General features: G+C 46.1%; 1 protein-coding gene across 2 annotated transcripts; it reads right to left on the bottom strand.

Annotated features, from left to right (window-relative positions):
- Positions 1-85,503: 85,503 nt before the first annotated feature.
- Positions 85,504-141,284, bottom strand: KCNJ3 (potassium inwardly rectifying channel subfamily J member 3). 2 transcript variants are annotated; one of them, XM_055812958.1, is made up of 3 exons: positions 140,486-141,284; positions 134,238-134,454; positions 85,504-89,895 (listed from the first exon to the last, which is right to left on the bottom strand). In XM_055812958.1, the coding sequence occupies exons 1-3, from the start codon at positions 141,161-141,163 to the stop codon at positions 89,312-89,314; spliced, it is 1,479 nt and encodes a 492-aa protein (XP_055668933.1). In that variant the 5' UTR covers positions 141,164-141,284; the 3' UTR covers positions 85,504-89,311. The 2 variants fall into 2 exon arrangements, with proteins under 2 accessions (XP_055668933.1, XP_055668934.1); XM_055812959.1 differs by lacking the exon at positions 85,504-89,895 and adding an exon at positions 124,966-125,646.
- Between the last annotated feature and the right edge of the window lie 2,895 nt (positions 141,285-144,179).

Here is a 144,179-nt window from a genome sequence, read left to right as displayed (position 1 = left end):
TGCAGCTGGTTTCACTTGCAGCATCAGAGCTGATTAATTTGTGCCATGGCCATGAAAAACCATAAATAAATCATGTGTAGGATCTTCCCTCCCTCTCCCCATCTTGATTTCCAGAATTAAACATGCTGTTTGGGGGCTGCTAACTTGACCCCTCAGCCAGCCTGGACCAAACCCTTCCCATCATCATCAGGGCTTCAAGCCCTGCAGAGCTGCTCCCCCAACTCCCTTTTCTCCCCCTCGACTTCTAGCGAGGCTCTGGCGAGTTGGGTGAGCGTGGGACATGTGCCCAGACTAATCATAGTCACAGAAACTGCAATTTTTTTACAAACAAGGACCAAAGTCTAGCGAAGGCACTGGAAGGGTTTGTGGGAGCAGCTGCCCAGGTGGGCTGGCAGGGTCAGGCGGTGGGGCTCTGCCTGCTGAGCCTGCTGCTGTTTGCTCAGCGTTTGTGTTTGTTATGATTGAACGAGCCTCCAAGTGCCACACTACGGGATTGGGATCACACCACAGTCTGTGCCACAGCACCCGCTAGAGTAGTCTCACCCTCCAAGGGGTTTTCTATTTCCTAAAGCTTTTAAAACTGAAATTAAAAAGTAATATGTAGGGGAGAAAGATCAAGATGATTCTAAAGGCAAGCAGCAGGTTTGGTTTTTTTCTGCAGGAAGAATGACTGGAGGAAAGGGAAAAAGTTCTAACCAGGACTTATGGTGTACCCAGGGGTTTAAACCCTACATGGCCCTTTAAAACAGAAATCAAAAAATCACAACTGCACAAGTTCATTGCTGGATCACCAGTTTTTATGTAATTAAAAATAAAATCAGGTCTAGATAGCAGTGAGTTATGGTGAGCAATGCACATTTTTATTATTCCTAGATAAATCCAGCTGAAGTGGCAATGTGCCTGTCGCTGGTATCAGGCAACCCCCTTGTTTCTATTTTTGTTTACAAGCCACACGGAGGAAGCCTGAACATTGACAGCCATGTGGTTTTCTGTGAATCTTGCGCTGAGTATTAAAAATAAAGATTAAAAGAAGAAATTTAATAATGCATTTCAGTTTGAAAGCTTCTTAACCTTGCTGAGCTCTGCAGAGATATTCAGAGTCGTGTTTGGGCTGGCACAAACCATGTGCTAAAAATCTACCACAATAAGGACCTTTATTTCATCTAGAAACTGCAGTTATTAGAAGAGTGACAGTCTCCTTTTTCTTTCTTTTGCTTTCTAACAGTGACAATAAATCTTAGTGTTAGGGTTTGGGGTTTTTTTTCCTTCCCAGACCCGACACAGCCCTGGTGATCCCACCCGAAGCTGGCTGGATCCGGGAAGCTCCCCGTGGCAGGCACTTGGGTGCTGGTGAGGGGAGCCAAGTTCACGTGCATAGCCTGTGTTTGCCTTCACGGAAGGAGCCTTTGCAAGAAAGATTTCTCTCTCCAACGTGTTTCATCATTTAAAAGTTTATTTCAAAGGCTTAACTCTGTAATTGTCCCCGTCCCATGTTCCCCCCATCCCCGGCCCCCAGTCACACTCCTGTTCTGACAGCCGAAAGCATCGATGCAAAGCATCTGTTCAGGGAGCAAGCAAGGGCTCGGTCAGCCCGTGCTGCAGGGTAGCGGGAGTTAACATCACAAATCGCAAACTGCAACACAGAAGATATTAAAGGGGGGGGGAAGCAACCCCAATAAATCAGCAGCCAGAGGAAAGACACAAGATGGGCACCGTGGCTGCATGGCTCTGTGGGTGCCAAAGCAACTTGCTTTCAAAAATCCTGCAAATGCAAGAAATGTGGTTCGGAGGGATTTGCAGTTATTGTCGGTATCTCTGCCACCTGTGCGTGTTTCTATACATCACAGGCGTGTGTATACACATATTTGTGTGTTTGCCATATGTATGTATCGTGGAAGGAGGCATTACTGTTGGTATTGCTGAAATTCTGCTTTTAACCAGATGTCGAATTAGAGTGATGCTCACCCACAATTGAAACTGAATTGCAAAGTCATTCAAATTTAATTGTGACTTTTGTTTTGTTTTCTTGAATGAAATAATTGAACTTAGTCCCTGATTATTATTATAGGGCAGGAAAAGGATGATTATAGAGGCAGCACTGGAAAACAAAGCTGCCGTTATGTGTTTAATCCACTCGAGGAAAAGGGTTCTCAGACTTACTGAACTGGTCTTGTTGCTCTTTTAAAAGGACTCGTTTTTATTTTTTTTTTTAATAGAAATGCCAGTTAATTTGATTTATAATATGGAGTGTTAATGGAACAGAATCATAAAAATAACGTGCTCTGAGTGCATGCAGTGTATGCTGTTGCACTACATCGTCTTCTCTTTAATTAGTGTAGAGCTGCCGGACAATTGTAGGCACTAACAACCTCCACTAAAATCAAATGCACTTTGTCCTGCATAACATTAGCATCTAAATAAAAGTTTTTCTTTAAGATAGTCACTGATACAAGGAAAGAAAAGAACCCTCTGCTTCTGTGCCCCCCCCCCCCCAATTTTATTTTATTTCCAGAACAACGACTGCCAGAATATAGCAAGCAATGTTTTAAGGGGAAAAAATCCTGGCTGTAAATGTGCACAATATTCCACATTATATACATGTCATTTCTGAGCACTGTTGGAACGATGCAGTGTCAAATCTGTATGACAGATTGAGGTGAAAGCTGGGAAGAAAGAGCCTGTGAAGAAACAGCCCTGACTGAGTCAGGCACCCTATAGAATTTATCCTGCAGGCTATAAGTAACCCGGTTTCATCACATAAAAGGAGGAGTGGAAGAGGGATAATTGTCTACTAATTTGGGTCTGGGCAGCGTGCCGGTCTAACAATGCCATCTAGTGCTGTCAGCCCCCGTGGACCCTTCCCCAGCTGGGAGCCCCCCAGATGCCCACCCCCAGCTTCCACCATGCCCTCCTGCAGCGGCTCTCCCGCCTGTCCCCCCCCACCGCCCACCCCCCCGTGGGGGGCATTCACCCGCCTGCCTGCACTCTGCTGTGCATGGGGGGCTCCTCCACATGCTCCCCCAAACAAATGCAGCATCCTTGCCCAGCCCCGACTGTGATTCTTGGAGCTGGAAAAATAAACAAATGCAGCAAAAACTTTTCAAAGAAGTGATTTTTAGGAGGAGGTTCCTACTGCGAAGAAGCCTATATTAACAGTTCCTATTGAAATGTTCTGCCTTCATGGGTCAGTAGGTGTGTTAAGCAATTCTCTCAAATTAGGAGGCTCAAAAGAAGGCAAAACAATGGTTTAAGCGTAACTTGTGTGGATGCTCTTACTTCTTCTTCCTGTGTATGCGGTACTTGCATCTGAGCACAACTGATGTTTGTCGGAAGATTTATTTGGGACTGGGAGGGAGGAATTACCATCAGGAATAAGGAGAGGGCGGCCAGCAGTCCTAACTGCCAAGGAGCCTAGGAGCTGCATAGTGGTGTGCAACTTTTTTGTTTATATTTTTAATTATTAAAAAAGATTGCTTAAATTTCCTGATTCCCTCCTCCCCTTTTATTTTTCTTTGCTCTCACTCTGTACTAACAGTTTTATGATCAAACATCCAGGTTCTACAGACCTCAAAAACAATTCCCAAATGACCTCCCCTGGGAGATGGAGAAGTTCCTGGTCCCTCCAGTGAGGAGGACCGTTAACACCCCCCCTTCGCATCCCTTCAGGGGTCAGCTTGTCCTGAAGGAGCATCAACAGGAGGGTGTCTGAAATGAGCCTCAGTGCAGATGGGCACACAGGGATCTTGGGCACCCAGAGCTGGCAGGGACAGCACTGGAGACATCAGTGCATTACTCATACTATTCAGAAGGATAAAAAAAAAAAATCTTTGTTAAAGCATGACAGTATTCTCATCCCCAGTTCTGGACAATTTGGGCAAATGCAGGCAGCCACTCGTTACAATGTCGAATCCTGCACTTCCCCCGCCGTCGGTGCAGTGGATGGAGGCAGTGGTTCAAGGACTGGTTTCAGACTCTACCCAAGCCATTCCCCAGCACTGATGTGCCACAGCTGGGGGGATCAGAGGGTGCCTACGTCTGCTCTTAGCACCAGTCAGTGTGTTCCCATTTGGGGCTTTGCAGGCGCTGGGGAGCAGGATTGCATCTCTCTGGGCACCTCTGCTATCGAGCTGCTGCTAGGGATGTCATGCACGATGCAGACCGGAGAGCCGTTGCTCTGTGGAAAGTGAGCCCTTGCAAATCCTGCCTTGCATTTGCCATGGAAATGAAAGAAAAAAATATTCCACAGGTGCAAGCAAGCACAGGAGGGCAGGGAGGAGCTTGAGCGAGCAATGCGCATCCACAACGAAGTGACTTTTCCCATTTGTTTTTTAATGACTTTTTAATAACAACAACAACCTACAACTAAGGCTGTTAAACCACGATGACATAGTATACCCTCTCCTCTAACACAGATGTACCCACAGCCAGGAATAAGGCCCGCTTGGTACCACGGGTGGCACAACTACCTCCTTACTCTGGGTCGGATTTTGGGAACTGAGCTGTGGCTGGGCTGGGCTTCCAGTACGTGGGCTGGGTTGAGAACCCAAGCTTTCATTCATCTTTTTTAATTTTATTTTTTGAAAGAAACTATGACATTGATTTGTCTTGAAAATTTGAACAAATAGCATGGGATTTGTGTTTTCTTTTGGTTTTGGGTAGGTTTTTTGGGGGTGGGTGAGGTTGTTTGTGTTTCTTTTTGTGGTGTGGTGGGTTTTTTTTGTTTGTTTTTGCCCAAATCCATAGCATCTGAAGCAATCATTCTGGCAAGGCTGAAACACGTCATTCATCTCAGGAAGGCTTTTACATCCAAACACATTTCCATATAGAACAAACAAAGGAAGTAATTTCCTTTTTTTTTTTGGTGTCAGGACCCTTTCACAAAGCCTGGTGCTTCCCAGCACCAAGAGGCTGGGTTTTGGGACGGCCCCACGCTCAGGACCTGGGAAAGGTGGCTGCAGCCACGGAAGCGCCAGGTGATGTGGGGGGGAGAGCAGGGCAGCTTGGGGGGGTTCCCTGGGAAATCTGCCCAGGCTTTGTCAGAAAAAGGCAACAAAACCCATCGCATCCCTACAAGAGGTTTTGATTTCATCCAGATGGCACTTTTTCTGTTGGAAAAATTCTGTTTAAAGAAAAAGAAATTTTTAAAATCCTGATTAGTCCTGCAAATACTAACAGTTCATGAGCTCCGTCCAAAGTCCCACCACTCGTGTGTCTCCATGCACTGCCGATGAGCTCTTACAGTGAGTATTGTGCAAATCATCTTTACAGAAGTAATGCGAATGCATCAAAACCTTCTCCAGTGTGCTCTTCTGCAAAGCAGCACTGGCTGAGTGCGTGGCAGTGTTATTTAAAAGAATATTCTTGGAAGGAATAAATCATAGACTCTATTAATCCATTCCGAGGTCAGGGTGAGGACGCAGCCGGAGTGGTGTTTGTGGGGGCTATGGTGACTTTTTAGCTGTCTTGGAGGAGCTGGAAACAGCCGAGAGTTTATATTGCTATTATTTATTATTTTATTAAGAACTCCAGAGGTACTGCTTCCTCGGAGAGGTGGATGGATAAAATGATGCTTAGAAGTGCCCTTAGATTAATTAATGTAGCTATAACAACTTTATTACAGAAACAGCAAGTGAAAAGCTGATATGTACCATTGCTTATCACGGAACACTTAAGCTACAGCTGTAATTGTTTATGTGAACATCAATCTTTCCTACAGGTTTGGACTTGGTTCAATTCTGCAGCTGTTTCACAAACCAGAACCTTTACTTCCCTGTGATTTATTTTTTTTTTATTTGTACTATTAACTAACCCGGAGAAGGTTGACAAAGGCTAACAGGTCTTCCCTCTTGCCAAATGCAATTCAGCAGCCTGTGGATCACAGATGTGCAGCCAGGTAGGTGCAAGCCTGTCCTCTAATGAACCCTGGACAAGCAATGTTTATTCATCTGCTCTGTTTAGCACAACCCAGTTGTCGTCCTTCAAGCTGACTGTCAGCAGGGTGGACCCAGGATGAGATTTCCTAGAAAATATTTAATAAATTGCAAGAAAAGTAATTTTGATTAATTCTGATGTTCGAGTAGACGAACTTGAATAGATGAGAAAAGCAAAGATGCATTAAATAGAGTGCTAAGAGTGTAGGCACCAGGCCAATAAAAATAACATTGTATACAGTGGATATAGCCACTCGGAGGTTACAGAGTCCTTACCATACCTCATCAAAACTGTGGCTGAGTTGGGCTGAACACCCACTAGCAGGTTGGCAGAAAACTGGAGGTGGATAGATGTGGTAATATATTTAACCTAGAACCATTTTGTTAATAAATTGATATTTATGATCAATGAGCAGCACTTGCATTTCTTCTTTGATAGTCCTCACCCCGCCGCAGCCACGTGCCATCATTAATTTACTGATATCTGCATATTTTTAGAGCCTTAGTTTTTCTCCCCCTCACACACTATTTGTATTGGAGATCAACTGATTGATCCTCCTGTCTGGTGTCACGGGTTAGTAAGGTGGCACCGTGCTATTGTCACAGCCTGCAGCCCCGTGGCTCCAGGGAGTTGCGCGTGCACAATGCTCGGGGAGTCCGATCTTTAATTACTTCATTTGCGAACTGAGTGATTACCGGCACTGGGTTCACATGCACGATATCCTTCCCAGCTAGGGTGTGCGCTGGTGAGCATTGCTGCGGGAAGGGGGTGCCGGAGCAGGCAGCATCTCTAGTGTAGCATTGCCTTTATCCCAGTGTACCTGCTGGTCTGTGTAGCCATCCCCCTGTCACCTTCTGCATGCTTCCCAGTGTTTGCTTCCTGCTCTCCTGGCTCAGCCACCCCAAACCTTCACATTTGGTATCACCTTCATGATCCCTCTGTCCCACGTCAGAGAGTCTTTCTGGCCAGATTGCTTCCCCCAGCGGTACCCAGGGTCAGTAGGAAACTTGATGGACTAGCCGCTGCTGGGTTTTCCTTGCTGGCTGCTTTTTTCCCCCACCACATTTTCATGTCTGGTTTAACCACTTCTCAGGGTACTTCAGTAACCGCATCTGTGGGCTTCTGGCCAACCCTGCACCCAATGTCTCCCAGTCACAGAGGCTCATCCTCAGCTTTGTGTCCCCTTCCCACTGTGGGACCATCGGGAGGTTTGAGCCTGGTGGGACATCCTCAGCTTTGTGTCCCCTTCCCACTGTGGGACCATCGGGAGGTTTGAGCCTGGTGGGACCTGACTATGTTCACAGGACAGGGACTCTCTCTTGGCAAGAAGTGCACAAGCATCCAAGAAAAAGCATTATTTAACTTTTCATAGCATCCAGTGCTTTTGCCCTATAATGATATTTCTTCATTGCCTCCATTTATTTTCATAAAAACAATCCTGAAGGACAGCTTTGGGAAGAGGGCGGGGGGGGGGGGGGGGGGGGGGGGGGAGCTGTGCCCTGCAGCACCCTCCGGCCGCATTTCCTGGTGCTGCAGCTCCATCTAGCAACCGGCCCGCGGAAGATGCTCGGCCCCGCGCACCCGCGGGGGCCCGTGGGTGGGAGGGGAGCGGCCCCTCCGCAGGGATGAAGGATGAAGGAGCGGCCAAGTGGTCCCAGCGCATCCCCGGCCCCCAGCCGGCCTTCCTCTCCTTGCGCTCGCAGCCAGCGCATCACCTACTTCGGGCTGACTACATAGTGCTGTAATTAGTCCGTATTTACCCACCCCCCTTTCTTTTCCAAGTTTATGCAAGTTTTTTGAAAGACCAAGCTGTAGGAATACATAGTGCTGTAATTAGTCCGTATTTACCCACCCCCCTTTCTTTTCCAAGTTTATGCAAGTTTTTTGAAAGACCAAGCTGTAGGAAAGCTATACTGTGCTACAGACTCGGGTAGGCACAGGAACAAGCTGCTGGACTTCCCCTCTCTCCCCCCGCCAAAGTTACAGATTTTTTAGAAAGAGTTTCTTCCAGACTGTGAAGAGAGAAATTAAAAAGCCCTTCTCATCTACGTCAGCAATGCACAGGCACCAAGCGCTGGCACGGGCTGCACGAGTCGTTACCACTACCCGCATTTTTGTAGCGATGTAATTAGCGTGTTCAGCAGATCCCTGCAACTTTTACATTCAGATATGTCTGATGCAAAACTGTATCTGGTGCTGCTACCCTGAAGAAGTAGAAGGGCGGTTTAACCCCCTCTGGTCGATCGATTCTGGCAGTTTCCACTGGCAGTTTCCACTGCCAGCTCCTGCTCCCTGGATCTTGCTCTGAAGTTCTCTTGCTCGTTGGAATAAACATGTAAACAATCTGCTCTGTGAGACACTGAAACTTTCTATACGTTAAATAATGTAATTCATTTTAAATATCAGTTCATTATCTGTTGCTTGGTAATATCTTTATCATTGGCAGCTGATGGGAGCTGATTACGATGAGCTGCAGCTCACTTATTAATTGCAGTTGATTAACATAGTTTAATATTGCAGGTACCTTTTCTCTGCTGCTAGATTTTGCTGTTTTTCAGCAGCTCTGAAATCAAAGGTACATGGGGAAATACCTCCCTCTAGTGCTAACGTCTGTATTATTTGGTGGAATCAAATACACCATCTTTGATAGTGCACAGAATTTTTCTTAAGTCTGATCTGGAAAACTCGGAGATTGTTTTTGATGCTGTCTTCTCAGGCTTGGATCTTAACAGCTCTTCCTTAAAGGGCTAACACTACTTTGAAGTAAAATACCACGTACTTAAAAGGCCAAGGGCAATGAAGGGAATAGAGATGCATTGAAGGGAGACTTACCTAAGATTAACATTGCATGTCAAGCTATGAGAAATGTAGGATGCCGAGGCAGATCTGGAGAGAGAAAAATTGGTGTTCTGCTTCAGGTGATCTGTGTTGCAATTTAAAGTTTTCCCAAACTAGTTGTTTCTTTGAGAAACTTGAGGAACCAGCACAGAGGAACTGCTGGAATTGCCGCAGAGCTGACCCAGGCTCAGCAGGGAACTGGTGGGACTGGGGCCCAGTGGGCTGCTGGCACTTGTACCCCTGGAGACCACGTGGGGACCCGAGGGGCAGGTCTGTGGCTCTTCGGTCCTACCAGAAAGCAAGCAGCCTTTCCTTGGCAGGATGTGCGTGCTCAGATTTCTGCCCGATTCTTGACTGAACAAAACCCTCAAACAAAAGCTAGCCCAGATCCTCCTGATCTAGCCAACTGGTTTGGGGTTACAAAAGCCCTGCGATGAAAACTGTGGATGCTGTGCATCTTACATTTGAAATTGCTTACAAACTTTTGGTACGTTCATTAAAAATATTCTAATATGCGTGGGAGTTAGGAAAAAAATGGGAAGGGGATGATTGGAGATGACTGCAGAGTGACTGTTTCCTGCCATTAATTTCCAAAGTTATTTCTCATACAGTATGAAAATGCTTGCTATGTTAGCACTCTAAGTTAAGTGTCTCAAATGTGCATTTAATTTGGATTTAATAACACCATTTTTCCTTATGAAAACTCAGTCAATTATTGAAAGCATTTCTTGAGGTTTAGCAATTATTTAAGAGGTGCATTTACAGTAAACTAATTAACTCAAATGGCATGTTCATGGAAATAGTATATTTAAAACAAATTTAAATATTTGTTAGGAGAAGAAAATATTTTATGCTACTATAATTTGATAATCTTCACATTCATTGTTTCTAAAACTTTTTAGTGTAATTTAGCAACTTGATGGAGAATTTTCAAGAGCCTTGGGGAAAAGGCTCTTGGGGACATAATAACAATAAGTGCTTTTAAATGTGATACAAGTAATACAGAATTAGGGAAAAAAATTGTGACTGGCTCCAATTATAACCAGCCATCCCCAGCTTCTTTCTAAAATATTGTTGCTGGGGTTTTTAATAGAAAAAAAGAAAAACAATTACATGAGAAAAGATGAAGAAAAGGCGGGGGGTGGGGGGTGGGGGGGGTGGGGTGGAACCCAGAAAAATCTCAATAATTTGTTTTACAATTCTTTGGACACTGATGAATAGATGATGAATTTTTCCTGAAAAGTCATTTTCTTTTTTACCTTCTCTCCGCTGTTTTGCCGGTGCAGAAGGTAAGGCCTGGGTCAGGCAGTTCCTTTGGAGCCCTGGGGCTGAGAGCCCCCAGCTCCATCCCTCCCCTCCCGCAGCAGCCCCAGCTTGGCCGGTGGGAGAATCCTCAGTTTATTTTCCTGCTTTTGGGGAAACGCTGCCTGGCAGCTGCTCAGCTGGGGTGCTGGGGCATTGCCAGAGTCCATCCTCCAGCCTTTGGGCCCCTCTGGGTAGGCGGTTTCTGGTCCTGGCTCACTTCCTCTCATCTGTGACTTTCTTATCATTCCGTCATTGCTTTTGTCCCCCCTGTACAGTGCCAGTCCCCTCTCCCCATCCCCCCCCCCAGCTGCCCTGGTGGCAGGTTTACCCACCCGCAGCATCATCTAACCCTGGCCTGGTGGGCAACATGAAGGGCTATGATGGTTTCACGCTCCTGCTGGGAAAGCAAACAAAATATTAATTTTTTAAAATAATAATAATAATAATAAATAGATAGAGCTGAGGCATAGGAAGAGCCATTTGCAAGAGGACAGTGTGCCCTGAACAAGAGGGAAGGCAGGAGGGGAGGCTGGCTGCAGTAAAGCAGGCATGAAATGACCTATTAGGATGATTAAAATAAACCACTGCAGCACAATGGGTGTAGGTACATCATTACATTTATTGGTCTTTACATTTATTATTAACACAGATATTTCTCATTACTGCCTGCAGACCTAAATTATTTCTCTCCTTTATCCTTTTAATTCTGCCATCCTCTTTCTTATGGCATCTCCTGCTATTTTAAAACAAAGAAACTTTTCCTGATGGAATTAAAATAGGTGTCTCAGAAATTGCCACGAAAACTACCTCCATCGGCATAGGGAGGGATGCTGAGTTCCCGCTTTAACTTTTAAGGCAAGTACAAAACTGCAGCTGAAACCATCATGGTCCAGCAGTGGGACTGGCTGCAGAATTCAGATGCACGTGTGGGATGAGCAGATGAGGAAACAACATCAACTTAAGAACACGGGTTGGGACGTTGCACATGGCAGAAGTTGACTTTAAAGCATAAGATGACTGTGAAAACAGATTCCCAGGAGCCATAGGATAAAGCAAGCCCCGGAACGAGGGCCCGCAGGAGGCTGCCTGTTAGAAAGTACAAAGGGTTTTGAATCAATAGGGTCTCGTGTTAAATGCAGATAAGCTGCAGCACGCCTGGGCAGTGGACCTGTGAGAGGAAACAATACTGAGGGAGCAGATGCGGTGCCAGGGGTGTCCGAGCCCACCAAACACGGCATGGCCAACAGCCTCCATCACCCCTAGTCTCCCAGGAGCCAACTTCTCTTGGCTAAAAATGCAGCCAAACCTTGTTTCGACTTTGTCTGTGCTGGCAGCAACCCCTGATCCTCAGTCCTCAGTCCCCAATCCCCAGTCCTCAGGGGATGCTGAGGAACAGGGATATAGCTATAAACTGTTACGTGATACCTCGATGAACACACAAGGGAAGGACACAAGCTCCAGCAGCTCTACGGTGTCCCATGCACGCAAGACTGACACTGAGTCATCATTTTGTTTCTGCTGCCTGCGCTTCTGCTTTTTTTCTGGTCCTGTTTTATAGAAAGAATCATGTTGGGGGGTGTTACTGCTAGGAAGCCTATTGATTTGTTCAAATGAGCAGAAGAAGCACAAGCAGAGTCAGAATGAGTTCCTTATCCCATTCAAGGGTTCATTGGAAAATGCTGCGTTATTCATCCAGGATTGGGCAATTGCACTTGTAATACCCAGCAACTTGGTCCCCAGAGGCATTTTCCTTATGCCATGTACTTGAACGATGCTTTGTGTGCATGAATGATGCTTTGTGTGCATGTGAGCTTTCTTCTGCGTGTTTGCAAGCCGTGTTACTGCGAATCCAGCCCTGCTCTTGATCTGATGAGCATCTCCTGGCTTTCCTGCTCCCACCCAAAAAGGGTTTTTTTCAGTGTTTGTTTGCAATATAGACTTTAAGACTTTTGGGGTTTTTTCCTCCCCCTACGTTTCATGGCAGAAATGTGTATGGGTTTGCTTGGGATGAGTTGCACAGGGAATTTCCACCTGGGGCTGGGCAGTGTGGCCAGCTTTCTGGGAACGGGGTAGGTGCTGTGGAATGTCCCATGTGGTGGCTCCGGAGCCCTCTGGGCTGGTGGTGACCCCAGGCTTCTACCGCAGCCTCGGAAGCTGGCCTTTCCAAAATGTTTGCTGGCCATTGGGTGACCCAGGGTTGCCCAGCCACCGCGCTGGCATTCATAGTCGGGGGGAAACGGGGCTCAGGCAGGGCCAGGACCCCACCCTGGAGGGATGTTAGAGCAGCTCTGTCCTCACTGTCCCGCAGAGCTGGGACATACAGCCTGAGGTCCACGCTGCTCACCCCGGCCATGTGGAGGGCAGGGTGCAGGCAGGGGCTGCTGCCACCACCCCGCCCCGCCGGGAGGGCAGGAGACCTTGTCCCTCTGTCCCTCCCCTGCTGATGGGGACGGTGATTCCAGGGTGTCCCCCCACTGCAACCCACTAAGGGGAGCTCTAATCACAACGATAAACCCTGAGTTTGGGAAGGGAGGTTGTTTTTTTTTAAAAAAAAGAGTACTATTTTTTGTGGAAATATTCCATATATTTGAAATTATAATTTATTCTTCAGAGGACTGTCCAAATTATGCATACATCTGTAGAGCTAATTTTTCAAGAAATTTTGGATTGTGTTTTCTCATTTGTGTTGTTTTCCCCTTTTCTTTTGGCATAGGATTTAAAAGCTATTTAAAAAACTCTTTTGGAGTTTTAAACTTGATCTGTACAAAAAAATGGTAAATTATGGGGATGATCCTCTTTGGGGCTCCCCAGAGCAGAGATAGCATACCAGTCAAATTGATTTGCTTAGGAACGTTTGGGCCATAAGCCTGCAAACACAGCCCCCGTGCGTTTTTCTGTCTTGGGGCTGGCAGTGCCATGGCAGCAGGGAGGGAGTTACACTGTTGGGGGGCTCCCAGCCGGGGTCACCCCCTCCTTGAAGCATCAGTCACACAGCTCCTCTCCTCGCTCAGAACAGAGATTCCACTGTTACAGGTCAGAAAGGTCCTTCCTTCTGGTTTTGAGGTTTGGTTAAAGCGTTTACAGTTATTACACGTGGTATCTGGAACAAGATGCTACTCAGTGTTCAGTATTAGAAAATTAAATTAAATCCTATATTGTTTTAAGGTGACATTGAAAACTTTTCCAACATAATAAAAGTATGTGTAAGGAGAAACAGAGCAAAGTCTGACTTGTTCTAAACTCTGTGTGACTATGAAGACCTATAGGGTGCTTATAAAAAAAACATTGTTCTTCCCCAAGTGAGTAATTAGAGCTCTTGATATGCATGGAAACGTTTTTAGTAAGGCTTAGTTTTTGGAACCGGTTGAGTGTAGCCACTCCAGCACGTGAGCTGCTCAGAGATGGAAACACCGTGCTTTAAGGCATTCAGTTTTACTCCGTATACTTATTCCCAGAGAACAGTTTGGAAACAGTGTTGGGTTGATACTGGTTTCACACTGGGAATTTTTCAGAGGATGCTTCTCCGCAGTTCTGCTCTGTGCTCACGCAGCAGCACTGCAGCCCCGGCCCCTGTGCTCACAAAGCCTGGTGCACAGCATCTCCTGCAGCTCCCCTGGTACCTCCTGGGAGTCGCGGACCAGCCCCTGGCAGCGTTCAGGTCCAAGCATTATGTTCTCTGCTCCAGCTGGCAGCTGGATGCTTTGCCTGCTAGCCAGGGGCAACACAGCCCCTGACGTCTGAGAGTAAGAAATCTGATTAAAATCAATGGAGAGCAGAAACCTGACCTAACTGTCCTCAGACATAATTTTCCCTCATGTTTTAATTAAGCACTGCATGCAAGCAACCTGCAGTCGAGCTCTGGTAGGTGCAGCCTGTGCATTTGTTAGGAGCACCCTGTGATGAGCCAGCACGTTTTGCAGCCCCTGCAGGCAGTACGTGCCCACTGAACAGTTGTATGTGAGTTATGTGAGTTTTGAATTGACTTTCACCATCATTTATGTAAATCTTTGGTGTCAGTACCTGTACTGGTTTGTGAAACCACTTGTTGTGTTGCTGCCTTGAAAGGCTCATCTTGCCTGCAGGCTGTGGTGCCCTGCTCTGCTGGCTGTCGCTCAGGGAGGTGACCACGAGCGAGGAACGCCAGCCCCGGCTCCTGTGGCTGGGCACCGACATGGGCATGGCAAAGTCTTTCCTGCCAAAGAGCTCACTGTGGTTGGGAATGGTGAAAAACAAACCCTCAAATTCCCCAAAACCTCAAAATTCCCTTTGCTACATCTGCTTGTCCCGAAGCAAAGATATTAACGCATCACAGGTATTTGCAAAAGTGAAGAGCCCATACCTTCATAGCAGTGCGGAGAGGAGCAAAATTTGGTCTACTATGGAGATGTTACAGGCTCAGCCTCTTCGCTTATCCCATACTAGAAACTGAATCGCTTGCCTGGTTATCTCCATCTAATATTTAAATAATTAGCAGGCAAATTGTGCATTGCTGGTTGAGAGAGAGAATAAGGAGATGATGTTGCTGTGAGCGCTCAGCCCTGGGGCTGCCTGCCAGTATCTTTGTTAGTAACCAAGCACAGGATTAACCTGTAATAACACAGCCAGGCTCACAAGATGGTAATTTACGGATTTGCTCTGAATGTAAGCAATTTCAGCAGCCTGTAAAATTACAGAATTTAACGCGTTTAGGGAAGGTTTTAGAAAATGGTTGGAAAAGATAACTGCATAAGGGACATAACTTGGGATTAAAAAGGCATGTCAAGGGAACATCATTTCAGAGCTTTCTTGTGGCTGGTGTGCAGCAGCACGTCCTTGCAGGGTGACTTCTGGTTGCTCGCAAGTCTGGCACGGCTGCGAGCAACCGTGTACCTAGCTGGCTGTGAACATGAGTCAGGAACACATGCAATAAATAGCAAATACGAAGTGGTCCTGTGGTATGCTGCAGGCAGTAGTAGAGCCTGGTCTGAAGTCCTCCCGCTCAGGTTCTGGCTCCCTGGCTAGCTCCACACGTTTTTGTGTATAGACACATTGATAAATATAAAGGAAAGGATATTAAAGGCCCAGAATAAACCAGGGTAGATTAAGAAATGTCATGCTAAAGTTATCTGTGCAACCCCTTCTACTTACAGGGCTCGGCACCATCTGTCATTATGGGCTCTCATATAATCTTCCTGCCTGCCCTATCTGCTGGTGTTTGCTGGTCAGCACAAAGTGGTGCGGAGATAAGTGGCTGGGTCCTTCACACGGAGGATGTCTTTCTGTCAGCACTTGGCCAGTGTTGAGTGATCTCTTGTGGCCTTTGGGATACTGGGTAGAGGGGATGGGGAGTCAGAAAATGGCTCATGTCTTGTGGGAACCTCTCGGGTTTGCACCTCCTTTCCAGAGTGTCCAGTGCAGGTGCCAGTGGGCAGGCAGGGCTGGCGCCGGCAGGTTGGGGTGCAGGAGTGGACTTGTCCTGCGGGCAGGTCAGGCAGCCGAAGCCCCAGACCCGCAAGGGGGGAAGAGAGCTGGGAGTTACTGTGCCAGCTCCGTGGGTTGGAAAGCTGGTCGACACCTCCTTGGCCCAATAAATATTGTTAACAGTCATAGCTGAAAATCAAATTTGTTCTGGTGAAAAAGCTAAAAAATGGTACATTCTTACCTCTAGTCCAGAGGCTTTCCACATACTGTAAAAATATGTAATTTGTTTTACAGGGTCATATTTTATAAAAAGCAAGAAAAGCTTTTGTTCTCTGAGGACCAAATTTTGTTTCAACTTTTGTTGGCTCCAGCTAGGCTCAGCCAAAACAAGGACTGCTGTTCTCACCAGGACAGATCTAGAAGTCACATTCAAACCCTTACCTTATCCCAGATAACACCTTCATTTCAGGCCAACTTTTGATTTTCAATTTTAAATTTCACTTTTGAATTTGAAAGTACTTGTTCTCTTCAGGCTGGAGTGCTTTGTCATCAGTCAGCAAAAATGAAACTCAGTACAGCAAGAACAGCTGAGTCTGTCTCCCCATCCCCAGAGCACCATATTGCTAGGTCAAAGGGAAGCAGTGTGTGCAAAACCCATCATCCTCAGCTACAGATTTTCCACTTGAAATGCCTTGTATCTAAGGATATGGTTTGACTCTGGAGTACTTGTTTTATCCCTTGTTAAAAATGGATTTTTATTTCATTAATTTTGATGTGAATTGCATCAGGCTCTGCAGAAGCCAGAGTTGCCCTCTTGCATCTTCTGCATTTTCTGGCAACTCACTTGTAATTAAGCCTTATGGAAACTGCTCAAAAGCAGTTCTTGAAATTATTTGCAGGGCATCACATGCTCACTTAAGGGCTATTTTTGTCATCGTTATCCGTGTACAAGCAGTTTCTGCTCTATGCGTGGTCCGTAGCCGGGGTGGCAGCAGATGTGTGGCAGGCAGCCCCAAGGCCACCACAGCCCCAGCTGGGGACAGGGGCATGGCAGCCGTGCCAAGGGGAATTCAACGTTCCTGGCAGGAGTGGTGCCAGCTGGGGTGTAACCAGCCAGTGCTCACAGCAGGGCTAAGAAAGGAGATTTTATGTTCTCGAGGCTGTTCCTTCCACGCAGGAGCTGTGTCCCAGTCTCAGTGTGGGAATAGCCACCTGAGAGAGGTGAGCCTCAGCCGTGGCTTTGCTTTCACTAGTCCTCCATGACATTCAAGTGACTTTTGCAAAGCAATTTTATGTTAAAGAGTATCTTTGCCTCTTCTGTCCCAAGGCCAGCCTCTGCAGAAAGCGCTCAGCCTGGCAGAGGGGCTGCTCCGGCTCCCGGGCGCCCTTTCCTGGGGACCTGCAGGGCATGGTGCTGGGGGGACGGCACAGACCCCTTGCCTGCCTCACTGTGCACATCAGCCCCTTCACCCTAGAAACACCAGGCTTCCCCTTGAATGGCTAGTCTTGTCTTGGTGTTTATATTGAAGTTGCTCTGTTTGTTGAAAACTACTTTTAAAGTGTTGATCTATAGTAAGACAAAAAAATCAACCCAGAGAGCAGCTGACAGTTGTACAACTCCATCCAAACGTGCTTACCCAGGGGTATGTCCCCAGCCCGCTGGGATTCAGAACAATTCATGATGGAAAAATGGCAGGAGTCAGTTCCCCAAATCATGATGACCTTTGCAGTGCTTTGGGATGTGGACAAGCCGATTGACCGTGGCTTGTTGGAGCCCTCTCCCACTCAGCATAAGGACTTAGTGCCACCCCTCTGCTGCGCCGGGATGCTCCACCCAGCACTCTTCACCAAAACCCAAAATGCTGGCATTCAAGTCTGTTTTGCAGTGTTGTAGTTTGCCAAGTATAGGGTTTTTTCCATAATGAAGAATATTGATGAATTTCATCTGACTGCGATTAAAATAACATTTCAAATGTGCTATTCATAGACTTCTTTTTATTTTTAGTTACTAACTAGAGCAATGATTTCACAGGAGGCTGGTGGAAGGATGCTGGAGCTATTGGACCCTAACCACAGACTCCCCGTGGTGCCTCGGTCGGTGCGTTCACCGATGGTACCTCCCGGTGAAGGACTCCTGGCTGGGTGCCATGGCACCACATGCCCGTGCGATGGCCAAGCCATTGGGAAACGCTCTGAACAAGCTTTAGTCTGAGTTTATAAAAGGCTGGGCTTTCTGGTGGGATGAGCACCGCAGGGTCCAGGAGCTGTGTTTCAGTTGCTGCAGAAAGGCCATTTAAATAACGTTTTCTGGGAAGGACAAAAGGGGCAGCAGCACTTCATTGATATTTATGGTGCCACAAATGCATGGCAGATGGCACCGCTTTTGTGTCTTCACACTTTCAGTGATGTTTAATTACAGGCCTATAAATAGCTGGGTTTATGACTTACAGTCAGATGCTCTTTCATCATGGTGGGAAAATAAGTAATAACAAGCACATCAAGAGAGCGGCTTTTTTTTACACATGCACACACACACACACCCCCTTCCCTTCAGGCAAGTGCCCCTGTAATCGTGACAGAGGGTTTTCAGAGATGGGGGTTTCTGCCAGATCTCTACTGCACTCTGCTCTTCTCCAGCCACCCAAAGGGTTTGATTGCAGCGGAAGGTTTGTACTCTAACCGGAGCGTTTATTACACAGAAAAATTCTGGATTTGGTGAGGTACTAGCTGGGCCCATGCACCCTTGGGTCTTACCTGGAAATAATCCATGCACTAAACGAGAACAGGCTGGGTGTAAATCTAGTGCTTCATTTGTAAAACGCCATTGAAGACTACTGGTCTGCCTTCACTCCGTAGAAGAGCAGATATATTCCTTACTGCCTGACCCTGTTAAATCTCATTCAAATGAAACCAACACCAACAGCTTGGCTTTTGTAAGTGAAAATTGCAGCCTCCTCACTATAATATGGTTTTGAAGCAAAAAATCATAATTGATGGCTTCCACATGCTCACAGCCATGTGGAAAATATGTTTTTTCTCAGAGGAAAAATCCTTGGGAGAGGGAAGAGCAAGAGGGTAGAAGCAGATTACCAGGCTCAGGAGCAGGCAGAGGGCAATCAGCCCCAGAACATCCCGTGCTTTGCTTTTACTCCGTCTGCCTTAAATGCTCTGCCATGTGAAGATCAAATAACTGTAATTAGGGGAAATAACAGTCAAAGCAGTGTCTTCTTCGGAGATGCCTCAGCTTTGTCAAAAATAATACTCATGCTTCACAGGGAGGCTTGTTTCAGCAGCAAATGTGATGCTGTGGGGGCTGCGGGGAGGCGATGCAGAGCGGGGAGGAGTGCCTGGGCAGCGGGGCTTGCGTGCTGTGCGTGTACCTTCACAGGTAAAATAAGCAGTTCTTGCAGGAGGTATTTCATGAAGAAAATCAGCTGTCAGAATAAAAGCAATGTAAACCTTGTTTTTGAAAAAGCAGGGAGGAAGAAAAATTCCCATTAAATGGGAAGCCAAATATAAAACTAATTTAAAACCAACATTTAAGCTTTTCAAGCTGCTTATTTCTCACCGATGTGTAGATTTGCATGTTGGGTGAAGCACTTTGTAAAATCAGCTGCTCTGCTTCAGTGGCTACAGATTGTACCAAGGACCTAATGCACTGGCACGGCAGACGTCTGTTTAAAATCAGGGGTCAGGGGGATCACCCCAAAGGTGATGCTACGGCATCGCATGTCCCTCATTCTCACCGAGGCCAGAGCCCAACCCCTCGAGTTTCAGCGCAGGGTAACATGTTTTGAGAGCAGGAACAGGTAACCGCAGAGAGGGAGATTTGCAGTTAAATGAAAATGTCCTCTGAACCGTGAATTGCAGCACATAATTTTTGAGATTATACGTATGAATTTACCCATATTTATTAAAGTGTCAAAACCTGAAATAAAAATAATTGAATTACAATTTCTAGGCAAGTAGAATTTTATTTTCTGTGTTTCGCTGTAGGTAGCCACCAAATGTTTCCCAACGTGAAATGAGCATGAGGTAGGGCATGACTGATAGAAGCGCATGCATTTCTGTTGTGCCACAGAAAATGAGGTTTCCCGTTGAGCTCAAACCTGAAGCACTGCTTGTCATGGACAAATATTGCTGTGTGGCCTCTTGGAAGCTCTTCTGTTTTGCTGTCTGTAAAATTGATGGTTACTCATCCCACAGCAGAGATAAATTCATTAACTCTTGGGAGCATTCAAGTTCTCAGTGATGAGTTAGTAGGAAAGACCACAGGAAAATAAAGAATTCTCTTACCAGCTTGTGATGACAGTAAATAAGGCACAGACCACATGAAGGCAGAGGTACCTACAACGTGCAATGTCTTGTGCTGTGTGTGCCACTGTACAAGGTGGATGAGAAGTAATGAGGTCTCCAAACCCATCTTCTGAAGGACCACTATTGCCAACTGCTGGGACCTTTGTAGGACAAAGCGTGAGATCATGGGTGCTGCTAAGAGCTAGCAAAGCACAGTGCATTGGCTTAATTTGTTGGTCAGACCTAGCCAATACTTAACTTGTAGATATTGACTGTAGAATAATTATGCTAAATCTTCGTCAGAAGCAGGAGGCTGTAATTATAAATTGTTGGTAGCAGGGTCTGTCCTCAGGGAGCCCCACTGACAAGAGAAGGATGATCTCCTCTTGCCCCACACGTCTGGTCTCCTTCCTGCAGTGCCCAGTAGTAAAGATACATCTGAGTGTCTTTACAATATTGACTTTATATTATTTTGGATTTCCTTTTTTCATAAATCTTTCAGATTTATTTTATTTCCTTCCCTTTTTTTTTTTTTTTTCTCTCTTGCCATGTAGCTTTTTTTTAGTGTCAATAATCACGTACCAGCTGGTGCTTAGCTAACTTTGTGACTGTAATTTTCTGTGCTTAGATAATTGTGTCACTCCTGTTCCAGAAGAGAATCCACTTTGCTATCAGGCTAGTGCAGAGGTGTGTTTATTAGAATATTGCAAGAAGTATACAAATTACTCCACAGGGAGGGCTAGATAAATATTCAAGTATTATACTTAGAGAAAGTCTGGCTTGGATAGCAACCTTCTGTGTAAGACCCCTAAAGGTGTGTGCCTGTGAGTGTTGTGTCTTCGTGTGATGGACCTAAGCCATCCACTCGCAAGATGTTGCTGCCTTTTCCATACCCATTGCTTCACTGGTACTTATTTGGCCAGTGCCCAGCAGCCTTCTACCATGTCTTCAGTTTTTCACGAACATGCACTAAAAAGTGGCTGCTACTGTACTAAAACCTCCTTTAAACGCCAGTGTTCTGCTCTGTGCCCCATCCTGGTGCCCAGCCTCTATATAACAGAAACAGTGAGGAAGGATGGATTTCGACTGACACCAATACAAATTGCAAACCGGGTTTCTCATTTCATTTATAGTGGAGCAGCATGACCCATCAGAAGAGTCATGTCTGAGGACGAGCTCCAGCAGAAAACCACAGCTCATGAGTAATATTCTCTCTAAGAAGAAATACAAATTGCTGAAAATGCCTGAAAAGTAGGAGAGCGAACATCAGTTTTTGATGTGTACCTTGATGAAGGTATTTTGAATGTCAAGCTCCTGAAAAATAATGGTACCTAAAGGCAAAGGGCTTCCCATTGAAAATAAAGCTCATGAAATGAAGGGGGTGCGAGAGAAATGCCGCGTGCACCCAGCCCATGTGCCACTGCTGTGTCGTCAGGCATTGCGCTTAATAACAGGTATACTTGTTGATCAGCATATGTGTAGTGGGAGCAGGGGAGGGAAAGGCTGGCTAATGCGTGATAACATTAGATAAATAACTACCGTTTTATCCTCGTGTACGATGTCTGGGAGATGGGTTGATAATATTTTGTGGTGGCATCTTGCTATCACTGTGTGTACCCTGTCATCATCTTCAGGCTCTATCCCTCCTCTGCTTCTTGATCTCTTTCCGATGAAAAAGTACTTTAGTCCAATATTATATTTAGTACAAAGATATTCAATCTAAAAATAAAAATTTTCTGTTATGCAGCAAAGCAATCTTTCTTTGATTGGGATTTGATTGATTATTGCTTTCCCTTAGAGAAATCCTATTAATTGCCCTGTTAAAATAATTTGCAATGCTAATTGGTAATATTTTCTATTTTGAAGGCACAGCCCAAACCTGTGTGTCTTGCTGTCACTGCCTAGAAACCGATCTTTCTGGCTTGGCAGCATTTCAGAGCCAGGGTGTTTTGGTTAAAGAAGAACAGCCTGTATGGGTTTTTTTCCTAGAAATAACAGACTTATAATTGCTCTCAAAACTAATTACTATGCTGGGTTTATCAGCATGGTCGGTTGACATTTTAGCTACGGCATTGGCTCTCTGGCTTTGACATTAATGACATCTCATGAAAATGCTAATGTGTTCGTAAGAGATGATCCTGCTTATAAAATATATTTCACTGATTTGCAGAGTATGTTGTTGAAAACACACATTCCCCCAATCAAAGATGAATGTATTTTATGTACTTTATATGAGTCTGCTGCTAATCAGAATTAATCAAGGCCAGATCTTTTGATTAGATTTTTTACTGTTGTGGCCACAATTAGGCTAAAGAAGATGCTCTAATCATTAATGTATGTATATTCGTTTTATATAGGCTTTGGGACGGTTACTTTTAAATGCATGTGGCTGGGTTTTCCACTGCTTATTTTAGCAATGGATTTGATAGATGCAGCAGCTAAAAACCACCGGACAAGAACCAGAGGGATACACCCGACTCGCTTGAAGATGGTGTATGTGCAGCTGCTTCGCAGGTGCTGGTGCCTCAGAGGTGAATCCAGTTGTGTGTCCTAAAGTGTCATTAAAGGATTTGGGTTTGATCTGAGAGCAGGATGTTATTTTATGGGTATCAGATTAAAGGAAAATACCTAACGTGTTTGAGAAGGCAGGTGTTGCCATCAAACTCAGAAGGATGCACATCCCAGATGATGGCAGCCACCACATTACACGTAACCTGCTGTGGTGCACTTACCCTCACATCAAATGCAATTACAGAACGGGATACATTTGCTCATAAAACAAATTATACAGGTGGTTTTTTTTCCTGCAAACTTGCAAGTTCTCAGCAGGAATGACCAACGAAGCGAATTATCCGATGGCAGCTTTGTCCAGGTTAACCTCGCCAGCGGTCCCGTGACTGGGCATGGCAGCACAGAGCCCACCTTGCACAGGGGCACCCCAGCACAATGAACACACCCCACCCACCCCCTGCCATTTTTGGGTGGCGTGGGGCTCCTGAGCATAGGGGAATCAAATTTTATTCAGTCATACAGCAAGGTGGAGGAAGCTGTAATGAATTCCTATGGTTTAGATGTTTCTCTCCTACTGTTTAGTGCCATGGAGGAATGATTGTGTTGCGTGCTGGAGCCAGCGAACCTCACAGCAGAAACATTGAAAGCAGAGTTGTTCCAAAGGAATTTCTATCATTCAATCTAATGAAGTGGTCAGGGCCCATCTAAAAACTGAATACCTAATTTTTCCAGTGAAAGGAAACATAAATCACTAAAAAGCTTTGCTTAGGAATTTTCTGGGTTTAAAGTATATTTTGTCCCAAGAATTAAATTTGTGGAGATTTTCACTAAATATCTGATTTTATTCCTCCTAAAACATTTTTTATTTTACTAAAACATGTTCTTATTTTAAGAATAATCAGGTTTTGAGTTTGGGGTTTTTCTTTCTTTGGCAGCTTAGCTTGGTGGCCATTTTGTTTTTTACCAAACACTAACTCCACTAGCATCATGCATAGAAAATGCAAACAAAAAATATAAATAGTCCTTCTATATGCATATAAATTGTTATATATATATTACATATATGGACATATCCCTTAATATACCCATGCAGAGGGATGTCTAAATAGCAGAACGTGATGAAGCAACCTGATCTAGTTGAAGATGTCATGTCCTTGCTCATTGCAGGGTGAAGGGGTGGATTAAAGGACCTTTAAAGGTCCCTTCCAGCCTAAACTATTCTATGATTCTATGATTGTATGACTATCGTGGCAGCATTGCATTATGTGGGATGCAGGAATTACTACCTTTTGCTATTTGGTAGTTCCTGGTAATTAATATGGCCATCTCTGGCAGCTATCACCGATTAATTTTGCTGGACTGACCACTAAATCCTGCTTGGGAGTGAAAACAATACTTGAAACAATTTCTCTTCAGTTTTTAATTACGTTCTTTCCTCGATTTCTGGAAATTTAAAGAAATTTTTTAAAAGGCAGAGCAGAAAAAAAATCTAAGAGGTCCACAAGAAGTGTTTTCCTTCCTCTTGAGAAGGGTGTTTGAGGTTTGGAGAAAATGGGGTGAAGGAAAGCCCAAGGTCCTGGTACCCTGGGGCTTCATTCTGTGCAAAACCAGTACACCTCTTGCCCTCTGAAATCTGGGGAGGCATTTCACTGGTGGGGCAGCACATGGGCTCCTGATGCTGATGGCTGAAGGCATCACCTTACGCAGCCTTCCTAGTGCAGCAGTGCTCCCTAATTCCCATTTATGGGAAGCAAAACCAATGAAGTATCACAAGGCTGCAAAGTACCCAGCACCTCTTGGTAGGGTGATGCTCCACACAGGACGTGCCTCTTCTACAGCAGGGAGCTGCAACCTCTCTGAGCCATGGAGTCCAGGCTAGCCAGCCTTGGAAAGGGTCAAGGGTAGCAAAGAAGCAAAATACGGCACGTGTCAAGAATTTAATTAAAGAGGGAATGATACAAAGTCCCTCATATCATTTAAAGAGTAACTCAAGGGGGTCTTCTCTTATAATAGGTAATCACCAAAACCTTTCCTTTATATGTTCCAAAGGGGGTGGGGGGGTGGGGGGTGGGGAACTCTACTCATCTATCAGCTGGTTAATACCATTTTGTAATAAATATGAACAAGACATTACCAGGGTGAAATATAATTGATATCTTCTCGACCTTTTAATGGTAAAAATTAGTATTTCAAAAATCAATCCTGTTAGGTGTTTCAAAGCAGAAATATGTTAATTACCTCACACTAGTGTAAAAATAGCTGTATAGTCAAACTGCAAATCAAAAGATGAAAGAATAGCATCTGCTGAACAAAAAAACAGTAGGGCACTGGTTAGCCAGCCTTGTTTTACCAGCTCAGGTCAGAGGGAACAAACGTGCTAGATTTAAAGGGGATAAAAAACATTTTTAAACATAGACATCCATTACCGAGTGACTAGTGATTTGCAATGTGTCCTTCAGTGTCTAAAAAATGGAGAACAGGTAGGAGCATTGCTGACCTGACCATGAGGCCCAGGAGTTCCAGCCTGTTCTGCTTTGTTGCAAACAAGCCCAAGCCAAGCCTGGGGGAGTCATGGACAGGATTAAACACCCTGTGCTGCCAGCCTGGCCCAGGGAGCCTGCAGAGCTAAGAGGTCCTAGAAGCCCTCTTCTGATCTCAAATAACAGCTGCGAGGAACCCTTTTGGCCATCTACTCTGTGATTTTTTTTTAGTGGTTTGTTTTTTAAAGAGTTTTAGGTTTTGTACTTGTTTCCTAATGAGACAGCTGGAGTGTCTTGTGCTGGGCATTGCGAGGGTTTGCTATGTCCAAAAGCTCCTAAGGGTAGCTGTGCATGCGTGCGCCCCTTCCCACACGGAGCTGCCTGCGCTGGCAGTGCTACACAAACACACAGTCATTGCAGTCCACTCTTCAAAAAACCCAAGAAGAATCAAGCAAAACCCCAGAACATCCTGAATCACATTTCCAGTGCAAAAAACAGTCCATTTGCAGCGACGCAGCCAGTAGTGTTGGAAAGCAATGCTCTGGATTAACATGCTCGTGATATAGCTTTGAACTTAACAACAAGGTGATGGCTCACCAAGGAGGTAATGCTGAGAGGGGCTTGTCTCGCCTCTCAGATAGCATCACCTCCTCCCAGAAGCACCTGGACCACTGTCCTCTCATTGCTGGTGGCTGTGCTGTGGCAAAGACCGTGCTGAGGGCAGCCGCTGCCCCTGCCTTTGCAGGTACCTTTGCAGCCAGCCTTTTGATTGCCCTGCTTTCTCGGCAGAGCATCTCATTTTTTAAATTAAGGCATATTATTATAAATTTAAATAGAAGTGTACAAATGCTTTGCACAGATCACAATAAAGAGTTGCATGCACAGCTATTTTGCTGAACAATTATACTTGAGGTGTTTTTTTCCTCCTCAGAGAAAAAAGCTAACTGATAAAAAGTATGGAAGTCCTGAAATGTTAACCCCCTGCCTGTGTTGCAGAATAGCAATACTTTGTATACATTTTATACCATATCACACTATCCCCTCTACTGCTTGCTTTATTACGAAAAGGTGCCATGACAACGGTGAGGTGTTCAGCTGTCAAAAAACCTGTTGTTTAGCAGAGGAAAAATGTGGGGGAAATACAGAAATGATGAGCACTTGTCCAGTAAAATCAGTGTTTTGTTTCCACACTAGGGTGTATTACTCTTAAGATCACTCCCCTGTGAGGGCGGCGAGGCGGTGGGCCAGGCTGCCCAGAGCAGCTGTGGGTGCCCCATCCCTGGCAGTGCTCCAGGCCAGGCTGGATGGGGCTGGGAGCAGCCTGCGCTATGGGGTGTCCCTGCCTGGGGCAGGGGTGGGAACGAGGTGGTCTTCAAGGTCTCTTCCAACCCAAACTGTTTTGTGATCTTTGACTATAAACGATACTGAACATGCAAACACCTGGAAGAGGCTCTGACGGCAGCTATGTGTGCGCTGTGCTGCAGTGGAGCTCTGCACATGGCACAGCACTCTGGCAGGTGTAGGCAGAAAGGTAAAATCCCTCATGGGACTCCAACAATTTAACTACAAACACTTTCAAAACATTGATGTCCTTTTTGGGGTTTGAGTATGTCATCGGTAAAGCCAATGCTATTACTATCTATGTTGTTTAATGTTTATCCCTGTTATCAGTAGATGGTTCCTCAGGAAACCAGCTGCAGATTTGTTTAAATATGCTGGGTTTACCACTTTATCTAACATACATACACATTTGCAAACTATACCCATTAATTATGTACCTGAAACCTTGCCTGTGCTCTGTTTTGTTTGTTAACACCATGTTTACACTGCTGCTTTTTAAGTTGTTATAACACAGGTTGGCACAGCCCAGAGTGAATTTTGCAAATGCTGGGGAAATCAAGCATTGATCTCTTCTGGGGATGCTTGCTGCTTTCCTTCTTTATTACCATTATGTTGAAATGCTTTAAGAGGTCTATTTTTCCTATTAGTCTGTCAACACAAACCATAAAATCTATTTTAAATTATACTATTATCTAGTTATTTTACTGGAGAACAAATACTTTCATGTCGCAAATGTAAATTAAAAATTTCTCCAAGGCTTCCCAAACTCTGGCTGTTTTCTGTTTCCAGCCTCTTTAGTGTTCAGCACTGGAGCCTCACACATGTTTAACGCACCTCCTTGATGTCACTATTGCCCAGGGAGATTCATCTCCGGCATCTGTGTCATGAATCCTCAGAGAAGCTGCTGGAAAAGGAAAACTTAACTGGGCACCACCACTGTGGGGGCCCCTTTGGCAAAGCATGCCTCAAAGCTGTGCCAGCATCCTTCGGGTTCATTGCTCAGCCACAGCAATGCCTAGAGTTCTCCATACTAGCACCATTCACTATATTAGTAGATTTAATCAGCCAAAGCTTTCTTTTATGTTCTTTTCCTCCCCGTTTTGGTGCAGAGAAAGTCTAATTACAGTTGGCTTCACCTATGGCTGGCTGGCACTGGCAGTCAGGGCAGATGCTGTCCATGGATGCTGGCAGAGCCACAGGTGCCCAGCTGTCCTCCCCTCTCTGCTCCCCACTGGTCCCTACCTCTCCATGTTGCCATGGGACTGGTTGTCCCCTGTCCTGAAGGTCCTGTGGTGACATCAGCCTCAATAACAGCTGCTGCAGTGCCAAGTGGCACACTAGTCTCCCTGCCAGGCTTGTACAAGCTTAAAAATGTTCCTACTAGCGTTCACAAATAAGGAATCCATGCATCATCGGTTTAATCTTATAGCTATTCCCCAAATGACCCTAAAAGAGTGATATATCACACTTCTGGCTGGAAGAACCAGCATCCAGCACGGGAATAAGCAAGCTCCAGCTGGCAGCAGCGGAGCAGAGGGGAGCAGGGGTCCCCCGCAGGGAAGCCAGAGCTGTGCCCCAGCTCTGCACTGCTCCGCCGAGCAGCCCTTCACCCCCTGTGTCGGAACATTTCTGTGCACATCGCCAGTGCAAAATGTGGCACTAAATCCTGCAGTTATACTGCTGGTGTGGAAGAGGTTTGAGTTCAACAGTTGTACCATAGCCAGGGGTGGTGGAAGAGGCTGGGATCAGGGACTTGTTTCTTCTCTTAACCCCATGAGCTGTTGCTTCACCTCCATCCTACCTGTTGCTTCAGAGCACAGGGTGCCTGGTGCGCCCCCCACCCCCCCCCGGCACACACCAGCTGACAGCAACACAGGGCCCCCTGTCCCCAAACAGGGCTGTACCAGTGGGGCTGCAGCCCTGCCTGAGGTGGGAGGGAGCCCAGTGACCTCCAGGCTGGGCTGATGGAGCTGGTGGGTCCCCGCTGCCAGAGGAGGTGATGGATGCGGTGGCTCCCATTCAGAAACCACTCAGCTTCAGGGGCTGTGCTTTGGGGGTTTTAGTTGGCAGCTCAAGCATAACAAATGAAACAAGTTTATATTTAGAGCTATGAATAATTCTGCATTATGAATGAAAAAATGTGTCATGCGAGACTGACACAGAAAGGCACTCTCTACATGCAAGCACTTTTCTCCATTCGGGTGCTGGGTTTCCTTCAGGAAACAGGACTGTTACTTAATTTTGTATGATTCATCCATATGCAAAAAAAAATAAATCTATAAAGGTAAAAACCTCTTATTCTCATACATAGATAATGAGGAAAAAAATATAAATAGTTAATTATATTTAGATATTTCATACGTTCATGGCTTAGCACTTCTTAGGTCTTGCATTTCCTCCTTCTAGTCCTATCTCAGACTGTTTTCCCTGTAGTACAGGGACTGTACTAAGAAAGCATGAATGTACTCAATTAATAAGATGTCAGCTAAAGAATATTGCTCAGGATTACCAGGGAAGGTTCTTTAATTTGTGTTCCCAAACTAAAGATTTGTAAAGAGAGGTATCATGACTTAACAGTTAATTCACTCAAAATATTTTACGTAGTAGAATTAAATTACGGCCCATCAGGAGGAAGATAGGAAAGAATACAAAACACTTGGCTATCTAAATTCAAAGTTGTCTGCAATTCATAAATTGGCTTCCCATGATAGAAGATGTATTTCAGGATTTCTCTGAGCTATAAAAATGTAGGAATGGCATCATAAATCAGGCCACAGATTCCCGGAGTCTGACTTGCAGTGATCGCTTCACACAGGGGTAATTTGTTCTAGAAAACGCTGAATGCAAATGATGTTCCCATGTTGCCTGTGCAGACCTTGTACCCAGCCTCTCCTGAGTCAGCGTGCACGGGAACTAGTGCTGCTCTGACCTTTCAGCCTTGAAGGATGGTGTCTGATTCCCCTTGGTAAAAACATAACGCTTCGAGGAATCTCTCACCACACCCCGTTTTTCTGGTTCTCATTTTTCATGCTCGTGGTACTCCCTCACACAGCATAGACAGGGTGGCATCCCCCGGTCTGCCCATCAGGGACCACCACAGCTACAGCCACCAGCATCCCGAGCTGGAGCTGCAGGGCTCTGCTCGTCCTCTGCTGCTGCGGGACACTTCCAGTCACTGCGCGCGGGTCTGGCCCTGCCACACCACCTCCCCAGGGTCAGCTAGCCAACACCATCAAACCTCTTTTGTCACCTTCTGTTTCAGATCAACTCAATCCATTTTCCATCCTTTGGGATGGCACACACACATGCCATGTGCCAGGCTCCCCGCACACCTCCCCGCTGGGTTAGAACAGCACATCCTGGCCGGTTGGGATGCAGAAGGGAAAGAGCACAAAGACAAAGCATGGCTGGATCGGGGTGGGGGTGGGGTGGGAGGGGTAGCGTCAGAGCCGCAGCACCGACCTTGCAGTGTTGCAGGCACTAGACAAAGCCTGCAGCCAGGGCAGGCACCCAAGCACCAGCTGTCTCCTGCAAGCTCCTGGGAGGCTGCTCATTGGCTAATTAGCTGAAATGCTAATAAGGAGCACATGGCCCTGTTCAAAATCAAGTCCAGGGGGAGAGCTGGAAGGGTTAGTCTGGGGCAGCTGGACTTGGTTTGGGCTGAGTCCTTGGTGCTGGTGTGGGCAGAGGTAGGAGTGTGATGCCTATGGGACATGGGGAGGTGGCAATGGGGCTTTGGGAAGGAGCTTGGGTGGCTGGAGGTGTGGTCAGTTCTGCTTGGTGTGGCCTTGGAACTAGGGGTGGTGGTTGATGGTGGTCCCCGTGCAGCTAGCCCACCTCTGTGGGACTTGCCTGTACCAGGTAGGGCTCCTTGGCCCTACAGCCACTGCCCCCCTTGCAGTGAAGGAATGGTGCTGTCCTAAAGGCTGAACAGAGGTGCACCTGTGTAAAGGTTTGTGCTTTAAAAGGTCTGTGTTTGCCTGGTGGTAGTGAAGGTGCTACAAGCCTTAGACCCATGCAAGGAGGTGACCCCTGCGGTGGCAGGGTGCTGTGTGCCTGCAGTTCTCTTCTGACTCTAATGTTCTGGTTTTGTGGCTTGTCTGATGTTTGAGCTGAAGCCCCTTTAATGGCTTTCTGTTTCTAGAAAAAATGCTGTGTGTCTCACTGGTACTTGGAAGTGCTCAGGGAGCTGTACCCCACCTGTGATGCTGTGTGAATGGCTTTCCACATAGCTCTGTAACTCTGCTTTAGCACGGAGTCTGCAGAACTGCTTTGTGACCTTGTTAATTGTATTCTTTTTCTTTCAGTGATTTGTATTGTCTTGAGCATAACTAGAGCCCTGCTAGAAGCTGGGTTGACTCTGCTCGTGGAGCTCCGCTGTGGTGGAGGAGCAGGCAGGTTGGATGGGAGACAAGCTGGGGGTGAGGTGTGAGCAATGTGGACGGCTGTTTTCTGAGGGTGTTGGTAGAGGCGTAAGATGAGAGCAAGTAACTTTTTGAGTTATGGTAATGTCCTTTAGCTCTAGTTCCCTGGGTAGGAGGCAGGGCTGGAAATGGTGCCCAGCCTGGTCCTGCCACATGCTGGAGCATTCACACTGCCTTTAGGTCAGTATTGACAAGTCTGAGGAAAACCTGAGAGAGTAGAAGGTGCTGCCGACATGGTTCACCTGCTTGCGTCAGAAAACATGAAATTAAACTTCTTTGCTTTGTGAGGCTGTAGGGTTTGGGGTTTTTTAATAAAAAAAAAAAAAGAAAGGTCACAAATGTTTTTTTTCTTAATGGTTCAAGTAAGTATCTGGGCATGAAACACCTGTATATGCAGTGTTACACCAGTCTTGCAAGAGCTTAAATGTACTTCACCTCCTTTTCTTCCAAACAACATTCAACACTCTGCTCTCCCTAGAAACAATTCATTTCAAGCCAAGCAGGCTTAGCAGCAGGAGCAGCACAGCTACGGGTGCAGCTCTGCTTCTGCATGCCTCTGGTGTGCTGGTCTCTTGCCTTTTTACAACCAACTGAATTGCCACCAAGGCATTTGAGCAGGATTATAAGTGCTGCTTTCTTAAAAAGGCTCTGTGACATTAAGGAAATCTGTAAGAGCTGTCTGATTGCTCCAGATGGTAAAAATTCCGCTTTGAACCCCAAACCTGCCTGCTCGCAGCAGAGCAGTGGGTTTGGGGGTGACTGTTAAGGGTGTGCTGCAGTTCTGGGAGATGCAGATGGAGACCGATGTGGTAGAAGAGCTGCTGGTACCCTTCCCACCCTGTGAGCCCCTTGGCTCTAGGATCTGCTACTGGTTTAGTTTCATCAGCTCCTGGCTGGAGTTGGTCAGGTAGACACATCCATAGAAACCCTGTGGCAGCTTGGCTGGCTTTTCTCCTGTTGTCTGGAACAGGAGTGTGCATGAGAAGGGTATGTTTCCAAAACCTTGAGCAGTTCCAGCCTCTGGTACTAGATAAATGTGCCTGTCTGTATAACTTCCCCAACCTGTAGTGAAGAATTGCTTAATCTTCACACATACAGCTCCTAAAAAAATAATTGGAAAATCTTGTTATTTTGTAGCATATGGAATTGTTCCAATCAAAAATAGCTTGTCTAGAATATTTGCTGAAATTTCCAGGTATGAGTGGAAAACATAATTATCAGCTTTGTGGTTTTCTTAAAAAAAGAGGGGAAAAAAAAAAAAGCACTGTTTCGGCTAGAGGAGATTCAATCTGTTGAAGTACATTTCAATCTCCATCTGATGCTAAATAGCTATCTGCATTGCAGATAAAGCTATATTTGCATGCAGACCTGGATGTTGTCATCTCTCTTTCTGCAATTGTTTTGATTTGAAGGCCTTTGTACAGACTCATTAACTGCCTAGAATATCTTAGGCTGTAAGTATCTCTCTGGAGGCAATACTCAAGATCTCTTGAGGACCTCTGATTATTTATACAAGTGTTTTTCCTGCTTTGATGGAGCTTACTGTCTTAGTCACCTTGATTTAATCCAAAATGAATGCAGTTGGTGTAACTTAATTGGGAGGAGGGAGAAGGGGATATATTGTAGGCTTAATTTCTAGGCAATGCAAATATGGTCAAGCGTACCCTGGGAGCCTGAATAAAAGTGCTTTTGGACAGTTTACAGGCTTTAAAAACAAATAGAAGAACCCTTTTCCTTCATCTCTATGCAAAATCATAAGCCTTTCATCCTGTGTTCTTAATCATTTATGATTTCCTAAGAGTCCAGAATCTACTTGAACTGTAATTACTTTAGCTCAGAAGGACTTTAACCTTTTACTCATAAGGCAGGCTGCTTCTGAGATATCAATATATCTGTATAAGGATATTTCTGAACACTAAAATGGGAATTACAGAGTCATCTTTCTTCTTCTGTAGCAGTATTTGGTCCCTTGATCTTAAGATGCTCTTAGAAGAACAGAGTCTTTGGTTTTGGATAAACCTCTACTTCTAAAATGAATGACTCCAAGGGTATTCCTTGTAATTTATGGCTGATTTATTCCACTCTCCCTGTTATTTAGACACACCTGCTAACAGGGCTTTAAAAAAAGGCAGGCAGGCATGTAGACCAGAGGTCTGGATGTTATAGGAATCTTCTGGGTTTGTGGGTTTGGTTAACATGAGTGTTGAGAAAATAACTGAAACAAAGTATTTTAAATGGTTATCTCAGTGTTAAGCGATCCACATCCTTTCATGTTTATCAATTTAACTTATTCCTATGGTCTTGGTTACTCAGAGTAACAAAATGAGCAGATCATTAATGTAGCCAGTGTTGAGGTTTGTTAGCAACACTGGATAAACTACACTTGGTCATCTCTTGGCTCTTCAAATAGCCTGCAAACTACTCTACATGTAGGTTTGCATTTGAAAATAGACATTTTATTGTCCCTCTTCAGGTTCAGTGCTCTTTGCACCAGTTGCGGGGGGAAGCTGGGTTGCACCTTTTCATGGTGAAGTTGCTGTTCTGTGCTTCTAGTAACTGCTTGGTGTGGGGATCCTGAGGTCTCACCATGGACCCTCTCTCACTTGCCTGAGCTGCTGCTTGATGCCCTGGCAGAGTGGGCTTCTCTGGCAGTGACCGAGAGGGGCTGTTCTGCCTCTACCTTGCTGTGTTTTCCAGGTGTCAACACTGTAAGGAGACAAGAGGAATAACGATATTCTCTTCATGTTCAAATCCCCTGTAAGCAGCTTCTGTAATGAGAATTTTCCCCTTGTCTTCCCCAGTGATTAACTCCAGGCGATGAATGCTGCTTACGAATACTCGGAGCAGCAGCTTGGCTCCTGGATCCCGTACTGAAGTGTGGCACGCTGCCTGCTGCCAATGAAGGCACGTGGCACCACGTACACAACTGTTGCTGCAGAACATTAGTAATCAGATTAGCCTGGAAAATGCAGGAAGGGCCTGTGTTCATTAGCATGTAGTTCTTCAGCTGAGTAATTAAGAGTCTGTTTGTTAGAATAGCCCTTTGATTCAGAGGATGAGGATTCCTGGTGAACATCCCCTGTACAAATGGGAGCGATGCTGGATCAAACAGGATGGCTTGTTAGTTTCAGAAGGGATTAAAGCAAGTGTTGGGGTTAATTGCAGTGAAACCCTTCTGTAGTGAGCTCCACCACGAGAACACATGGGGGGGGGACTGAGGATTCCCAGTGAGCTCTGGGGCTGATTTCGAGGGAGCTGCCTCTGTAACCTAAACCTGAAATTAGCAGTGCCCGTAAGTCTTCCTTTTCAATACTCAGGATGATACAGGGACTGATGTCTAGTCACTTAAACAAGGATGAAATGCCTTTTATACTAATGGATTTTCTGGTTTATTATGTATGTATTCATGTGAAAAATGTTGTTTTATGATGTTTTGACATGCACGGGTCTGAGCAAGAGCTGCAGATCTCAGGAGCTTATTTTAGTTCTGTGCAGGTGGCTGATTTAGCTAGTAAAAATCAGCTCATTAACTGCTTGAATAAAAAACAAAACCAAAACAAGAAAGCAAAACGCCTTAGAATCCCCCATCTTGGGCAGGGCCCGTGGGATGGTTGATCTGACATCTGCCGCCAGGCCAGTAGGACCAGGCTACTTGGTGCCTTCTCCCCTCCTCAAGGACGGAGATATTGCACCCTCTGTCCTGGCTTTTGGCCACCCCCTTGGTGAGAGGTGTTTTTCTTTTGTTCCCCCCGCCCCCTCAATATCTCATCAGTCTTCCATGCCCAGATTTTTCTGCACCCCCTCACCATCCACCTCAGGAAGGGTTGGGCCCCGTGTTCCCTTGCGCTCCCCTCCGACCGCAGGGGACATGGTAAGGTGCTATGACTGCTCTCAGACCATGAAACCGTCATGCTGGGGTTGAACTAGATGGCCTTTAAAGGTGCCTTCCAATCCAAACTATTCTATGACTGCCAAAGAAATGCAGCTGGATGTTGAGGCAGAATTCTGAAATACATTCTACAAATGGACATTGATCCCTCCATTCTCCGTGTCTTTGGAAGCTTCTTGCCTGCACCTTCTTTAATTAAAAAAGTTCAACAAACCTGAAATAATTGTCCACAAGATAGTATAGTTTGACTTCTGTAGGTGTTGCTTTATGGCTTTATGGTAAACTCGGTGAAACACCTTTCTGTGATCTGTGCTGAGCTATGAAGCGTTTATCTTTGTTAGCCTTCTTTAATTTGGATTCAGTTTCATTTCCAGCCGAGTAGTTTTGTAATCTTGAGAAAGCTTTCAGGAAATCAATCACTGGTGTCTCCTCCCCTGCGGTAGATTTCTCTGCTTCTGCAGACATGGATCCTTATCTGGAAGGTGAAATGGGAGGATGCACGATGTCACCTTCTATGTTCATCCCAGGATTTCAGCAGCAATCAGTGTGTGCCACCTGGGGCTTCTTCCAGCACCAGAGAGCCTTGAGCCCAGGACTGCTCCACCCTGCTAAAAAACCTGATGTAAATGAGATCTACTGCAACTGAAGCAAATGCAGTGCACATCAGCATGTACTAAGGCAGTGTTTCCAGTTTCCCCTTTCCTCCCCTTCTACCCTCACCTTGATGTTCTATTTTGCGTGGTCAAAGATGGCATCTGAGCTCTGCACCACTTCTATTTTGTTCTGAGCATAACGAGTTGGGTACAAAAGCAGCGAGCATGGGGAACTCAAAACAACTTGGCATGTGTCTTCAGAAGGGCTTGGTGAAAATACTGAGGAACTTGATGGAGTCTGCTATTATTTACTCTGTAGTCAGCTTGCCATCTACAAAATGAAGGTAATAGGTTAGTAATTTGGGGCTGAAGCTAATAGACCTTATAAAGGAAACTTGTAATTTTTGCTGGATGTAAGGGCTATTATCCTTTAGATTAAGACCAGCTAGTTGCAACCGATGAACTATATCCCACATAATGAGCAAGATGAACTCTTACTACCACTATATAGAGAGCTTTGGTTAATCTTCTAATTGTTAAATGGATAAAATTATTCCTAATAGAATGTAATTTTGTGGTCAAGCAGATAATTATCTTTCTTGTATAAACCAGCAAAAATCTTCTTTGGTGTAAATCAGCATATGCAGTTATTGACTTCAAGTCTAGATTGCAATTACCTTGTCTCTGTTCTTGCCTAACCCTGAACCAAAGCTCAGTGGCCCAATGAACTGGGCTTCTCCACGGCTGCTGGTACTTGTGGTTAAGCCTGTCTGATTGACCTCAGTCCTGGCTTTTATCTATGCAATTCTTGATGGTCCCAACCCTCCTTCTTCCTCTGTCCATTCTTTTGTAAGCAGCCATCTTCTCCTAGACATAAATTCTTTAAAAATACATATACTCATTAAGGTCTTTATGAGCTGTGGTAGTAGCTTTTTTCCTTAAAGCTCTGTCTGTAGCAGTTGCTCATTGGAAGAGCTCTGACACTTATGTATCACTGAATTGTGCTTAGATGCCTAAAGCCTGCAAGAGTTAGGGAAAAGCTTTGAAGTACATGAATGTACTACAGAAATACAGAATAAACTCTGGATCTTTCTGAGCGAGGAGGAGGTGGGGCAGGGAAGTGACTGAGCAAACAAAACCAGCAGCAGTAAGTGTTGAACCCAAGAACCAAACAAGTGCTGAATGGGAGGATGTCTGTGGTGAGACAGACATGGTGCACCAACATGCCATATAGGCACCTGGAAAAATGCTGTAGCTTCACAATGAACTTTTTGGGCTAGACATAAAGCACTTGCAATAGTAGGCTGGTGGAGGGCTAGTTTTAGATAAAATGGACCCAGGGCTGAGCCTGAAAGAGCTGAAATCCAGGACCTGGGGTACTTTGCTTCTCACTGCACACAGGTTGTGAAGGTGGCTGATGACAGCGCTGGATGTGCCTTGCATGGGATGTGTATGTGCTTCATACCTGTGGATGGAGGAGGGTGGAGGCACCAGGCTGGGCCTTTGTTTAGGGACAGTAGTAGGAGACTGCAGGTTTAGGAGCTCCGTTTGGGGAGCAGGCATGGCGCAGGAGCTGTTAGATGAGTTCACCTGAGTTCTTAAAGCCAGAGGCCATGCCTGCTGCCCTGGCAGTAGAAGATGCTCCCAGAGCCGCCTTTCATTTTCTCTTGTACAGCGAAGTTGGGACTCCCTTCTCCAGGATTTTGGCCTCAGTTCACTTTTGTTATGTCAGGACCTGAAAAGTCAGACTGCCCTTCACAAATGCAACCCTCATGTGCCACAGCAAGCTATGTTCTCTGTACATCCTGTGCTAATTCAATGTACAGGAGAAAAAGTGGCTGATTTGGAGTGCTCTTCGCAGCTGAAAGCAGCTCTAGCTGGATGTAGGCATCGTGCTAGCTGAGGACCTGTGAGCAGGCAGGAGCAGCCTTCAGCAGATGCCTGTTCCTTGCTGTGGAGGAGGGGTGTGAGGAAAGTGAGGTGAGCCCTCCCTTTGCAGGAGCTGGCTGGAGGAGGAGAAGGTGGTGGTAGGGAAACACCATTTAGCTCAAAATTGAGCCATCCCCTGAATAAATAGCAGTTTCAAAGCTGGTTTATCTGAAATGAGCAGCAGGGCTCCAGCCCAGCTCTCACAGCAGACAGGCACCAACCCTTACCTTGATGGGCACGCCACCACTTCTGAGGCTGTCTTGCAGCTTTGCTTCTTCCTGATTTCAAGTTGATTTAAAAAGCTTTTGGTGTTCAGGAGACGCTGAAGGTGCGCTTCTTGCACTGTGCAGTTTGGTCTTGTTTGACCTAATTGGTTTAGTTTTAGTTAGGCAACTGCTGACTTTATCCTTATTAAAATTTTATGCTGCTTATAAGAAATAAGTTTCTAATAATAGCCATTTTCTTTGCTTAATTAAGGTATTTTCATTTAATGACTGCTGAGTGCTTTTCTGCTTCCTGGTTTGTTTTTTAACACCTTGTCTTAATGATTACACAGTTTGAGGGATTACACTCAGGAGCAGGAAGAACTTTCTTGTACCAATTACAGAGTCTCCGGAGAGCGTGCCATGAGTGGCAACACATTAGGTGTTACCGGGGGCTCTTCCTATTAACGAGCTGCAGATGCATCCAATGAGTTATTCAGGGAAACACTTGAAAAGGTAGACAAGAAAAAAAGGCAGATGATTACAGTAGATACGACTTCCTAGGGCAACTCCCCTTTCTTCAGCAAACAGTCTAGCAAAGGACAGAGCTGCTGCTTTTATGAATAAATCAAAGAGAGGGAGAATGGAACGAAAACTGGCACCTTAAACTAAGAGACTGTATCAGTGAAGCACAGTAGAATATTGCCTAACATCCTTTAACAGCCCTTCTCACAGGCAAGAGGCACACCACAGCAAAAGCCTGCCTCACTTTTTTATTTAATTCCCTTTTTTAAAAAAATACAGCTGCTTTAGGAATAGAGATAGCTAAGGTGACACTTGTAAATCAATATAAACACTAAGGAAAAGATGCATTGTTTTTTTTTAAAAATAAATAAATTTGCAGTAAAACCTACAATTGAGGCAGTTACTTTCTTGTGGCTGGAAGAGATGCAGCTACTTCCCAAGGACCCTGCCATGGTGGCTGTTTGACTGTCAGCTCAGATCTCCAGATGTGTGGGTGTAACTATCTCCATGCAAGATGTAGGAGAAGAGCATGGTTGGGCTGGTGGGATGATGAAGCCCCTTCCCACTGTGGCCTCTGCTGCAGGAGGAGCTGCACTTGCTGCTCAGCCTGAACAAAAAAGCTTCAAAACAGACTATTCCAAACGATTGAAAGGCAGGTTCAACCCCCTAGTAGCATACTTTATCTTTTTTTTTTTAATTATGCTATTATTACCACAATCTGTGTTCCCACTGGAGAAACATTGTGAAGGCTTTGAATAATACAGTCCAGTCTTCATATTTCCAAAAATCTTACTATGGCTTGAACTCGACCTCAAATAATCTGTTTTTTTAGGTGAATACTGGGAAAACTATTATAAAATGTATAATGAAAAAGATTACTTGTTTGCTTCCCTCTCCCCAGATTAATAAAATCATAAATTGTTTGTCTAATTGCTCTGGTGCACAGCCAGGTCACAGCCCATGCACTGTGGATGGGGGCTCTGTTGTCTGTAGCCAGTTGTTTTGGAGTTAATTTAATGTTTGTGAAGCAAGTAGTGTTTGTCTTCTCCTGTGTGCTTGTGGTGATGCAGCCTCATTTTCTCCCCTTTATTAGGGAATGTTGTTTAAGTCTGGAAGTGTATGAACACAGAGGAAAAAGTTTAACTTATAAACTTCAGCAGGCTGGCATTAATGGAATAAATAAGTCTATTTGTAGGCAGTTTTCAGTACATGTTTCTAAAAGTTTAATCTTCTGTGAAAGTGTTTTTTGTGGGCTGTCTGCATATGTACACACGTGAACAAACTGACACACACACATACAGCCCTAGGTCTGGGCACAGCCTTCTGCAAAGTGGCATTTCAGTCTCCACAAACAAGAGCGGACATTTCCAGAACTGCTTTTTCCTGCTCTCTTCCTTCTTCAGGAATTTTTTTTTTTGGGGGGGTGGGACGACACACACATGATGACACACCAAACCATCAAGAAAAACTACTTCAAACCCCTTGGTTAATCTACTAAGTTTTAAAGTAGTAGTTAAAGGCATTATTGCTGCTCTCGGGATGTTTTTCATAAAATCTGTTGTACCTTGTATTTCCTTGCTTCCGCTGTGGTACTTGTTTGGCGAAGTCTTGAGCAAAGATTTAAGGGTGATTTTTATAACTTTTTACTAACTACAGTGTTTCCTCAGGGTGTTGGCAGGCCAGTCCATAACTGACAACCTCTGAAGCAATTCATTGAAGGGTAGAAGAGATGAGCATTTTTCTCTGCCTACAGGATTAAAAAATAAAAAAAGATCTTTTTCTAAAAATAATAATAAAAAAACCCCCAACAAATAAAATTCTGGACCAATATTTTTTAACTGATGAATGGTTACAGGAGGTTACCAGCTGGCAAATTCCACAACAGGTTTCCCTTAGCAGAATAGAGATTCAGCAGCACTTGCTGTTATGTTGCATTTTGGATAAGGTGAGACTTGTTCATAGTAATGTAGTTTGCAATGTGTAGTTACACCTAGCATTGTAGGTTGGCGGCGGGGGGGGGGGGGGGGGGGCGGGCATCAGAAAAAGGCAATTCTGCAATTTTCCATTAGAGTTCAAGGCTTTGGATGGTTTGAAGAAAATATAAATGTATTCAGTGTTTTGCTTTTCCACCTTTAAAATGCAAAAATGTTGGCTGAACCAAAGTTCCACCTACAGCAATGCTCAGAAGGCTTTGACCCATGGGCAGCTCAGGAATTCCATCCCCCTTGATCTCTGTACATCCCTAATACTGACAGTGTTTCTAAGGGTTTTTCTTCATAAATGTGAATTATTTTTTCTTACCTGTTACCAAGTGCCATCTGTCCAAAGCCAGTCTAGGTGGGGTGCTTGCGCATTTGTCACTTCTCCCCCTCAGATTTCAGCTGGAATAAAGTGGCACCTGATATGGTGTTAACTTTGTGTTGAGAAACAACTGTTCCCAAGCTGTGTGGAGTTGAAGGCAAGAAATAATTCAGGACTGGGGGTGCCCAGCAGGTCCATCGCTGCAGGACAGCTGCCTTTGCAGGGGCTGCAGCCTCTGTACCCGCTGAGCTGCTGGTTCATGCTGAGGTTTTGCCTCTGTATTTCTCCTGCGATGGAAAAAGCTATTCCCATCTCCCAACAATAGTCCTAATGCCAAACTTGACATTTTGCCTGACAAAGCCTGGTGATTAGGGGACTTGTTTGGGAGAGCTGGCCCCTTTTGGATGTCTCTAATTGCACCGGGGAAGCAATTGTAATGACCAAAATATCTCTTCCCCAGTCCGAGAATACTGCTTGGCAGTCGCTCTCCAAAGAAGTGACTCATCTCTGCGCTGTAAGAATAGCTTTTTGATGTTTTTCTATTTTCAGTTGCCAACACTGATGTAACTTTTATAGAAATGTGTTATTAAGAATTACCAAATGTAAAGATTTTTTTTCCCCAGAAAATAAAAATTCCTCCCTGTAGGAAAGATCATTTACTACAGGTCTTCCCTTGGTCTTTGAGCTGACTGGAAAGAGTACTTACACTTGTGTGTGTGCCTTTCTTAATTTTTTTTTTCTTGCTCTTAACAGTTTACTGAATTATTTGCATTATAGTATTATGTTCTATATTATAAGAATGCTGCAAGTGGTGAAGGTGGATGTGAGTGGAGCCCATCCCAGCATAATATGTGATGCTGTAGCACTCGCACATTGCTCTTGGCAGGCATTTACACGTGAGGCACAAGGAGCTTGGGGACTGCCGACTGCAAATGTTTTCTGCCCCTGAGCCAGGAAATATCTGAGTAAGCAGGCTGACTCCCATCAGCCAGACCCCTACAGGTGAATGTCCCTTTTCTTTCCTTATTTTTTTTCCCCGCCTGTTTCATGATGTGTGAAAAAAATGTGTGTGGCAGCTCCCAAGCTGCCAAACCTACTCATGGCCTGGGCAGGTGATGACCATCAAAAGGGGATGAAATCAGAGCCATCTGTGTGCTTTAAAGACATGTTTGCATGTGGGGGAGTGATACAGACTATAGCGTGAGCATGCAGAATTCCTGTCTGATAGCACTGCTGTGTTCAGGGAGGTGTTGCTGGAAGCTCTTCCAGCACAATTTTGAAGAACTGTGTTTTGAGATTCTTGAGTTTATTTAATGTTGTGTTCATGAACTGGTTTGGGTGTGTTGACTTTATTTGGTCCCTGACCTTCAGGATTTGCATCCTACTCTAGCCGCACAAAACCCCACGGCGTGCAACAATCTCCAAAACTGCACCCGTGAGCTTGTTGTGGCACAGCTGCAGGTACCCATGGGACTGGCTGGGAAGCTGAGGCTGGCACTGGGGAAAATCTGGCCCAGTTTTTTACTTGGGAGCAGAGCCTGACCCCCTGCTGGCTGCAGCCCCCTTCCAGGGAGCTGTAGGGAGCGATCAGGGCCCCCCTGAGCCCCCTCCTCTCCAGGCTGAACCCCCCAGCTCCCTCAGCCACCCCCCACCAGGCTCGTGCCCCAGCCCCCTGCCCGGCTCCGGCCCCTCAGTGTCCCTCCTGCAGCGAGGGGCCAAAACTGACCCCAGGGTTTGAGATGCAGCCGCACCAGTGCTGAGCGGGGGGGGGCGGCATCACTGCCCTGGTCCTGATGGCCACACTGTTTCTGACACAAGCCAGGATGCTGCTGGCCTTCTTGGCAACCTGGGCACACTGCTGGCTCATGCTCAGCCCCCTGCCCACCACCACCACGCTTACCCCCCAGGCCCTTCCCTGCCGGGCAGCTCCCAGCCCTCTGCCCCCCGCCCGCAGCGCTGCCTGGGGCTGGTGTGCCCCCCGTGCAGGACCCGGCACTGAGCCCTGTTGAACCTCCTGCAGTTGGCCTCAGCCATCGGCCCAGCCTGCCCAGCCCCCTGCCCTCCGGCACATCAACACCCCCCAGCCCGGTGTTGTCTGCAAACTGGTCGAGGGTGCCCTCGATCCTATCAATATCGATATAGATGCTATCGATAAAGATACTGAATAGAACATGCTTGGTGCTGAGCCCTGGTGAACACCGCTTGTGACCAGCCACCAGCAGGACGTAGTCCTGTTCACCACCACTCTTTGGGTTCAGCCATCAGCCTGCTTGTCACCCAGCGCAGAGTGCACCCATCCCAGCCATGTGCAGCCAGTCTTTCCAGGAGAATGCTGTGGCAGACTGTCAAGGGATCTACTAAATTCTAGCTAGGCAGATCCAGCCTTTCCCTCATCCACTGAGTGAGTCACCTTGTCATAGAAGGCCATCAGGTTCCTCAAGCACGACCTGCCTTTAATAATCCTGCTGGGCCTGATATCCTGGTTGTCCTGTACATGCCACATGATGGCACTCAGAATGATCTGCACCATGAAATGATTGTGCTGAATGAGATGTGGAATCCTGAAAGTTGGTACAGATGGTGAACCTTTGCGTGTAAGAAGGAGGTAAGATTTAGCTGTAGCGTTCTGCTAACAAAATACGCAAAGCCATTGTATGGCTGCTTGCAGTGAGACTTGGGGCTGTTTTTCAGAGTTTGAATGTTATTTTTAAGTACTCTTCAATACATCTGAGCCCTCCCCTACAGAGCATGTGAACTTCCACGGATGATACATCCACCCTGTAAATTACTGTGTCATGACTGCTGCATTCATATTTCACCTGTTTTCACCGTCTGAGTGTTTGCTGCTTTAGGATTATGATGTGTTTATGTTCTCACAAGAGGGATTTTGACCACCCGCTGCTGATCCTGAATTTGATGCAGAAATACCCTTACGCAAAACAAAGCCCCCAGGAAAATAAAGTGGCAATTCTCAGACTTCTTCAAATTGGTGTCATTTAGCATGCAGGCCAGAAGTACTTCCAAAGGAAAACAAATATTATAACTAAAGGGTAAAGATTATATATTTTGGTTTGAAAATATAATTACAATAATTATGTAAATAATAAAATTAATTAAGAAATTTCTCCCGATCCAGAGGTCCTTGGAAATTCAGCTATAAAACACAACACAGCAGCAGGTGCAGTTTGACATTAACAGGTAACTACAGCTAAGCGTGGCAAAGGTTGCTTTCCACCTAGGTTGATTTATTTTTCGAGGCAAAGCGTGTAGTCATCTCGTCTGTGCCCATGCCTCCCTGGGACCTTGCAATGCAATGCCTCAAGCATAGCAGACAGAGGGAGAAGTATTTGGAAACACATCTATGTCATGAGGACATTGCATCTCCCTTCACTGAATGGAGGAGGATGGGCAGTGGGGAAGTGACAGGGTGTCCCTGAAGCCCTTTTATTTCTTATAAATAAGAATTTTTTAAAAGAATACTTTAAAAAAAACTTAATTATTTTTTTTTTTAAGATCACAAACAAAAAAACCCAACCCATGACCACCATGGCTCTGCCTGGACCATTGGCAATGGCATGCTGGGGCTGTCTGCACTGGGAGGTGAGGGCGTGAGGGGGCTGGTGCCCCCTGCCCACCCAGCTGAGCCACAGGGCTGTGCCCAGACCCCACCGAGGTATTGCTCCGGCACAATGAGTCAAAGTGGTGGGTAAAGCTGACTGTGTTCGGGCTGTAGGAAATGCATAATGACAGACCCCAAAGCTGCGTTACATTTCCACATAGAGAGTAAACGCTGTTCAATTTTTATTCATGTGTTTTCCTCTTTTTTTTTTTTTTTTTTTTTTTTCTCCTTCTTTCCACAGACGCTATGCAGAGGTATTTTAATAAAAATCTCAGTGGGGAGAGGTGAGGGTTTGGTGGCTGCATTCAGATCTTTCAGTATTCTGTACTTGCTGTGGCTGCTCCCAGCACCCAGACCAGTAGGAAATAGGGTGAATGTGGGGGTCCTCCAGCCCCTAGGAGCTTTGTATGGGAGGGTGGCAGGACAGTAAGTCAAAGGAGAAACAGAGTATTTCTTTGGGTTTTCTCTTCCTAATAGGTAAATTGAAGGTGTACCTGTATTTCAAGTGTGATTCTGACACCCTTTTCCCTTATCCAGGGTCTAAGGGACTATTGGAATGATAATTGCTGTTATTTTTCTCTAATCTGTTAGAGTACGGAGTGATTTCTACAGGGAAAAGTAAGTAGACTATGCTTCTTCAGTTGAGAAAATGACAGAAAAAGCACCTGAAATGAGTAAGTGGGATATAAAATGGTCAGTGTTGTAGAGAAGGCAATAATACGAGAAACAGAAGACACAAAATTCATATGAAGCCCAAGGGAAGATGTGGAGGAAGAATAGGTTATTTCATCTTCTCTAATGAGGTTGTGAAACTCATTGCCCCAGCAAATTTGTTTGAAAGCCAGATTTTATAAATTATTTAAAATTAATAAAAAGCAGACAAATTGACGTTGCTTAGCCTCAGTATTTGAGCTCCTGGTGAAGTTCTCGGGACAGCAGGAGGCTGTATATTTAGGAAGGGCTAATGGGAAGTAAACCTTTAGTTGGCTTTATGTACTGATGGGAACAAAACCCAGAGTTTGACTTGATTCTAGCTTTTCATTTATTTTCGCAAAGGCCAAACCTGAGTGGAAATATGTTCCATAGTGTTGGAACAACTTTCAGGAAAGGCAAATGACTAACCTGTAAACAGAGCATGGATGAACTCCCTGGGATGACACAGTGTGGTTGGCACCACTTGAGCTGATGCTGGAGGTGTCTGGGGAGTCCCCTGCAGTGGTAGGGGATGGCAAGTATTGAGATGTCCTTGCAGGACCTATGCATTGAACTTGCTTTATGGTTTATATGTGCCCTAGGTATTCCTTTCAGGTTGGGACCTTCTTGGGAAGGTCCTGCTGCTTTTACGTGGTAGTCATAATTAAAATGAAAAAAGCTAATCATTTTTTGGGGGGAAAACACGCATGTTAGTTGAAGCTCTAATTGAGAGCAGTATTGACTACTGCTTTAAATCTTATTAGTGTATTAGCACCTGGGAAAATAATATTTTTTCTTCTTTAGTTTCTGGGCTTGTGGGTATTCATAAAGCAAATTTTAACTGTTGACAAAAATTAAATGTTGCATTGATATATATGTGTGGCCTAGCAGAAAATGCAAAACATGAACATTGAAAGAGTCCAAGGAGATAAACAGAGCTATCTGTGCAAGATCTCTGGGATACGGAATTACACATGGGACTTTTAAATTTTACTTTACTAGCAAATCTGAGTAACTTTAATGTATGGCCTGCACCTTGAATAAGAGGTGTTATTGCTGATAACTCCTGTACTTTTAGAGCTGTTCCTTCTTTCTCCTGCCCCAGAGCTGTACATGTGGTCTTTTCCTGCCTGTCACCTCAAAGGTGACATGGTGGTGGTCCCCAGGCCCACAGGCTGCCCACTGCAATGGCCTGGGAGATGCTGCATGGCCGCAGAAGGCTGAGGAGCATTTTCCTTTTGCTAAACGTTTTGACTATGCAAACTTGACCATTTATTTTTATAACACTGTCCCAGTACTGCCTTGTTTTCATCTATAGTGCTCAGGGCTGCTGCAGTGATGGGAGCTGAAGTCCCTGCCATATAAACGTCACTCCAGGCAAGCTCCCTAACTGGCATTTGGGCTAGGTGTTATTAAGAACAGTTTTCACACACACACACAAAAAAAAAATCTGGATTCTAGTGAAGTGCACAAATACAGGAATTGCACCACATGCAAAATATGCCCCTGTAGAAAGGAGCACAATCCACTGCGGTACTTCACATTAATGGAACATTAAACACCATCCTTTCCATGCAAGGTTGTTTCTATGGCAACTGGACACGATTGCTGGGACCATGTCTGTCTCTGCTCCGTGCACCCATGGTGGGAATTCTGTTCTTCCCCCCATTTAAAAGGCAGCGTGTTGCAGTCAGTGCAAAGGGTGGTGGTAACCTTGGAGCTACAGAGCCTTTCTCTCACATGCTCTGCCCATTTACTTCTGAGAGAATTGCATGGGTTCTGGATACAAAAACTTGCACTCCCATCATGGGCCTGCAGTTACTCATGTGACTGAGGTCTCTATTGCACCTTGCCATGATCCTTCCCCCTGGTGCCAGAAAGCCCCAGTCCCTCCAGCTGCAGACCTCAGTTGCTCTGGCCACCACTGCCCATGCCAGCCTTCAGCATGCCCTGAGCTCATTTAGACAAATCAAGACCAAAATGCTTGCAATATCCTGGCGTGTTCCCCTCTGTTCACCACATGGTTTTGCTTTTGTTTTCAAGACTGGTTCAAAATAGTTTGGAAAAATCTGTTGATTGCAGGTGACAGGGCTGGACTTGGAGCTGGTGGTCCTCATTCAAAAGGGAAAAGTAGAAATGCTTATTAAATGGCAAGGTCCTGATGATTAGATTGAACTAATTGGTGAGTGCTATATCCATGATGGGCAGTAAATACAAAATCGTATCATTTTATTGTCTATTACAGAAAGAGTATTTCATGAGGTTTTGACAGTGTAACACTGCCACAATAACACCAACTGCTGTTCCAGGTGCATTGTGCCTTTTTATCACTTTTTTTTTTAACAATAATGATACAGATTATGTATACAACAACGCTTCCTTTTAAGAACTTGGCAACAGAAAAAAAAATCCTTCCCTACTTTCTGTAACTTTTGAAATGTACTTTAATCAGGATTACTGAAGTACTGCATACAAAATACAGCACATCCCTAACAAGAAATTATAGATGTGGAACGATGCTTTGACAAATCACTGCTCCCCTTTCTCAGAGGACTGAAGCATATGCATGGTGTGTAGCTATAACCAGTTTTCCCTACGGTGCATACTTTATGGTCTTGAAATGGAATGTGAATTACCTGCAAATATCTAATGAGCCTCAGCCCATGATAGGAAAAAAAGCAGGGCAAATAAATCTTTCCCAAATAGTGTGATTTAAGTGCCTCCTGGAATAGGGAGCTTTCATACAGCTGGCAAAGTTCAAAGTGTGTTCATATATACTTCAGCTTCTGTGCCAGTTTGTAGCTCAAATTATTCGTGCTACCTGCTGTGGCTTGGGTTCTAAAGGTGGAGCTTGACTTTGGGTGGCTTTTTTCTTTTTAATGCCAGATGTAAAGATTTTTTAGGTAGTTTGGGTTTTTTCCTCTCTCTCTCTTTTTTTTTTTCTTTTTTTTTTTTTGAGGTAAATGCATTTCCATTAGTGGTTGCACCCAGTGATACTCTCCAATTAAATTAAGCCTACTCCATCCCTTGGCTGTCATAATGGGGAAGCTAGTCCTTGATTGCAGGGGGAGCTGCCTCTTGCCTTGCGGGACAGGGGGACAAGCAGGAGAGTGGACATGGGACACAGTGCCCAGCTCTGCCCAGAGAAGCAGGAGCCCAGGGGCACAGCCCTTAGGTTATGCAACCTCTTTATCAACAGTTATTCACTGATTAGACTCAGCTGTAAACTCAATCTCAGTGGATTACAATTATCCAGCATATTTAGTGCTGCCTACTGTCCTGGTGCCTTGTCCTTTTTTCCTCTTTTTATAAACGTTTATAAACATCTGTCTGAATCAAGACAGACCTGTCTCTATAGAAACAGATTCTGGGCTTTTCTGCAGTCATTTCTTAAGTGTTTCGTTTAATAAATGTTCTGAAATTTGAAGGTGGGGGAAGATATAATGAGGAACAGGGAATGATTGGTTATGAAGATATCAAATCGTGAATGAAGGGGGTGTTTTACCTTAACGGAGGGAGGAAAGGGGAAGAAAAATTATGGTGGGTTATATATATTTCATCAACATTTTAAAATACATGGAAGAATGGAAGTACTTAAATGACTTTTTAACCAACAGCAGCCATCTCAAATAACCAAAGTTTAATGGAAGGTAAATACAAATTTTAAAAAGTATCAGTCACTGACAGATTTATCTCTGTGCTGTCGGTGTTTTCCTCCCCCTGAAGACAATAGTTCAATGTTTCTTTGGTTAAAGCCTCCACTCTGTTTATTGTACCTTATGGTGTTTGGAGAACTATCGGTCACAGGTTTCCTGCCCAATTCCCAGCAGGCGCTGTGGTCCATTTCCATACAGACTTCACTTCCACCTTGGGGGGAGCGCCTACCAAACATGGATTTTCCTTGGGGAAACTGAGGGAAACTCGTAGCATCCCCCCTCTCTGCAAAGGGGGGCTGGAGGGGGAGATCCACGGGGGCTGGGGATCAGAGGGCTCCATCCTCTGTGGGACCCCAGCTGGGCTGTCCCTGCCCATCTCACTGGCCCCAGCACCCATGGTTCCACCCAGCCATTGCATCTCCTTGGAAAATACTTGACTAGAGCCTTATTTATTCTTCCTTTGAGCAGATGCCATGCAGATGCCATATAAACATCCATGTCTTCGGTTTAAGTTCCTAGGATATTATTCAAAAGGGTGAATTGGCTACATTTTGTTTTAGACTGATCTTTTTAGTGCATGCTTTTAGTGAGTGATATCAATCCTAATAAATGCTTGTACAGTCTATACTTTCAAAATACCCTGAAAAAAAAAATTAATGCACTATTCTAGCTATGACATTAGCAGGTACTGTGTGGGCAGTTGTTTTACAGAAACAGTATCCCTCTCTTTAATAGCATAATGAAAAATGAAGTAAAAAATACAACGTTTTTACTGCTGCAAATGACTAATTTTAAAAAGCCTTTATATGCTATGTTGTCTTCTGCAGAAAACAAGCTCTTATTGGAAAACTTTACGTTGTTGACAATAATGTCTAAGATAAACTGAGTGGTAAATATTTAAAGCATTCATATAAAGTTCACTGTAGAAACTAATTTCAGCTTAAAGTTATGCTGTGTGGTCTGTTTTATTTGGAGTCATGTAAGTGCCTGGTCCTCGCTGGGCTCTTCAGTAAGAGGTGGATCCAAAATACCTCATGGGAGCAGAAACACTTCATCCTTCCCGGGGTCAGGAACAAAGCGGCCGTTTGCCTTTAGGTTTGGCTCTGCTGGACTCCATGAGGAGCCAGTGCTGCCTTTCCCTGTGGAATGATGTGCCAGCCCGTGTGCCTGCTGACTGCCTTGGGCTGATGTCCCTCTTGCTCAAAATGCTTCTTGGGGAGGTGAAATGAAAAGAGAGGGAGAGGGAGCAATCCCGGTATCAATAAAAAAAAGAGTTCCAATTAGAAACTGGGTGGGGGGAACCAACCTCTCCACATATTGCTTCTGAGGGCTTTTTAAAGATGATTCTAGAGAAGTCTGAAGACAATTCAGAAAATAGCAAGCCTAGGAACTCCAAAACCTTCCCAACCTTGTAGGGCTCTGAATGACACGCATGCAGCAGTCTGAAAGTACTTGGTCTGAGCTATTTCTCAAATCACGGTTATTATCCCAGGGATGTGAGCTGCTAATGTGGCCATCAAAGCCTGTTTGGAGGAGGCTGAAGGTCCTCTCTGGCACTGCCTGACCTGCTGGCTGGGCAAGCGCCAGCCCCTGGGAGCTGCAGGCTGTCGTGGCCCAGCCAGCACCTCTGCCTGGCTTTGGCTGCCTCATCGTGCCCTCCTGAGAGCTGTAATTTCTCTTTAAATAAGTGAGCTCATACAGAATGTACTGTATGTTTTGACATGAATTTTTTTGTCTTAGAAAATGTATGCATCTCGGAATAATTTACCAAGAGGAATTTACCTTTGCTATCAAACTTGCACCTGTACTTTAGTCCTGAAATTATCTAGCTCATAGCCATTGCACCGCCTCGTACTTGTCTGCAGAACTGAAAAGCTTTTCTCCTCCTGTGAGCTCTTTACATTTCCTTGGATGAAATCTGGGAAGCTTTCACAACAAAGCCTGTTTTTCTGAGCTTAGAAATCATTCTGGTAGCTTCCTTCTGGCACCCCTTTAGATACATCATCTTTTGCTATAAGCCAAAAGACCTGCAAACTATTTCACTTCAAAAATCTGATCTTATTCTCTATTAATGAGTGCTGTCATCCTGTTTTTCTTTGTAGCCTCTCTGAGACTGGCTCAGACTCTGGTGAAAACCTGCTGAGGCATTGCCTGTAATTGCTTCTGTCTGATTTTGAACATTCCAGGGGTTTTTAACTTCATATATTTTGGTTTTATATTTTAACATAAAAGTAGTTGCTAATGGTTAATACTCCCACTTTTTCTCTCTGATTTGCTGGCAAGCTTCAGTAGATTAGACTCACAACCAGCACCACACTGAGATGATCTTTAAGGTCCCTTCCCACCCAAACCATTCTATGATTTTTGCAGTGCCATGGTTGATCTGGTCTAATTTCCCCAACAGCTCTAGCTCAGCAGCTCAGTAACAAGTCCTCAGCAAAAAAGCCTCTTCTTAAATGGCTAGACATTTGTATAACAGGAGGAGGTTTTATTCATAGATAATGGTGCCATCAGTGTACTAGCTTGCCGCTGCACATGATAGGATTGCATCAGCCAAATAACACCCCCGTCCAAGAACGCTCTTGGTGTCCAGAGGATCTGCTGTCCTCTTTGGACACCCACTGGCTGTTAAGCCTCTGCCTCTGAAATGGATGCTGAAAGTTACCCAGGTGTCCTCTCCTACCCTGTCTGGTATTTGTAGAAATCACCAGACTTGCTCCTATGCTGATTAGCTAATGGTAGCCAGATATTGATGTCCAACTGAATGGAGTATTAACCATGTTGGTTATTATGGAACTCTAGTTTACTCTAGTTTATTTTACTACATGGTACTGAATGGTTTTTTTTTTCATTTAAAACAAAAAGTACATTTCCATAATAAACTGATTTCTTATTGGCCAATTATTTTCTTAGCTGTTACAGAAAACATTAACACCTCTTTAGCTGTGGTGTGGTTTTCTTTTTTTTTTTCTTTTTTTTCTTTTTTTTTTTTTTGTATTGTTCTCTGGAGTGTACCTTGTTTCTCACATTTTTGTAATGGGCTTTATACGTGCTGGGATTTTGTTCACAGGCCCTATAAAATTTCTCCAGGGATGATGGCACTGATAATATAATTCAAGGATAACACAATGTAGTTTGCTTAAACTGTCTAGTTTGCTAAGAAATGACAAGTATGAATTTTTCAAAGTAACTTCCAAAAGACCAGTCTTTGAACTAAAGCCTTGCCCTGGACTTTGACGACATGGTATCTCCTTCAAATTTTGGCAGTTCCAGCCTGAAATGACTCTGGGCAGGTGCCTCTGGCTTTGTAAGTTGACACATATGACTTGGGGCATTTGCTTCCTCTGAAATACTTCAGTGCTTTGCTGTCTTCAGAGAATTAAAGACTTGTTTCTCCTGATAGTCCAGTCTATTTTGGGGAAGATGCTGCTCTTCAGCTGCCACCTCCTTATAGGCTCAGATCTTTTAAAAAAACAGTTACCCCCATAAAGACTCTCCAGAAGGGAGGTCTCTACCTTGAATTTATAATGCATCTAAACACAGGTTATCATATGCAAAATGGCATGAACTCTACCTTAGAGCAGGTTTCTAAATAGCCTTAACTTCAAGCTGGGCTCTTAATTGTGAGCGTGTAATTCTGGTTGCTCAGAGGTCGTACACCAGCTGTCAGACGGTGCTGTCTGACTGCAAAGGTAATCAAGGGAAATACTGGGAGAGCTGCAGGCGGTTAGTTTTATACTCTAATTACTGTCCTCTCTGCTGGTTTTCTTCATAACCCTTGTGATGGCTGCTGTTTCCATCAACTGCGCATCCTGCAGATTTTTCTATATCCTCTGCTGCAAGCAGAACTTCAACAGAAACTTCCGAGACTGCTGTAGCCAGAGCTACGCTAGTCTTTTGGCACGACAGCCAAAATAAAAATGCGGTCAACTCATCTTAGCAAAAGCAAGATTTGGTTTTGTTTTTTTTTTCCTTTTAAAAATATCACTTTTTCTAAATGTCTAGTCCATACAGAAAATAGCATTCATGGGATTTCTTTTGCATCCGTCTCAATGGTGGAGAGCCTCCCATCCAAGTAATTCGCGCCTGTTTTTCACATCTAGAATGTAATGGCAACTGCAGATCTGAATGAGGTTCTCTCTGCATCTCTCATGGAGGTCAGAGCTTTTCTGTCTAAATTAATTTTTCAAATATGCATTTTAAAAGGAAGCACTCAATTTTTGTTTGACATTTGCAGGGTCTGTTAGAACTTGCACACAAACGTTGCCTTCCCTGAAGGACACAAATTTTATTTGTATGCTTCTAATAGAGCTTGAAATGACAAGTAAATAGGCTTTGGCCTCATATACATTAGCATCTTTTAATATTCCAGACATTACCATATAATAGCTTCATAAAATTATTCCAATTACATCTAATTTGTGCAACTGGAGCAAGCAGAGTAGATGCAAATGACCAATAAAGCAGAAGATTTAAGATCATTCTTCAAAGTGGTGGATCTCATGCAGTCAAGTCCTTCAATGATGCGTTACTTGCAGATGGAAAAAGATGAGTAGTTAATGTCAGCTTTACTCCTCATGGCTCCTTAGACAGCAGGAACAGGTAAAGGGAAAAAAATAAATAAGTCTTCTAAGAGGCTGCTTTAGTAATTATTCTTTCTACCAAAATGTATAGACTGTCCCTGAAAACTTGGATTCTGTTGTATCCCATAAATAATAATAGGGGATAAGACACATTAATGTGCCATGTAAATGAGGGGAAAGAAAATTCACAACAGAGATCTTTGCAGCTGGTAATGGGAAGTCCAAAATGTACATCACCGTTTAAATATTTACTGCAGATGTGAACCAGGGCACCGCCAATGACAAATATCCCACCAAGCTCGCTCGGGTTCCCAAAGGAGGCTGTAATAGGCCACATGCAGGAAACTCCAGCTCATAAAGTATCTAAAAATCTTAGGTCTTGAACTTTCTAGGTAACAGACCTACTTTTAGCAATAAAACTCCTTTAAATTTGGTTTTACTGAGGAATTGTACTCAAGTTCCCTTGTGACACTTGGCCACGCCAGGGTCAGGGAAAAGCCCCATGCCTGTTCTGCCCTGAGAACTGAAGCAATTAAGATGTCCTGGGGAAACTGTAGAGAAAAACCTTTTAACTAGAAAAAGTATATGTATTTTTAACAAATATTCTATTCCGGCCAACCAGATCAATTCCCAGTTACACCTCCACACTCCAAATATGACTCACATAAAAACCCACAATTAACTCCTTACTCTGCTCAAACCTTGTGTTCTTGCCTGGGGTCAAAAGCTGTTAAATAGGGAAATCTCTAATGTCAATGCCGGATGGAAGCGCACTGAAAAACAGTGAAGGCGAGCAAGTGCTTGCCAGGTTTGTAACAGCTCCCTTGAGGTCAAGCCTATGTTTCTGGTGGGTAAAAACACAAATGCTTGAGAAGCTTTGTTAAACTAAAATTTTAGAGAATAACCTCTTTGGCCCTCTGTGCCCTCTGTCTGTTCTGCTGGCTGCCTGCTCTGCCTGCAGTCTGGCTGCTTAAATGGGGTGTGGAGGGAAAGAAGGAGCTCAAGGAGATCAGAAATCAGGGATGCTGAGCACCGGAGACCACAGATGCAAGGTCACCGCCGAGAAGCCTTCCTTAACATCAGCCGTCATGATTAAACAAGAAGTTTTTGAGGTACCTCTAGGATGACATGGAAAGGGTGGTCAGGCACTGGGACAGGCTGCCCAGGGGGTGGTGGGGTCACCATCCCTGGGAGTATTTAAAAAGACATGTAGACATGGCACTGAGCGACATGGTTTAGCAGTGGGCTTGGCAGCGCTTGGTGAATGGTTGGACTTCATGGTCTTAAAGGTCTTCTCCCGCCTAAATGATTTTAACCACCCAGCTTGGCACTGCTGCCTTGTAAACATAATCATAGATAGTGGAGTAGAGGAAAACCAGCTCCAGAGACCTGGAGAGCTACCGGGAGTGCTTTCTCAGGCACAAGGAGTCACGAAAGCAATGCTGAGGTTATGCTTCTAAGTGTTTACCCCAGGTAGGAGGCTCCCCCCAGCAGCATCACTGGCAAAGCCCAGGGCCCCTTGTCCCACTGATACCCACCCAGGAAAACATTTTTAGGGTTTATTGAGGAGTTTTCTTTCCCTAATCCACAAATACAGGCTTTCTATACTCCTCTGAAGCTTACGCTTAAATTTCAGTATGAAACTCACTGCAAGGAATATCATCTTGTACGTGTAGAAGTTTGCATGTGGGAATATTGCATTAATTTTTTCCTTGTTACAATGAGAGTTGCTTTTAAGCTATAAGAAGAATAAAAGAAACTTAGACACAAGTATTTATTTTTTTCAGCTCTATGTGGTCATACTTCAGAAGAGCTATCAGTGTTGCATGGTTGTGTTCTGTTACAGAGAAGTGGAATTTTACACCTGTAAATGCAACACCATGGGTTAACTCACTGTGTCTTTTTCAGGTATAATTATTTTCACTGAAGTAACTAATACTCAAAGCATAGTGAAATTTTTTGTTATGCTAATTGTGAAATAGTTCCGTTGCTTGCATACGTGTGCTTTATATTGGAAGCGTATTAAAACACATAACAAAAGGGGAAAAGAAGAATGTCCCAGGGTGGTCTCCTCCAACCCAAGAGCACATAATCCCTTGAGATTTGCTATTAGAGTAAAACCAATGCCCCGTGCAAATTTAATATTTGCGTCTACACATGAATTTCCACTTCTCTTGTTCGGCAGCTGTGTGTGGATTTGGGACGTATGGCTCAGCTTTGTCCAGATAGCCACAGCTGAGCCTCTCCAGGGGAAAATGCAGAGGGGTCATCCTGCAAGGGGAGAGCTTCGGTAGCGCAGAGTATGAAAGGTGGTAAAAGCAGTGAGGCTGTTTCTTATGCTGAATGGATTTGCAAAAGCAGATGTCTGAATTGCATATCTAATGATTATGAACAGAAAAAGTCTTTTCAGCAGAAATATCGCTGCTTCCTTCCTGTGCTCATCATTGGGTGCAATTAGAATCTATTCTGATCAATACTAGATATGCTTGGTATATTCAGAGATTTAGGTTAAATTGCTTTTATTACAGCTGGACCACATTCCATTTCATTAGGTTGTGCTGCTGAATCTTTACCTGGAATTACTTTGTTGCCTATATGTTCATACATAAAACTATATAAATATTTCTTTATAATGCAGGACTGCAACACCAAGGAATGGATTTTATGTCCTTCAGAGCTCTGTAGAGTAAATAAACAGCAAAACCAAGTTTTCACTATTTAACTGATGTACAAAATGAAGTCACGATCTCGTTATAGCCAGTGGCCAGCGCGTTCCCTGGCAACCAGCCTTAACCTCTTCCCTAACGATATTTCTTGCAGTTGATTTTGAGGAGCAGAGCAAGTGCTGGTGCATGATGCGCTGCTGGGGAGGGTGCCCTGCACCACAGCCAGCTCTGTTGACTCCTGGTCATCATGTTCCACAGCTTCAGAGCTTCAGACCTGTCTTTCTGTGTTTAGCACAAGAGGTAATCCAATTAAACAACACAAGGCATTTATCACTCAGCTCAATTATGATGTGAATCTGCAAAGAATCCAATTAAAATCTCAGGATGAATTAAACAGACCTTGTCTATTGTCTGGTCTGGTACCTGCCTTTCCTTGCAGAAGCAGCACCCGTCAGCCCTTGCTGCCCTGAGCGGTGTTCGGCTGTGCCACCACACCGGGTAGTCCTCAAGGCAATGCCATCTTCCCAGCAGGACCAAAGGGCTGGCCAGCATTTGGGATGGTCATCTCAGTTTGGGGGGAATGGGATGGAGAATGAAAAAGATGTTCCAACCTAGGAAAGATACCCAGGCATGAGTAATAGTGTTAACGGTGTCCTCAGCTTGTTAGCTGTGTTGTATGGCAGCTGACCTCTCAGTAACAAGGACAGTAATCTGCATTTTCCACTATTTCTTTTCAAGAGCTATTAACCAAGCCAGTAATGAAGCCTGTCTGTCTTAACACCTGCACATGGCATTAAAATCTTGCTCAAATCCCAATTACTGCCCTCCGTGCTCTCGGCACTTTTCCCAGCTGCACCCATGCCCCTCGAGGACGTGGGCCCATGTGGTTTTTGCAGCATGTCCAGCCATAGTCTCCATGTCAGACCTTTTATTTGTGCTCCTCTGAACGATCCATCCTCACTGCACAACTTCCTTGGGAGAAGCTTGCACTAACGTCTCTGCTTTTTCCAAGAGCTTTCATTCCTAATTGACCAGCATGAATTTTTAAAGAGTGTTTTTCTTCTGTCTCCTGTTGCCTGAGCAGCATCTACACTAGCACAGATGGTCCCACCAGGGTCCTTTCAAGTTGTGGCAAAATTCCGAAGGATTTTATGGTAAAAAACTTTGTAATGAATTTTAGGGAGTCAGAGGGAAGAGGGAACTGAGAAAAGGAGCCGCACAGGCTTTCCCTCCCACCCCACTGCCCATGGGCAAGCCCCACCACGGCTCCCCTGCCCCTGCGGCTGCTCGCCTGCTCCTGCATGCTGCCATCTCTCTCCCCTGCACTGTGTTTTGGGGACCAGCAAAGAAAATGTCTAACTTTAGCATTTTACTTGCATGCTTCCAGAATCCAAGTCCTCATAAAACCAGCTTATATACTTAGAGTGAAAGCCATCACCAAGATTTCTATTTATATAGTGAGAATGATTATAAATGAGTAACAGTAACTCTGCTGTTTTGGGGGGATCTGGGGCTTGTCTTTGATATTTATCATGAAGTTAAAAAAAATATATTATCACAACAAGCACAAGTGGAAGCTTTTCTGTACAAAAAAGCATGACTTTTACCTTTCCTTAGAATTTCCTGAATGCTGGCTGCCTTTAATGTCCCCGTTGCCAGGGGCAATGGATGCTCTGCTCTGGCAGTTTTGCCCATGAAGGTTGGGAACTGGCTGAGGTTGGGGTGGCTTCTCTGTGCAGCAGTGATCTTCCACCACTGCAGGAGCTTTTGTGTTTGGCACCCTTGTGTTTTCTGGTGATGTATTTCATAGTAGAATAAATTAATAATAATAATTTAAAAAAGCAGTATCCACCTAGCCCTTAACCATCAGCATAAAGAATACTTGGTTTACATGGAGAAATTCAACATGGAGTTGGTGCAAACTGAGCAAAGTCTGACTGTGGGGCTGGCAGGGTCCTCTTTCTCCCCCAGAACGCTGGTGAGATTTCGGTCTGGGGACAGCAAGCAGGTCTGCAGTAGGAGCTGGGGGTTGCATTGAAGGACAAGGGAAATAAGTTTGCAACTGGCCTGAGCACAGTGAGCATGGCAAGGCTTAGGGATTTGTGGAATATCTATTATTTGGATCAAAAGGGAGTGTTTAACTCCAGGTAGTGGCTGGGGTCTATTGGCAGATCCCGTGAGGGGTGGTGAGCATGTGCAGGGGTTGTGTCTGGCCCTGGCTCGGGGCTGTGGGTCCCTGCTCAGCCCCAGCTCCAACCCTCCTAGCAAGCCTGCTCAGTGACTCCCACCCCACACCTGCGGCTTGACATTTTATTGTAAATAAAAGTAAATTAGGCCAGTGCAATATTAGCCCTGAGCTATGCTTGTAAAATGGTTTTAGTCTTTTTAGTCTCTTAGAAATAACAATGACAGAAAAGCATTCTCTAAAACGTGCTTCAGACTTCTCAAACAATCAAGTACAACCAGTGCAGTAAATGGACTGTAGTTTTATGTTGCCCCTATATTATTTTCTTTTTCCTGCAGTCACCAGAAGGCTGTGTCTCGTAGTGTTCTGGTTTGCTAATTAATTTTGCGGAGAGGACAGGTACAGTGGGTTGATCAGTCCATCTCCCTGTGTGCCAACCTGACCCCATGCAGTCTGCCAAAACCACTTCACCAGGGAGCTTTTTGTGCAAGAGATTGAACCAAAAAGGAGAAAATGTCACAGATATTTTATACTTCAGGACTGGCTTCATTATTTTTGACCTGTGTATTACTAAATTTGGGAGAAGGAAAACAGTCAAATTCGATGTGTTTTGAGTTCTTGATTATGCTGTTTCAGGAGAAAGGACTCGTTATAGGAGCAGACTGTTGGAAATGGCACAATCGAAAAAGGAAAACTAAGTGTGTGAGAGAAAGCTATCATCACTACAGTAAGGAGAAGGAGATAACGGCTGCAGTGTGCTCTGGGGAAATGTGAAGGTATGTGTTGAATGGAAATCAGAAGATTTGTTGAAAGTTATAGTTCTTTGCTGTTGCTTGTTTGGGAATATGAATAATGCAGTCTTCAGAGCCTTTTTTATAAATGACAAAACATATTCTGGGATGAAGTAAAGGGAGAGACCGTGTACATACCCGTGGACAAACACCAGCAAAAATGGCAGGGGTCTGAGGAGCTGGGGTGGGGAGGTAGGGTGTGTGTCAGCCTGGAGAGGAGGGGGCTCAGGGGGGTCCTGATCGCTCCCTACAGCTCCCTGGAAGGGGGCTGCAGCCAGGGGGGTCGGGCTCTGCTCCCAGGTAACAAGCGACAGGACCAGAGGGAACGGCCTCAAGTGCACCAGGGCAGGTTTGGATGGGATTTTAGGGGAAGTTCCTTCACAGAAAAAGTGGCGAAGAATTAGAACAGGCTGCCCAGGGGGTGGTGGGGTCACCATCTCTGGGGATATTTAAAAGACGTGTAGATATGGTGCTGAGGGACATGGTTTAGTGGTGGGCTTGACAGTGCTGGGTGAACGGTCGGACTCAATGACCTTAAAGGTCTTTTCCAACTTCAATGATTCTCTGACTGCCTGAGGTCCCTCCTTGCCAGGGAGCAGTCTGCCTACACAGCCCATCCCCTTGGTGCCATGAGCATGCTCGGATTAGCAGCATGGGACGTTTTATGGCTTTCTTAGAGGAAAAAAATATAATTTTGTGTATACATGCAAATACTCAAATTCAAATACATTCCCACTCCTGCTGGCTTGCAGGTCCCTGTAGGGTGATAACCTTCCCTCACCTTCTTGCCACTCCTTTTCCTGGGCAGTGGTTCATGTTAGCTGCTCCATGCCACAATGCTGTGCCATGGGGTTTCCTTGTCTCTCAGAAGTCATAAAATTGTTTTCTGGGGTGGCACTTTGGAGTAAGCAGCCCTGGGACCCCATCTCCTGCTCTTCTGGGTCCCAAGCTTTTATCCATCATCCTAACTTTAGTCTCGAAGTGCAAGAGGTGTTTGGCATGACCCATCCCTGATGCGATCGCACAACCAGCCCTTTCTTCCCTTCTCTCCTTCAGTTCATCAGATGAATCCCCATTTATTTTGCCTCTGTCTCACTCATACTGCTCATTATCTGGAACACATCATTACAATAACAATCATTCACTTTTCTTGGATTTAATGTGAAATAACATGGAGGCCACTCTCTCACTTTAATCTTGAATTCTTTGATCTGAGTTAGATACAGTGCTACAATTTAACGAGTTTTTGTATATGCCATGTCCCTTTTTATTTCAGTAAATAAATATATTTCAGAGTGTATATAACCTGAATTGTTACCCACAGATGTAAGACCCAGTCAGGGACCTTCACTCAAACAAGTTTCTTTTAGCTAACATGAACTTTTTGTCCAGGTGAGGGCTTCAGATTTCAACTACAAAACATCAGGCTCCAACATTGTCCATTTTCTAAATGCTGACATTCTTCAGCAAGAACAGGAGCCATCTGTGCAGTGTGAGGTTCACAGTGCCACAAGGTAACAAAGCAATGTGTGGGTTTAAAAATATTATTAACTGTTGTTACCTGGTGGCCTTGCCTGTGCTGTGTACGAGGAGGAAACCGGCAGTAACTCCCTTCCAGTCCTGCTTGCTCTCGCTGCCAGATAAGCCTGATTAGGCTGCAACACACTCTGAGGAAGTAGTTCCCCCCTATAAATGCAGTTTAGGATGCTGAGGGTCAGGGTAACAGCACTGCTAGGGAGAAAAAGGAAAGAAAAGAATGAAAATACAACCCCAGAGCTGATCCACTCTGGGGAGGGTTCCTGTGATGATGTGGGAATATACTTTTTAAAGGAAAGAACACCCGTGTCCCTGCATTTTTATGTGACTAGGTGCTTGCAGATGCTGGATAGTATGGCTGCCTTGAACACAATGTTTATATGTTGAGCAAATGCAATAAAGGTTTATTTAAAATACCTCAATGCCACTTCTGTCCAAACAGATCAATTTAATGGTTATTTAGTCGAAACAAATTCAATCTGGCACAACAGAAACAGCAGCAGGAGAATCTAAATATAGCTGCCGCAGGAGCAGGCCCTGGTGTGTCATTTTTTTCCAACTGCCATGTTGTTTTTTAATGGGGCAAGAGGCATAAAGGAGCTGGATTGCACCCACAGCCTCCCCACCAGCACACCTGGCGTGTTCAGAGTTGGAGAGGAGTAGACCTGGTAAGAAAAAGATAAATCATGGCTGTAATACAAAGACAATCTGTCCTGGAAGAACTGATCAACCTAAATGTATATAGGGGATATAGGAAGCAACCTAGATGTATCCCCTAGATGTAGGGGATAAAGGAAACCTGCATAAAATGGAATGATCAAGTAGTTGCATAAAAGACAGGAAGATGTTCTTAAATGCTAGATTTCTGATTTTTTGTAGTATTTGTAGTTTAGTTGCTGTAAATACTTTTATAACATAGGGACACTTCAGGTAAGCAAAGCATATTAGCTAAGTAACCAAGCAAGGGGTATCAGAGGAGCACGTGCCTGTGTCTGGTGGGTGCTGGCAGCCAGGGGAGCAGCACATCCCTGGCCTTTCCCAGTTCCTCTGTCCTCTGACAGGTGGGTGGCAGCCACCCTGGCTCTGCTTACCCCTCCCAGGTCGATGGGTGGCTCTTCACATAGGACACATCTGCAGTCATGGAACAGATGTTTCCCTGCTTTTCTCCTTTCCAAGGGGCTTTCTGCATGCACAGAACCAGGCAGCAGGATGGTGCTGGGGGTGACTGTGCCATCTCCTGCATTGGGTTCTCAGTTTCTGCACTCAAAGTTCTTTCTGTGAAATGCTTAAACCACCTCTGATGCTCCAAACTGCCATAGGATGCAGCCAGGAGCAAATTGCCAGCAGTGTCACCTCCAGACTCTCTGAAAAGGTGGTGCTGGGGGGTGAGAAATGCCAGCGTTTTTCTCAGCAGTTCAGGCAATTGTGTTGATCATATTTATTCCCATCTGAGAGCACAAACTCCTCCTTGTTCCTGCCTCTGCCCTGGACCTGCTGGGAGCCCAAGCTGGTAAGGGAAAGACAGCTGCAAGAATAAAAGGCACAATTTCTGTCTTTCTGAGCATCCCAGCCTGCACACAGAGGGACCTATCCTGCAACAGAAGCACTTGGTCTGCAGGTCCAGCAGAGCCCCGAAAAAGTTGGCAGTTTCAGACCATTAAACTAAATTAATTTTGTATTATCATTACTAAGTTACCTGTTGGAAGAAGAATTCTCCCTTCTTTGTGAAGGACAGATTTTATTTCTGCCAAAACATTTGCAGCCCAATGAATAGAATTAATCTATAATTTGGCAGTTAATACGTCCGCAAGCTCTCATGAAAGAAAAAAAGCTTATTAAACTTAATCGGGTTTTAGGTTTTCATTATTTCTGCTCTAATAAACACAGGAAACCATACTGCAGGAATGCAAAGGCTGAGCACGCTTCCAAGGGGAGGGTTGTGAGGGCTCCACGAGCCCAGAATGAGGGGTGATCCCTGCGTGGCTGGGATGGCTTCCCCTTGACATGGGGTTACTGCAGGCAGCTCAGTACAACCCCTTCACCTTTTCTGCTGTGCACATACACACACACACAAACACACACACATATATATGTTTTTATATATATAAAAAATTCCCTGACATCATTATGCTAGTAAAAAGAATGTATTTTATGTGTATTATATATATAAAACTATAATGTTAATAGTATAAATTAAATATAAATATATGTTTATATTCTCCCCCGTGAGGGCGGCGAGGCGGTGGGCCAGGCTGCCCAGAGCAGCTGTGGGTGCCCCATCCCTGGCAGTGCTCCAGGCCAGGCTGGATGGGGCTGGGAGCAGCCTGGGCTGGGGGGGGGTGTCCCTGCCCGGGGCAGGGGTGGGATCTGGGTGGGCTTTAAGGTCCCTCCCAAACCAAACTGATCTGTGATTCATTCGGTATAAATGTTGATGCTGTTTACTAGCATTGCTCCTTTCCCAGGTAGCTGTTGATATTCAGGACCTTGCTAATTAATCTCACAGTCAGAGCTGAAATTAATGGTGCAGAGTTAGACATTTTAAATTCTCTCTTAGTTGTTTTTTTTTACCTAGACACCTAATTTGTTACTCTAAGGTGAGATATTTGGGCCTGTGCTGGGGCTCTGCTGTGACACCTCTTTGGAGGTGCTGGGCTGGGTCTGCAGGGGCACTGATGCAGTAAGGAGTGGTTCATCCCAGGAGGGATGCGATGGCCCTGTGCTAATGCAGAAGATCCTGTTCTGAAAAGACTGGAAAAACTATGATATCATTTTTTAAAAAAGTAATTTGCAACCAATGAGTAATTTTAAAAGCAATCCTCTCCATGGCAACCCTCCTGGATGGATTCAGTGCCGGGTGCTGGTGGCCTGTTGCCCCTGCAGTGCTTAACATCTGGTCCTGCCCTGCAGTCCTGGGGGAGCTGCCGCATCCCAGCCCCCACCCACAGCCATGGTCAGAGCTGCCTGGGAGCCCACGCTCGCTCCTTCACATTTAAAAGGATAATTTTGTTCCTTCTCTACTACCTGTAGTATTAAGATCTGATTGTGTCGATATATTCATTTAGAGTCACTTCTCACAATGACCTCCTGGAGCATAGACTGAACGTTGTTAGTGATAGCTGTGATTTACAGGTCTTGGGCACCTACACAGAGGTATAGGGTAGGGATGATCAGGGGTTTGAGCTCGGCAAATCTTTTCTCTCCCTCCTGCACCGATGTGCTTTCACATCTGTGGTCTTTTCTTGCTGAGTAAATTGTTAGCGAACATCTTGTTCTGGATTGTTTGTCTTTTCATGTTCAAAGTATCTTTTTGAACAAAGATGAAACAACAACAACAAAAGGCCGCTTTTGTGTCATGCATGAAATCATTATTTAAATGCCAAAAAGGATTCTTAAAGAATTTGGCTTATATATGTAAAGTACTGGTAGGAAATACATGTAATGAAGCATATTTAAAAATGACAATTTGAAACAAGTGTCTGCAGATAATAAATAAAACCAAAGCTACCAGGATGCTGAGGGAAAACCAAAGATGGTAGGAACATGTGAGCATATTTGATTATAGAAAAAAGTTACAATTACATTTTAAAATTATTTTATACTTGGATGCTTTTGGACAAGGTTCTGTTACTTTAAATCTGGAACATCAGTCTGGATGCTTGAATTGTCATGGTTAGTCTGTTCTTACCGTTGACCGCTTTCCAAGCATCTTGCGCAACACCAGCCCTAGGTATGGTGAATATCTGCCCCATCTACTGACCGTGATGGTCTCAAATGGTTGTTAGTGTAGGTGTGAGGCGGGCTGTGCTGTATCACCAAAACACCTGGATGTTTTGAGGAAGCAGTGTAATTTAGTGGCTGTTGGTATGTGGTGCTGCTCAGCCAGAAATATCTTTAATTGTAGTGGGTGAATCTGGTATGGAAAAAGATAATAGAAATATATTCTGGTGTTTACTATGAAAAAATAATCAAAATTGATATTTCCATATAATCTATTGGCAGCATGATACTAAAGTATAGGACTATTGGGCATGAGAAAGAGCAATAATGTGAGTGCATAAGCAGCAATTATGGGCACACATTTTCATGGCATTGAGACGTTGAGAGCTGCTGGTCTGCCCCTCATCTTATCCACCGTTATCTGGAGGAGTTATCAACAGCATGCAGAATGCTGTGGGAGGATCTAGTTACAGGACAACTATAAAGGAGCCTCAAGTATACACCTTCTTCTTTTCCTGCTGTATTATTTAGGTTGGCAGTCCTGCCACTGGGAGAAGTTTCCACCTCAATATTTGGCCAGGAGATCTGTGGATCCTCTACTGACCGTGTGGCTGTGATTTCATGAAGAAAACCCTACTGGGCGTGCATCACGGCTGGGCTGTGCTCCCCGGATGGCTGCTGCTGCCATTGCTAGGATGTTTCTAGAGGAAACCTTTTGGATGTCCTCACATAAAGAAAGGTTTGGAGTCATCCATGTACCGATAAAAATTGAAATAAATGAAAAAAAGCAGTGATTAGTCCTTGAATCACTGTCGAGTGACACTGGCCTCCCAGGCTGTAGATCAGGGTGTCCAAGCAGAGGTGGGGCTGGGGGCGTGTGTGCCAGGGGGTTTGAGGAAGACCATCTTTTGGAGGGGGTGCTCTGGAAGTTGTTATCATTGTAGGCATTGCTCCTCCTGGTAGGGTTCTGGCAGAGAAAAAGTTGGCTTAGACTCAGGAAAACCTGCTTAGGCATTGAACATCATAAAATGATTATAAAATATCTACACATAATCCCACATTGTATCTATGGGATTTTGTAGCTATGGTATATGTAGATATAAATGCCATCGTATATGTGTGTTACATAACCAAGTGCACACAGTTATTAATTAAAAGGCAATGTATGGCTTTAAATGGATTTTTACATTGATCTTCCTCCATTATAGAGAAATCAGAGAAAGTATGAGATTTTATCGCTGACTTTAGATAACAAAAATATATTGTTTGGATGATCTACTGCTGAAAGAGGAACATATTACCTAACACTAGAATTATGAGGGACATACTTTCAGGGGGAGTGGTGCTGGCAGAGTCCGGGAAATGGTGCAAGTACCCAGCTCCTGCAAAAGCAGGGTTTTCAGAAGACAGAATGTTTCTGCTTTCCTGCAAAAAGTGCCGTTACACAGCTTTGTTTAGCTCTCTGCTGGAGAGGTCCCTCCCTACAGCAGCTGTCCTGCCAGAGAGCTGCTGGCAGGGCACAGCCCCAGAGCTGCCATGGTGGAACCCATGGGTGCAAATGCTGTTAGGAGCCACCAAATACCACTTTTTGGGTTGTGTCTTGCAGTCCTTCTCAGTGTGATTCTGCATGAACTTGCTGTGGCTGCAGTTTTCCCACCATTAACCCTTGGAGTTAAGATTTTTGTAACAAGTTGCCTTTACATTGTGTTGCAAACCTGATGGGTGAGCGGGAGCAATCTGGCAAGTCACGGAGGCAGTGGATGGCATGATGATCCCACTAGGATGGACAAAAAACACAGATTGGCCTCACTGGCCACAGGCTGGTTTCTAGCCCGGAGTTGTCTTTGGAGTCATGTTAAATTAATATATATCCTTGTGCTTTGCCTCAACGTAATTCTTACATAATGCTCCTCATTCATCCACTGTCCATCATCAGGCTTGGCTATTAAATTTAACAGTGTATTTACCAGCTGTTTTAATTTCTACCCTCATACCACATGTTTTCACATTGGATCACTTTCCTGCTAACAAAAGGCACAGGGAATATGTGTTAGCCCCATGCTTTTGGAGATAATTTACTGAGGGATGTTAGGCAGCTGCTGATGCTGCTGATTAATGTCTTCCTCTGAAAGAGAAATAAAATTGTTCGTGCACAGTGATAGCAAAGGATTGCAGGAGCTGTAATGGGTTTGTGATACAAATGTGTACAGAAATGGTGAAATAGGGTTCTGAGGAAAAGCCTGTTGTGAAGAGAAATGTTCAACAGCCGCCTTTCACACCATGCGTCTGAAGCTTGTGAGCCGTTCTCTAAGCTCTTTAGACATCCTGCTGAACTATCTTCCCATGGGAGACACAGTGTTCCCAATTAAATCCCTCAGAAAAAAAAAAAAAAAGAAAAAAAAAAGAAAGACTTGTGCTTTTTGGAGCAGTTTCCATTTGAAAGTAACACACATTTTCCACATTCTTTGTGTACATCCACATTTCAGACAGTTACACAGCTTTTCCACTGTGTTGACAAGATATAAAACTGCTCTGTGGTTGTTGCAAGTTCAAGCCAGATGCTACAGCATGTGCCAGAGACCCAGCCGTTCGAGGGGCATCGTGTCCCCTGGAGTCCCCCAGAATGCTGCAGCTTGCATTTGCCTGCCTCCCTGCAGTTCAGACATTTTCCACAAGATTTTTTTTATTGTTTTTTGATGATAGTCTAGGTATTTTCCTATCAGATTTACCCAGAAAAAATTATCACCGATGTCAGCTCAAGAGTTTTATATATAAATATATATATATATATATATAATGTAATCATGTCGGGGGTTTGAGTATTACATGGGAAGCTGATCTAATGATTCCCTACAGTTATACTATGGCTTTCTTTTTTTTTCTTCTTTTTTTTTTTTTAAGACCAGGAATGCTAATTGAAGTCAGCAAGTAGCTAACTGCAGCCAGCAATCCAGTACTTCTGTCCTACCCAGTGCAGCATGGAAGTCGCTCGGTGTCCTGGCCAGCCCCATGCTTCTCCACAACTAGTGTGGGTTAATTAGTAGGGGGAAAACTGCTTGGTCCTGGGTGCAACCTGTTACCCAGCCCGTCCGTAGGACGGGGCTGCGTGCTGTTATTTCACTACCAGGACAGGCAGATAGCCTATTAGTCTTCGAACATAATGGAATATTACAGAAATAATTACGTTGATGGGTGTTTGCACAGGCTCAGTGCAGTGCCTTGGTTCACTACTCAACAAAGTGGGAGAAACTACTCCAGCTGGGAACTGAGAGGTATAAAACTAACTTAGGACCCCTGGCTCTGTGCCTCTCGTGCTCTTCCCTCCCCATCTCCCATGGCTGCAGAGGGAACCTGGGGAAATTAATCTCTTTTCCTTTTTTTTTTTATTTTTCCTTCTCTTTTTTATAATCTTCCTCTCTATTTGTCCAAATATTCTATTCTTTTAGTTTTTTTCTGTCTGCTGAATGTGACAAACTGGTCGTATTTCACAAACTCAAACAAATGAGAATTCGTAGGGGTCAAATATATTCAGGAATACCTCCATACTTTTTGGTTTTTTTCTATTTAATTTTACTTTGAATTTAATTTTCAGAATATTCTTTTTTCAAAAAAATAAGTAGTGGTAAGTGACTGTAAAATCAAGAAAGGCAGGCATCAGTTGTGGGAAGCAGCAAGAAGCGAGTACGTTCTGGCCAACGCTCACAGAAGGGGCTGGGAATTTGGGGCGCTGCTGGGCCAGGAGCATCTTCAGGCCTCTTATTGCAGGAGATGGGGTAAGAAAAAAAACAAAAGCCCACATGGACAGTGACGGCTCCTCCCCTTCCTAAAAGAAACATGAAGGTTTTCTGCTCTTTATATCCCAAATTAATGCCAGGCAAGCAGGGATTTTTGTTCCTGTCTCTCCCCTCTCCCTCCCCTCCATCACTCCAGCAGTTTGTGTCTCTCCCCGCAGTGGGGTTAATTATGGGAGGCTGGGGGGAGGAAGCATTGCCAGGGAACAGCTGAGAAATCAGACTTGTGCACCTCACACCTGTGACACTTTGCTCTCCTAGCTAATTAAAAAAAGGTGATATCATTTTGGCGGTGGCATGTGGGTGAATATGGCACACAGGCCTCAAACTCATCTGTTTCTTCTTTTTTTTTGCTAATCAATTTAGCATGAGCTTTTAAAAAAGCAAAGATTTTCCTGTAAAAGTCAATGATCAGAGAGATTTCATTTCCATTTGTTTAGTAAGTTATTTTAAACAATCTTCCCTTGGATAATCTATCTCTCCTGGTAGTGCCTCGGTGGGGTATTCTTTTCCCCAGGACCAGACCAGGAGTTGAATTCCCATCATACAGAACATCTCCCATCCCTACCCAGACTGGAGTGCACCTCCTCTACCACCTCCCATGTCTTGTTTCCTGAAATTATCCTAATTTTTCCTAAACTTCTCAGCTGTGTGTGAACCCCCTGGGACACAGCTGGGCTTAGGGAAGGAGTCCACAGCAGGATGAACACTCTGTTTTCTGTAGCTTGGGAGACATTTACGTTGAGCCTGAAAATGTGTGTCCCTCTGTCGCTCCAGATGTGCAGAAATCTGAGGGCAACTGGGAAGGACATGACATGTGGGGTACTGCTTGCAAAAGAAAAAAGGAGCAATTTGCTATTAGTTATTTAGTATTTGGTGATTTGGTATTATGATATTCAGAGTCACAATGACATTGTTTTAATCCTGCTCCCAGTCCTCAATTATAAAAGGAAAAGTTGGAAGCTGAAGATAGTTTTGAACAGGCTGAATTTGGATTCCAAGCATGTGGGGTTTAAGAGAAAATTCTGCCCAAAATGACCAACACTTCCCTGTGGGCTCCTAGCGTTGCCACTGGAGCTCTCCTCTCTATTGAGCCACGTGGATCCTGCTGTTTTTCATGCCAGCAACTCCCATCAGAAATTCAAAATCAGTATGTAAATCATGAAAGCATGCTGAAGCTCCAGCTGATGAACCTGGTGTGATAGGCACCTGCTGCAGGCTACTGAGCCTGTCCCCAGCAAGCCTCTCCAGTGATGATATTAACTGTACTGGTACACCTCTGAAGTAAATATTAAAAATATTTTTATATTTTAAAAAAATGACAAAACACCACCTGATACTGTAACAGTGGAGAGAGGATGCCTGGTGACACCACGAAGTACAGCAGAGCTGGAAGGCGGCACTGGTTAATTCAGTGTTGCAGTGATGCGGGCTGGCTGTTGGAGACGTCCCTGTGCCCTGCCAAGGGACAGCGAGCACCTGTCCTGCACCCATCCCCAGCCTCGGGTGCTGCACCCCTCTCCCCTGGCAAGAACCACTCCTGGCCCTGCAGAAGCCAGGGCAAAACTGTATTTGGCAGGGGTGGGGAGCGTGTATGTCAGTGATACACCTTTATCTTCCAGTAGAACCAGTTATTTCAGGCTGAAATCCTATGTGTTTATGCAGCTGACCTCCTGGGTTTATACTGGGGGATTCTTTTTGATCATGTTATATCATATATATATATATATATATATATGAAAACCCATAAGTATATCTATATATAACTATGTAGATCTATTTTTTATATATGTACAAATAGATATTTTCTAGATATATTTAAAGGCTTGCTAATCTACATGTGCCTCACACCATTTTATTCCTTTGCATAGGAGGTTATATTTTTGTTTATGTATCTTGCCCTGTGATATTCACTGACACTATTTCAGCTAATGAAAAGATCGTTAAGCATAAGGTTATTGCACTTCAGAAGCTTGAGGAATTCAGCTGCTATCAGTGCTACGGTGATAATTCAAATTGTGAACAAATCCCTTTATGTAGGCTTATTATTACTCCAATTAATATTATTTTGCAGGGGAGTTTGTTTCTAATAAATAAAAATGTGATTAAAAATACTATGTCAGGAGGGTGTAGCGAGGTTTAGTGAAAAATCCATCTCTCCAGGTGTACACGTTTATGGATGCCTGGACTGACAGCTGCTCCTCCCTGACACTGTTTAGTTATTCTGGTGGCTTCACTGCAGACAGTCAAAGCCTGAGATATTTTAATGTAAGTACCTGAAGTCTTTTCACTATTAACTCCTGCCACGAGTAGGGTTTCTGCAGCTAACCACCTGTGAAATGTGGACCCACGGTGCCTGCAGCTCCCTGGGACATGCTGAAGGTCCCCTGGGGCTCCACAGTGCTACTGGAAAGCCGGAGGAGCGTGCACTAACTGGGAGTGAGTTATTCCCAGCTACTCTCTGGGTGGGAAGGATGCATTCCTTTGCGTTCCTAGCACAGATATTTCATCTCACTGTGCTCAGCCCTGACCTCTGCCAGCTCAGAAGCTGGTGCTGCACAGGTCGCCTTTCCCTGTTGGGGCTGGCTGCAAGCTGCTGCTGGGAGAACTGGGTGAAACAGGCGGGTGCTGGAGGCTGGGGGCTCGGCCGCCCTCTGCACCGTGCCAGGGCCACGTGAGCACCCTCCCTGCAAAGAGACTAACACAAAACCAAACAGCACAGGTGCTTGTGAATGAAAAAGGGAGAGCGATGAAGGGAGACGCGGCACTTAACGTGAACAGTAACTAGAAATCCCATTTGAGATTATTGCCTTTCTCCACTTGAATCCATAGCTACATACCTGCGGCAGGTGCATAGCTTTTGACATGATTTTAGGATACAAAACTGGAGGCACTGCTTCTTCATAAGATCTCATAGGAATTGTTGTCATGCCTAAAAAAAACATTTTGCTTGCTGGAATCTTTCTGGAATATAGCATTTGCCTGTTTTAAATGTACTGACTTCTAAACTGGTGACAAAAAGAGAATTTCACAGATTATGGTCTGATTGGTGATTGACCCCAGTAAGCTTCAGGCAGAATTACTTTTTCTTTGTTTTTTTATTGCTCAGTGTCCAAATTTTCCTGTGGCTGAAGTAAACTTACAGCCAAAGCAAACAGATGGAGGTGCTGTGTCCCCCACTGCTGAGGCCTGATTCAGCAGAAATCTGGATGAACCCAGCACCAAAACATTTGCTGCTGCAGTCACCTTGGGTCCATTGATTGTATTTTTTTATTATTTTTTTTTTTTATTTTTTTTTTTTTTACAATTTTCAGCTATTCCGTTATTAAACCTGAGTCCTCAACGCCAGGCCAGCAGGCTGTGGCCTGGGCTGTGCCAGGCTGGGGGTGCTGTCTACGCTCTGATGTCCCTGTACGCACATCCTTGGAAGGGTCAACATCTTGTGAGTGACACAACATTCACAGCCCAGTACCAATGAAACCAGGGATGGTGCTCTTCCAATTAACATTTAAAATTTAGAATAACGAATAAACCTTGAGAAATTGTTTTTTCAGCTCTCCTATCTCCATCGTTATTTTGTATAGCAAAGAGTAACAGCCAGGGAACCTGGGAAGATAATTAATGATGTTATTTTTTCCCCTTTCTCCCATAGGAAAGGAAATTTCCAGTACTGTGCGTAGGACTGTTCTTTGGCTGAATCAGTGTGAATGTAGTCTCAGTGAGGCTATATATAATCCATTCCTATGCTAACTTCAAGCTCTAAAAGATGGGAATGACATTTAAAAGGGAGCAATAACAGCAGCTGCTGCCGTGTGGGGCATTACCCCTCCTCAGCCTGGTGTGTTGCATGGGGCTTCGAGAGCGATGCTGGCTGGGGAGAACCTGCTGCGCCAGGGAGGCTGGGCAGAGGGGGGGTCCCTTGGCAGGGTGAGGGGCCACCAGCCCACTCAAAGCATTGCACCCGCCTGCTCTGCTAGGCTGTGTGTTTGCTCTTTTCTCAGGGTTTCCTTTTGTGGTTTCTCCAAGGTCAGTTGTAATGCAAAATCTACCATAAAGCTTTTTTTCTTAAATATAATTGTAGATGCATGTAATATATGTTTTTGAAATAGCAGTACTGATGGTTTTTTGCTCTCTTTCTATGCACATACCCATGAATATAGACTGACATGTTCACAGATGCCCATTTAGTATGTGCAGATACAATATAAATGCACATAAATATATTCCAAAACTTCTGTGGTTCTTCCTAAGGAAATGTAACCCACCTTTAAGATGTAGAGCTTTGTGTTCTTTAAATTTGTATAGCTGCTTTTTAAAATTTTAATTAACAGATTAGAAAGTAAGGTGAATAATAATGCCAAAGTAAAATAGTTGTAGATTAACACAGGGCATTTTAAGTGTGCTATTTTTGAATCTTTAAAAAGTGTGTCTTACAAAGCAATTAACATTGTTTTCATGTACGTGTTACAATTATGCAGGCTTTCCCTGATTGTATAATATGTGTTTCTTGATAGGATTCACAGCCAGGGTTTGTAAGAGCAGGGTTCCCTAGAATGTCCAGTGTGTTATTTATGAATGTACAAAACCATCCTTGCTTCTAGGGTGAGTTTGCACAATGGCAAATTAGAATCACAGGACGGTTTGGGTTGGAAGGGACCTTAAAGCCCACCCAGTTCCCAGCCCTGCCCCGGGCAGGGACCCCCCCCAGCCCAGGCTGCTCCCAGCCCCATCCAGCCTGGCCTGGAGCACTGCCAGGGATGGGGCATCTCCATCCAACCAGTCTTCGGATTTTTTGTTTTCTTTTGATTCAGCAAAACTCTGTCCTCACCGTTTCTGGTTCAAGGTGCAGTGAGGTGCAATAACGCGTGTTGGGACTGGCCTTGATTGTCTGCACGCCAAGGCTGAGTGTGAGCTGGGTGTTGGGGGACAGCATGCATGGTGGGACAGACAGAGCAACTGGTGGGTTTCCACTAGGTGCTCTCCTGGCCTTTTGGGGTGCAACAAGACAGGGGTCCTTTGTAGTCTGCCAAGACCAGGCTTGGTCCTGCTGGAAGTCCTCTGGGAGGGCTGGGGGACTGGAAAGCTGCAGAAAGGTGTGCTGATGCATCCCTGTACTGGTCCTCTCACCACTTCAGAGGACAAACAGAGATCTTGGGGAAGCCCAGCAGCTTTATCTGTCATGTTTAAGAGAAGGGAAAGGGTTCTAGGCCACAAAGAGCCTCAAAAACAGCTCCCTCACACTAGCTAAGAGCAAAGATTTCAGTGTAGCCAGGTCTGGTTTATGCAACTAAATATAAAACTAAACTACAAAATAACTAGCACATTATTTCCCCATGGAAAGCCCAAGTCTTCTTGGCTTAAGTGTTTGTCCAGTGCCCTCAGGATATTTCCCCTTTGCTCTCTTCCCCATGGTGTTCCCCCATGCAGTCCAGATTGCCAGGTCCCTTCCAGGAGCTGCTCATGGGGCTGAAGACTAAAAAGTGACAATCCCAGTGACAATTCGTTGTCTAGTGGTAAAAAAATTGAGGTATGACATTTTATTATTATTAAATACCCCAAAGTCTCAACATCATTACCTCTTCAGGGCTGGGGGTAGTGAGGAGTGGGGATGCTCACATCCCCAAGGGGCAGCCGGGGGCTTGTTCCCTAGCTGAGCTCAGTTTACTCTTAAAACAATTCTATGTCCAAAATGTTTGCTAAAGCAGCCATTACTTAAAAGTTGCATATTTTGCCAAAAAGGATGATTTTAGGTAAAACATTTATCAGAAATATTTTCAAACGCTTATCAAATTGGTTCTGAACACACGGGTGAACTGAAAAACTGTTAAGATTTTGGTAAAGGAATGTTGGTTATAAGATGGTTTGTGGTAACAGTTTTGACAGACACATCGGTAGAAACACAAAATGAATACTGAAAGATCATCCAAGTTGCAAACTTACAAACCAGCAACATGGTTGAAATTTTCCAGTCATTTAAAAAATAAAATTTAAAAAAATCAATGGAATACTCTGTGGGCTGCTGAGCTGCTGGACTGGAGGCCACACTCACCCTCCCCAAGGCACTGCGCATCCCCTGAGGATGCCCCAGGCAAATGCCTGGGACAGGGGGACTCTGTGGCTGCTGCCACCTCTTCCATCTCCGCTGCAGTGCTCTGGGTGCAGGGCACTGGTGGCAGCATCTCGGGGCTGCTTGTTGAAGCTGCTGGCTGAAGCCTTGGCTGGTCGTCAAATTTGATGAGCTGCAGTGGGGTTTATTATGATTGCTGTTTCTTTCAGTTCTCCACATTAAGTCTTTTAAGGACTGCATACACTTCTCAAAAGCCCACATTTTATACAATTTCATCTTTTGATACTTCTCAAAAGATATACACTATATACACCTTATATCTTGTAGGGTCCAAATTGTTTCAGTAAATAGGTTTGACATGACTTTCATGCTGCCACCCCCCAAAACAGTTTTTAAAAGGCTGGCTTGCCATTTTCAAGGATGGGTCAAGGAATGGAAAAATGAAAGAATAAAGAAAAGCCAGCAAACCCCCTCACCCCAAGCCTCCCACCAAACCAACGCTTAATGCTGTTTGCACATCCCAGCAGTCAAGCTGGTGCTCTGGCAGGCTCAGCAGCGATAGGGAGGGTTTCTAATGATAATGTAAATGAACAAAATCTCCAGTGAGATGGTGAGGTGCAAGTCAGAGCAGCCACACCACAGCAATGCTGCTCTTGCTGCAGCAGGATCCTTATGGGCACCCCTGGGACCTGGAAATCCAAGCCCCAGATGAACTCAGCCATGATTCAGGGGTGCTTGGGTGTGCCAATAAAACAAATACACTTTGGTGATTTTTTACAGCAGTAGCAAATCTTTAATAAGATGTGTGATGTTATAAAATTCTCTGGATTTACAGGGAAGTGGGGATGATTAGTGTGCTCAGAGTGCACCCCCAACCACTGTTTTGGAAGAATGGTTACAGAAAAACCATTCCTTAATCCTGGTCTCCCCTGGAAACCCCGGGAAGCTTTTTATTCACGGATACCTGCGGGACCAGGGCGGGTAATCTCCTTTTTGTTACTGCTCTGCGCTGAATAATTAATCTCTAAACGCAAAATGGAAAACACTGGGGATAAAAAGGGGAGCTGTTACCATGGCACCACAGGATGGGCTGGCTCCATCCTTTCCCACGCAGCCGCCAGCACCCGGGCGGCTTGTCTCGGCAGTGGCTCAAGGCCGGAGGCAGCTCCAGGTTCCAGGTGGCAGAGTCTCTGCCTGCCCGCTGCCGGGGGCTCCCGAGCCCCCTGTGCCCCCTGCATGGCTGTACGGCTGGCCAGCACCCCCAGACCTGCTGGGGTACCCGAGCATGGCGGGGTTGGTGCTGGGGGCATGCAGCCCTGGCCGGTGCCTTGCAGCGAGCAGGAGCTGGGATGCAGTCGGCAGCCCTCTCCTGGTTACACAGCTGGAAAAAAAATTGGAAATTAAGCCTTAAAAGCCACTGCGAGGTCTGACATTTGAATTTCTCTTCTTCCCCTTCTGCTTTGGACCAGTTGAAGGTTTGTGCCTAATTGCTGCGCTTCATGCTGTCAAAGGCAGGGTGCCAGTGCTGTGAGAGGATAAATTCGCATCCATAAATAAGGGATGTGTGCTAAAATTCTCTACTATTAATAAAGTACATTACACCAGTCTCTTAGATGCTGTAGTGCGTAGGTCGTACATACATAGCTAACGAATTGTACTCCTACTTTTCCATAAGCACATGTACTGTGCTTATTGCTTATTGCTCCTGCACTATGCCTTTAAAAAAATCCATCTGGTATATTAGCATTTCTTCTAATTAATGTCAGCTCTAATCACAACCACCTACATAGAAACACAAAATACTGGGAAAAGCTCTTTTACAAATAGTGACAACATTTCAAATTGGCCTGGCTGCACATAGCAATGCACCCAACAATTTTATTGAGAGCATAAAAAACTAAAGTACGTGTAATGTTTCATCAAATGTGAAATAGTTGCTACCCCTTTCCCAGCACACAGGCAAGGATGAAAATAAGAAAACTGTACACAGGTTTTAGGAAGGCTAATAAGGATTCATTAGTGTTTATTACATATTGATTACTTTTACCAGACGTGTTCTGAATACTTGATTTGTAAATGATAATATTAACTTAAAAGGTCTTAACAAAACAGTTGTTGGAAGTATCTACGTATGACTGAAAAATATACGTCTATAGGTTTGGGGCCTGGAAAGGATCTCAGAGATTAGGTGCCGAGCACGTGCCGAAAATGCTGCCCCGATCTCTGCACTGAGCCTAGACCTGCTTCTATTAAGAAGAGATGAGCCTGAATTTAAATACCTGGGGTCAGACTGATGCTGTGCCTAGCAATGCTTTTTCTCTACTGGCCCCCTTGAAACTTCCCAGTTTGGTGGCTGTTCCACCAAAACATGAAGACACAAGCAAGACACAAACAGACCATAATAAAGGTAAGGCAGAGAAAGGTCTGATCAAAACAGTTAAGGCTATTGGTCAGAATAAACATTTTTTTTCCATCCCCAAGTCAGATTATATAGATGTGTGCACGTACATGCATGTGTGTTTATATTCTACTTCCATAAATGATGATGTTGTTGTGTATATATAGGACAAGAGGTAATGGCTTCAACACCACGGGGTCGGGGGGAGGTTTAGATTGGATATTAGGAAAAAAATTTTCACTAAAAGGTTTGTCCAGCACTGGCACAGGCTGCCCAGGGGGTGGTGGAGTCCCCATCCCTGGAGGGATTTAAAAGACGTGTAGATGTGGCGCTTGGGGACATGGTTCAGTGGTGGGCTGGGCAGCGCTGCATAGATGGTTGGGCTCGATGGTCTTAAAGGTCTTTTTTGACCTCAGTGATTCTATGGTTCTATGATATATGAGTAGATATAGGACATTTCTCATTACAGCAGCTTGTTGCTTATTTATACTTACTGTTAACATCAAAACTTTCCAAAGCAAAGCACTTCATTGAAACAAATAAACATTAAATTGTACCTTTTAAAGACTGACTAAATGTTACACATGCCAAGAAACCTGTGCCTCTCATCTGCTCTATGTGGGCTCTTTGGCAAGCATACCCTTGGTGAGAAATACTCCATTTGAAGTGGAGCTCATCTTTGTACCTAACTCCAGGCAAGCACAGACACTCCTCACTGAAATAGTGAGCTCTCCTGCTCCCTAAAAACGTAGTTTTCCAGTCACTCCATGACTTTAATACTTTGGGGACTGAGTAATCATATGATTCACATTTCTATTATTTATTTCTTATTTCTACAAGTGAAGCAAACGGTAAGCTAGCATTTGGAAGTGTAGCACATTTAAATATTTCAATTCTACCTCAATCCAAAGGGCAATCCTCCTGAGTGCTAGGCTGAGGTTTCTCCTTCCAGGAAAGAATTATCTAAACATGCATTTGAAATACTAAAGATTTAGGAGAGGTGTGATGATATCCGCTGTGGCTGCCAGTTGTGATGTGAATCATAAGAGGATAGGAGGATAATAATTCGGTTTTTCCACCAGCAAAACTTGCATTCCAAGATTTTAGATAACATTAAGAACAACTGCAGTTCCCAGTGGTGTTTAACAGGGGTATAAGGATTTAATAGTATTTCCATTTTAAAATCTTCTGACTCCATACACAATGTAGAAAGCTCTCTGGATGGATGCGCAGCTCCCACTGGCAGCGCCGGCCTTGGCGTATTGATGTGGGAGCCAAACTGGAAATGGCAGATTTCAGATGCAAGGACGAAAGGGAACTATTTCAGAAAATGCATGCCTTTTTTAATTTCAACACCACCCCTCCTCCCACTCCCCCCAAATAATGTTAAAGCTTTTAAAACTCATGTCTGCATCGGCTTCCTTTCTTATTACTATGTAGGGCATCTATGGATTTTCCAGTTTCCTATCTGCCTGTGACAATAGGATATTTCTGGCTCTAGAAGACCAAAATTGAAAAACATCTTTTTTTCTTCCCCTCCCCCCCCAAGTAATTCCTATGTCGCTGGCATCAGGCTGGTGGTTATTATTAACTGTGCTGGTACAACCTGTAACTTTCTTGTGCAGTTTTGCCACAGTGATTTTTCATGGGCTAAAGCCTGTGATCTTGTCTATAGGTCTCAGCTGATGATCCACGGGGAATTAGATGCTGCATTTTTACCATTGATAACGGAGACCTTGCCGAAAACAGGCAGCTGAAGGCAGCCAGGACCACAACACATTTATTCCAGTCTATCACCATAGAAACAGATAATCCAAAAATGGTCCATTTCTACAAAACCAGTTTGCAATATGGAGCAGTAAGCAGGCTGCCTTATTAAACAGCGTTTCGCACCCTGTGTTGAATGCACCTGAGAGGTAAAAGTCTGGAAAAAGGTGTTTACACATATAACTGGCTCTGACACCTATGTATAGGTGATGCAGGGTGTGCACCCAGGCAGGCCAGATGTGTGATGGACCAGGTGGATTTTACTTCCATTAATTATCCACTGGTGACAAGAGGGACAAAGAAAATCCCTGGGATGATCCCGTATATGAATTTTCTACATATGAGACCCAAGAAACTCACGGAGGAGAGTGGCTGTCATGTCCCAGGGCCAGTTCAGATCCTGGTCCAGGCACATTCTGCTCTTCCCAGAGCTTGTGTGTCACTGAAAGCTTTGCTCACGTTTTACCCAGATGTTGCAAAACTGTGGAGCCTGATAGAAGGCATTCTTCAGGAGGAAAGTTCATCGGGTAGGGAAGAAGGGACCTTCGCAGCCTGCACTGTCTTGTTTAACCTGTAATACAGCTGCTTGCAGCCTTATTAAAAAGAGTAAAAAAAAGAGAAAAGGAAAGTCTAAAGCAGGAAGAAGTTGCAAAATTAAGTTACAAAATCTTTTCCTCTGCTTTAGAGAAACATTTTGCAGTGAATAAATAAGATGAAAGAAAAGATGCTCTGCAGGAGCACCAGGGGTTTGCACGGTGGCAGCCAGGCTGCAGGACACCCCGTCTCCAGCGTGGCTGATGGGATTTCGGAATGATGGCTTGTAGTGTGCTCGTTCCATGCCAAAGCAGCTGTGGGAACCTCGGGCTGGAAGAGCAAAGCTCCTGGCTGGGGTTAGACTGGATGGGGTGGGCAGCATGCCCCAAGGCAGAGCCTGGGGAAACGTTGTCTCCCTCTCCATCCTGAAGAACTGTGATTTTTCCTATGATTTTTTATATACTATCTCCTAAAAACTTGGAAACAAAGTTCAGCTCTCATAAAAAATATCCTATATATATAACTTTTATTTCTGGACTCTTTAGAAGCAGTCTGTATGCTCCAAACTACTTAAAAGGCACTGAAGCAGAGAGCTACAAAATGTAATTCAAGTTTCCATCTCTTAAATCCCTTCCATTTTAATACGAAGATAAAGTATTTATGGAAGCAGCAGCAACCTGACTCCCAGCGGCAGTTGGCCTAACCAGGCTAACTGAACTTTTTACGATCGCAATAATTGCATTAATATTTGCTTATTTGTATAAAAGTAAGGCGGTTCACTGGAGACACCCATGCCAGCATGTCCTGCCAGAGCAGAAGGCCTGACCGCTGCTTAAATCCTTCCCTCCTATGGACCCTGTGCAAATATTTTTTCTTTCATTGTAAAAAAAAGGTCTTAATGAAATAGAATATATTTTGTGCTCTGCACCCTGCCTGGGATTGCTCACCCGCAATCCAATGGCAAATAGACCACAAAACTGAACCCCACCATTAGAACACACTAACCTGGTGCACTGGTGTCTCCACTGTCAAAGGAGGTAACAAGGAAAATGTAAAAATATCTTTTTTTTCCCACTTAAATATGACAATTGCTAATCCCCAGAGCAAGGAGTTTTATGCAAATCCACCATCACCACCCCTGCAAAAAAAACCAAAAAAACAAAAAAGCCCAACAACAAACAAAAAAAATGAACAACACACACCCCCTCCCTCCAACAACCGAAGGGCTATCAATGAGCAGATTGCACAGCATTTAAAGCAAAACTAGAAGGGTATTTTTCAGTTTAAGCTGGAGCTGGCAGTCAGTCAGCACTTCCTTCACCTTGGGGGTGATCCCTGCCATTCCATTTACCCAGGACTCTCCTTTTTTTTTTTTTTTTTTTTTTTTTTTTTTAATTTCAGATTTATCTTTTTGACTACAAACTCATTTACTGACTTATTCAAATAGTTTTCTTTTTAACCACTCAATAACCAAATACCGTAAAGCCTCAAGTCACTGGCATTCCCAATGTGCCTCTGCAGAAGGACGTGAATGGCTTATAAGCTTATTACCGTGCAGGGGTTTTAAGCCCAAGGCAGAATGATGTGCAATGCCAGAAAGCACCCGAGCACTTCCAACTCACTTACTACTGGAAAGAAAAGGCAGCCTGAGTAAAGAGGACAGGGACGGACAGCTAAATCAGCATTCTTTTTTTGCACATCCAGTTATTTATAGGATAAGATTCTGAGGTCTAGATTTAAGAAGACAATAAATTGTCTTCACAAAACCTAGACCTACAAGCACTTAAGAACATTCTTCTGCTATTGTCTTTCTGCTCCATTAACTTTGGCACTGACGTATCGGAGCAGTATCTGACATTTCTTACAGAGTGTGCCATTTCCTTAGCATAGATTTCCTGAGGGCTAAGTAAACTAAGTATGTATGCACAAGGAAAAATATAATATAAAATACATAAATTATGCAATAGTATTAAGGTATCGGTATGGAGGCCCCGTGGCCTAGTCGAATATTGTGTGTGTGCAGAATTGTAAATGACTGCTTATAAAATATTTGCACCATGCAGGACCTGCAGCGCAGCTGACACGAGACCCTGATTTTATAACAGATATTTTAGGAATATGATATAAAAATTAAGAATAGGTCTTGTCGAAGGAACTGTTATTTCTTGCTTTTTTAATATTAAATTATAAATTATGCATTAGGAAGGTGCCATTGAGTTCTTTGAATGTTTATCAATAACATTCAGCATACATTTTAAATTGTATTTTGTGTCCCTTATGAAGTGATACCCCTTCCATGAACCCAGAAGAGCAAAGCTGAGCGCTGCCAGCGCTGCCAGGTGAGATATCCATTCCTCTGTGGGAATGAGAATGGGTTCCCCCCCAAGAAGGGAGGAGGGAGCCTTTCCTTGAGGAATGCAGCTGGTGTTTGTACCCTTGTGGCATCACTATATATTGATAACTAAGGCAATGCAACTGTTGGTATTAGGACACTTTTACTGAACCTGAAATAAAAGGTGCTTGAGCTGTGTGTCGAACAGAGTAATCGAAAATAGATTTGGTATATGGACATAGAGGTGGCCGCGCTTCCTAGGGGGTAAGTATTTGTGATGGCTTTTATCTGTGATATTGCAATGCTGGCTATACTAGACAGCTTCTTCGAAAATGAGCAAAAACTACATTTATACTAGCCACCATATGAAATGGGTACTTTTATGCACTGTGGTTTTGCACTTGTGTGTACATTTAGAGTACATATGACCTGAGTATCCATATGCTCCATACCTGAGTATCCACGTGCTCCCAAAGAGCTTCAGCAGCCCTCGTTAAAGCCCCCAGTTCCCCTGAGCTCCCGGCAAAGCCCCAGGGAGCTTATGGGGTAAAGCTACTTGTCATGTGTTGTCCAGCCACAGCCCAGTATTAAAAAAAAATAAATTTTTATTTTACTGTCTCGAGCTCTAGTGAGAATGAGCTGAAGGGTGCTGCTTTTTGACTTTCGGAAGCAGGGAAAACCAGGTAAACTTGAAGCTGCAGGGAGCCCGTGCAATGTTGCTTCCTTGCCTTGCAGTGTTTAACTGCTGCTCCACGCGCGCACCCTGCCTGGCTCTCCCCTGCTGCATACCATCAAAAGTCAGTTAAAGAGAAATCAATTATCTTCACTTAGAGCTTTTCATTCACTTATACCACTGGGAATGGCTGAAGCAGAATAAATTACTATATTCCTGTAAAGATCAATGGGAAATTATATTTATGTGCTCTTTGGATGCACATTTGTATTTTAGGATTGGGTAATCTCATTACTGAGGCTGTAAGATTTGAACAAATTTGGTAGAAAGATGGATGAGACAGACGTGTTTATGAGATTTTTTTGGTTTTGAACTCGTCTCTTGCGATGCTTTTGGCACCGGTACTGCTGCTGTGACACTTCACGCCACGTTGATGCCATTTTTACCCTCTGTGTCCCATGGAGGTGACAGAACCATTGCGTTGCGTCACCTTCACTTGCAGCTACCCTGCCTGGAGCCTCTGTCAGCAGACTGGGGGCGTTCTGCGGCCAGTTCAGAGCATGCGTGCAGCAAACATTGCACTTACAGTGCTCTATCAAAGCAATGTGGTTCAGGAGTCTAAAGGCATGGTTAAACTGTAATGATAGTCTGAAAAAAACATACCTACATTGACTCTTTAGCACTCCACACTTGCTTTCAAATTGTCTCAATGTACAGGCATTGCCATTTTTTTTCTTATTAGCATGGAGAATTTTGTGACTAAAAGAACAAGGTATTATCAAATAATATATTAAGCAAATACGTTGAGAGTTTTACCCAATTTGCATAAAATGAAAAATATAAATTCATAATGAATTAATCAAAAGAACAAAATACTTTGTTTTATTATCTCAAAGGGAAGCTTTTCTAATTTATTTTAAAACTAAATTAATTTTGTTATAAAGTGTGGATTTATCAATATTGTCAATCAGTATATTTCATATAGCTCCTTCCTGGAGTGGGGCATAAGGTCATGTTTATATTCATCCTGAGCATCATCCCAGCCTAGGATGTAATTTTGTCCCTATTTTGGGACATGCGTTAATTTGGCTTTTCTTTTCTTTGTTACTGACAAAGGTTCCTAGAACGCTTAAGGAAACGATGCCTGGAGCCTTACCAGGAAAAATTTGGAGGATGCCAAGAGAAAAGTCTCCGCAGGTTACTCCAACAGCGAGTGATGATGCCGTGCCCGCGCTCTCCCTCGCTTTCTCTCTTTCGCACACTCGTCCATCTGTCATGAGTTTTCCTTCGCATGCAGTCGGTGTGGAACAAGTCCAAAGACCTGATTCCCGAGGCAATGCCCAAAAAGCTTATGTAAACCTACAAACACTTTAGAAAGAAATACACGTAAAAGTTTGGAGAGTGAAAATGGGGAATAAATCTGAATTACCAAACAGTAATCTTGACTGCTGTTACCTATAGTATTATGGATACACAGATGTCACAGATACACAGATGTCACAGATTATGTGTTTTCTTAGGAATGTATATGTAATTATTATGTGCACACTGTGTACTTACTTACCTGAACGTTGCCTTACCTGGATAAACGGACCAAGCTCTGCTGAGCCCACGGCATTTGCAATCACCAGCATGTCTCATCCTCACGTCATGCTCATGCTGTTCCTCAGACCTCCACCAGCTTGGCAAAGCCAGTCACTGGGGTGAGCGGAGATGGGCACTGGAACACAGCTGCTGCGTGGGGCTGCGCTGACACCGCCAAGTGCCGGTGGGGCTCGCCACCTGAGCTGGCAAGCAGTTTCAAAGACAAATGGCATAACTGGTTGTCATGTGTGATGTTCTGCTTGCTTCTTATTAGCGTCCCCCATTCGACAGGAGGAAAGTGATGGTAGCCTCAGTGGTTTCATTGAGTTGCCCAGTTGTCATGACCGTAAGCTGGGCTTAGTAACGAGAAAATGCTCATGGCATTGGGGTTATCTCCATTCATCATTTGGTGATGCCCATCGTCCACGAGTATTATGAATAGACCTGTTGGCTTTGGGGGGGACGCTGCATGGTAACAGTACTTGGGTCTAGACAGGTCTGCCCTGCCCAGGGAGATGCAGGTGTCTATTCCTGGTGTGGGTCCCTGATGGATGAAGCAGAGAAGTCTCAGCCAGTGGATGTCTATAGTCAAACACCTGTAGCTTTGAAACGGGAGAACCCTATTTCCCTGCCTTGCTCATAAAGAAGGGCAGCCAGGTGGGAGTGACAAGATGCCTGACGGTCCCCAGCCCATACCAGCCCATCATTGTCCCTCAGCCGTGGGTGGGTGGGTGGGCTGTACAGCATGCGCGATGCTAACTGAGCACATCCCCTGCTGGGTCTCAGACCACATCCTCAGCAGCAAAACTCATGGGTGCTGCAACAGCAGAGGCAGTTGGGATAGACCACCCTCTCTCTCCCTGTGGCTTTGGGGCCAGCTCTGTCCGCAAACCTGCTTGCCCTCCCAGAAGCAGCTCACCTGGGCTCCAGAGGTTAAAAGAAGCAGCTCGATGCTGTGCCCAGGCATCACCCAGCACGCTGCAGTGGCGGGGGCTGGGGGGGTCATACACAGCCGAGCACAGCAGTGAGGGCCTCCCAGCCTCTGATTGATGAGGCACAGATGTTTGTCTTGGGAATAATAATTCAAGTGGATTTCTGCAGCAATCAGAGAGTGCTTGGAAGTGGTGTAAACAGATTAACAAAACCAGTATTGCACTTAGGCTAAATAGCACTTATAACCATAGAAAAATTAGGCTGCCATAAAAGGATGAGTTCTCTCTGTCTGTGCCCCTCTTTTTCCCTTCCACACTCTTTCCCTTCCCCCCTTCCCCTTTTTGTAACATGGAAATGTGAGCATCATAACTGTAAATCACCTCCATTCCATGGGGGGTGGGGGTGGGGGGTGTAACTGTTTATCACACGTGAATACCGCACTGCCCTTCCTGCTCCCGCTCAGTCACAGGGCGGCTGGTGTGAGCTGCAGCGCCGTCAGGAGCCACCTGTCACCCCCACCTAATGCTTTAAAAAAATATATGGATGCAGCTGCCTTCAGTAGTGACCTGATCCATAAATCCTGCCCGTGCTGGGGTTCGTAGCTCAAACCACTGGTGGGGCCAGGGCTGCTGCTGGGCTGCCTGGGCAGCAAATTCCCCCACTTCCCCAGCAATGTGCCCCACATTCTTCCTTGCCGTGGCAGCGTAAAGCCCTCACACTTGATTTAGAGGTTTTTAAATTCTCCTCGTTTACCCTGACACAGGATGAGAACGTATTTCCTCTTGAGCTCGTATACCAGGGATGCTTCTCTCTCCTTGTCACCTGTCCTCCCTGGCAGACATGTTTCCTAGGTAGGTATTTAAAACCTACCTCCAGTTTCATTGTCCTATCTCCCAGTAAATACTGCAAACTCACTTGTTTCAGCCACGGCTGAGGAGATGAGCTCAAACGCATTCTGCGCCTGATGCTGCGGGGTGACTGATACAGCCCCACGTGGCGTGTCTCCATTCTGCCACACGTGGTAACTCAATTACACCAAGCGCAGTTTGCAGCCCAATTACACCTCAGTTTGCAGCGGTTTTAACACAGGGAGCAACAGGATGGCTCCTCAATTCCCCAAGGATGCTCCTTGCAAGCCAGGATCTCCGCTAGCTGATACAGGTATTCCTGGGTGACCCCAGTTATGCTGTACCAAGGGATGTGGAAATAACCCCAAGAATAAAACTCTGAGCAGAAACCAGGTGTGTAGGCAAAGAAACCTCCAACTTTTACTATCTCATCACTTCTAACCGTATGGAAAAAAAAAATACAGGGGCGATTTATGGTGGACCAGCAATATAAGGTCAGGACTCAGAGCAAGGCGAGTGGTTAACGGGTTAAAAAATAATGTGGTTATGCTCTAGTAACCTTCACCCAGCAGCCTCTTGGGGGGAAGAAGTTAAAACCTCAACTCTCAACACACACCTTTTGTCATCCTTTTATTGTGTTAGAACAGAACATATGTTGCTCACCCTCAGAGGTGATGCCCAGCCACTAACAGGACAATTTATAGTAAAAAGCAGAGAGGAAGGTCTGGTCTCCTAATGGGGAGAGATTTGATAGCCTCTATTGATTTCTGGAGAATTAATTCCTGGGGCTGGATGGGGGAGGTAATGATAAAAATTCCCAGTTCTCTATGCAAGGGGAAGGAGAGCTCCCCAGCTGCTGTACTACAGAGGAAATAGTGTTTCATAAATTCAGGTAAAGTTCAAAAATTCAGCAGGAGATGGGCACATCGGGGCTGCCCGTGGGTGTTCTGCACGTACCTCAGGCTCTGCTCTCAGCTGTCCTTCAGGAAGGAGCTGGCGGACTCCTGACTCGGTGTTTCTGGGCTGGGCTCGGCCAGACCACCTCCAAGGACCCTGAAAACGCAGCTCAGCTAAACTCAGGTTTTATTTCTGCTGCTTTTAAGATCAGTCAAGAGCTTGGCCATTTGCATACACTAAATGTGAAATCAGGAGCCCTTAAACAGCTTGAATACAAAGTCATTTATTAAAGTGATAAAAAGTGGACAGGACAAAAGACAAACACATTTAAACCAAACAATTTTTGAAAGTTTAATATAGCTTTAGATAAAACTGAGCTTGCAGTATTAATGAATACAAGAGTTTGTTATTTTGTATAATTCAAATAAACTTGTACATTTATACAGTTATAGACTGCATGCCAGAAAATGCATTTAGTTTATTCTAATCTGAATATGTACAATTTACAATATAATTCAAGCATAAATTCAGCAGTAGAGAACACAGACCGGCTGTGCAATCAGTTACTTTGTCTTAGCACAAGCGTTAGGGCTGGGCTAAAATATCAATTAGGGGGGGAAAAAACTGGCCACACCAATAAAAATGAAATATTAACCAGAAGTAACTTCCTAAAATAAATAACTAAAGGAAGTTATCATCCACATTTGTACTTTCACTCTTATTAATGAGACACATACATTGTCATCTTAACATATGTAACACACCGCAATACAAGCCACAAGCCTCAGAAATCTTGCACCCATCAAGGATGGGTGCATATTTTGATTTTAAAAAATCAAACTTTTCAGTTAATCGTAACTTAGTATTTTCTATGGCATTACTTTAATAAAAGCCAGGCTACTTCTCCAGGGTTTCACACACTTTTGCATGTTTTATACAAGCTACTGAGTAAGCTGCAGCTGCTCAGACTGCCAGCTACAGCACTTTGCCCTGTCACCTATTTTAAGTTCAATCTGTAGAACACATTCACACTGCTCGTACTTAATTCACTCTTGTACACAGACTCAATCCAAAGTTTCCCAAACAAAAACGCCACTTGGCTCTCCCGAAGGCAGGACTTTGCAGCTGCTGAGCAGCCACCTGCCCCACGCCAGGCACGAGAAGTCCAGCACCTTCCCTGCAGCTCTTGGGAGGGAAGATGCTGGTGGCCCCAGGGCACGGCTGGTGAAACAGCATTGCTCCTAGGCTGGGGGCACGGCACATTTACTTTTCCATAAAGAAAAGTCAACAGGACCATGAGCCACCCCCCATGCTGATGGCAGGAGAACTCAGCAAAGATGGGGAACCCCCCAAGGGACCCCCACCTTGCACCTGCACTTCCCTACCAGAGCCACAAAAATGCAGGCAGCACAGGGCAAGATATGGAGTGCAGCAGAATAGAAAGAAAAGGAAAGGGAAGGGAAAAAGGAGAGGAAAGGGGAGAGAAGGAGAAGGAGAAAGGGAAGAAGAAGGAGGAGAGAGAAGGAGAAGGAGAAGGAGAAAAAGGAGAAGGAGAGGATATTTTCAGTTGGAAGGGATCTACAGTGACCACCTAGTTCAAGTACAGTGTCACAAGAGCGCAGCCGGTTGGCTGGGTCACACTCCGGCAGCATCCCGGCGAGGAGGCAGTGGTCCCCCATCCACCCCAAACAAACCAAAGGAGGTTTGAGGAGAGGTCAAGCTGCTGGAGACCATTCTTTCAAAACCAGAGCAATCTGCTCAAGCCTATTGGCAAGACTCATCACTCGGCTGTGCCGCTGGCCAAATGTTTACCACGCCAATTAATGTTCTGGCTCTCTGGTTTGGACTTGGTGGCATTTTTACTGTTGACTTGTACATGGCTATTTTTGCTGTCAGTCAAGGACTGGTAGAAGAGTTACGTGTGGTACAAAAGTCTGCAGTATTTTACAAGACAACCTGAGGAAGTGTTAGCAAAGAGGGGAAAAGAAGTCCGGATTTTATCTTGCCACATCAGCAATCCACTCACCGCATGTGTAGAGCACTGGATTGGCGCACACAGGGAGCAATGCATGACCTCCCCTTCAACAATAACGTGCGGAGAATTGAAGTATAGACAAAGGTGTAAAAAGCATGCAATGCCACTCAAAAATCATGATAAACAATGAAAAGAAACTTTGGAAGTTAGTATAAAGTCCTTGGGTGTGCAACTGACCAGTCATACATTGCAACTTCCAGTGAAAGCCCTGAGCCACAGCGGTGTCCGAGCCAACCCTCCAGCTGTGCTGTTTCTAAGTTCTTATTCCATGCCAGCGTTTATAACAAAACCATTTTTTTTTCCTCAAAGATTGCCATATCTGTTGTTATTAGTCACGTATCAAGCACCAACATTCGTGCAGGATGGTCCAGAGCCCACGAGTCAGAAGTGCCCATCCATGACTGAAGCTATGCATGCATCTCCTGACCCACACGTGTCCATGCCTGGGACCACGTGGCTGTGGTCTCAAGGGTTTTACATGCAGACAATATCATGCAGAGTCCTTTTCCTGGTCGCTGTTGGTGGTGGCTTTCGTACCCAGCTCTCTGTCAATGCTGCTCATCACTCCATCTCGCCTAGACCTCCTCCTCCTCCAAGAAGGAGCCTCTGGGAAGCCATCGTGACCTGGCCCCCAAATACAGACCCCAGACTAGAAGTGTCCCTGGGCATCGCAGCAGCCAGCCTCCAGCTTTTTGTGGAGGGTCCAGAGCAGTGCGGGATGCTCCAGCACTGCAAGCCATGACGATAGGGGCACCCGCACAACACCCAGCCCTCCTGGCTCGACCCCGCTGGAGCAAAACCAGATGGATAAAGGAAAACCCAAACACAAGCACAGAAGGATATCAAACCAAACATTTATACAAAGTATTACTCATTTTGAAACCCACAGGGTCAACTTCAGTTAAGAACATCTTTAAACATCATTTTCACCATAGCAAAAGCAGTAAGGAGTGATGCCACCGGCAGCGCAGCCAGCAGCAGGTGTGTCCTGTGCCCACCCGGGCTTGGGACTTGCCGCAACTTCGCACAGCTCCGGCTGCAAGGTCATGGCTCACGCAACCATCATCTGCATCGCTACCGGCCCAACTGGGCCGTCAAAGCAAGAGGGAGTGAAATCCGGGCACTGCGGAATTAGGGGGAATGATGACTCTGCCTTGGGATGCAGTTCATCAGGAATAAATGCCTGCTTGGCTTCATGGAGACATTCAGCTGTTTTGATGTTTAGCTATTCTATCAACATGAGAAATCAAGCACGTCCTGCTTATTTATAATGTTTTTCTGGCACATATATTATAAATCACAAATATTTTTAAAAATTTTTACTAACTGTATCTAAAGTGTGAATTTTATTCCTTTATTTACGGTTCTGCCGAGGCTTATTAGTACAAGTTTCTTCTCTAAACAATGCCTTATGAAATACATTTAGATTTTTTTCCAGTAGCCTAGATGCAGGAAAAGAAACCCCAAGAAAATGCTAAAGCAAAATAGAAACCAGCAGTTAATTTAAGGCTAGCAGATTTGATGTTCAGAATTAACGAATACACCTTCTTTTAAGAAAAAAGACATGCACCATAACTACTTTGTTGAACAAAACGTCACAATCCACATCAGGAAAAAAAACCCAAACCCAAAACATTTTCAAATGAAATTATAACTTACCCTGAAAGTTACCCACTTGCATGTTTTACCTACTACTTACTCTTAAGAAATACAGGGAAAGGAATGCCCCTTTCCATATTTTTCAGAATATACAGTATAAATATAGTAGGAGTCATGCCATAATACTATATGCAAAAATTGCACACTATTATTGCATGCATGTTGTGATACTACATGCCAACGAACATCAGCTCGCCGATCATCCCGTTGTTCATACTTACAGCACAGCCACCGCTACAGAGGGGATGCTCCTGCCTCCCGGCGCACCGGGGACCACAGAGTTCAGCACACCTACGGCTGGTGGAGGGCCAGCTCTCCTGCCCACCCTGCCCTTGCCAGTAGCAGTTCAAGCTCTAAACGATAGCTAGAAGTCCTGGCGGGTTATGTAAACCGATCAGAATTCATTTTTCTCAGTTTGGGTGGAAGGTTCCCTTCCATCCTGCCGCCGCCCGACAGCTTCTGAAGCTTGGGCGGCAGGTCGGCCACCGACTGGCTGATGGGATCTGACATCATCTTTGTGGTTTTAGACACCAGTTTCTCCTCCGAATTCCCAGGGACCGAGCTGATCCGCTGGAGTTTCATGGGCAAATCTCCCATGCTGTAGGCCTTCTCAGAGGTGGTGGAACTCATCCTGAGGAGTTTTTTTGGGAAGTCTTCCCTCCCAGTTATTTTCTGCAGTTTTGAAGGTAGTTTTGTGCCAACTTCATCGAGACCATCCAGGCACTCCACCGAGTTATTCCTTTCTTTGCTGTTGCTCACCGCGGGTGCTATCAAAGGAGAGGACATCAGCAGCATCTCCTCCTGCTCCTTCACACTGTATGGTGGGGTGGGGACCTCAAACGTCGCGTGGAACTGGGAGTAATCGACTTTAAAGAACCCCTCTTCCAAGGAGATAACAGGGAAGAAACGATGACCCCAGAGCACCTCATCCTCGGTGTAGGATGTCCTGGCTTGGCACGTCATCCCTGCAATGAGCAAAGGAGAAAAACTCACCAGCGGGGTCAACTGCAGATGCACGTACATCTTAAGGGTTTTTTTGAATGTTTCAATGAAATATATTCTATGTTTTTAAATGTATAAAAGAAAAGGCATTTGCATGCCTACCATTTACATACAGTAGCTATTAAATTGTCATTCTCAAGGTGAAAGGAGCCAACAATAGAGGAAGGAGTGTAACTGAATAATTCACAGCTGCTATTACGGGCACTTTTGAAGGTTCTGCTGACAAAGGGAAATACAGGGCTAACTGATAACCCCGGTATTAAATTAGCAAGAGCTTCTAATTGTAATGTAAAGATGGATCTGTCAGGATCTTAAAAGTATTACTTAGTTATTCTGTATTTTCATCACATTGACGAATGCGCACAAAACCAGCCCCTACGCTTTATGCATTCCAACCCACCAGCGAGCTGTAGGTATGTCCTACGAAATACATTTATCCCTTTTTAAAGGCTTCACCAGCAATCTGCTCACAGATCCATCGCTTCCAGGCTGAGATCCAAGCTTCAAAAAATTAGCAGGGAAGAAGAAATATGACTAAGAGACTGCCCTTCCTCCACCACCTCCAACCACAGAGAAAAGTCCTCCCCCCCGATTACCCAGACTTGGCCATCCCAGTGACCCATCGAACCTTGGAAACCAGAGGGGAATGATGATGGTGGATTGCTGGAGGCTTCTAGAAGAAATCCTGCTGCTGCTATTTTTTTTTTTAATGGTATCTGTAGCAATCTGTAAACAGAAATATCCTGCCATTTTATCCTAGTATATAAACTGGAAATATGACATTTGGTTTTCAGGAAGCCAAATCTACCTCTGCAAACACATCCTCTGCTTAGCTGGCAAGAACGCCTTTAAGTTGAGAGAAAATTAAAAGAAACCTTGGAAGGCACAAGACAAAAAAAATGGCAGGGCTGTAGCGAGGGGGAGCGGGGGATGGATATGTGCCTGGTGACATACAGCCGGGAAATTAAAATTTTATTACACTTCATGCTACTGCTTATGGAATCAAAGTTTTAGTTCTGCATAGCGATTTCCACTGCTAATACAGCTGGGTGTATAACAAGACGTAACACTCAGTTTTCTGTTTTCTCTCTTAGGAGATGAATACAACCCTGGGTTTGGCTGCACTGGCCGCACTGCCACCAGCTGGGCAGGCACCTCTCCTGAGCTCCCACCTGCAGAAGCACACCCCGGGACCACGCAATCCATCCCAAGACCATGCAACCCACCTCAAGACCACACAACCCATCCCGAGACCACGCAACCCACCTCAGGACCGCACAACACCCCCCCCCGCAACACCACCATCTCAAGCCTCACCAGGACAGAAATTCATCATTTATGATGTACTCTCAGCCGGTCACCATGTGTTTCAGTTGTGTTTACTAAGTGAAGTGGAAGCAATCACATACCTAATGGGTTTAGAAAAAAACCTGCAATTTTTAGAAGAATGGTAATTAGAGTGAGTACTGCTTCCATCTGTGTCCTTTCCTCTACAGCTGTTCGTTCGCCGTACCTTCATACCTTCGCTGCGAAAGCCCAGACCTTTCCCCTCTGCTTCTTCAGAGCTGACCTCTGAGGGCGACCTCATTAGCGAACGAATGCATCTAATAATGCATGCAAATAGCGCAAGCTGCGTTTGGAATTGGGTCTACAGTGCCTGTGAAGCAGATGGCTGGTTAACTCCGGTGACCTATGCTTTAGGTAACAAATTGCTTAAAATGCAAATCACTCTGTACAGGAAAGTTGGTAGCTGTCGACCTTGCTGCGCCGCAGGCTTTGCTGCGGAGGGTGACCCGCGCCTCTGGCATGACCACTGGGCTCCTGTGCTCCCATGGGAATACTGCTGGGGTGGCTACCCCAGCCATGGCAGCGCTGCTCTGCAGGGAGATGGCTGCTGGGTGGAAATCCCTTGTACAGCTTTTCCTTTGCATTGGCAACACACCAAAAAAAAATAATAATTAAGCTTTATCATAAAAGGTGGCTATCAAAATGCCATGGGGGGGTGTAACAAGGGGTGTGAGGAGAAAAACAATGCTGCCGGGGCTTGGGGAAGGGGAGCAGTGTGCAAAACCTGCATCCACATCCCCATCAGCCTCCCCATCTGCATCCGCACCTGCAGGAGCCCCCATGGCCAATGCTGCACAGCCAGGGCAGTGCTGTGTACGGAACCACCGCCGGCCAGGTCAGGCTCTCACATTGCTGCCAGCTGCAGGGCTGCAGGGCTGTTTCTGCCTCCTGATCTACTTCCCAAACCTGCTGCTGCCAGTAGTCTTTCAAAGGAGGAATTTTATACCTGCTTCCTATCAAAGAATGTATTAGCTGGATCTCAGGAAAATCAGCTTCACATTTTCTTCCACTGATGTAACCCTTTGTAAGCTCACCGGAGAGATAAATATTCACAGGTATATAATTTTTCTTTAAAATCAATTTATCTTACTCACTAACAAACCCGAGGGTGCAAATTATTTAACAGCCTCTCAGGATGAACAGCAGCAACTAATGTGCTTGTCATTACAGGGAATACCTGCCATGCCAGGCAGACGATGCTAACAGGTGCTAACATGCTCTGATAAGCCCTTAGACAAGAAATCAATTCTCAGGTTTTCTTCCAGCTCTTCTGCATTTCCCGGCTCTTCCTTCCCTTTCCGTTTTCTCGGCAAAGCCTCAGACTCCCAGCTACAAGCTCTGCAACGCCTTTCTGCTATTACACGCTCCGAGCAGCCAGCTCACAACGGCCCCTGCTGTAACCATCTCCTTCGTATTATTACAGCAATAACAACAGAGTTGCATAAGGCACTTGATGACCGGAGCCATTATCCATGTCCTTGCACAGAACGAGCATCAGCCCTTTGCAAGTGTCCTTACACATGGCTCGTGCTCCCAGTCAGGGCATTTCCAGCTGGCAGCAGCGCACAGACCGGCACAGTCCTGGGGCTGCCAGCCAGCCCAGGAACAGCGCGTACATCCCGCACTGGGAGCATCCCATCTCCCTTGGGCATACATAACCCGTTACGTTGCTTCTCACAGCACGGGTGAAGCTAACCATGGCCGAGGCAGGTTCAGACATCACGCGCAGCATCAGCATGGCGCGGGAAACACATCGCCCACAGCTCACCTGGCCCCATGCTTGCACCAAGACCTGCCTCTTCAGCAGGCTGCTTGGATGGGAAAGCACCACACCAAAAATCCACGGGTATTTCTGCATTTTCCCATAGGAAAAACAGGAGTACCTGGGTGCAAGCCACCACTGACAGCCCTTCTTGAAAACTACCTCAGGATTATTTTCCAATTATTTATGCCCAGGTAAATACAGGCTTTTTATTTTAATGCAGATGTAGTTTCTTTCTGACCTGTAAATAAGATGCATAAAGCAGGAGGCAGCTGGCAGCCGTGCAGGGCTGCACCAAGGTGCAGGCAGGTGCGGGGTCGGGCTGCTGATGGACACCTACAGTGGGACAGCACACTGCGGTGGGCATGGCTCAGCCCAGCAGCCTCTAGCACAGCATTATATCAGGATGTATATATATATATAATATATCAGGATATATTATATATATCCATTAATATCAGGCCAGTAAGTTGTCTTCTCCTTCTCTTGGTACAAAAAGCTTTTTGGGGTTTTTTGTATTTTTTTTCTCTTTCCCTATGAAGTTATCCATCAGCAGGGTACACAGCCAGCAGATCCTTTGATGCCTTCGTCACGCTAATGAGCCTGTTAAAATTTTACCAACTTGTCTATATTATTAATATTCATTTACAGTATAAATTTTAAACTCTCGTTTGGAAGCAAACACACTGTATGCAGTGCATATCATTAAAAAGCCATCCATTTGTCAAAGTAAAAGGTTTCCATGCATTTTGTTCATCACTCCTAACACATGGTTCCATCACGACGTGCTCTCCAGAGCTGTTAACAGCTGGTGACAGCAAGGCACATTAGCAAAACTCTGCCTGCATACAAATCACAACAACACACCTGAAAAAGAGGTACGCTGATGCATATATTCCAGCATAAAACCCAAAGAAAATGTCCAATAAACCCCTCTCTATTATTTAAAAACAGAGGCTGCAAAAACATTCCCTATGTCCAAGGGAAGCGATTTCCATCCAGGAGCACTGCTCACAAGGGGGTAAGTGATGCTCTTCTGTCTGAATACCCCCTGCTTTCACAAAACTCACTCCTGTGCATTTGGGACCACCCCTACCCAGATCGTCTCTGGCTGTTTCCAGGAATTGTATTCCTTCTGCAGGAACCAGGAGCTGACTCTGTTTCCAAAGTATTATGAATAATGAGCTTTAAGAAAGGCAAGAGCAAAGTTTTGGGACCATCTCCTCAAAGGCAGAGGCTGAAATGGTGTAAGAGAGAGCTTCAGTATTACACATTTTTAGAAATTTTGCTACCGATTAAACTCAGTCATTTACAGCCACCTGTAGTGATCCAGCATCCTTCTGCAGAGTCCGGCACATAATGCCACAGTCCATTACACAGGAAAATCCCAGCCATGCATATTTAGGAAAATTTCCCATTAACGTCCTTAAATAATGTGCAGTGGAGCAGCTCTGGAGGATGAGCACAGGTTGAACTGATACATTTCTCTCCTTAAGTTTGATATGAAAATAACTTTTAAATTTTATTTTTTTTAATAATTATGCCTTCTCCTTTCAGCATCTGCTCTATCTGAAGGAAGTGCTATCACTGGGGGAAAAAAAAGCAGCATCTATCTGTCATATCAAAAGTTATTAGTTACAAGTTGTTATTTCTAATGAGGTATTTCTAATGAGGTTTTAGAGCCCTAGCTGAGCTGAAAAAATGGATGCAATTATCCCACCCTCAGCCAAGCAGCAGACTATTTAAGCTTCTGTTTTTCTCTGTCTCTGGCAGGTTTAGACTCGACACCCCATTTCCAGGAAACACCAATGAGAAACAGGGTTGTGCAAATACTCAGACACAGCTGACGGGGACCGGGGCTCCCAGCACGCTCGCTCAATAAACGTGTAACACTGAGAAGGCTCGGTGCCATTGGGATGATGCTGGGGTCGGAATTCCCCAGCATCTGAATTTCTAGTAATTCACTTAACAATCTCAATAGCTTCTAGCTTTGCTACTAGAAAAGGCCAGTTCCCTGGGAAGGTGAAGGCATCCCAAAGGGCAACGGCTGTTGCCACCAAACCCATCAAAAATCCAGCGTCATCTTGCAGCACCCAAAGTCCCGTCCCATGTATGCTGGCCACGATGTCCCCATCGCTGGGATTGGGTTGTGATGGGCACTGCACACCCTGCTGAAGTTATTTGACACAGCTGGATGTGGACAACCTGTCCTTCATCCCCAGGCTGGGCTCTGTAAGCCTGAGCTCAGCTACAGGCTGGATGGGGCTGGGAGCAGCCTGGGCTGGGGGGGGTCCCTGCCCGGGGCAGGGGGTGGGAACTGGGTGGGCTTTAAGGTCCCTTCCAGCTCAAACTGTTCTGTGATTCCATGAAACAGTCACCACTGTGGTTAGTCCTGGCTCTAGACATCTAGATGGATCCTGAAGTACCCAGGTACATGGTCCCTCCTGAAGCAGCCAACGACAATACAGCACATCCCAGTGCTGCGACTCACTGTCAGCACAGCTGAGAGCTGCCACCCCCAATTAATAAGGGGGCAGATGAAGGACAAAAAAATCTGTAAATAAATGCTTTGGCTAATTCTATCCTATAATAACCCTCAAATTATTTCTAAATTTCTAAAGTACCCAGATGGAGCTGGCTGTATTCAGGCGATTTCTAGAACTCATAATATACTGTCTTGAAAAAAACAGAAGCGTGCTGTTATTTATATGGCCCTCTTACATTTTATTACAGAAGTTGGCTGATAGCTGACAAATCATAGATCATTAATAAGCTTTTAACAGCCCCCCTGTGAAAGCCTTCGGAAGCAATTTAGGCATACAAAGGTCACACGGCTCTCTTCTCTCTCCAAGGGAATGCCAGAGATTTCACCTTAAATCTTTTTGTGCTTCTGGGCTGCAGTGTGCTGGCCAAGAGCTGGGCGCAGGGACACCAGGAGGTGTCCTTCTTAACACGGAAACATGGAAAACTTAATCTGAGCCAGTTGGGGACAGAGATAATTATTTTGGCATTACGACGACTCAATAGCACATCGTCCCAAAAGCACCAAAAAGGGCATCTTGGCATCCCACTCACCAGGACTGGTGCAAAGAGAAATCCTCAAGGAGAAGTTATTGGCAAAAATACACAAATATGTTTGCATTTTGTCAGATTTTTTTTCTTTTTACTTATTCAGAGCTTATGCCCTGCACGTTACAATGCCTGGAGCTGAGCCGGGTCCGAGAAGCTGCCTGCGCAGCCGGGTGGCTCTTCCCTTCACCAACTTCACTGCACGTTGGCGGGGTGCTGATCTCCCTTAAACCTGCAGGTTACCTGTAAAGCCTCAAAAACACGTGTTAAAAATGGATCAGCCAGCAATGTTATACCAGTTACTAAGAATTAAGCTCATTTACAACTGTGGTCTATGGCCCATGAAGGCAAGAGTAAAGCTTGATGTGAGACTCGATATAAAAACACACCACCCTCATCCCACACTCCTGCAGGATTAAGGAAAGATTTACCGCTGTAGAAAAAAGGAGATGCATTATTTCCACAGAAATCTCTCCTCTTCCAGGACTGTAGAGAAAATACAGGCAGAGAAGCTGAATGGGTTGATCACATTTAGCTAAGTAACAGCGTGCTATCCTGATGTTAACACCTGGCCCCTGCACCAGCCGGTATCTGACATGCCAATAGATGTCGAGTTCTGTGAAAAGCCAGAAAATGGGCACCTGAAACGGGAGGTCAGAAACCAGACTCGGAGTGATGGATGTTCCCAAGCTCCTCCTCTCCACGTTCACTGCCACATTATATTTTAATGTAAGTTAAAATGACAAGCTGTACTGTGCATGGCTGAGAAATGTACAGCCTGATGGAAGAGTTTCTAAGCAGACAGAAAGCGTGGTGTCTAAACTCTAACACTTACCATTTGGAAAGAACAGCTATTTTTGGCATTAACGTTTTCCCATCAGAATTTCAGGGGGTATTTTTTTTTATTGAATAGTTTGAAGTGCAATAAAACTTTTTGTCAAATTTGTGGTTGTCAGCCTCTGCCGCTGTCTGCTGTCAACGCCTGCTTTAATGCACCGGTGCTTTTGCAGCCTGCCTTTCTTTAGTGGAAGGGAGATGGCCAGCTACCTTGCATCTATCCATTTAATGCGCCTGATTACTGTTAAAGTAATGTTTCAGTAAAAAAATCCCTTTTATTAAAGAGCAAAAAAAATACAGCATCTCCTGCAATGCAAGAGACAAAAAGAGTCTTAAAGGTAACAACTATAAAAAGGTGCTCTATGGATCCAGGAAAATGTAAGTATGTGAATTCCAAGCCCTGCCTGCAGCTGTGAGGGGATGCTTCAGGTGGTGGGATGCAGGCAGTGCACTGCACTCCCAAGAGCCAACGGATCTGCTGCCCATTTTGCTCTGCATGCTCACCTCTGGTTTCCTAGATCATGGCACAACCAGGTCCTAGGATGAGACACCAAGCAAAGTGGTGGCCCTCTGCATATAGCTCCACAAGAGCCACGTCCTTGAGAGCTAGAAATTGCCCCAGTACAAGGAGGCCAGAGATTAAACAAGTGAAATGTGCATGCAAACGGGAACCAAGAGAGCAGAGCGGCTCAAGGATCGCAACACACACATCCGTGCAAGAGTCAGACATCAGTCTTATGCTAAACGTTTTAATTTCTCATTGCACTGAATAGCGAACCCAGGCTTCTGCTCTGCTACTCAATTTAGACACGTTGTTTATGCACCGGCACTATAAATACCTCCTGGTTTATTCAGACTGTGCTGTTCTCCCAGGAGCTATCTTGACACTTAAAAAATAGCGCTGACAACAAAGGTATTTTTCTTATCAGCCGGTCCTCTTCTCAGGGCAATTTTTAATCACTCAGACACACATAGTTTTCTGACATCTTGCAGAGAGTTTGCCTTGATGCTTACCAGGACCACAGCTACCCAACATCAGCACAAATTACAGCAGGTTTTGAAAATGTCATAAAACCAGCATGTAAACGCAAGGCACCGCTGCATGTATTAATACAGTTCCTGTGTAAAGGAACGCAACAGGCTGCTGTTCAGGAGAGCTAACCTCCCCTATCGTATTAGCCACTTACGAAAGAAAAGGAGAGGGGGAAAAAAAAAAAAAGGCAGCCTTCAGCGCTGCCCTCCTGTGCTCAGCCCGCAGACCTCTGCAGCAGTATTTTCCATTCTTTTGAAAAAAACAGAGCCAGAAGTTCAGCTATCTGAACCAAACTGCCTAATGCATATTTAATGCAGCGACAGGAATTTATACTATCTGAGAATCTGGCCTGGTATTTTTATTCTCTCTCTCTCTTTTTTTTCCAACCCAAACCCCCATATTATTCTGAAAGACTCCCATCCTTTCCTTTCTACCTATGTGCACGAGTGCGTCAGGGCTGATTCCAGCCCCTTCAGCTCCTTTCTTCGAGCAGATTTTTTTTGCAGAGCCATCTGCCACATTCCTGGTTTTGCATCATTTCCCTCCTACCGGGATGTTATTGAATAAGCAGCCGCAGCACCAAAATGGAAGCATTTAATTCCCTGCTCCATGCAGCTCTCTGCTAGGGTGCATCGTGAGCACTGCTGGCATCGGGCATGGGCAGGGGGAAAGGGACAGAGGGAAGAAAGGAGAACAGTAAGTGGGGAGAGGCAATGCACCCATTCCCAGTGGATGGGGCTGTTTCCAGGATGCTCCTACACAGAGCTAGGGATGTTTATGAAGTGGTACTACGACAAAGAGCTGCCCCTTCATGCCCTGACAAAGTGCTGCAGATGCTCTCCAGAGCTCCCGTCCAGCCTCAAGTATTCTGTAATTTTTACTGATAACACAGTCCTATGATAACTTTCCTCATGCTACTAGCTGTCAATATTTTCAAAACCTTGGAGCAGACAGAGGAGGCTCACCAGGGAGCTGAGTGGCTGGGGGCAGTGCCGGGAGGTCGGGATGCCCTCACCCACCTCCGCAGCCCCAGCCTGGGCACCACACACCCCATAAACGTGGGAAATTCTGCACGGCTGCGTGCATGCTGCAGCTGGCAAGGGGGCATCTTCAATAATCCTGCAACTCTTTCCAGCTCTGGGCTCGGCCAGTTATTGTAAAGTAAGTGTTTCGGTTAACATTAGTCTATGCGTAACTCCTATCATAGGGGAAATAATTTCTAAAAATAAAAAGGAACACTTACTTGAAAATGCACGTTTCAACATAATGCGATAATGGAACTTCCCCACCGTGATGACACTTTTCTTGTATGGAAAATATGACAGAAATACGTACAAAACACAATTTTGTCATGAATTAGACTTCCCGTAAGGAAAGGCAGCCCCCCTGGGACCTCCCCCAGACCCAGCTCCCCGGCCGCTGGTGGCAGCAGCACTGTGCCGGGTCCTACATGCCGAAGTCCCTTTGTCACCAGGCTCAGGGCTGATCTGCCACAGGTGCTGCAGCACCAGCCTGCGCAGGGACAGTTTAAACGGGGTTTTGCTGCAGAGGTGAACGGCTGTGGAACCTGAGCGTGCTCTTCCACATGTACACGGAGACCCACCACCCAAGTGGCATCTGGAGAAGCCTCGTGGCAAGCCCCGGCTGCCGTGGCCACAACCATGGCCATGCCAGAGGGCAGGGATGAAGCCACAGCTCTTCTCTTGTAACTGCACGTCTGCTCCATCCATTTGATTTAAAAGCAAGAAGTTCTCAATTACCCTGAATTAATATCAGAATATTGTTGTTTAGTATCAGAAGCGATTTCCCTTAACCCCAAGACTGCCCGAATCACCTCCTCTCCTTGCCATCTCACAGGAGAGCCCAGGGTAGCTGCCTCTGTGCTGGATTTCTCTTCAAATTGCAAGTACAGTTTTTCAGTAAGAATTAAAAAGCTGGTTTCTGCAATTAATGGAGTTTGGGCTCCAAAATACAGCCCAAAATGCAGTGGTTTTATTTGCAGCACAAGGTAACTGTCCATTGGAGATGCTGGGGAAGAGACACGAGAAGAAAGAACTGTTGTGTTAAATGAGAAGAAAATTGTTTGTGGTCAGAGGATGCCTCAGGAACATATGGCTACCATGAAACCTGAGAGGAATCTACCCATCAGTCAGTTAGAAAAGGAAAAAAGAAGAAGAAAAAAAAAATACATTTAAAATAAATTCTGCTCTTCGAATGAGAATATTTTAATTATGAGGCAAGAAACACAAACCCAGACCTCAACCCTTCCCCTTGAATACACGATTTCTCCAGCAGCCCCATGCCTCTCCAAACACCCACCCAGCCATATGCTGCTCAGCACCAAAATAGAGCACTTTAATCTTCAGGGTTTTGGCAGACCTAAAAAAAAAAAAAAAAAAGCCTGAATATTTTAGAGACTGCCTTTCTGGGATGGAAAACCTATTTCTCTTCATACTGAAAAGTACCGTTTGCTGGTGCAATACAATACGGCCCCACAGTCGGGGCATTTTCAGGCTCTGAGTTACATGGATGTGTCCCAGCTGCTGCCCTGCAGAGAGGAGGGAGACCTGCTGCAGCACCGGCTCCTCCTGCCCAGCTCCCCTGCCGGCATCCACGGCACGGGAAAGGCTCTCAGGGGATGGCTGAGAGACTTATTTAATTACACCATAAACCTGGCAGCCAATTTTTAAGCTGAAAATAATGTGCCATTTGGTATGAACTGTATCAATAGAAGGGTGAAATGCGGCACAGAGCTGTGTTTGGAAATAAACTTTCCTTATTTAGTGTTGCTGGTCTAATGTATGTATTAATCTGTCAAGTATCTTTGCAACACTAAACATTTCGAGGCAATCAATTCATCAGCTGCTTCAAACAAACCTGCTCCTGTACCACCGTGACTCCTGCTCCTGGCCCGTGGCTGCCTCGAACAGAGAATTCAGGGTGAGACACCCCCATACAGACCGTGAGCCTCCCAAGAAAGAGAGGAAATCTCACCTACCACCCTCTCTCGGTGTACTAGCATTTAAAAATAATATTATAGAATTTAATTAAAAAAGCGATCACCAGCTGCCCTGGCACTCCTATGTACCCCACAGGTGCCTCAGGGTTAGACCCAGGGGTGATGGGGGTACTCAGCTGGTGGAAACCAGGGGACAGTTGCCAAACAGGGGAGATGGGGGACAGATGACCTCCCGCTTTGGGAGAGGGGCTGCCTACGGCAAACCCACCGCATATACCTGGAGAATGGGACTGCCTAGTGCTGGCAACCCCAGCAACCCCGAAACCGTTTCTGGGGACTATTCTGTTCCCTTCTGATACAGGCAACTTCTGACGCTGTGTCTAAACCAGCTTTCCCAGCTGCAGCTCTTTCACCTGCACCCCAGAGCGCCTGTCTTGCACTTGAAACATTCACAGTTCCAGGCTCCACCACCAGCACCTCCCAGCCTGGTACAGCTTCTGTCATGTATTTAAAATTATATGAACAGTGCTTAACACAAGATCCCTTGAACTAAACATAGCATTTGCTGCACAGTCTTCGGGTTTAGCTGACAAACATTTCTTGCAAACATGTCAGGCACACGGAATTTCCTAGGGAAGAGATGCATCAGTTCTGTCAGTGCTGGGGGAAATGACTGTCAGGCTGGACTCTGGGCTGTAAAAGCCTCTTCAGGGAACCAGACACACCTTGCTGCACCATATATATAAATAAATTACATATATATATATATATATACACACACATATATACACATATATACCAATATATATTTAGAAAGCAAGTTATGCTCTTCAGCATAGTGCTGAATGCCCCTTGGCAGGAGAGCAGCCTTCCAGGTTGCTACAGGGACCCAACCACCAGCACCAATTATCTGTACTGTCCTGCAATGTCAGGAATTACACTTAAATTTACAGCAGAGCCACAAGAGCAACATTATTTGCACAGCTTTTCAGAGGCGATCCATGAGAAGAGCATCTGTGCCTTTGCTGGGAGAAATGGGATGCTTCTGCAGGAGAAGCCAACGCCCAGCCAGGTGCCCCCCCAAAATACGCAGTTTTAAATAGTGCTCTTAGTCCCGGCAGCTCCCACAGAAAATAAACACAGCTGCGTGAAGACAAGTGGGAAACCAGGCAGTATAGCCTTGCAAACACACAGTTGTTCATTAGGCTTCGTTTCCTGACAGCAATTTCAGGTTTTCACGACAACTGTATCTCTATATAGGTCCAGAAATGCCCCTGAGGTTTCAAAATGATCACGAAAACACCTTACAAACCAGGATCTTCTCATCTTTATGCAGTAATTTTTTGATGGTATTGTTGCAGGTAGTTCCTGGAATATGTATGAGCGTATCCACCTAACCCAGCACGGATTTACATTTTGGGAGGCAATGAACATTCACCCCAGGGTTCCCTCCCTCCCCGGCGCGTCGTACGCGCTTCACCACAGGTTCCGTACAAACCTGACACAAATCTGCCGTGCTGCCTTTGATCAGGACGTTTCACTTCTTATTTTCAGTCAGATGCTACATCTCTCAGGTGTTAGTGAGGCGGCAAAACGATGTTCTCCCTTGTACTTCCAGCGCAAATCCCTCTACCTAAGTGTAAAGAGGCGAAAACGACCACGCACACCACTGCCTGCCTCTGCGATCAGCCATGCATGCTCTGCTCAGCCCGACCAGGTGGGAACACTGCTGAAATATAAAGTTGAAATGGCAATATTTTTTGATTTTTTATTTTAAATTTTAATATTTAGAAAAGGATGTCCTTTAGCACGAATCACCGGGAACGTAATGGCTTTGATATTGCCAAGAGCCATGACTGAGCCCCAGACACCCGGTGGGACATAGCTGGGTTTTGTCCTTCCCACCTGAGCAGTCCCTGCGCACAAAGAGCAGTGAAATCAGTCACCCATCACCTTGGGCTTCCAGCCTTCAGGGACGCAGAACACCACCATGCTGGTCCCTGCCCAAGGACAGTCGCTAAGCCCTGGCCTGGGTTCATAACGAGTCGTTGTGAACTTCAAGGCAGAGAGGATGGAAGATAAAAGATGCCTTTCTTGGAAAAACCATGGAACTACTTCACTTCCCCCTCACCCCTCAGAAGAAGCGTGCAGAGCTTTGTAGCTACGATGACATAGATGCTGGCGACGTGAAACCACGCACCATGTTATCTTAATAACAACAATTTTAAAATGGACCCAGCACAGAGAGATTAACATTGTCTTGTCTCCGATGCCCATGGCACAGCTTCGGCAGCCTCAGACGAAAGCCCAGAAGAGCTCGAGTGGTGGGCTGAAGCCCTCCAGCTGGTGAGTGGTGGGATTGGCCCTCCACCCACGCAGGGGTGCTCTGCAACTTCAGCCCTGGGCTCCTCCTTACAAACAAGAGACCCCGCTACCCCTTTTACCCAAGGACGTAGCAGTGGGAGTGTTAACCTGAGGAGTGAGCAGGAGGACACCACAAGGTACGGTCCTGGCCACGGTCCCCACAGGAGCCAGTGAAGAGCATTCCACTGCTATGCGCCAGCGGTCCCAGAGGATGAGCTGTTAGAGGTGTTTTATCTGGGTGGTTTGGAGGCAGGCTTAGACTGGAGCTCTCGACACATGACCATCCCTGGAGGTATTCAGAAGATGTGCAGCTGCAATGCATAGGGACCTGGTTTAGTGGTGGGCTTGGCAGTACTGGGTTAACAGTTGGACTCGATGATCTTAATGAGCTTTTCCAAACTATCTGATTCTATAAACAGTTTTAGGACAAAAAAAGAAGCTAAAAGGGACAGCTCACCTTCAGTATTTCTGCCCAGAGATGCCTGGTCTGTCCTTCTCCATCCCCTCCTGTACCAGCCATCCCACCCTCTGCATGGAGCTCCCCACAGGACCCACCCATAACCCCTTCCTTGGGGACCACGGGGGTATGCAGGCCTCATGGCCCCCTGGAAAGGTGAGTTTTCCCTCAGCAGAGCTTCACCTTCTCTGTCCTCCTGGAGAAGCCGTGGTGGAAGCTGACTGGTGGTAGGGTGAAGGACCCGAAGAGATACAGGGACCACCTGGCAGCTTTCTTCCCTCTGAATTAATGTACCGGGTCAAGGTCTCAATGGCACATGTCAAGAAGATGTCAAGAAGCCTTACCACTCGTAACCAATAAATAGTGGGTCTTTCCACAGACTGGAGATGTGACAATCAGCCTCCCAACCCAAGGTCTCCCCTTCCTACGCGGTGAGCAGGGCACCTCAGCGTTACCTACAGAGCTTCTGCTCCGCTAAACCCACGCTTCCCTGCGGACAAAGTTCCAAAAAAGCATCTTCATGTATTCAGCAACTCCACATTTTTTTTCTTCCCCTTTGGTAATATATTTGACTGATCTCTACAGATTTCACAGGTGCATTCACATCACCAGGTGCACAACATTTCAGAGCAGATCCTTCATTTGCCACGTCATCAAACCTCTCCCATATTAAAATAAAAATAAAAATCTCAAAATAAACCAGGGCCAACATTTCCTGATGCAAAGGCAGGAAAGGCAGATAAGGCTTGGAGTTATTGAATGCCATTTTCTTCGTATGGCCTCATCTTCCATTATGGTTTATATACAAAGCATCAAGAAGATAATATAGCAGAAAATAATTTCCTGCGGCGTGCACAGGAGTGAGACTATTACAGCAGTCAGTGAAGGTTAATTAGTGACTATATATATTGCAATGTGATGTCATGCAGCGTACTCCTTATTTCCATGTGCACCCCAGGAGAATAAACAAGCCACAACTCAAAGCTGTACTGTACAAATAGCCATATGCCTATGAGGAGTTTCTAATTTTATATACAAACACTCTTCCTTACATTCGGATCGCACTGGTATTAACTCTCAACAGGCTGGTTTAAAATCCTGTAAGTCTGGGCCCTTTTTGACATTTCTGGGAAAATCGTTGAGTTTTCTTTCTGAAAATTTCAAAAGTGAGTCAGTATTTTTGACATTTCCTTGTGAATTTTGTATGGTATTCTTTTTCACTTCCAATCCTAAATGCCAGTGTATGGCTTTCTTTCCAGGAAAAGACCTGTTGGGCGGCAGAGGTGCCTCCGCACATTCATACAGTCTGAAGCCGAAGGAGTTAACAAGAAGTGCTTTGAGCTGTTTAGGTGGCAATCACCACCAAAGACCTGATCAAATTCAAGACCAGCATTCACCAGTTTCCAGCACTTGCCCAGCTTTAGGTTAAATGTGAAAAATGAAGTAAATCCAAGAAAGTAATAAGAAAACCTTTGATGTACACTTAAAATCTAGCAAGCATGACAGAGCTGAAGACTCTTCCCAATTCAAAGAATTGCTAAATATTTCTCAAAATATGCTGGTGGAATGGGTTGACTCCTTGGGGACAAGCACCTGCCAAGCCACCAAGGGAAGGCGGCGTGTTGGCTTTGCCCACGGCTGCAGGAGAGACCTGTCTGGGCAAGGGTGAGATGGAGAGGTTGAGGAGGAGGGCAAGAGATCGAGATGGATGGGCAAGAGAATGGAGGAGAAGAGAAGAAGGAGGAGAAGGAGGAAGAGGAGGAGGAAGAGGAGGAGAAGGATGTGGGAGAGGATGTGGAGGAGGAGAGGCTGCCAGAAAGTACTCAGTTCACCAATAAGTGCTCTGGAAAACCACCACCACCATGAAGCACTCTACGGAAAACCACCTCTCCTTCACCCCCCACCCCAATTTCTCCCTTTCATGATATCACTGTGTTCAGAAATTCAAGATGGCACAAACACTGCCAGGACTGTGTGAATTATCATTCTTTGCTATAGAAAAGTCATTTAAAGGTGGTATAGATTTTTCTTCTGAGACATACAGCGTTTTAACCCATGGAACGACACAACCAAATGTGCCAAATTACAACCGCCCTACTCCCATGTCCAAGTGGGGCTCCACAACCTTGGGCCAGCACTGCGGCACGTGGTCGTTCTCCCTGTTCCACGTACTTCCAGCTGCTCCAGTCTTTCCTCAGAGCCCGTTTGATACCCACAGATTTGCAGGGCATTGATTAGCCCCCCCAGACACTGCTTTTCAATGCAGCAGCAGCAATGCTATGCCAAAATGAATCAGATTTCCAACAGAGACATTATAAAAAAAAATACAATGTAAATATTCTGAATTATTAGGCGAAAAAGGGTGAGTTACAGCAAAACCGAAGCCTCTTCTCCTACTTTGAACTCCGCATGCTGGAGCCAGTGAAGATGGACACTCCACTGCAGTTTTGAAGGCTGGGGACCTGCTGCTGAGATCACAGCTAATCCCTCTTACACAGCCCGCCAAGCGGTGCCTGCGCTCCCCGCATGCACGGCAGCAGGACAGAGGGGCTGGCACTCACCTCCTTCCCTTAGCAAGGCAAGGAACACAGCACTTTTATGGCAAAATTCAGTGATTTTTGTGAAAAACAAGACCAGAAAGAAATTAACAAAACCATTCAATAAATACACCATTTATCAAGAGTAATTTAAAGCTAAGTGAACCAAGAAGAACGTTGCTGTTTGTTAGCCTGGCACCATGCACGTATAAAACTGCAAACTGCCCTTTTGGTTAAATGCCGCAGCCAGGAAACACGGTGTTAGCCTCAGACTAGAAAAGCTGATCTTATAATCCCAGACTGAGTTACAGCAAGAACATTTTTCTAGTGATATCCTGAGCATCGGGAGGAAGGAAGGAAAGAGCGTGATGCACACACCCCCCAAGGGCAGCTGCTTCCAACCTGGCACCGTGCTTGGAGAGCTAACCAAGATTTCACTTCAGGAAAAGATAAATCTGATTTACCTATATTTTGGGGATTTATGCTTGGAGCCCGGAGGCTCCCGGAGGAGGGAGGAGGGAAAACTTAACTCTGACAATAAACACTGTGAATAATGTTGCCCTTGACACAATTCTTCCTCCATCCCTCCAAGGACAAACAACCCAGGCCATGCAGGTGGACTGCTACAGCAGCTGAGGTACAGCCTTTAGCAGACCAATAAACTTGTTTATCTAGTCCAATTTGCAGCTGCATTATTGTTAGGAAAACGTAACTTTCCAGGTTTAATAAAGATACGCATTTTAATGAATAATCAGTCTCCAGATAGATAATGAAGCAAGTGGTACTTGCAGATCCGACTCCCATTTTTCACCACCTCTTCCTTACTGTAATTTTTTCCTGTATTAAAAGTCATGTACAGCAACTTTAGAAACACAAAGTATAGCCAACAGAAGAAAGAAGTATATAATTCCAAGGACAAATACCCAGACTGACACTCTCCCTGGTAACTGCTGAGGACAAACCTTCAGTCTCAGAGGGTCTTTAGTGAACACAAGGAAGAGGGGCTTGGGGAAGAAGTAGAGGAGTTCGAAGAGCCTGAAGGTGACGCCTGCACCCATATTCCTCTGACCATCACCCCCATGGCAGTGGGAGGACGGCACACGGCCGGATCCTTCTCCCAAAACTACGGTCCTACCCAGGCTGCTGGTCGCTGCTGGGTGCAGTGGACACATCCCTCCTGCGCTGCCATGGGAAAGGGGTGCGCGGCCAAATCCCCCCTCCAGACCCAAAGCCACTCCGGCAACCACGAATCTGGCCCAGACTGACTGCTTTGCATTAGACACCATCTTTCCCCTGGGGATTCCGACTCTTAACGGCTGAGATATTCCAACACAGGTTTTCCTCACAAATGCACTGTGAAAAAAAATGGAAAAGTGTTTTGTCAAGAGCCAAAGCGCCTGCTGCATCGTGGGCTACCCGGGTGCCCTGAGCATCCTCCACCCCAGCCCACCAGCACCGGTGCCGGCTGGCACGCTCCTTGGCACGCCGAGGCTGGATCTGGACAGCACATAGCCAATAGAGTTGCAGCATTAAAAATAATCTGACAAGATACTGAAAAATAACCCTGGGAAAATGACCCACAAGGAAATGCAGTGGTCACCTTAACTGCAGGCTTGGGTTGGTTTGCCACTTGTGTTAATGTGTAGAACATACATAATATATATGTATAGTATCATATACCCAAGAAGGAAACGGAAAGCTGTGTTCCCCTCGGGCTTTCCCCTTGGCTGCCTCTGCACAGAAACGCAGCAACACCTCCCCTCCGAGCACCCTCAGCGTGCTGGCTGTTTTGGCACCAATGCTGCTGCTTTTCAAGCTCCCAGGTATCACATGAGCCATCTCCAGCACAGAGGACAAGGTCCCACCTCACGGGACACCGTGCTCGGTGCCTGCACCCAGCTGTGCAGTGTGGCTTGTGCCCGAACCCAGGCACGCACCCTCACCCAGCTATTCCTCGGCGGGATTAAGCAGCACGCTGTGGCAGGAAGCACAGAGAAGTGACCGCTTCATTTGGTGGGGAATACATTAAATGCAGAAAAAATAAAATAAATGAGTTTACAAGCTCCTGTCTGCATGGCCTTGTGCACTTTCTGCAACAAAGGCATGGGGTCATGTGCAGTTTTTCTCCACAAACCCCACATCCCAGCTTCTCAAGTACAAAAAAATGCCATTGCTCAGTTTCTGTAGTTTTAAGCAGTAACATTACACTTCATATACTCAGCTTTGCAACAATCTGGATGCTCGTGTAGGGACAAGTTGAATTAAAACGTTGTTAATTTTAATCACTAAGTCCAACTGCATCTCAAAAAGCCTGGCTTCTAGCAGGAACTGTCCAATGATGTGACCAGATACTCTCCAGAGTGTATTTCTGCTCTTTGCGATTTGCAAAAAAAAAAAAAAAAAATCACATTCTTTTTTTTTTCTTTTTTTTGTCTATTACTCACTTCTCTGTGCACTGAGGTATGAAAAGCCATTTTGTGCATTTTCAAGCTATTACCCTTCTTCCGAAAGATCCAATGTTCCTGACACCAAAGAGAGGGACAGGGTCTTCTGCTGCTGGGTTGCTGCTGCTTTTCTGTTGCAGCCCCTCACATAAACCACAACACGTACGTGCACCTCATGGACAGTGTACGGCACTAACTACAGGTGTGAGCATCATTTCATGTAGCACTGGAAAAGCCCAAAGGTCTGCTTCATCCACTGTGCTGGGTTCATCACCATGGCCACCTACCTCACTATCACCAGCAAACCATCTCATATTTATATTTTTTTATAACCTTCTGGATAGCAGGCACTGCTGCTCATTTTACACATTTTTTTTTTTCCAAAAAACCACATGCCTGTTATTTCCACACACCTGTTTTGAGTCTCACAGGGAGGAAGGTGCTCATGCAGTGCTGCAGGCACCCAAGTAGGGGCATCTTACCCGCTCTGTGCAGTGCCGGGTGCACATCACCATCTCAGCACCTTCCACAAACCCCGGGGAAGTTACTTTTTTCAGTAGCACAGCCAGAGTCCCCCAAATCCGGCTGTTCCAAAGCACCTGGGCCAGACCCACCTCCGTGTTCAGGAGGAGCAATCGCAGCAGCCAGAATCGCGTATTGCACTACCTGAAAGTCATTAATTATTTTGTTTGTGTTTACTGATGTTCTCAGGTTGATCTGTTCAACACTAATGAGCCATTTACTCTCAATTAAGAAGCATCTCTCAGAACAGAGCTCTAATTCCAGTGAGTTTTGCTGATGAATTAATTACAATGTGAGCTCAGCCTTCTGCAGGAGCCTCTCCTCCCCTTGGAGTGAGGTCCCCTGAGCCACGGCACCCAGAGAATATTATTTACCTTAACGCTACTGCTAGCGACACATTTGCATAAGTAATATACACCAACAAACATACTTAAAAGTGGAAAGACGGGATGGTTTCACGGGCATCATGGATCACACAACATCTTGAGGCATGTTTGTCAGGCAGGCTTTAAAGTCTTAAGCTCTTCCACGTTAAAAAAAAAAAAAAATATATATATATATATATAAAACCCTCCGCTTTTTGTTATGTATGAGGTACTTAGTATAAAGCATTACATGAATTTCCCACAGCTTTAAAATCCTGCCCAGGTCTGGCTGCTGAGCAATCCTGTAAGAAACAGCCACAAGCAGAAAAATCCTGCACTGGGATGCCTGCTTGAAAAGAAATATTAATATAAATCTGTGCTATTTCATCACGCAACATTAAGTCAGCAATGTTCCACTGTGGGAAATTTCATCCCCATTACTGTGTACCGCGTGAATTTAAAGCATCTGCAGCATAATGAGGAAGACGAAAGGAGCTCCAGTGAAATACTGTGAATATGCTTAGCACTACGGTTTGTATCCCGTTAGATGGCTGCAGCTAATGTATGTGAAGTGTCATGCTACAAAATAAAAAGGCAAAAAAGGATGAATAATTAATAGGGCCCTGAAGGGTAGTTTGGAAGATAGCTATATTTAGAGAGAGGCTCTAGGGTCTGCTTTCTATCCGGTACTTGGGCTGTGGACCCTCGGTCGCTGCAGATGGAGCGAGCGCCCTGCAAACCACTGCACTGCGATGCATCGCCCCACCACTGCTAGTAACACCTGAGGTTTTAATGAATGTTATTACAACTTGGGGTACAACCAACTTGTAACGAGACAGTGCCACCGGAGATATTTTTCAGGCGCTGAGGCATGTATCAGCTGGAAGTGATGGCCCCTTCCTCTGTGCCAAAGCACAGCTCCTGGGGACGAAGCTCCAGGTCCGATGGCTGTAAGATGATGGGCCAGCTCGTGGGCACACCAGTGCGAGGGAAGGATGCCCAGGTAGCCCCAGAGAAGGTAGATAACCCCAATATGTTTCCAGTGAAGTTTCTATACTGTAGCCATCAGCATCTCCAAAAGGTAAAATTGCCGTTCTGAGATGCAAAACACTTGGGAGCAATTTCTGTGCTACGTGGAAGGTGACAAAATGGAGACGAGGAACTAAGAAGAAAAGCAAAAACCAACCTAATTATTGTGCTGCAGAACCTGCTGAGAGGCAAAAACTGTGAGATACACTAGGCTTGGTCATGTCACGACAAGACGGACGGTTCAGCCACCTTGAGCTGAAGGGAAAGGCAGATGAAATCCATTTCAGAAAACTGCCAGCCCAGGCAAGGGGCACCCAGTGGCACAGCACCCACACGGCGCAGCATCACCCTATCACACCTAGCTGAGCTACCGCTACCGCTGCGAGGACCCACATCCAGGCAGGAACCCCCCAACCTCAGAAGATGCTCACTGGGGCTTTTCGGGTTTACTGCTATCGTAGCTCAGTGTGCTGAAGATGTCTCCAGCAACTCTTAACAGACCATTGAGAAGGCACGTCCCTGACGCAGCCCCAGCCTGGCTCTTTGCCAGTTACAGAAAATAAGGGAGGCGATCAATTCTGCCCAGCTCTCCACAACTGGAACTCACGGAAATTAACATTTCAAAGAGCAACTTGCTGGTGAACGTGGATTGCTGAAGAATTAATTCCCATGCAATGCATCATCCAACTTGTTGGAAAAGATACGGCAGTAACACGTGCCATGGGATGGAGGCACAAGCTTCTAGCCATAGTTAGACATTAAAAGCTCATTTCAAGTATTTCCCCCTGTGGGCAATAGCTATTTAAATGGACAGTCCTGGGGGCAATGACACCAACTTGCACACCACCGCAAAGTAAAGGCCACCAGAGACTCTCCTGCCTATTCCCACCCCATGTCTTTTGGGAGATCCCAATAAACCTTAACACTTCTCAGCTTCCAAAACACGCCCTGTGCACCCCTGCCCAAAGCAACCCCTGCTACCCACTGCACACCCCATCCCAGCCGGACCCCTGCAGAACCAGCTCAAACTCTGACCCATAAGCTGAAAACATGGGCAGACATGAAAATCCACTTGGAATATTTTGGCTTTAAATTTTAAAGACATAGATAATCACTCCTAGAAAGCACTGCTGCCTCAGGTGCCAGAAGGCTTATTCTGTATCACCTTGATCAGGTGTTTCTAGGAAGCAACAGATGGGTTTCAGCTTTTCTTGGGCAAAGTCCCTCTATGTTGCTCTCCTGAAAAGACAGGAGGTGAAGAGTTGAGTTTTCACAGGTGAACTAGAGGAAAGGCTGTCGTAAGAGAACAGAAAATTCATATCCAAATGAACCCAACACCAACAGTACCACTTGGAAACATAATTTCCCATTAGGAGTAATAGTAATAATATGACTTGAACAATAAATCTTAATGCCAGAGGGAGCCACTTTAGGAACACTGCAATCTGCATGCTCTTCAAGCAGCAAAATTAGGCTCGTTTACATTAAGAAAAATATTTTTTGCTATGTATTATTCCTGCCCACACTCCTTTTGGTTTTAAATATTTTTCTAATTCTTTTCTCTCTTTTTCTTAAGCCATTTCCTTCCTTCACCAGCAAAATACTTATTGGCACATTCAAGCTCCAATCTGGCAGCAAAACTTCAAGAGAGAGGAATTCAGAGGATGACGCCAGGTACCAGCTAACTAACGATTAACTGCTCCATGGCCCCAAGCCACCCGCAAACCAACAGCTTCCTCGGATATTTTTTGCCTAAAGACGTGGCAGTAACTGGGGAGGATTCAGTGGGACATCCACCCCTCTGCTGCTGGTCAGTCACATCCAAATAACTGGTGTATTTGAAACAAAAGTCAACTTTAGCCATAGGAATAACAAAACACAGAGAAAAAAAAAACAGTTTACTTTTTGCAAACCTTTTCTCACACATCTATTTTTCATTAATTACTGACATTTCTGTCAAGTTCTGTGTGATTCTGCATTTCTTTGGTAACTCGCAAGTTCTTATTGGCAAAGCACATTAAACACGACGAGGGGGTGCGGAGCCAGAGCCTCTCGGGTGCGCCGCGGATGCACATGCTTTCTGCACTGGATCACCTCTGGATCAGTTTTGGCCTCTTTACTGCCTCTTAGCTAGGGTAATGATTCCTAAATTAGAGATCTTGCACTTCCAGTGCTGTTACAGCATTTATCTTCACAGCTGTGAACTTGGTGGAAACACCGCTTTTAATGTGGGAACTAAAATTACAGCTCCGGGAGCGGCGGTGAAAGGGGGATGACCAGCAGAAAGCGCCCAGGCAGTCAATGGGCTGGGAACATCCACCTGGATGTTCTCCACATGGAAAGGAATCTAAATTCAGCACCGAAAGCAGCACTTCACTGATTCCCAGCTCCGTCCAGCCAACTCTTTACTACCCTTGCACCTTCCTGTACTCTGAGGTCATAATTTTAACTCTGAAGTTGTTCCAGCTCCCAGTTACTCCAGTCCCCAAAGCACTCTGGGAGCCAGATCTGCCAGAAACCCACACCCACCCCACGTTAAAAACACGGCGAGGGGCAGGGAAAGCCTCCTGGGTTTGCTGGAGAAGCCACTTTGCAATGCAAAACTGTGAAATGGCTAACAGCAATCGATCAAAGAGAGACTGAAAGACCTGAACACCACATAGCCTAGTCCGACATGGTGGCGTAGACATGTCCTTAATCACAAACAATTAGTCACGCTGTGTCCTCGGTTCTTTATGCAGGAGATGGGAGCGCTCAGCTTTGTCCTGAATTATCCTGCTGCAGACGCAGATCAATATCTTAACGAGGAGCAGAGGAAATCTTGTTAGAAAAATTGTTGCTCCAAGAGGCCACTTCATTTTTAACTACATTTATTTCTGCGTTTCTGAGTTCTCTTCCCTTAGACCTGCCCGAACGAGACACGTGCTGGTTCCCAGTGGGGTTGGGGTGCCCAGCTCCCCACCGAAGCGCCCATGGGACCCCGCAGCAGCACTCCCACTGATATTCCTACAAATCCCACTCTCCGCCTGCGGAAGGGATGCAGACACGAACTCCCACCGCAGTAGCGACAAGTGCAGCCGCAGCCCCTGCTCCTCACGGCTTTACCCAAAACGCGCGTCCCCCCATGCCAACACTGCTCCCCGCAGCCCCTGGCACGGGCTGGAAGCAGCCGGGCAGGGCAGCGCTCACCTCTCCCAGATGTTCCAACCATTTTCCAGGTATTTTTACAGCCCCCACTGTACCCACACATATGCACTTCGCCCCTGACCCCGTGCTCTCCCTGCAGGTCACGGTACCACCTCCTCGCCAGGGACTGCTACTGCCGCTGCTGGTGCTGGGGGAGCCCGTTAGGGTGAACGGCTTGGGGGGGTAACTACTTTTTTAAACCTTTGCCTTTTTAACAGGTAAGTAGGCTTTTCATATTGTTTGCTTAGCTCAATCATAGGTCATTAGTTTTATTTTTATTTTAAGCTGGCAGAAGCGCTGCCGGCTCTGCAGGGGCAGAGCCAACTGCAGATGATATACATTTAAAAAAAAATTAAAAAAATAGTAAGAGTTGCTAATCAGCATCCCATTAGTCCTCAGTACATATAGGCGTATTTCCCCTCCCTTGCTGAGCATGACCCGACGTTGCCGTACCCTGCACTGCCCCACCAGTGAGTGTGCAGGGACCCTGAGGGTGCTACTGGCAGGGGGGGCAGTGGCTCTGCACCCCTGCAGCTGTTCCCTGTGCTCACACTGGGCTGCAAACATCTTTGTACACACATCACACCTCCTGATTAATGTTCTGTCACCGGCACATGCATTCTTGTAATTGCTAGTGATATTTCATGCATATTATGTTAAGTTCTTTACTTTCCTTTTTTTTTTTTTTTTTTTTTTTTTTTTTGCCTTAAGTATATCAAGGAGTTGACTTTCTGTGAGTACACAAATTTTGCAAGCACATATGGTGCTGGCAGAACAAAAAACCCAAAAGAAACAAGCAATTCCACCACCAGACAGTAAAAAGGTCTATAAAGTCTATTTATCCAGAGATTTATTGATTGTGGGATTAGTGCTGGTTCAGCGCGTTATCTGTGTGAGACCGTGGCAGGCATGATGCAGTCCTGGGCTGGAAATCATCCGTTGTTTATTCAGCTTCTGGATTTGCTTTATGCATGTGCCCTACCAATTGTGTTTAAATTCTTCCTGTTGTTAGAAATTTATTCCATTCCTCTCCTAGAAGGATTCTTTGTGCTCAGGTGTTGTCACAAATGATAAAGATTCATGGAACCATTGTATGACGAAGGTGCTAAGACCTTGGCAATGAATTGTGTGTGCTTACATGAGTGTAGCGCTCCCTGATACACAAAATACCATGTTATCTCCTTATCCTGTGTCCAGGCACAGATAACGACAGTTTTACGTGTAAAGTGCAGGCACTCGCTGCATAGAGAAGCTCAGTAGCACCAATCCAAGGCTTCACAGCACAGACCTGGCCAAGGAGTTCCGGACAACATTTGTGAGGGGTCATAAAAAGAAAGAAATGCAAATACGACCTACTCGAAAGGACTGCCTGGGGGAACCCCAAAATGCTGATTTTTCTTCTCTGTCTTGCAATATTTCAGTGCCAAATCACCATGCTGGAGACATGCCCGTTCCAGTCGGAGTGTGTAACCAGACTGCCGCCCCACTGCTACAAGATAGAAATTAATCCCCCCCCCCACTTCCCACAGTTCGCATTTTGGGGCTCAAGGAAGGCCGTGGCCCCAGGGTGAACATGCGGCCGGCTCCCAAGGCATGGCACAGCGTGTGAGGAGCATCACTGGAAAAGCATGCAGGAGCTGCCAATTAATTAAGCCATAGATGCAAGGAAGTATTTAAACCATGACATGATGATCAGATCCAAACGGAATTCCCAAATGCCCCAATAAAGCACAAATGTTGACTTTTGCTAATAATCCACAAAAGCATTTTAATGTCTTTGTGATAACTGCCCCTGAGCAGCACGGGGGCTGCCTGCACTGCGGGAGCAGAGATGCTCCCTGCTCCCCTCCAGCTGCCGCCCGACAGCACTGCCAGCAAACGCAGTTCCCATGGTACCACCACAGACCAAGAACCTATCCCCTCTCAGAAAATGTCTGGTCATCTCCCCCAGGGAACAGAAAAATGGGCTGAGTTCTGTATCTTCTTTACAAAATAAACCACCGTTGCCCTTCTGGTGACCTGTCACACTGCCACCGGTGATTCGGTGGATGCTGCAGATGCCAACAGGGCTCAGGTCCAGCTGCTCATTGAAGGAGGCTGGCAAGGAGACAGGAGAGCTTGAGTGTGCAGAAGAAAGCTCTATACTCAGATGGCCTCCGAGACACTTCACTTCCACACCGTAGGTAGACAGGCAATAGTGAAGGCTCGTCATAACTCTGCTAACACTTATATTTAGCTGGAAAAATCAGACCAGGCACATCAGTTACCCGATCACTGTATTTATCGATGTTTTTGAATGCAACAGCAGTTACAGTACAATTATCAAACACCTCTCTGAAGCCCCTACAACCATGCATCACCTTGGCTATGGCTTAGCACACTGCATATTTATCTCCAAAAATTCAATATATTGCATAAAGGCCCTTAATAAATAATTGGCCAGCAGCAATGTGCGCCAGCACCCAAGCAGCGCACGCAAAGGTGCCGCCTTGTATTTTCTTTACACAAGTAATCCAAAACAGCAATTCCTACCAAAAAGCTTCTATACTGTAGACACCGAATATCAAACAACAAGCAAGGTTCTTCCTAATGCTCACTAAGAAATTAACTCTTAGATATCAGATAACTATTTTTTTAAGAAGATTGAAACTTTCTAGAACTTCTGAGGTGAATTCCACAAGCTCCTAAACATTTTTCCACAGAAATACATCAGAAATTGTGCTTCATGATATGAAACGCCTATCAGTATTTAGGGATCCTCAGGTGATTAAGAAACCTTTTAGCAAGTCATACATGACAGGAGACTGAAATCAGGTCAAATTAAGGAACAAAATTATTTTAGCAAAGTTAATTCTATCTCTTTTGCTGCATTTCTGCTCCCTGCCTACCAAGAGAGCTGTCTGTACTGGCCAGGGAATGTGCAGTTGTAATACCACCAATGCATAATCCACAAAAGGCAAATATTTTTTTGTCTAACAACTTGCCAAAATATATTTTCCTCCAAGCAAAGACCAAGCATAAAGAATTTCAGTCTTGGAAGTTAACTGGCTGGAAAGTTATAAATAACTGGAAGCAGAGAATTACAGCTCAAGTACAGTCCTGACCCTAGCAGGAAGGAGGGCAGCCAGTGGCTACGCAGATCTCCCAACAAGAAGAAACGTTCCTCACTTTGATTCAGAAAATGAGAATTTACTGAAATAAGAGGGGAAATGTGCTTCTTCATGCGAGGTTCGGCCATCCCCATAAAGGCAGGGCTGGCTGCCTAACACTCGCCACCTGCAGCTGTGCCTTACCCAGCGCTGTCAGGTCCACGGCCGGTGGGTGGGATGGTCTGACACCGGTGGGGACCAGCACCCCGCCATCCCACCTCCGTCAGTGCTTGCAGTCCCAGCCAGCTGCACACCCGCCGGACGCATCTGGACACCCTGACCCAACGCCTTGCTCTGGGTGACCACATCCTATTGCCCTCCACATCAACCTACCCAGACCCAGTCTGCAAGGGTTTACACACCACTGCTGAAACCAGAAGGACTGAGTTTGCTATGCAGTGCAGTGAGATTCATGACTTATTAATCTACTGCACAAGTAATATGTTGAAGAGCTACAGAAAGTTAATAGGTTGAGGGAAAAAAGACAATGAACCTATAATAAATATTGCAATTGGAAGACACACCGTTCCTAGGTTCCCCAGTATCTTCTATCAATGCTGTGATGACATACAGATAAAAAATTCTTTGCCCCTCCATGTATCCAGCCTGCCCTGAAGCCTTTCACTCATTGTAAGGTGACACACCAGAAGCAGGTCAGATCAAAAGTGCGCAGCCATTGTAGATAGCCACACAGGAAAGTTTTCATAGAATCACAGGACGGTTTGGGTTGGGAGGGACCTTAAAGCCCACCCAGTTCCCAGCCCTGCCCCGGGCAGGGACACCCCCCAGCCCAGGCTGCTCCCAGCCCCATCCAGCCTGGCCTGGAGCACTGCCAGGGATGGGGCACCCACAGCTGCTCTGGGCAGCCTGGCCCACCGCCTCGCCGCCCTCACGGGGGAGAATCAGTAAAGCTTTAATCCCCATCACATTTGCTAATGGCTTAATTTTTGACTTTGAGATTAAGTCAGTATAACAAGCCGAGATAATAATCTTTATTGGATACCTCCAATACCAGGTCAGTCTGAAATAACCTCTATCGGACTTTGTCTCCGGAAGGTAGGATGGCTCCTGCGTGCAGAGAGCCAGCAGGCGGGCTGCACCCGAGGGGGCGGGCAGGGGCTACAGCCCACCGCCCCCCGCAGCACTGTGCCCGCAGGGATGCAGCCCACAGCCCAGGTGGCAGCACCCCACGCTGCCCTCCTCACCACTCGCTCCTCTAGCTGCCCCCTCCAAAGCCCACAAAGCCAACTCAGACAGGCAGGGGAGGCAGGCAGGAGGAGCAGCCCCAGAAAGGGAGGGTGTTAGAGCCTGCCCAGGGCTGCCTCCCCACCTACGGCCAGTGCCCGCAGGCTGCTCCTCTCACCCCAAACCCAGACCGCAGATGCTCTCCCCCCGCAGATGCTCTCCGCCCCCCCCCCCCCCCCCCCCCCCCCCCACCCCCCCCCCCCCGGAGCTGTTCTCAGCCCAAGCATGGTTTTCCCTCCCTAAAATTCAGGACCTCCTAATTACATTTTGGATGACTCCCCTCCCCGGCGCTCTCCTGAACCACCATAGCATTATACCCACGACAGGCTTTTCCCCCTTCTTCCTGCCAAACAATTTTATTGTAAATTAGTTAGCTAAACACAGCACTCAGTGAAGGTTTGATTTTGTTATCACACGCAGCTAAAACAGCTGTCCTCTTCAGCTTGAATCTCACCTTGCCTTGACAAAAAACAACAACCAAACAAACCCCAGACACATAACAAGGTTTTAAACAGAAATTACAACTACTTTATGCAACGCCTAAAACTATGGGAGCCCAGCAGCTAGTACAAAGTGGTGGCAGCAGGCTGCAAATCGCTCCTCCACCTGCAGACACAAGAACAAACCCTTGTTGAGGTTTTTCCATTTAGAGATGGACCCCCCAGGTTTTGTAACCCAGTTACGGATTGCTGGCAGCTGTTGGAAGCTGGTGTGACTTTGATTATGGTAAGGCTGCTTTGCCTGATTGCTCTGGGATGTAAGGATGCTTGGTGCCCTGCCGCCAGCACAGAAAGCCCCTCACTCGGGCCAGCGTAGCCTGCGCCCTGCATGCTCCCTCTGCATGCCCCTCAGGTTTAAAAACTTCCCAAATGGCAAAGGAAACAAAGAAGTTAATCAGAAGGAAGAGGACAGGATTATGTGCCAATGAAGCCTTTTTCAGAAACGTACATCAAGCGCTGCTGCTCAGTGATGACACTAATTGCACCGGGAAATCCATTTCAGCAATTTGGGAACACAATACTGGGGTTAAACCAGTTTTCCAACTCAGAAAACAGCTGAAGCCTTCAGAGACCTTCCCATGCTGCACCCCACGCAAGCAAGCTTCTGCAGGGAGGTTTTGAGGAAGCAACTATAAACTACGGTCACGCAAAACTACCACATTCAGTGAACCAGCGAGGGATGCTGAGGCACTGCATCCCTCCGCATCCGGATGCCTGCATTGTCGGCAGAACTGGGACAGCACTGCTTCTCTTACTGCAGCTGTAGGATTTCATCTAAACTTGCCTTTTGCTCGGTGATTACGAGTTTTGGCTTGACAAGCAATGTCTATGCTGAAGATAGATCCAGCATGCTGGTTTCTGACGAGGAAAGCTTTGACATAAATACTATTTGTAGTTGTAAGCAGATAAAACCCTTTGTGCACCAGCCTCCCAGTGCCTGAAGGAGCCGACAGGAAAGCTGGGGGCGCTTCTTACAGGGAATGTTGTGACAGAGCAAGGGGGGGTGGCTTTATGCTGGAAGAGAGTCAATGTAAATTAAATATTAGGAAGAACCTCCCCCCGTGAGGGCGGCGAGGCAGTGGGCCAGGCTGCCCAGAGCAGCTGTGGGGTGCCCCATCCCTGGCAGTGCTCCAGGCCAGGGCTGGATGGGGCTGGGAGCAGCCTGGGCTGGGGGGGGTCCCTGCCCGGGGCAGGGCTGGGAACTGGGTGGGCTTTAAGGTCCCTTCCAGCCCAAACCATTCTGTGATTCTGAGACGGCACAGTAAATCTCTCCTTATTCCCCAACAGTGATCAGGAAATGCTCCCTGGCTCATTTTTCTCCTTTTCCAGCTAAGTATCTCCAAGACATATTTTTAATTCCATGAGACTCATGACCTGTGCCCATTATTTCCAACACTGAAACAGTTTCAAAAATGAATTCCAACATCAATACAGGATGTGTAGGATGGCAGATTTTATTTCTCACTTGCAGGTCCTGACTTCCCTGCCAACAGCAGCACATTCTTTTTCTAACAGGGCAGCTCTAGGGACTCGTATCAGCTCTGATGATAGAGACAAATGGGTGATGGGCCATCCGTTTGTGGTCTCACCCAGGGTTTGCCCCCCCAAACACCTCACTGGGGACTGTCCCAGCAAAGACATCACAGGATTCAGGATGACCCAAACTCCATCACCTTCCTGGGCAGCTGCCCAGCAGCTACAAATTAAGGGAAAAGCCAGGTTATACAGACTGAGCTCTCAAGAGCAATGAAGACAAGCAAGTCCATGATGAATGAAAAGCAGCCCCACAAGAGAGCCAGCAGACATCACTTTATCTTAACTAAGTTTAATAAGTATAATTGCATTGTTTCTGCCTTCTCAAACAGGCTTGCCTGCCCTTCCTCCCTGACTCCCTCATCCCAGAGGACTCTTCCCTCCATCCTTCCCACTGGGAAGGCCACAGCCCTGCAGGGCAAGACCCATATCCCCTTCTTGCTGCACTTCACTCAACGGCCGAAGCTGGAAGGAGGGTAGGCTGGGCTTAAAAAGGGTGAAATGCAGCTACTTATTTCTTATTTTTCCCCCAGGATGAAGCAATCTCTAGATGCTGGCCATGTATTTTCCAACCAAATAACCTGTTTCTCTCTACCTAAAGCAGAAATTAAGATAATATACATATCATTGAATGTTTTACACAAGGTACATTATTGGGTATAGAAGCACAGAATCATTGAGGTGGGAAAAGACCTTTAAGACTGTTGAGTCCAATAACCCAGCGCTGCCAAGCCCACCACTAAACCATGTCCCTCAGCACCACGTCTGCATGTCTTTTAAATACCCCCAGGGATGGTGACCCCACCACCCCCTGGGCAGCCTGTCCCAGTGCCTGACCACCCTTTCCATGAAGAAGTGTTCCCCAATGCCCAGTCTGACCCTGCCCCGGTGCACTTGAGGCCGTTCCCTCTGGTCCTGTCACTTGTTACCTGGGAGCAGAGCCCGACCCCCCCTGGCTGCAGCCCCCTTCCAGGGAGCTGTAGGGAGTGATCAGGGCCCCCCTGAGCCCCCTCCTCTCCAGGCTGAACCCCCCAGCTCCCCCAGCCGCCCCCCCACCAGGCTCGTGCCCCTGCCCCTGCCCGGCTCCGGCCCCTCAACATCCCCCCCTGCAGTGAGGGGCCAAAACTGACCCCAGGGCTCGAGGGGCGGCCGCACCAGTTCGAAGACATGTCTATCCGCTACACAATTGTCTTCTGTTGGTACCACAAATCTTTTTCCTACTTAGTCCTGGAAGCTGAATTCGCAATGGTACCCAAATGAGTTATTCCAAAGCATTGAAACTTTATCTGACACTTCCCCAGTCATACAAGACATGCCACCTATGGTGAAAATACGGGTGGCTGGGTGGTCCTTAGGTTCCTGGGGGCATTCCTTCCCTGCCTGATGTTGACTGTTGGTGCAGTTATGAGAAATACCAGGTTTGCCTGGATGCAAAAGCACCCAGATAAACAGCAGTCCCTGTCCTAGCAAGCAGAAACATCACCCACCCATGCCGTGGTGCACGTGCAGACAGAACTGGCACGTGTGCAATATCTGAAAAAGTAGGAGGGGAAAAAAAATCTCATTTTTTCTCTCTTTTGCAACACTTTTGTGAGTTAGAATAGCTTCAATATGAAGTTTCACTACGGGAAAAAAATTTAAAACAGAACAAGTTTTCAGAGGACCTGGCTGCAGCAATGGAAATTAAAGAGAATGCATTTCTGTACCTAATGAAAGAAATAGATCTTCACAAGACCCTTCCACTGTGCTGCTTAACCAGGAGATCTTTAACAGCACAGGTTTCCTCTGCACTCCAGATTTCAACTCACATCCTTGACATAAATTAAAAAAAGCGTCTTTTCGGTGAGAGGTCATACAGGTTTGCTCCTCCACCTCCACATGCTCTTTGCTCCCGCCCGCAGCCACAAGGCTGCCATTAGGACATGGCATCCCTTTGCACCCTGCCAGCAGCAAACGCACTAAATACACTGTACACTACAGATCACAGCTTTGGACATCAGCCAGGGATGTTCACCTCATTTACCCCTCCACAGGACTGAATTTGCTATAGTTATATACCTATACGTATTACTTATATACATTTACATACTATATTTATTATACTACATTATCACCCTATGATCTGGCCCAATATCAGCCAACAAGACTGAGCTGATAAACATACAAAAGCAGCAAGAGGCTCTCTAAGAGCTGAAGCTCACCCCAGTGCCTTGGTATCAACAGTCTTGGGAGTGGTTGTGAAATACTGTAACTTCAGTAATTTCAGTATAGAATAAAACACCTACACAACTTTTAACAAGTTTGAAAAGTCCACGTTAGTGATTAGGCAGAAGGTAAGGCGGATGGAAAGCCTTTGTTAATAACCACAGCACACAGAGAATAACCACTTATTTACTTCTTGGGAACACATGGAAATCTTTGACAGCTCAGAAGCATCCTGGAAACTCCTAAAGAATATTTTTAAAGTTTTTCATTAATTTAAAAATAAAATTGGCACTATCACTCCTCCCGGTAACAATTCATACCGAATCCTGCAAGAAATCAGATAAATGTAGGAAGTGTCAGAAAATCAGGCTCCTTCCTTCCCCCTTTCCACCATCGTGTCCCCTTAGAAGAAACCTGCCACCTGATTGATAAAAGTGCTCCTTGGCTGAGAAACTCCCAAGGAAACTCCACGCAATGCAGACTCACAAATCCTCCCATGCCATCCCTGGGCAGATCATTCCTCAGCATCGTACAATGGCAGAATTTAGGAAAATCCTACTAATAATACAATAGCATAGCTGCCTGCCAAGGGGCTGGGGACTGGCACATGGCACAGCCTCACCTGGTAAATGCCTTCCTGAATTAGGACTGTTTACTTAAAATTTGTGTGTATATACTATGAGAAACAGAAGGATGTAAATCATAAGCAGCAGCAGCTATGCTGGCAAAGGTTACAGCAAATTACAAGCCTTGATCTACAAGGAGCAGAAGCATCTGAACAGAAAAGGTATGAAAAGGTTCATCTGGTCACTGCTGCTACATTAGACCACTCCAGAGGCAGCCCCGTGCTTGTGCTTATTTATGTGAATGGGTTAGGACTGGATTACTAGGTCTAGCTAGGAATCATTCCATGATGAGCACTTCACATCTTCACAGCTGAATACTCAGGCAAAAGAGTAAAACCTTGGGTTTGTAAGAAGTAAGATTAAAAGCAAGAAAAAACATCTGAAGACTGAAGGATGCTGATGCTCAGCAGCGACCTTCCAGAATTGTACCAGTAACAAAAAGGTACAAGGAATTATTTTAGTTCAGAAAATATTAATATTTCTGATCACGTGAAAGAAAGGAATGCAGCAAAGTACAAACTGCCCTAACCCCTTGTTTTGCATCAAGGTAAAACTAATTACCCTGGTTTACAAACCAAAGTAAAGCTAGAAGGGCTTCACTGAGATGGCTACCAGCTGCAAGCTACCAGCTGCAAGCCTTTTCCCAGCATTACCAGTATTGCAGCTTTACTTTCCATTCTTATGGAATCCATATTATGAAATTTTTACTCATTTACCACCCCATTGCTCCTCCACTGCCTCAGAAACAGGCGGCACTTGATGCACCCATCACCCTTCATTTCATAGGAGGTTTGGGCTGGAAGGGACCTTAAAGCCCACCCAGTTCCCAGCCCTGCCCCGGGCAGGGACCCCCCCAGCCCAGGCTGCTCCCAGCCCCATCCAGCCTGGCCTTGAGCACTGCCAGGGATGGGGCACCCACAGCTGCTCTGGGCAGCCTGGCCCACCGCCTCGCCGCCCTCACGGGGAGAGGTTCTTCCTGATCTCTGACCTGCATCTGCCCTCTCTGCGCTCAAAGCCACCCCCGTGCCCTGTCACACGTGCCCCTGTAAGAAGCCCCCCCCCAGCTTTCCTGCCGGCCCCTTCAGGCGCTGGGAGCTGCTCTAAGCCCCCCCCGGGGCCTGCTCTTCTCCAGGCTGAACAGCCCCAGCTCTCCCAGCCCGGCTTCCCAGGAGAGGGGCTCCAGCCCCTGCCCATCTCCGTGGCCCCCGCTGGGCTTGCTCCCACAGCTCCGTGCCCCCCTTATGTTCGCAAAGAGCAGCAGAGCAGCACATGGGTCTCAAGACCTGCGACGGGCAGAGCCTGCACTATGGGAGGTGGGCAAGGCAGGGGATGGGTAATTACAGCCCATCAGGCTAACCGCATCACGGAAAAACACCACGCAAAGTAATCAAACAATTTTCATTAGCTAGAAGATAGCAAGGTTGCAAGCAAAGGCCAAAACAGATTTGTCAGAGCAAATCAGGTCAAATGGACTTAATTTCCTCCTAAGGCAGAGGAACGAGGCTGCTGAGTCAAACAGAACTGGACTGCCTGCAAGATGACATTTTTTTAAAATTTATTTTATAATAATACTAACAAACTAGAGGGGAAAATGAGAAAGATGCAGTACATGAGGAAACGGCTAAAAAGTGCGGCTCTTGGAAGTAGGAATGCATCTGTCGCACCAAAGAAAATAGATGTTCCATTTATTTCCCATTAAATTCTATTTAAGGTAACAGCTTTGCTGGGAACCCCAGCCTGGTCTCTAGGGTGGTCCCTGCTGCAGCACTGCCGCTCAGAAATGAGCATCTCCAGCCTTTAAAGTGGCCACACCTGGGATTTGGGGGATTTTTGGACCCCACAGCCCCTCAGGCAGTCCCATCCAGGGGTTGGCACCACAGACCCCCAGGCACTGGGATCTCCCACTGCTGCTCCTGACGCTGCTCAGATGTGCTTGTTCTGCACAAATGCAGCAACTAAAACACAGGCAACTTGGCCTGACTGCATTTAAATCAGATCAGTATTAGCAAACGTCATTTTTGAGGGCTTCGTTTAAGGCAGGGTTAAACAATAAAGTCATTTGATGCAAACGGCAGGAACTCCTGAGCCAGCAGCCATCTCCTCCTCGGGTACCACCACCCACGCTCAGCCCGGGAGGAGCTGCTCTTCTCTGAGCAAAGCTTCTGCACGGGGAGATGTGGGGACAACCCCAAGCAGAGCTACCACAGAAAGAGCTATTATAGCAAATACAGACGTGGCAAAACCAGGCATTCAAACTGCACCAGCAGTTAAAATGTTTCCTGCATTAAGAAAAAATTAGCAATCTTCAGATGAGTATTTTCATTCTTTGTTCAAAATATTTGGCAGCAACCTTCTTATGCCATGCCCTGCTTCCAGATCCCGGCAAATGAAATGTCCATCAGATTCATGGTGGCTCAAATTCAGATCCCAGCACAACCCGTACATGCACATGAGTTGAACAGGTCTTTAATCCCATCTTCTCGCAGAGCCACAACAGCATCCTTGTGACTCCAATCCTGGGGCTGTTATAGCCAAAACTTTTTTTCTGTCCAGAAATATGAAAAAACAGTAAATCATTTATACAACTCAGTAGGAGAGGCGGTGATGACAAGAGGACAAGAATAAAATGAAGACCTCCAATTTATGCTTATTAGCTGAGAAAACAATAGGCGAGAAAGAGCACAATCTGAGCACTGTAGAATTTTTTTATTTGCTCATGAATTTCTCAGAGAGGAGCAATTCGGGTCTATATTTAGCAAGTAGCATCTCCGCATCCCTGCCTGCTGGTGGGTTTACAGGAGCGAAGTATTCCCTGCCCAGCACTGCAACACGAGAAAGCAACACCCCTCACAGCCACAGCGCATTTGCTCCATGAGAAATTCTCAAGCATTTTGATTTCCACACGTTTCCAGCCAGCATCTCTGACCTGCCAGGACTCAGCGTGTGCTAACGCTGTCCCCCCACCCCAGCAGGGAGATCCTGCCCCCAGCACCTCCACAAGCGAACCCATGCGGCTCCAGCCGCAGAAGGGACACGGCTTGCACGCTTGCGGGGACCGGGTATGCCTATTTTTCTTCTGAGATATGTTCAATTTCCTGGAGGCATGGTGCAGATTTGTATCAGAGATCAAGTTTTAGTGCTCCTGAGTTTTCTGGATGATCACACGTGTCACTCACCCTGAGATTACCAGCTTGTGCTTAGACCGCCAATACTTATTCATGGAAAAAACTGAAGTACACATGTAGACTGATGGTACAAGGTCCGTCTGTGCCAGCACACGCAGCACAAGATCAGCACAAGAAGGCTTGTTCAAGGAGAATGTATTCTGTTTGATTAAGCGTGAACAAGTATTTTTTGCAAAGACATGACTACTGATGAATCACCAGTTATTCAGATTGTATATGGTGAAAGGAAAGCTTCTGCAGAGCTCCAGATTAAAAACAACTATCATTTTTCTCTGCTGTATCTCCGAAGAGATCTAAGGGGAAAAAGGAGAAAGAGCCACGAAGGCTTTCTGCAGTGAAACTCAGTACCTTGGTGAATTGCTGCCGTACTCAGGAGAAGGGATGTGCTACTCAAAACACAACAGCTGCAAGTTACCTAAGGGATGGAGTTACCACAAACCTTCTCTCCAAGTTGTGCCTCCTTAGAACCAGCACCCAAACGCATACATTTTTGCTACATTTTCCCAGAACCTTAAATCTTTTCATTAGGATTAAACCCACTTTTTTCCCCCCTCATTTTTGGTCCAGCTCAGCCCCTTGGCTGTGCTGCAGCTGCAGGAGGGGCAGAGGGAGGCTGGATGATGAAGGTCCCAGTCTCAGCACACCCATGCTTTGACAGTGACAAATGTCTTTGCTTGCATGACCAACAAATATTGGTTTTTCCACTAACACGTTTTATATAATGGCAGCACTGGAAAAAGATTTGCTGCACTGTTAAGACCACAAGATTTTTAAATTAACTATTTTGTCATGTTTAGGTTATGCTGAAAAAAAAAAAAAGCAAAAAAAGCCACTTTCATTATGTAGAACTGCTGAATTGTTCTTTTCCTGTCACCTTCCTGTCTAACACACCTTCCTGATGTCTCAGCACATATTCAGAAGCCATCTAGACATGGTCCTGGGCAGCCAGGGGTCCTGGTGGCCCTGCTTGAGCAGGGTAGTTGGACCAGATGACCTCCAGAGGCTCCTGCCAACCTCAACCATTTGCGAATCTGCGACATTTTGCAGAGAAGTGGTTCAGAGACATGGTTTCTAAGCAAATTCAGCCACTGAGTTCTCCTCAGTGAAAGCTGGCTTGGGGTCCCCAAGACCCCCATCTCCTCCCACCAACGCAGAAGGTAAGGAAGGACTCCCTCACCCTTTGCCAAACCCCATGACGAACAGGTCCACAGCACACGTGCAGGTCCATACTCCACCAGACCCAAGCTAGCCATGGCCTCCAGCCATGCTCATGCAGACAGGCAGACGCAGAGCGAGCAAGGACCCATCTGTGGCAGCGCGACGCCAGCAGTCACAGCGCTGCACAACCTCTGCTCCGGACCTCCAGCTCCTCGCTCTACCTCTCTGCACAAGTTTCTGCCCCATCAACTCAACAAGATCGATGATACCCTATGAACACCAAGACCTGGCCACAAAATCTACTCTGAAACAGGCAAGAAGGAGAGCGAGGGGATGGACCAGGTTTAATTTATGAAGTCTACCAGCTATCAAGTGATGCAATGCTTTGATTTTGGTTAGCTCCTCCATGAACTCTGGAGTATTTCCCCTCTCTTCTGTCCTTGTCCTCTGCCCACAACACTTTGCACAAAAATACCCAAATCTGAATGGTAAGATAAAACCCGAACAAATGTATGCTCTGCCTTTAAAGCTGCTAAATTCATACTGGGGTTTCTTTAAAGCTAAGCAATCTTGAGAATAACTGATAGGAAAGACATTTTTAATTGGCTGTAGAAATTGTCTAAACCACTTTAGTTTTCAGATCTGTATTACATTGCTTTGTTCACTCAAGTTGTTTCAGTTCTGAAATCATTCCCACGTATCTGTTTCTGAGAGAAACCTTCCCGGGGAGGCCCACAGTTTCATAATTCAAGCTATTCATGTTTTTTAAAGTAAAACCAGTGGAATATGCCTTTGATTCCATCTTTATTTGTTTAATTAAAAAGCCTGGCAGGCTTTTTGATTTCTTTAATCAGAAAATGATGTTAAAAGGTTTCCAAAATAACATTTAATGAGTTTTGAAAAAGGATCCATATGCCATTCCTGCCAGGTTTCTGTATGTTTCAGGTTCTTATTAGCTGTTAATTTTTTTAGCCGTTTCAGCAGCTTATCGGTAAGTCACAGGCTAATGCAGCAATTGTAAAAGGGGATGTACTCCTGAACGCATGCAGAGGCAAAGCCCCAGAAGGGGAAGCCAGAGTAAAAGTCAAAACTTGTTGTCCCATGAACACCACCAAGAAGGTTCGCTGACAACAGAGCTTAAAATTCTCCATCACAATAATGTGAAATCAGGACAATAGGCTTTGAAAATAAACGCTTTGAGTGTTCTTCAAAATTATATGTTATCATAATAATGGAGGGGTTGAATATATATAAAAAATAATCCTAAAAGTTTAGCAATTACCCTTATGAATCATAATGATCTTTGGATTCTGAAAAGCCATTTGAACATCTCAGCTGTGAAACTCTCCCATTGCTGACTGACACGCCGGAAAAAAAACAACCCCAAAATAAAAGGGAAATAAACCAAACTCCAGAGCCGGTGCTGAGCATCCTCCAGCATTCCCAGGGAAAGCTCCTGGGCTCTGCTGTTGGGATGACCCTGGAGCACTCCCCAGGCACGACATTTAGTCCACAGGCCATGCAGGAGGTAGAGAAGAGGGTCCAGAGCCACCCATACTTACACCAAGAATCCATGGCCATGCCCCCTCCCGTGACCTCCTAAAAAAAAAAATAAAAATCTGTCCACTGAGATGTTTTGCTTCTGTTTCCTAAAAGAAATGGCTGGCTGGAAAGGGACACCTCTCCTCTGGGAAGGGAAGGGGAGACCGGCTCCCCCCAGGGAGGTCCAGGAGGGGCCAGAAGACCCTGGCTTCCTTCCCTTGGGGATGCACAGGGGCTGCTTCCCCCTCCCCATCTGTTGTTATCTAAACAACCCAAAAGCTGTAATTAAGAAGGGTAAGGAAGGCATAAAGAAATGTTTATACTTTCAGAAATTAAAATTTCAGTGACGAGGCAGTAAATTAACTTAATCAAGTTGGGAGGCATCTATGAGAAATCATTTTTATATGATTTAATGAGAGAAGGCATCGGAAATGGTGATTTTAATCAGCCAAGTGGGATTTATAAGCAAGAAGATCCTGTTTAAACAACTCATTAAACTTCTCCAAAAAGTCTTTACTGTCTCTGCAGACAGTCAAAACAAAATTTATTGTATATATTTACTAATTCTCTAAATCCCTTGGTAACATTGCATATCAAAAGTCAACTGATTAAAGCAGAAAACAAAGTTAAAGAAAAAAAATCTTCATAAGCACCTGCTAGAGAAAACCAAGAGGCTCTAAGTCCCTACCAAAAGACAGAGCTGCCTCAAACCAAATGCTATTAGGACGCCTAAATCCCTATTTATTATAAATACAAGGGCTATATTAGAGCGGGAAACGTTCAGTACCTTCTAATACCTTTTACAATTTGTAAGGCACTGTCACCCTGGCCTGCACCACATGGTGACAGCTGAGGACTGGGACAAGAATAACAGGGGAAATGGCAAAGTAAAGAGGATCCTTCAAACGACTTACCCTCGAATTGCACTCTCCTGGCTTGACCTAAGCGGCGTGACACGCGTCCCAGACGCTATGTCCTGTGGCACCGTACGATCACACGTCAACACAGGAATGCGACAGTATTGCTAAATATATTTTGAAATCATGATTTACAGAACAGTTCAAGGTTGAAACATTTCAAAACATGTCAAGAGCCCTGAATCCACCCCGTTGGTCCTTCCAGTGACTTTAATTCTCTCTTATTTTTCTTTTCTTGAACCAGAAGTCTGCATTTGTTTTTTTACAGGTAGTTCTGCCTCCTTCAGTTTCAGACCAAAGGCTGTTTCTGCCACGTCAGTACAAACAAAAGAAAAGAAGTGCTAAGAGGACACCATGAAATAAATGTCTCTCTTATTTATTATTATTCACTTGCCGTCTAATTCTTGGCAGCGGGGCCAGCACATACATGTCCATAGGGCCCAGAAAACGCGTGAGCAACTCGGGTTTTTATGAAGGATGCTGTAGGGCTGAGTGCAGTTCCACAGCACTTTTCACACCGAAAATAATTTCCTTGAAAAAGCAACCAGGAGTGTAGGCTGAAAGCACTAGCTCCCCCTTTAAACTCTGTGAGTTGAAGAACTTTGATGAATATCAAAGCTTTTTTCTATTAAATATGCTACAAATTACCACGAGCAAAGATCAGGGGTAGGACCCTCGTGCAGAGCCCAGGCAGGGGCTGCTCGGCTGTTGCACGCTGCAGGATGTGGCAGTGGGGAGCAAACTGCAGCTCCTTTGGTCTGCATTTCTGGGGCAGGGAAGAAAACAACCTATAGCCACGGAATTGATGCTGTTCAAGTCAATTTTACCAAAAAAAAAAAAAAACCAAAACAGAAAAACCCACATCAGCTTTAGAAAACTGGCTGTATTATAAGGTTACTTAACGCCTACGTGCAGAAGCCATGCAATTTCATCAGATCCCCTGAACTGGTTGTCAGGTCAGGAGACGCGGCACAGAAGCCAAGCAGCACATCTAGGGTGGGGGGAAACTGTCTCCTGAAACTGCTGAAGACATCTGAGTGAAATTAACTATCTTCATAGGGAAACATTAGAGCTGGAATTCAATTTTAAACCCAAGAAACAGTCCCCAGGCAGGATCTGCCAGAAGATGCCCTAACAGAGAACGCTGCCCTGTCCTGCCACAGCACCAGGACGCAGCCGTCACTGCTTCAGCACGGCAGAGGACACGCATCCCTACCCAACTTCAGTTTGGCTTTTGGTCCTCTTGCCTTTGGAAAGAAACCAAATGCCACTCTACAAATTCATCCACCTTCACTGTGTTCTAGTATTGAAATCTAGCCTTCTGTGTTTCAAAATCCAATTCCATTTCAATTCATTGATACAAAATGATGATGACTTTTTTTCATGTAGTAATTGATAGGAGGGTAACGGGTTCAACGGTAAAGGGTTGAAAGAGTTCTTCACTCTGCAGTAAACACCTATTTTACTCCTGGGATGCAAAAGAAACCCATCATAAGAACAGGACTGTAGAAAAGACTTGCTCTCCGGAGGCTGCTGTCCTATCTGCACAGGTTTCACTCATAATTAAATTAAATACCGCTCCCAGTAGGATTAGCAGAACATTGTGATTGCACTTCAAAACTCAAATAATAAGGCAACGCAGCCGAGGTCTAAGACAGCAGCCATCAGAAGGGACTTCCACAGCGAGTGGGAAGCTGGAAGGGCTGGAAGCAGGAGCACTGCCCAAGCTACCAGCTGGGCTGATGCTGGCAGCACGAGCCACCCCACGCCTAACCCAGCCTCCCCCTCCATCCAGCCCTGGCTCTGACCTCGATAGGACCAGACACAAAGAGAAACCCTAACTCCCTCTCCCATTCAGTACAAGTCAGTCTCTGTTTCAAACGCTTTCAGCTGTAACTTCGGCTCATTGGCAAATCAACCGCAGTTTATTTAATCTTCCTCCAACCTACACCCTGCAGGCTACATATCCATCATCTGCAGGACTCTCCTGAACCACATGCAGATCGATGGGGCTCGCCCAGCCCCTGTGAGACCCACCAGTACCATCACTGCTCTCTCTCCAGCTACACGCAACTGAGATCAATTGGAAAAACCTTTTCAAATGTATGACCTATTCACTGAATATCCAAGGCAAAAAAAAAAGAAAAATAAAATAATATAAAAAAACCAAAACGAGCATCATTTTTACACCAAACCAAAAATAGCACCCTGGTTTCCAAAGAACTGCAAGTTATTTCTGTTTTTTCCATGCCAACAGACATTTCAGACTTGTACTGCATTTCTGACACCACGGACACACTACAGTGAGGGCAAGAAACTGTCTTACACCAAGGAGGAAGGAGGCACAGACCAAGTCTCCTATCCATTTTATCTACAAAACATCCAGCAGAGCAAGCTGCAAATTATAATATTTCTAATAATCCCCTTCAAATTGTCACTTCTGTTCTGGGGTGACTGTCACTGTCAGATGTAAACCGTAAGTTAAGATAGCTTAAGTGGAAGATTTCTGCAACACATTGTTCCCACAAGGAGAAGAAACCTCTTCTGCGTAACCCATACAATCCACACTGAGGTTGATGTCCCCTGCCCGTCAGCCAGCCCTGCTCCAGCAGTCACTCTTTGCAGCATGACACCCAACTTCTCAGAAAACTACCTCTGAATTTTTTACCTTAGCAGAGGTATGTAACCCCTAAGAAACGTTTCCCGTTTTTCTTGAAATATAATGCATTCATATACCCGAATCACACCCACCCGTGTACGCAGGGAAACGTATGTTCCCAGAGCCAGATCTCAGTCCTGCCAGCTGTGTTTTGGCTTTAAGGTGAATGATGTTGGGGACAGAAACAGTAATATAGAATCTGCTGGGAGAGCACCTTTGACAGAGAGAGAGAGATCTCTATATATAGATATATAGAGGATAGACAGGATGGGTCCTGACCTTCTGCAAGTTGTAAACCTAAGTGTCCACACCTCCTCTCTTCAACAAACAAAAAGGACATCCTTTAGGTGAGATTGCCCTGTTCTCGCATCTGTTCTTTTCCTCTCTTGAGCCAGGCTCAAATAAAATTACCTAATGGAAACCATCAGTGAAGAAGTGCTGCAGCTTATAATTGACCCCCAGTGTTTGCCACAAAGCAAGGCAAAATTTGCCTCCTCAACACCACCTGCAGCACCTCCATCTTTGTATTTACATGCTCTTGCCATCACAGATACTGGTTCTCCTCCAGTCCAGCTGCCCTCCAGCTCTATACTCTCCTCCTCTCTCATTTAGTCACATTTTTGAAGATTTTTTTTTTACTTTAAAACCCTTTCATCCCTCCCTGTTTCATCAAGATAGAGCACATTTTGCCCTATTTTACCCAATATCCATCTCATCTCATCTAACTAGGTCACAAAATTTGCAAGCTTATATGAGTTCGGCTTTACAGTTCCAGAAAATGTCTCTTTGGTTGGTTGTTTGGGGTTTTTTTTGTTCCATGTATAATTTCTAAGCCTGAAATATGTAAGAAAATCAACTCAAAAGTATACAAGCACACCACTTTGTTTTAAAATTCTAATGAGTTATTTACAAAATGCCTTTTCTTCAATCTTTTGTGTTTTGAAACAGCTCTGCTAGGAAAAAACCACCTGGAGTCCTCTGGTCTGCCTGTCAGCCCTGCAATCTTTACATGAGCCAGCTATGCTAATAGGAGGGAGTTTTCCTTGAAATATCAGGGAGTTTCTCTTGGAGAGCCTGGATGATTCACCCCTGCTAGCCCCAGCTTCCCCGAGTACCACGCGGAGTTACTGAAATACCGCAGCCTGAGCCTCTTGGAGGTGGCCTCCTGTGCTAGAAAAGCAGCACAGCGCAGCAACACCAGGACACCAGCATATGGACTGAAAAAAAAAAATTAAAGATATTCTGAGTATCCCTGCTAAGTGCTCCCCCATGTTAGGCAGCGGCTGGGGAAGCAAAGCGAGGCGCTCGCTGGCCGAGGGAGCATCTACCTTGGGCCAGGCTGGGCGATGCCGGGCGATGCAGCAGGGCACGCAGCACACCCGACCCTGCCGCAGCATCCCCGCACCACTAAGCCACGGTGGCAGCCACGACGGAGGTTTCTCCGCCTTGCCGGGAGCACCGAAGTACATCACCTTGGTAACAGACACATTACCAAAAATCCCTCAAACACTTCCACTTTGTAGGAAAACATGACTTCGGCTGTCTCGAAGCATTTGCAAAATGTGACCGCCTCGTCGGGTTAAACGGCAAGCTGAAGCACCCTATTTTTCAAACGTGGATGGAAAGACCTGTGGGGTGACATCTGCTTCGTGCAGCATTTGCTTTCTCTACTCACCTGTCGTCTCCACGATTCCCTCCAGGATGACGACAATCTCAAACTGCTCCGTTTGCATGCTGCGCTGGGAGAGGTCATAGAAGGGGCTCTTGGCATCGATCACGTGGCAGATGGTGAGCGGCGACACGAGGAAAAGCTGGTCAGCCCCTGTGCTGAAGCCCACATCCAGCTCCAGCTGATCGAGCGGGAGGAACTCACCCTCTGGGGTCTGGCGGGACTGGATGGGCAGCGCAGAGAGAGACAGAGAGAGAGGTGACACTGGAGCAGCCATCACCGAGGCACCCGACGGCACCCCGCATCCCTCCCAGTGCCCGGCACCACCCGTCACAGGGGGCAAACCCTTGGGCCAGCCACATGGCCATGGAATGGGGGGAAAGCCCGCCTGGCCGTGCAGAGCAGGGCTGAACCATTTCTACTACACATCTTACTGCAATTGTAGCTCACCATACAGAAGCCCTGGAGAAACGCTGGCCACTGACACAGATGATGGCTCAGCCACTGCCCCACAGCATCACCCACCAGAAGACAAAGCAGGCGCACATCCAGTCCGCCCTTCACCCAGCGCTGCGCATCACCCCTTGTACAACCAGCATGCCCAGAGCAGTGTGCCCGAACGAGGGGACATCATCCCTCAAGACACCCCAAACCTCACAAAACCCACGCTGCCACAGCGACCACAGCTGAGGGCTCACAGCTGTGGCCCCTCTTACGAGGGACCCTCCACGAGCTCCTCATGGGAAGAGGCTGCAGTTAGATGAACTGCCGGCTCCTCCCGTTAGGAGAGCGTTCCCCACCACCCACTAACGACAGCTAACGTCAGCCCCGTGTCAGCTGAGCACACAGGTCTCCGTGGAAGTTTTTAGATCACCGCCTTTTTGATAAAACAAGCCCGGGGAAGGGGATGCTGCCTGCTAAGACACTAGGAACCCCAACTAAAGAGCTACCTAACAAGTCTATAAAGTCACGTTTGGAGCTGAAACCTCAAATTCAGCGCTCCAGCACCTTGCTGCAAGCCACGCTTCGCATCCCTAGTCCTCCAGGAGCCCTGTAACCAGCACAGCCCTGCCCCAACGCCCCCTCTCCGGCTTTTACTGCTTCTCCCTCTGTTATGAATAGGCACGAAGAGAACATTATAGCCCTTCCTGGTCATTACTTTTATTACAGAATTTTCCATTATTTGCTATTGAAATTTTAAAAAGAAGTTTTACGAACTGTTGTAGTCACCACACACAGCCAAACCCAAACATTAAATCACCACCTGAGATGCATTTCCATCATCCCCGACATTTTGAGCTGATGTGAAACTTCCCATCTTAAGCCACAGTACTGACTTGAAATGGGATTTTTATTTTTTTTTAAATGGGAGCACAATTATGCTTCCAGGATAAACTTTTCCTCTGTTTCCATTTGTGTCATTATTCAGATCTGCCGCGCTACGTGTGTAATTGCGGGGGGGTGGATGCCCCGTCGGGCAGGGACCAGCACAGCTGTTACCTCCAGACCATCAGTGTTCCTACCAGTGACACCAGCAGCTCCCAGAGAAAACCAGTCCCATGCCACCCGTAGAAAAGCCCCACAGTGGCAGCTGCAGGGGTGGGAGGATGGCAGGTGCCCCCATGGCATGGGACAGCCCCCAGCAAGGGTGTGGGGGTGCAGCTCCAGCCGAGACCCCCACAGTCAGGAGCCTAAAAGCAAAAGGCAGCAGACAGAGCAAAAACGGATTATGCACCTCTCTTAGAATTTGGTTTCTATTTTTTAAATTTTCCCTGAATGGTGGCTGGATTTGAAGGAGATCTAATCCCAACAAACAATCGTGTATTTCACTGCCCTGAAGTTTTGGCTAAGAGGTTGTGCTTTACTTTTGTGTGTGAAAATTCAGATTTATCACACCTGCCTCTGCTACCCCCATCCTAGCATATGCCATGCAGTTTTAGCTAAAGACATCAGAGCCAAGAAACATCTAGAGCACATCTGCATAAATACCCTGCCTGCAGGGTTTTGTTTGTTCTTTCTTTAGAGAGAAGTCTACTTTCCAATAAAAAGACAAGAACACAAAGCAAGCACCAAGTAACACCCGTAAGCAGGGCAAGGAGCAGCTCTGGGGAGGAATCTGCTCCCATCAGCCATCTCACACCCCTACAATATTGTTGTACCCACAGGGAAGGCAAAGGCTGGCCCGGTTCTGGGTGACACAGTCGCGCTGGGGACACCCAGACCTGTGCCCTCAGCTTGGCTTTGGGACAGAGGAACACGGTGGCCCTGGGTCGGACCCAACAAAATGCAATTCGGAATCGCACGCACCAGGCTTTGTTATGAATGCAAATGGTTTGGAGAAGCCCTTTAAAGGTCTGGTTGTAAAATCGTTGCTACTTCTCCCCTTTGGCTCCTTTATTTAGGTCCTCAGCTACCACCACTGCTGTCCGAAATGTTTGGCTTTGCGTGGCGCTACTCCACGGATGCTTCCCAAGGACCACCCAGCCATACTTGCCCCAAAATCCCAGTCCAAGCCAACCAGCCAACCCCCCCCCCCATCGATGCACAGGAGAGGAGGAAGAAGCAGGGATAAACTATTATTTTGAAAAAAAAGTCCTAAATAATGGCCATCTTAACAGATGAAATAGTTATGAAAAAGAGTGAAAGACAAAGACAATGCAGCACTTGAGGGACACGGCAAAGATCAGAGAAACAGGCATGAACTACAGACAGGGGTGGAAAGAAAATGATGGGGAGAAAAGGTTTAAAGCAGGCAGGCTGCTGCCTGGGTGCCCGCGAGCTGTAACCACTGCTGTGCCACTGGGGGGGACCCTCCTCCCACCCCCATGGCACCCTCACACTACCACCACCCACCCTGGAGCTCCTGGGATTCCCAGGGAATCTAGCACCTCCGCCACAAAAAAAACCCTATTTTACAGCTGCAGTAAAAAAATCAGGTGTTAGAATATTCAGCTCTGAAGTCACACACAATGTGGGATCGCTTCTGCTCCGAGGGAGCCGAGATAAAGATTGAGAGCTAAAATGTTACAGACAAACCAAATACTGTTTTACAACTACCTCCGAGGTATAGGCAGTATCAACCCAAGGCAGGGTGCAAGAACTCACACGACTGACTATTTTGCTATTCGAGCCAACACATTTATCAAAAGAAATGACCTTGAGTAACTCTTTTGACTCAAGTGTAACGTAAGGGAGAACAGTCCAGGGCTTCTAAGTTTCATTCAAGTTCTTTCCAATCTTGGAGATTCATGAAAAAAAAAAAAAAAAAAAAAAAAAAGTCTTACAGTGAATGAGTCTTTGCACTAACTTGCCACTTCTAAGGCTTTCGATTCTTTTCTCCAGTATGATCTAAGCCTACCAGGGGAAAAAAAACCCAGCAAACAAACAAAAGAAAACAAACAAAAAACCCCACTGTATCGGGATTTCCAACTTCACATAGGTTTTACAAGTAGAATGACCTCTTACTAAAAAAGTAGCATTTCACAAGAAAAATCTGTGAGCAGCCCAGTAATTAACTCTACGCTCCCAGTTTTGCAATAAACCTGCAGTAAACGTTATATGCAAAGCAAAGCAGAGACACTGAAGCAGGAATTACCCCCCTCAGGACCCCACACTCATGCTCCTGCAAGTCAGAAAGACTGTCTGCGTGTGGCAGCACCCCCTGGAAGAGAGACTGCTCTTCCTGCTGCAACTGGGGGGGTGAAGGGGAGGGTGTTCTTTTTTTTTTTTCCCTCCCCCCCCTTTTCCTTTTTATTCCTCCTTCCTTTTTCCTTTATTTCCTCCCTCTTTTTTCCTTCCCCCCTCCTTTTTCCTACCCGCTCCCCCCCCCCCCCTTTTCTCTTCTCTCTTTCTCCTTTTTCGCCTCCTTTTTGTGGCCTGGCCAAGCGCTGCTCCCCCCCAGCAGCAAAAGGATGCACCACACAGAGATGTTTGGTAGGGGATGCGCAGAGCCAGCTATAACTGCATCCATAGAAAAGCCACATTTTAGCCCTTTATTACTCTCCTGCCTCCCCCTCTGCGTTTGTCGCTGCCCCTGCACAGAGCTGCTGGGGCTGGGCAGCCCCTCGGCCTGGCAGGCAAGGGATGCCCGCAGCACAGTGCGCCACCATGGCCACCAGTGCCCGTACCCACGCCGCTGCTGTGCCTCACGGATGGCCTTTTGCAATGACAAGCGATGCCCACAATGTGAGGCCAGCTTGCTCCGAGCCGCTGCTGTGGCAGGGCTCCCTGGGCTCCTCTCCGTTTCTTGCTATTTTTAAAACAGTTGCAAAACCTTCACCCCTCCAACTCCAGCACTGCTTTCGCAAAAGCAGAAGAAATGATGGCTGTGAAGCCACTCTTTCGCATATTTAATATTCAGGAAATTTTTTGTAGCCACACTAAGTTTTTAGCTCCAACTTTTCAAAATCCCCCGTGGCATCTCTGGATACAAAAAGCTATTTTCAAACTTTGTAATGGAAATGACAAAATCTGATTCTGTAACGCTATTAAAGAGCTACGTTAAATATGACTCTCCCTAGTCAGGATGGCCTCCTCCCACAAGGCAGATGGAGGGGTCACCGTGGTGCCCCCTAAAGACTGGATGATTACTTACCAGACTAATTACATGTCATTCAATTTACCCATCTAAACTTCTGACAGGAGGAAACAACCAGGGATAGCTCCTATCAGGGAAAAGCGTAACTGAGATTCCAGCCGATTATTCAAAAAGCAAAGACCAGGAACAGATGTCTCCAGGTCAGCTGCACCTTCGTCGACGTAAGTCCCCAGATACAGCGATCATCCAGGCACGGCAGGAAGGAGACAAGTGAAATTATGGAGGTTCTTTACGTTCCTCTTCCCCCCAGCTTGTCAAGTGCAAGCACGACCCCTCCTTTCGGCCACGGACTCATGGTTCAGGGGGCCGTGGGGGTTCTGCAACCCTCACCGAACGCAGCAACGATCCTGCCTGCAAATCCCCAATCGGAAACATGTATTTGGGCCAAAACACGGCAACTTCAGAAGCCTTGAAGCAAAATGCATTTGTGCTTCACTGGATCTGGGCGCAGCAGGCGGGGGATGAGCATCCCTCCACGGGAGGAAGCCAGGGGAGGGGGGAAAAAGCAGGGCAGCCCTCCAAGTGAGGCGCCCCCCTGGCAGGAGGACCCTGCCTGCCTCTGCAGAGCACCCACCCCAAGGGCAGAGCACCTCCATCCCCTGCAGAGCACCCAGCCTAAGGGCAGCGCACCCCCATCCTCTGCAGAGCACCCACCCCAAGGGCTGGGCACACACATACCTTGCACAGCACCTGCCCTGGGGGCAGGACACCCATATCCCCAGTGGAGCACCCACCCCAAGGGCAAGGCACCCACCCTGAGAGCAGGGCACCCCTATCCCCTGCAAAGCACCCAGCCCAAGGGCAAGGTACCCCCATCCCCTGCAGAGCGCCCACCCCAAGGGCAAGGTACCCCCATCCCCTGCAAAGCACCCAGCCCAAGGGCAAGGTACCCCCATCCCCTGCAGAGCGCCCACCCCAAGGGCAAGGTACCCCCATCCCCTGCAAAGCACCCAGCCCAAGGGCAAGGTACCCCCATCCCCTGCAGAGCGCCCACCCCAAGGGCAAGGCACCCACATACCTTGCGCAGCACCCACCCTGAGGACAGGGCACACCCATCCCCCAAAGTGCTCCACCTTGGGGGCAGGGCACCCACATTCCCCGCCAGCCATGGAAAGATGCAGGATGCTCTGCATGTGTCAAACACCACCCGAGCCATCCCCTTCCACCCACTCCACCCTCATTTCACCTCCCCAGCACATACACAGCCCTTATAGCAAGCCTCAAATAAACACCCACTTTCCCAAAGCCCTACAGGGCCACCAGCACCATTTTTAAAGGTCTAACCCCAGCATCCTGCCTTCCGTCAAGTTCATGCACCGCATAAATAAAGTTCTGCCTGAGCGGCCTCGCCGTCACCCCGAAGCGCAGCAACATGCCAGGCGAGCAGCCAGCACGCTCCGAGGGGCTCCAGCTACAAAGCTGCGACTTGTCAGCCAAACCTGCCCCTTTATAGGGGTATATAAATACGCGTGTAAACCCTGTCCTGAATGTGCCCGTTACCCTGCAAGGCTGCGGGAAATCGGGTGGCCAAGGGCAAACGTGGTGCCTGAGGTCTGAGCCCGGGGGGATGCGGGCAACCCCAGTGGGCCAGGGGCCAGGGGCGGTAAAGCCCTCCCCGGCCAAAAGGGCGCTCGGGGGGGCCCAGCTCTGCACTTACTTTGAGCAGCTTGCAGCGGATCTGCGCTGAGACCATGTGGCTGTTGCGGAGGTTGCCCACCCGGAACATGAGGGTGAGCTTGCCGTCCCGCATGGAGATGGCGGCGTGCTCGCTGAACATCAGGGTCTCAGCCCTCTTCTTGGGCTGGGACATCTTGATGAACATGCAGCCGATGAGGAAGGCGTCCACGATGGAGCCCAGGATGGACTGGAAGAGGAAGAGGATGATGCCTTCGGGGCATTTGTCTGTGATGTAGCGGTACCCGTAGCCGATGGTGGCCTCAGTCTCTATAAAGAAGAGGAAGGCAGAGGGGAAGTTGTAGACGTTGGCCACGCAGGGGGTGTAGCTGTCATCGTGCGCCTTGTTGAGGTCGCCCCGCATGTAGGCGATGACCCACCACATGGAAGCCATGAAGAGCCAGGCCACCGTGTAGGTGAGGATGAAGATGAAGAGGTTCCAGCGCCACTTGAGGTCCACCAGAGTGGTGAAGAGGTCCGAGAGGTACCGGCTGGTCTCCCCGCCCAGGTTCCCGTGCTGCACGTTGCAGCGCCCGTTCTTATCCACGAAGCGCTGCCGCTTCCCCCGCGGGGCGGCCCGGGGGGGGGGCAGCCCCCCGCCGCTGGCCGAGGTGCTCACCACCTGGTACTCGTCCCCCAACTTCCGCCGCAGCGCCGACATGCTCCGCGCAGCCCCGCGCAGCCCCGCGCAGCCCCGCGCCCCGGCCCCGCCGCTCTGCGGGCGCGGAGGCACCGCTCTGCGCGGCCGCCACCCACGCGGAGCCGCCGGCAGGGGCGGCGCGGCCCCGGGCAGGGCGGAGCACGCCCCGCGCTCCGCCCCGAGCTCCGCCCCGCGCAACGCCCCCCGCGCAACGCCCCCCGCGCAAAGCCCCCCCCCCGCGCTCCGCCCCGCGCAACGCCCCCTGCGTAATGCCCCCCGCCGCGTAATGCCCCCCCGCACAACGCCCCCCGCAAAGCCACGCCCCCCCGCGTAACGCCACGGCCCCCGCGCAGCGCCCCGCGCGACACCGCCCGCCGCAATGCCACGCCCACCGCGCAGCGACCCCTGCGCAACGCATCCCCGCGCTCCGCCCCGCGCAGCGCTCCCTGCACACAGCCGCCCTGCGCAGCACCCCGCGCAACTCCCCCCCGCACACAGCCCCACGCACTGTCCCGCGCAACTCCATCCGCTCCGGTTCCCCCCCCCGCGCCCCGCTCCGCGTCTGTTCTGCCCAACTCCCTCCCGCACCGCGCACCGCCCCAGCCCGCCCGGCGCCCTCCGCACCCTCAGTGCGCTGCTCGCCCTCCTCACCCTGCGCGCCTCCTCCTCCTCCTCTCTGCCACGGGGCTGCGGCTCCCAGGCACCTGCCGGGAGCGGCGGAGGGGAGGCCGGGAGGGCTGAGGGAAGGTGGGGCACCCCGACTCCGGCACTTTTATATTTTTCCATTTTGTTTTTATTTTGTTACGGTTGCAGAAGCTGAACGAGGTTCCCAGCCCGCAGAGGGGAAGGGCTTTCCCACCCCCCAACCCTCCTGCTGCACTCGGGGACCGGAAAAAAAATAGCAGAGTAACAAAAAGGACCAGGAAGCCCTATGGCCAGCAAGGCTGCTCAAAAGACCTGTTAGTAAGAGCAAAAAATAAAAAAATAAAATTCTGCAAACCCCACTGCCAACAATAATACACAGAAGGCTGAAAATTTTAAGTGTCTGCGGGAAAGCCGGGCGATGCAGCCGTACCCCCAGAGGGTGTTGGGTGGCTTGGCCGCAGTACCTAGCACAGGGGATTTTTAAAACTGGTGCATTTGAGTGTTTCTTGGTCACTAACAGCCGGTTTTAATCACTCTGAAACAGTGTTTCGAAGCACAGAAGAGAAGCATCTCTTTGAAACGAGCAGCCGAGGCCATGGCAGCCGTCGTGCCAGGCAACGGGCATGGGCAGGACAGCCCTGTAAGAGGGTAAAGGGCAGGGTGGTGGTGGTTCATCGGCTCGGGTTTGTGGAAAATAAGTGTTTTAAAACCAACCTGCTCTGCTTTTTCGGTTCAAAGAGCAGTGAAGCACAGCCGGATGTGAGCGCGGTGGGATGAAGGCACACCGTACTCACCGCTCGGGAGCCTGGGGCTGAGAAAGACTTGGGCAGAAAAATGTGAAAATTATGTTGTGATCGGAAAAATTCTCACGTGGCGGGTATTTGCAGACAGAAGCAAAGCAGAAGCGGGATGAAGAACATGTCATTAGCACTGCACTTGGCAATTACATGAGTGCAAATGGGATGCCGTGTCCAGTGCTCATACACATCGCTCAAAAAGAAGCAGCCACAGGAAGGTGAGCGGATGGGAAAACGGCAGCAAGATCTTTTGCATAGCAGAGGGACACAATTGCATAGCAGAGGGACACAAAGTGCAGCCCCTACCTGGCTAGGGGTGGGGAGGGGAGGGGAAAAGTCACCGAAAAAATTCAGACAAGTACATATTTTCAAGCCGAGAGAGAAAAAAGACCCCAAATCTGGAAATTGTATCTAGGGTATAGTGGATGTTTGGCCACTGGGCATTTTTTAATTTAAAAAAAAAAAAGCAAAAGCAGAGGACCATCCAGTTCAGAGACAAAGTAATTGAGGTCAGCACGGGCCCGAGTTAAGAGGGTCACAGCCATCCCCAAACCCTCACCAGCCACGTGTGGGCAGTTACCTTACCTGGGGACATGGACCTTGTGTGTTTGCAAAGGCTGCACGCTGAAGAAGCTGAGAATAATGTCAGCTCAAACGTTTGATTTCAAGGCAGTTTTGCAAAATTCTCTTGTGGAAATTCTGACCGAGCGCGTACGTGGTACAAGCAATAACCAGACTTTGCTGTGGTTTGGCTTCAGCAGTCACAGAAAAAGATCTTAAAAAATCAGGTAATGAGGCAAAGTGAAAAAACTTGGGTAGCTCCATGGTGTGGGGTGGCAGCAGCAGGGCATACCCTGGGAAAGGTGGTGGCAGAGCATCAGCTAATGATTCTGGCGCTTTCTCATATTTCCCTTCTGTAATAAGTTCAATAAAGTTTCGTAATAGCTTATGCAAACCTAACAAAGTTTTCCCACCTGATGTTCCCCTCTAGCAGCTGGTGCTGCCGTTGTTTCCCCGATACCCCTTCCGCTTTCCTCGCACCAAGCTGATTGTGTTTTCTCCTTTTGCTGTGCCCCGGTGATTCCCCGTAATGCTTTACCCCCATCCGCCCCTCCTCCCGGCGCCCCTGCCACCTGCACACCCTGTCAGGTATGAACGCAGAGACAATTCGCCTTGTCAGCTGTTTCTCATGACATAAAACACAGCCGTACCTAATTTTCTAACCGTTATCGCTTCATCTTCATCAGTGCTAGTTGCCTAGAATTCCCCCTGCCACTGCATTTATGTTTCAGATTGCAAATTTTTTTGTTGCAAAATGCATTTACTTTCACCAAAACGAGCCTGTCCTTGCTGTTTTCTATTCACTTTCAGCTCCCCTCCCTTACTTTTCTTCCTCTAATCTACAATGTCTGGCAGTTTTCCCCCACAGGTAAAGCACGTGCTCGGTGAAGTTCATCCCACGCTATGGCTACGCGGAGCGATGCTATTGCAGCCCCCCCGGCCCAGAGGCCGGCTGCCTCCCCCGCCTCCCCGCTCCTGTCCTCGGGTACCTCTTTTTAATTCCCCAGTTTCCCAGAGTGGCCTCTCTCACCTTT

The sequence above is a fragment of the Falco peregrinus genome, chromosome 8 (assembly GCF_023634155.1).
Source record: "Falco peregrinus isolate bFalPer1 chromosome 8, bFalPer1.pri, whole genome shotgun sequence".
Taxonomy (NCBI): domain Eukaryota; kingdom Metazoa; phylum Chordata; class Aves; order Falconiformes; family Falconidae; genus Falco; species Falco peregrinus.
Note: the sequence above shows the minus strand (reverse complement) of the source record. Positions and strands in the feature narration are given on the sequence as shown.

Excerpts from the sequence above, each read along its gene's own strand:
- KCNJ3 (XM_055812958.1), bottom strand. The coding sequence starts at position 141,163 with ATGTCGGCGCTGCGGCGGAAGTTGGGGGACGAGTACCAGGTGGTGAGC. Across the intron at positions 134,455-140,485 it reads TCCGCTGCAAGCTGCTCAAA|TCCCGCCAGACCCCAGAGGG; the intron begins GTAAGTGCAGAG and ends CTGCCCATCCAG. Across the intron at positions 89,896-134,237 it reads GGGAATCGTGGAGACGACAG|GGATGACGTGCCAAGCCAGG; the intron begins GTGAGTAGAGAA and ends TGCTCATTGCAG.